This window comes from Pleurodeles waltl, chromosome 11 (genome assembly GCF_031143425.1).
Source record: "Pleurodeles waltl isolate 20211129_DDA chromosome 11, aPleWal1.hap1.20221129, whole genome shotgun sequence".
NCBI lineage: Eukaryota > Metazoa > Chordata > Amphibia > Caudata > Salamandridae > Pleurodeles > Pleurodeles waltl.
In genome coordinates this window covers 697,218,925-697,363,103 of record NC_090450.1, presented here as the reverse complement: position 1 = coordinate 697,363,103, position 144,179 = coordinate 697,218,925, and the positions used below count along the sequence as shown (strand labels likewise).

Sequence of the window (144,179 nt, the reverse complement as noted above, 5' to 3'; positions counted from 1 at the left end):
AATCCACCCCAATCCAATCCACCCCACCCTACTCTGACTGACTCCAATCCACATCATCCTACCCCAATCCTCACTCCAGTCAGTGCTACTCCAAACCATCCCTCTCTAATCCAGTCCACCCCAATCAAATCCACCTCACCCCAGTCCTATCACTCCAATTCAGCCAACTCACCCCAATTCAGTCTAATCCACCCCACTCTAACCCACCCCAGTCAAATCCACCATACCCCATTTCAATCCACCTACTCGAATCCAAGCCACCATATCCATTTCACCTACTCCAATCTTCCCCACTCAGTCTGTCCCACTTTACCCCAATCTAGTCCACTCCACTCTAATCCAAACCAATCCACCCCACTACCTCAATCCACTTCAACACACTCCATCCTATTCCACTGTACTGTACAACACTGCAATGTAAGACACTTTTTTGCCCCTAAAGCACTGAACTCTACTCACCTCTGCTCAACTCTACGACACTCTACTCCCCCTACTCTACTCTCTATGACATTCTACACCAACAGGAATACACTCTACAAACACTCAACTCTACAACACTCCATGCCACCAACTTTAGCTGGCTGAACAGCAACCACACTGGTGTACAACATGCCAAAAACACATTGACAAAGCCAAAAGCTCTAGAATAGGGGAGACCTATTGGTTTTGCCAATGCTTGTCTTTATTATCATATAAGAGAGCACTGTTAAATACTTGAGTTAAGGATGTGCGCTGTACAAGCACCTCTCAGTTTTGCTTTCATAGTCTTTAACTTTGCTCCATCTATAATAAGAATCTAGGCCATGTTTAGGATCATTACTACTGGTGGGCCTCTTAGTTCACTAATGGAATTGTTGTTTGAAGGGCGAGCCGTGAATGTTTCCAAAAAGTATCACATTTAGTAAATATCTGTCTATGCAGTGATTATAATCCAATGTACTAATGTGTATGTTAAAGAAGAAATACACCTTTTTTGATTATGAAGAGATTGTGTAATTATTTTTACATTATGTTTGTTGCACGATATACATACCAAACATTTTCAAGGCTCGGCTTGTGCACGAACTCTTGGAGCCAAGCCAGACCTATGGTTCAGCTCTGGCACCCTCCTCTATTTGCAAACCGAGCTTAGTACATGGGGCATTAGTCACTTGATACTATGGTTTGTTGAAGGGGAGGACTAGTAACATAGAACCCTGGCTACATGCACCAATTCAACAACTCTACCATCAAAGCTTCTTGTAGCAGATATGAAGAAGAGTATGTTCAGTGAAAATAAATTTAAAATAAGTGATCTCAGGGCAGGCACTCTAGGCCATTGTGTTGTACATGATCCTAGTTATGAGTTCCCAGGGAGAACTAGCAGGCCCAGGTGGCATGGGCATGGACATAGCTTCACCAGGGTTGTGTGGGGTATGACACCCCTGAAATACATTACTGGTTTGGTACTTGGGTCTTGGGCCCTTGGGTCGGGTCTACTGTGCGTGTGTCCGTTTTTTAGGTCTAAAATATATATAGTGACTGAGTCACCAAAAATATATTAAAAAATATATTAAACCTGCACCTACAGAAGTACTCCTTGAATGAGTGCAAATGTACTACTTTTTTGAATTCACAAACATTGGCAGTAGTAGAGTTAGAACACTGGTCCAATCTAAACACTCCAACCACTCTACCAGCAACCAAATATCCAAAAGATGATGGGATGAATGCTTGCAAATAGTCTAACCAGTGGCAATTGCTTGAGGTAGCAATCTAACCTATCGTTTTTCACACACTGTACCACTGTAGACAGTGGCCTACCTAATGCAAATCAGACTTGGTCCTGTTTGTCATGGAAATAGTCCATCCCCAACCTTGGTCATCTCACTCTTCCACCCTGCAGCCCACTGATTTATAAATTGGGAAACGTGAGCTTGAGACCCCCAACCCCGAATCTCACTGATTAAGCTAAGCCGCTGATTAAAATCAAAATTGCTTGCAGCAAACTCAAATCCATGCAGTCACCCACACCTTGCAATGACGTTACAAGTTCAGAACTCCACCAATTTGGAAGCATGTTCCTCTTTTGTACCTTTCTATTTCACTTAATGTGTGTCAGTTTTATTTGTGTGCCTGGTCCTATTTTATGTCCCAGTCGGACGGGGTAGTCGTTAAGTGTGGCTGTTGAAGGGGTGTTCGGGCATTGTGGCAGCTATTTGGGGCAAGTAAATCTGAGAAGCTAGTTGGGGCAAGCATATCTGAGAAGAGACTCGGTGTTCTTAGGGAAGATTACTTATAGCCAGTGCTTAATTTCTAGAAAACATATTTGAAGGGGCCCAAATATATTCTAAGGCGCCCATTGAAAGCTGGGACTGCTGAATAGCCGCACTGCTTTATCCCTTTGTCACTGTTTTATTTTATCTCCCTCCTTCTTTCTCCGTTGTCTCCCTTTTTTTTTCTCTCTTGCTCTGGGTCAAACTCTAAAGATGAAATATTAGTCCCGGTAACCAAATATGAGGGCGGTGGCCAATGCCTGCAGACACTGACACAAATTAATCTCTGCTTCCAACAGGTAAGGAGTTCTCTGTAGTGCAGGAGCTGAAGTGTTGTCACGATGTTTGATGAGAGAGGCGTTCAGAGAGCAAAGCGCCGCAAATCGATCTTTTTTGAGGACGTTCTGCGTCACAGCAACGTACGAGCGTGACGTGGAGTTGGATGGCGATGGAAACCTGCTAACGGAAATTTCAAAACTATATTGATACTAGGGCAGAATAAATGGGGTCGCCAGATTCTCTTTCAGATCTAGTACTTTTTCATAAACCAGATTAGCATCCAACTCTGAATCTGCACTCAGCCTGCTCGGATTATCTGCTGGCCTGAGTAAGAGCATCTCTTGGTAGGTGCATGTTCTAGTACAGATCTTTATGCAGAGGCACTTGCACCGTCTAAGCACTGTCACCCGCCCAGCTTGCTCGTCGCAGGCTACTTTGAAATCAGTCGTTCTTCCCCAGTTGTTTCTGGCCTTGTGTTGACTCAGGCGCTTGCACAGGCATGCACTGCTATCTTTCGAAGGCCGCCCGTTTGTTTCCTGTTTTCGTGGTGTACTCCCTGTATCAGATTTCACTCTTCATCTTGCAACACAGCCGAGGAATGTGCTGACACCGCGAGGCAGCTGTTGCTCTTCTAACATAACTACATTATTGTACTCATTTTCCGCACTTCACGGATGTCGCGTCCTTCAACGCATGAAGGGTATTTTTCATTCCTGCTTCTCTCTCCTCTTTATCGGCTGTTGTTAGCTGACAGGAGTTATTTATATTGCTGAATCAATATTTTTGTTACCGTCATTGTTTGTTTTACGCTGAGTTCAGTGATTACTGTCATCTCAGAGTCCTGCGTGAGAACAGGTATGATGGGAAAAAGTGGCCAGGGCTTAGGAAAAGAAGGAGGCACGTTAGGTTGAACGAGGAAGGGGCCTGCGAATTGCGAGCACAAGGGTTGTCTTGGAAAGACTGCGCTGCCCTGCGCCGGCGGTATTTCTCGCCTGCCTTACGTTTTTTACGTAGGGACAATCTGTGAGGCCACCTGAGGTGCTCAGCTGACAGAGGGATTGGTCATTCAGAGTGAGCCTGTGTGAGGGTCTCCTTGGCATACGAAGTACCATTCGGTGTGGTAGCAGGCCCAGTGTTGAAATGGGCAGGTACTGTCCGGTACTGAGTACCTGCACTTCTTTAATTCTCCCCTCAACACTGCTGCAATGCACTACAATGGACGAGTACTGGCACTTCTCAGGAGCAAACAGGTATTCTGAATAGAGAGTGTCTGCACTTCTAAATTTCCATTTAATCACTGGTTAGCAGTACTGGCACAGGAGTATGAGTACTTATTTTTTTTTTAACCTGAATCCATGCGAGGAAGCCGTCTTCCGGGTCTCCCCTCTAGTCCCTCATAACCTGGACCCGTGTCTATCCTAAAAAAGTATGGAATATTCATCATGTGTGTGAGTGAGTGCTTCTGTAAGAATGAACGGAGTGTCTCCATTTGGGCGCCCGTGTCCTCGGGGCACTACTGGTGGGTGGTCCTGCTCCGTAAGGGGATGACAGCCGCCTTGACCAGGTCAAACTAGTCTTTGGCTCGCTGCTGATGAAGTTAGGCAAACAATGACCAAAGGTGAACCGTATAATTCACCCAGACTGGGAGAAGAACTTGAACGAGGCAGCAGTTTGGTTGACTAGAAAAGTAAGCAACATAATTAAACTGGACGTAAGAGTAATTATAAAAAAGAAATCAAACGAAAATAATTAGATAATTAATTTAAAATAATAACACGAAGGCTCAGTTTCCCCCTCGACAAATAAAATTTACATATGTTAATTCTGAATGAGTAGTAAATTAAGTAAATACTTTTATAAATTAAGGTTAGATTATTTAATTCAATGCATTATATATAGTTAAAGGCTAGGGCAGTGGTCCCAAACCTTTTGACTTCTGTGGACCCCTCTTTATCAATACTGGAGCCCAGGGACCCCCCACTGAATCATCAATGGAATTTTGGAGCCCCCCCCCTCCCTAAAGAGTCATTACTGGGAGCCGGGGACCCAGGCCTAAACACTGTTGATGATTTGAACCACAAACCATTGCTTAAACAATACATAAAAAAAGCATTCCATCAAACACATGCACAAACAATAACACATTTTATTTATTTTGCAAACAAATAAAAAAGAAAACCAAAGGGAGGTTGGGCATTTCTAAATTCAATTGAAGCCACACATCATCTATATTATATTCGGTTTAATGCACCTGCTCTGCTCCCACAAGTTAATCTGAGGATACAGATTTAATATTTTTAGCCTGCAATTTCATGACATTTACAGTATGTTTTACAATTTTCAATTGCACTTTTAGCCATTTTCTTTATATACACTTTATTAATCTGTTAATATTAGCTAATTTTTTACGCAACTACGAACCCCCTGAGGAAGCTTCGCGGACTGCCAGGGGTCCCCAGACCACAGGTTGGGAAGCAGTGGGGTTGAGCATTACACTGCATTAATAATAAACTAAATATATTTTAAGATTAGAGTTAGGCTATTTAATTATAAATTAAGAATATCTATTTAAAGGTCAGTGTAGGAGGCTAGCCTGGTTTGTAATGGGTACCTAACGTACTTCCACCTTATAACAGGTGAAATGTAGGCAGTGTTCTAGCAGTTTAGGCTGTCTAGAGGTAGCTGTAGCAGAACAACTTAGGCTGAACTAGGAGACATGCAAAGCTTCTGCAATACCACTATAGTTACACAGTAATTACATACAATAAAATACAATACTCAGTGTTACCAATAAAGGTACTTTATTTTAGTGACATAAGGCCAAAAATATCATAGAGGCAATACTCCTTCTGAAGGTAAGTATTATACACAATATACACACTAGTAACCAAAATCAAGTAAGTAAACAGTCATAGAATAGTGTAAACAGTAGAAAATACAATAGATTGCAATGGGCCTAGGGGGAACACAAACCATATACTAAGAAAGTGGAATGTGAATCACAAATTCCCCCCAAGGCAAGTGTACTGTGTAGAGGGGTGCTGAGAGTGTAATAAAACACCAAAGGTAAGTAATGTACCCCACCCCAGAGCCCAGGAAAGTAGGAGTAAAGTACTGCAAGTTTCCTCAGGACACACTACAAGTTGTGGTCAGAGATTTTCCAAGAAACAAGCAAGACTGCAATCAACAAGCTGTGGATTCCTGGACCCGAAGACCTGTGAAGAGAGGAGACCAAGTCCAGAAGTCACAAATGATTCCAGGAGGGACAGGAGCCCCTGCCAACCTAGAAGATGGTGCAAAACTGGATTCTCTGGTAAGAAGAAGAGTACAGAAGAGCACCAAAGAAAATGGCTGCGGGTTCCTGGGTGGTGCAGGAAATTCCCCACGTCGAGTTGTTGGATGCAGGCTGTTTGTGTCGCTGGATTACGCAACCAACCATTGGTTCACGCAGGTACGCGGTTTGTGTCAAAATGGAGCTGCCTGGACCCAGGAGGGACCTGGGGGTCCCAACACAGACTGAGGAGACAGAGGAGGGCTCTCAGCACTTCAGAGAGCCCACAGAAGACCAGGCAGCACCCACGGGAGTCTCATAACACAGGGACAAAGAAGATGCAAGGTGCGGTTGTCGCACCACAACAGAGGAAGGTCCCACGCCGCTGGAGAACAACTCAGCGAGTTGTGCGTTGCAGGACAGAGTGCTGGGGACCTGGTCTACACTGTGCACAAAGGATTCTTGGAAGAAGTGCACAGAAGCCCACGGAGCTGGAGATAACGCTGTGCACAGAGGTACTGTCGCAGCATTGGGAGGCAAGCTCTTACGTCCACCTCCACCAATTTGGACAGATGGACCTTTGGACAGTCTGGGTCACGTCAGTCCACCACCTGTGTACCAGGGAGCACACTCATCATCAGGAGAGGAGTCCCAGAGTACCGGTCGTCGTTGCAGAAGGGAGACTGCAGAAGCAGGGAAGTGACTCCGTCACTCCACAGGACATTCTTTTGGTTCTTCTGGTGCAGGATGAAGACAGGCAGTCCTCAGAGCGTGCACACCTTGGAAACTGTTGCAAATGCCGCTGCGGGAGCTGAAGTTGCAGGTCTCAGCAGTCTGGATACTTTGATGCAGTTACAGCAGTTCCTGGAGCAGTCTGCGGTTGATCTGATGGTCAGAAGTTGAAGCAGAGGATGCAGAGGATTCCTGGAGGAGTCTTGCAAGCTGAATCTGAGGAAACACCCAGAGGAGGGACCCTAAATATCCCTGAGAGGAGGATTGGCTACCTACCCAGGTATGCACCTATCAGGAGGGGTCTCTGACGTCACCTGCTGGCACTGGCCACTCAGAGGTCTCCAGAGTGTCCCCACACCTTGGAATCCAAGATGGCTAACACCAGGGACACACAGGAGGAGCTCTGGGCACCACCCCTGGAGTGGTGATGTACAGGGGACTGGTCACTCCCCTTTCCTTTGTCCATTTACGTGCCAGGGCAGGGGTTGGGGAGTTCCTGAACCAGTGTAGACAGGCTTATAATTGTGCCCGTCAAAGCATTTCCAGAGGCTCTGGGAGGCTACCCTCCCAAGCCTGTAACATCTATTTCCAAAGGGAGAGGGTGTAACACCCTCCTCCCAAAGGAAATGCATTTTTCTGCCTTCCTGGGATTGCTCAGTCCCCAGGAGGGCAGAAACCTGTCTGTGAGGTGGCAGCAGCTGGGGCTGCAGTGGAAACCTCAGAGAGCTGGTTTGGCAGTACTGGGGGGTCCATGGTGGAGCCCCCAGGATGCATGGGATTGGCCCCCAATACCAGATTTGGAATAGGGGAATAATTCCATGATCTTAGACACCTTACATGGCCATTATCTGAGTTACCATTGTGAAGCTACATATATGTATTGACATATATGTAGGGCACACATGTAATGGTATCCCCGCACTCACTAAGTCCGGGGGATTGGCCCTGGACAGCGTGGGGGCACCTTTGCTAGTGCAAGGGTGCCCCTCACACTTAGCAACTTTGCACCTAGCCTTCAGTAAATGAAGGTTAGACATTTAGATGACTTATAAGTTACTTAAGTGCAGTGAAAATGGCTGTGAAATAGTGTGGGCACTATTTCACTCAGGCTGCAGTGACAGTGCTGAAGAAAGGTTTGTCTGAGCTCCTTATGGGTGGCAAAAGAAATGCTGCAGCCCATAAGGATCTCCTGGAACCCCAATGCCCTGGGTACCTAGGTACCATATACTAGGGACTTATAAGAGGGGAGGGGTCTAGTGTGCCAATTGGAATTGGAATATGGAGACACTAAACTGTAGTGACCAATTTGGTAAGTAGAGAGAGTATAAGCACTGTAGTTCTGGTTAGCAGAACTTCAGTGACACAGTTAAGCATACTGACAACACCCACATTAGGCCACAAACTATGAGCACTGGGGTCCTGGCTAGCAGGATCCCAGTGAGACAGGCAAAACACACTGACAAATAGGGTATTAACTATGAGCCTATGAGCACTGGGGTCCTGGCTAGCAGGATCCCAGTGAGACAGTAAAAACCCACTGACAAACACTCACAAACAGGCCAAAAGTGGAAGGCTACTTTCTCACAGTTAGGCTACTCATATCAATCATATTAATTCAATAATTCATAAATTAGGTTAATATATTAACAATAAATTAATAGAATATATTTAAAGGGTAAAGTTAGGTTATGCATAATAAATAAAAATAAACATTTAAATTACACAAAACGGTTATAATTACAGTTAATACAAAATAATTCAAAATAAAGTTATGTTGAAAAAAAGTAAATGGTAGAGTTATGGTTGAGGTAGTAATAAAAAGCACCAAAAACATTTTTTGACAATGCGGTTGCAGATCTTTTGAAGGGATGTACTTTGAGGTCAGAGTAGTAGTGGATGATGTATGAGCATATACTCTTTTGATTGGACCAGGACTTTATGTGCCCCTAAGTGGGCTTTTACTGTCTTACCCCAGTCAGTAACCTATATTATCACGAAGACCCTGCATGTCGGTTTTGATCAAACACTAAATCTAGAATCATGGAACACGTTACTATTCTGACCAGTAGTAGCTGAAAGGTTGGACTGCCCTGCAATAGAGAAGAGCTGACACTGACTAGTGGAAGGCTCACACCAGGCTGTGTCAACATAAGAGCCAGGAGAGTCCCCAGTGAGCTGGCATGGAAGCAAGAGTAAGCCAAAGCACAAACAATCACCTCCTGTGTCATAGACTTGCAGAGACACTCTCCAGAATCAACTCTGATGGGTCTACACCAACCCTCACCCACACTCAGTGTACCTACATATATATCTTCCAGTCCCAGAGAGACCTGAAGACCCTCTGAAAGCTGGAGCATGGTTTCTGGTTCCATTGGCTGGCGCTCTTATGATTCTGGAGGGTGTGGTAGGTCCCTGATTTGAAAGTTCAGTAACCTGTGAGAACTCGTAACTATTGGCATCCATGGGTAGTTACCAGTCCCTTGGGTGCCTTTCCCTTAAAAAAAATTATGAACACAACTGACCATTTTCAAGATATGGGCCCATACATTTGGAACCCAAAGACATTGTATAGGGTGCTGACAGTCATATCTGCCCCCAATAAGAGACTCAAAGACCAGATGGCTTTGCACTGGGCTTTGACTTGGACCCATGTCCTGAATGGACAGCAGGTCTTAGATCCTGTCCTCTGAACCCCGCTGACCTGAACACCAGGGCTCTTGGCACTCAAAAACGTAACCATTGACACTACCAGGGTGCCGCCTTGCTGAGTGGGTGGTGGTTTTTAGTGTGAAGGCATTTTTCTATTTTCCAGTGGAAAGTGCACAGCTGGTGTTTTTATCTAATGTATCTAACTCAGAGAAACATACTTTTGATTGATTACCAGATGTATCACAGCAAATATTTCACACTATAGTCTTTCAGTCTGGGATGTATGTTGCATTCACTGAGACAGTAGTAAACAGAATTGCAAACCTTAAGAGTCTAAACATTCTCTAAAAACCCATAGGGTAACCTAAGCCACGGAGCCAATATCATACCAAATCGAGCACCTTTATGCTATACACTGTTTGAGGTCTTATCAGTAATAAAAGGACATACTACCTTCGAATTTCTACTAGTATCTTAATTTTAACTGCTCTTTTTACTTATTTGTGAAATACAAGTCTTATTCTCATTGGGAGATCTAGCTCTGGTTGGGAGTAACTTATTCTTCTGATGGATACTTCTAAACCCAGATTCCACAACCTGTGAATCAATAACAAAGTCATGCCCACTCCAAGGAGGTAGATCTGAGAAGAGGACTTTACATCAGGAAGTTTGCTGGACCTAATAGGAAATTACTGTCCCTTTGGACAGTTGTGCCTTGTGAAGGTATGGAGGATGCAGACATGACTACTTGGCAGAGGTCCCAAACAGGAACAATGTGCAGTGGGAGCACAGGCTTTAGCCACAGTTCTTGACCTGGTGGAATGAGTCAGGAATATTCTTTAAGGCCACCGCATAACATAGTTTAATGCAAAAAAAAAAGCCCACTTTTAAACTATTTGTTATTTAGGTAGCCTTTCAATATTTTGTATCAGTAAATTTGAGAAGGAGCTGATCATCTGCCAGGTACTCCTTATTTTTATAGCAGCCTAGAGCCTGCTTAGGATCCAGCTGATGTAGCATCTCCTCCTTAGATGGATATGGTAGAGAGAAGAATGCGAAAAACACGATTTCTCCACATAAAAATGTGACACCATTTTCAGAAGAGAGGATGCATGAGTCTGAAGCACAACTTGTCAGGAGCTGCTGTTCTTAAGGTGCCCAAGGGTAATTTCAGCTTTTTCATCAAACACTGTTCCATCATAAAGCGTGTCTATAAGAGAACCTTTGATGTCCCAGGAAAATCCAATGGAACGCATCCAAGCATGGCAACTGATGAAGACACTGATATTGATGCGGGACGCCGTTTCGGAGGGTAGGTCCCGAGTGATGGACCAGGAACAAAATATGTTTTTCTGAGTCCTTGGAACGTGCCTCCCAAGGAGCCTGTTTTCCAAATTGGGGATGGGCGACCTGACTGTGACTTAGCCAGTTTACTTTAATGTAAGTGACCAGTGTTTTTACCTTTATATTGAGATTTTTTCTTTAACTGGAGAAGAGCTGATTAAAATCTTTAGATATTGGTCCTGATGAAGCGTCATTGGATCCCTTTGGACCGCACGACTCGAAACATGTCGACCCCTCTTGTAGAGGTGCTATAATAGTTATAGTCCCTCTGGTAATTGTTGCTCTTTGAAAGTAATTGAGCATCATAACTCAACTTCTTACTTTCCTTCTGTTTTTAATCTTGGTCTTCATCCAATTACATTGATTAAAAGTATGATATATTTTTGTGATGAATAACCAATTTTAGCAATTTTCTGTTCTCTCCTACGTGCGCTGGTGCCGGAATACAGGCATTTCTGTCTAGATAGTTTGGACCCACCAGTCACTATCAGAACAGTACGGCTTAGAGCCCCCTTACGGGGAGCCCGTCAGGCATTGCAGTGCCAGCCTGGCGAGGAGCATTTCTCGATGATGATACCAGTCATCCATTGTGATGCTTGAGGGCTCTTGCTCCTGAGACTTCAGGTCCCCTAGGCCTTTATAGAACATGTGGAACAGTGTACCTTTATATTTATGACACTGCATCAGAACCAGTGATGTCCAGATCAGATTACAATATGCACTTCACTGCAATCTGAACATCTTGTACTGGTTTGGCAAAAGCATTACAGGAGACCTCAGGCAAAAGAGGAAAACGCTATACTCAGAAGGCATGAGTATAACCCAGGAAGTAAATAGCATTTAAGGACAACCAAGCTAGACAGGATGGTGAGAAAACCTTACTGCCACTGGCCTCAATCCCTTTTGACTCCCTATTTGGAGGTGCTAAAATATAGGAGTTTGGAGTTAATTTTTCTGACAGAGTTCTGAACTAGGCTCTCAGAAGGCAAATCCTGGATCCACTTTAGGTCACCTGATGCATACCAGCTGGAAATAGACAGACACACCGGTGGGGGTGGCAACGGTATGGCTAATCAACCATAATACAATGAGTCAATGCCTCTTTAAGGGAAACAAGGGTTTCAAAATAGAAGGACCAAGTAAAATATCAGTCTGGCGCTTAGCCTTGGTCTCCTTCATGGAATGCTGTGATCTAAGACTTCTGCAGCCCTACGAACCACCACCACAAAAGAAAGCATTCTCTTCTGCTGGGGGCTGGAAGGGTGGATTTAAATAATTTTCTGGTGAGGTATCCGGGTTACTGATATGCTGGAGATAAAGATTCAAAACAGCATCAGCATATTCTGGAGTTAGCGAATGTTTCGCCTTTTTTTCCAACATCCTCATAATGAGGAGCATGCTCGGTGCTCTCCTTGGTATGAGAGTTTGAACCAAAAAAACTGCATTCTCTAAAAATACTTTTGTTTAGGTAGAGGAATAGGAGGGAGCAGAGGAGTCCTCCTTGATAAGAGGCTGGGCTTTGTTTATAGTGTCAAGTGATATGGAGTAAGCCGTTGCTGAAGTTGGCTCCGGATCCAAAATCAGAGACAAGGTGGGATCCAGTACCAGAGCCTCTAGAGCAAGAGGTGGCATAGACAAAGGAACAACCAGCAGGCCCTGCATCAGGAGTCAATGCGTAGCCCAGTGCTGGAGCAGGCTGACTTTGTCCAAGGTCAGTTGGAGGGAAGAAGCAGAAGGTCAACTAGAGGTCTAAATGGATCTGTTGGGCCCAAAGGTACACCAAAATGATCCAGAACCAGCTTAAAAAGGTGCATCATGGCATCTTTGAAGGCCACAATTTACTGCATAGGTGATGTAGATCCACGGAACTTGGGGTATATCGGCTCCAGATTCAACATTGGATCCAATCAAGAGGTTGAAGAGAGAAAGGCCCATATTTATACTTTTTTAGCGTCGCATTTGCGTCGTTTTTTGACGCAAAATCGGCGCAAACTTACAAAATGCAAGTTTGCGCCGATTTTGCATCAAAAAACGACGCAAATGCGGTGCTAAAAAAGTATAACTATGGGCCAAAGTATCTAGAATTCGAAGAACTTTGCTTGATTTTCTTACCCTTTTTGTTTAAACAATCCACTCAACTTCACTTTGGACTTACTTGAAGTAGGAGGATTGGACTGACCATGACCAATTCCTGACAGAAGTGGTACTGAGTTTTGCTGCTTACAAGTTTGGCTTCTCATTCCATGATGGCTCACAAAGGACAGGGACCCTAAATTTGTTACAGGACTGAGACTCATGTGTGTACCAGTGTGGGCCAGTAATTTCTGGAGGGAGGGCGGCCGTGACAAACACGCACACATACACACTAATTCATTCACACACATGCACGCACACACACATCCATTCACAACACAACACATATTACCAAATATTCAAACATACACACACACCAATCATTTATTAAAAAAAAAAAACACTTAACTGCAGCTCAACCTCGGAGGTCTTAGGAGGATTGAGACTGCAGCCTTCCCTCATTGGTTGACCTTAGGTCAGCCAATAAGGGAAGAAAGCAGTCCTGAGCGTCGGAGGTCCAAGGAGGGTTGGGACTGCTGCCTAGGGTCAGCCAATGAGGGAAGGCAAAAGTCCCTCACTGGTCACAGAGAGGGATGGGGTCATTGAGACTGCTGACCCCACCCAACTCTGTTACAATGTGTCACTGATTGACACTCGGACCTGGGCCTTTCAGGGCTTAAAACGGAGGCACCCAGGTCGAAGTCAATGAATGATACTATCCGTCATCACTAAGGGGGAGGGCCTTGAGGACCTTTGCTGGGCTGAGGAGGTCATCCTCACAGGAGCTGTGACATCTTTAGCCCAGCAAATTTGCCCAGGCAGCCAGAAGTCTGCACAAATAGTGCATGTCTAGCTCCTGGCTGCCTGATCTAAAAAATGAGAATTGTTGTCAGGCTGACCTTTTCTCAACCTGACAGACACTTGATGAGGGGCAAAAAGTGAGGGGGTGTGGCCCCACAGCCCCAAAAGGACAGGTAGAGACTGGCGTGTACTGAGGTACTAAAGACAGACGTCTTGCAGGTGCATGATTGACATCTATTTGTTAAACAAAAACAATTACAAGAGCAACCCAGAATGTTTACGTGAATCTGAGTATAATTATAACAAAGCACACATTCATGTGAAGCTCACTTGGAATTATTCTTATTAAGGCAAAAAAAAGTATTTTAGTCACTGACTTAATCATCCAAAATTATTGAATACAGACAGTAAGTAGTCTGTAATAAGCATCCTATTTTGGTCCCGTCCAACTAGCACTCAAATCTGTATGACAAAAAAGCAAAATAGTGAGAAAAGTGCACCCCAAGTGACAAAGACACCACAGATAAACAAACAATCAAGGAGTTGCTGATAATTCTCTGATCTCTGGTGTATCTCACAAAGACAGTCTCTACACAGCTCAAATTTGTTTATCAGTACAATAGTTTTTCTGCATTTAAATCATAACTGAGGAGGTCTGTCTTTTAGAGTGTCGATGACGTTTCGACCCTACAGAAGGATACCCAGGTCTCATCAGGACAAGCAATAACCTGAAGAGCAAACAAGAAAGGAATTATTATCGAATAGGTGCCATGAATATAAAACATCATTTTAGATGAATAAAAAACATGTGTACTAGTTGTGAAAATCTGGTTAAAATAAAGAACTGCATCTTGACTTTATGCAAAGGTATCTGAAATGATAGTAGCTAAATTCAGGAAAAATAAATATAAATATGAATCTACATTCTATAAACACAGTGGAGGAAGCCATTCTCCCACTAGGGTCATTGCTTACCCATAGAGATATGAATGTATCCAGTGTTATGATGATCTAAGACCTGCAATGGCCAAAAGCAAAGGTAAGCCAAGTGCTCAGATTCGATAGAAATGTGAGCTAAAAGGAGAAAGGTTTATCTTTAATATGAAAATGCAGCTTAAGCTGACTGCAAGGAGTTCCCACAATGAGGAACACTGTGCAAATAGTATCTCCAGATCGGAGAGAACAAAGGGGAAAGGCTAGAAGCTCATACCCTTAAGTAAGTACTGGTGAGAACGAGCACAGCAATCACGCTCATCCAGAGGAAATTTTAATTAGGAAACGGCTGAAAGGAAAATGAAAGCCATGCAGGAATGTCGCACTCTACATTTAGAATGAGTCCCTCAATTCATGTCATTGGAGGAATGCTGAAAAAGGGGGGGGAAATGTCGGAATGGGGGGGTGCGGGAAAAGGGAAGGAACAGCAGAATTCCTTTAAATTAATAAACATTATTGAACTATTTTGGAAAAAAGTGTGAGCCCATGTGAAGGATTGAACCCTGCACGATCACAATTTATAAGTAAGGGGAGGTACCACTGAGCTAAATGGGAGATGGTGGAAAGACGCCTGCCATTGAATAACTAAGTATTTTCAGTGTCAAGCTGTGCTAAACTAGCTATGCAGCAGTCGCAAAGGAAGTATTTGGGTGTGCTAGGAGTATGCCCCTCATAACTAATGATTATTGACTTTGGGAGTACTACTGCTGTTAAGGAATTGCAAAGATCCCTTCAAATTATTTAACAATTAGTGAACCACCATGGATTTTTTATTTAATTTTTTTATTTGGGTTCATGGTAGGAATCGAACCCTGTACGGCCGTCCTTCGAGAATATAGACAAAAACCAATGAGCTAAACCAAAGCAGGACAAAGGGGCCCACCACGAAGTGACTAGGAGCCTGTCAGCATTGGAATATACAGGACTTGCAACGCAGCAGGAATAAAAAGTTATTGTTGGACCAAAGGTTTAAGAAGAACTATTTTACCGACTTGCACAATTCTGTATATGAAAAACCAAACGAGGGACAAGGAGCTGAAATAGGGGCGAGGCCTCTTGTTATTGGTGAGACAGACAAGTGAAAAACACAGTGCTATCATGGTTACCATTTAGACTCTAATGGAATTAATATGAAAGGGAGGAGAACTCATAACAAGGTAGATCTATGGCCCAGAATGTAACACACAATACAGTCCAGTGATACACTTGAACAAAACATTTTTAAATACACATAATAGGGATTGAACAATAACTAGACAATACTTAATCTGCAATAACATGCACCAGTTGTTAAAAAAAAAAGTTGTCAGTTCAAAAATGTAACATACTTCCTCCACTCCTCCATTGAGTTTGAACCTTTCCTGATGGAGTCACATTTGTCTATCTATTTACATTCAAATCTCTGCAAGTTGAATGCATTATCACCCCCTCAGGTGAAGGAACCACCTTTTCAATCACATGCCATCTGAAATCTTCTGATGTATGTAGGAGTTCTTGGTAGTGCTTGTCCAGTGGTGCTGATTTCACGCAGCATCTAATGAGGCTCTTATGCGGACTAGTTCTTGTTCGTACTTGTTGAGTTGTCTGTCCAATATAGATGAGATCACAAGGACACCAAATACAGTAAATAACATTGGTAGAAGCACAGTTGGTATGATGCCTCAAAATAAATCAAATGTCACCATGAGAAAACATTTTCGAGGTGCAAGTATATTGGCAGGCAACGCAATTCCCACATTTGTAATGCCCCTTAACAGGATTCAGTGGATGATTAAGTCAGTGGCAAAAATCTTTTTTTGCTTTAATAAGAATAGTTCCAAGTGAGCTTCATAAGAATCTGTGCTTTGTTATAATGACATCTATTTGTGACACGGTTTGAACCCCGCTGTTGTAGGCGGCGACATATCTGTACCAAAAACCATAGTATCTCATGTGATGGAACAGCAGTGCATTGTAGCCGGCTGTAGGTGTCTGGCTGGCAGTTAGGGCGGTAGGGAGCAGACGAGATAATGAAGAGAGGTAGCAACAAGGAACAAGAGAAAACAAGCATTTGCAATGCAATGGATCCCGCATTTGCTGGAGTTAGAGCTATTGGCGTTGAAAATTCATAACTGAACTTTTCTTGCCACCTAAATTGGTCAACCCTGCCTCATATTTTGGTCTTTTCCTGCCACAATTCCAGTGGCCCTTCATATAACTAAAGCACTTTTATTTACCTTCTTCCTCTATCTCAAGCCAAAAATGAAAATGTTGCCGTTTAACATCCTAATTTAAAACTTTCATGCTAATACCATTAGAATAACACTTCAACCACCCTACCATCAGAGTTGCTGGCTAACACAATTCCCAAAACAAGACAGCCACGAAGGAGTAATGAGTAAACATGAAGGGTCACCCAAACATATCAAAAGTGTTCAAACAGTCATAGTGTAGTAAGGCTGTTAAGTTGACCTGAATCATGATCATTACTGCAATAAGGAGAGATTAATAAAACCTATACAATTATTATATAAACCCAATAAAAACCTTTATCAGAAATAACTGTTTGGCATTAAACTGTAATGCTCAGAACAGCCCCTAGAGGACACCACAATGAAAATAGCATTTGTAAGAAACATTGTCATTTTACATACAATTAGCCCCTAGAGGGCATAACCACATGAAAATGGAACGGCACAAGGTAAAGTAGTGCAATCATATATTTAGCCCCTAGCGAGCATAGAGACTTACACATTTTGAGGCCTAGAAAATACTAACGCCCTTAGAACACAAACTAACCCAAGCTGTAAAACAAAAGTTCCAGCCATAAGAGGGCTAAAAAGGGACTGAACAGTGAGAGGGATTATTACTTTGGGGACTCCACTAACCTAGGGTACCCAGATATGACTTAGACAGAAAGACTGTGTCATGCTGAATGTAATGGTGGTGGTTCCATTGTCCTAGGACCATCACAGGCTGAGTTATGGGCAAAAGTGTTTTTGAAAAAGAATATCTGGAAAGGATTATGGGACGACTTTTTCAGAGTGCAGTGAATACTGTAGCATCTGCTCTCCTGCTGTGCTGGGCGAGTTGTTGCGGATTTCTGTGTTTTTTTGTAGTAAAGCGTTTATCAATTATAGGTGTTTTTGGGAAAGCTATTAAGCGTGAAGGTGAGAGCCAAAAGAAATTACTCGGATTAGATAACAGCGTGAACAATGTGACCAGTGCACCAAAACTGCTGATAGAGTTTGCACTGTTGGCGCTGTGAGGGCCATGGCTGCCATGGAGCACAAAGGGGAGAGACAAAAGAAAAAATAGTTCACTCACGCAGAAGTATATCGGCAATCGTGCAATTATCCATGTAACAGGGTCAATCTGCAAGGCGGTAACAAAACTGCACCAAGGCAGGACAAACGTAAAGTGATTACCAATGGCATCAAGGGATTTTTGAAAGGCAAGTCTACGAACTAGTGAAAGTGATGGGTGTGAGGTGAGCGTGGTTAAAAGCCCAGAATACGTACAACAGGTCAAAGCACTTGCAAGCTCGACCTAAAAAGAAGGAGGAAATTGAGAGGAATCAAGTCAAAGTAAGAAGCCATGGTTCACTGAGAGATAATTGTGCATGTAAAAACATGTTTACCTGTGGTGCTAAAGAGAAGGCAGAGGGGCGGATATATGGAAACTATACATAACCCAGCTTCTGGCAGACATAGGGTTTTAGGAAGGAGCCCTCTTCAGGCTCTAGCAATCGCCAACCTTAGCATTGATGCACTGTTATCTAGAAGGCTTACAGGTAAGCCCTTTCACTTTTTGTTCGAATAGTGCTGTCGCTTGCCTTCTAAGAATGTAGTGGCTGCAGGTCACAAAGCAGTCCGGTGCCTGTGATTGGTTTGGCAACGGACAGCATTTGTCCATAATTTCAACAATGTTTCACTTTTAAAGCATGCTTTCATGCACACTCATGTCTCTTTCCTGCTGTGTGTACATACTATGGTAGAGGGAGGCATTCTGCCAGTTCATTGGCTGGTACGCATTAAATAAAAAGCAGGTCTTTACAGCAGTCTTGTCTGGACTGACCAGTCATTGTGAGTGATCAGAGACCAGACAAGAAAGCCAGTGAGACACACTGTATACCCTCCATGTCACTGGAGGCTCTCTCGTGCTGCCACTGTCCTGGTTGTTCCTGATCTCCCTTTGTGCTTGCAGAATCCTGATGTATCTAGAACAGCAGGATGGCACAGGCATTTTAGGTATTACTACAGTGTCTGCATTTTACATTGTTCCTTTTTCCCTGTGGGCATGACTTGCATTTGCCATGATGAAACTGTGGAGTGGTTAAAGCAGTAGGAAAGGTGCACAAGTGGGTGTCACTAAGCTGGTGCGTACTCCCAGCCCATTTTCATGTAAACATGTCATACTCTCCTGATATAAAGAAAAAAACTATTCTATTTTCCATGAAAGGATGCTCAGCATTTCTCTTTGCACGTTTTGAATTTTGTTATTACCGTATCTATTTCATTACTCGTACCACGTCAATAAAATAATAAAATAGTGGGATAATGCACCTGTTGCCAAAAACGTTCAGTAATATATGACTTCTGACCTGTTCAAATCTGAGTGGGGCCTACTAGTTAGCATTTCGTTTCCAAATCGATAAAAGGAGCGCCATTGATGTTCAGTAATACTACAGCATTTGATGCTCTATAGTCGTAATATGTTAAAGTGTGAAAATCGAGGAAATTATAAATAGCATTTTGCTAAGTAATAGACCGCGTACCACGTTTTGAGTTTTTGGATATTGGTTGAGCTTTGTCACATGGGCAAGGTAATTTCTATTGTTAATCCCTCATTTTCAGTGAGGCGGTTTATGTAATAAACAGCAGTCATTTAACTCTGTGATGGTGGCCTGCCATTTGTTCATACCCATGAACTACAAGTTTCCTCGCTGGCTAGTGACCTTAGACTGGACCTCTCGGCAGGATCGCCCAAGTTGTGCCTTCCTTTTCAGAACCCGTTTTTTGCTGGCTTTTAGGACTTTACCACTGATTAGCAGGGAAAAAGTGCACAAAGTTCTTGTGCTCTGCCCTGAAACCATGTTAAAACTGGCTTCCACCTGATTGGTATATTTAATTTACTTATAAGTACTTACTATATGGTACTGCACATACCCAGGACCTGTAAATTAAATGCTACTAGAGGGTTGCAACATGCACTGTGCCATCCACTAGAGTAGCCTTTTAAAACGCGTCTGAGGCCTGCCACTGCAGTCTGTTGTGCAGTTTTAGCCTGGCAAAGTAAATCTTTTACCAGGCATCTGCTGGATGTCATCTGCTGGAGTGAGTCCTGATCCCCAGTTGCCATCCTACCAGGTACTGAACCATTGGCTGGCATCAGAGTGTACTCCTCCTGAAGAAAAGTTGAAGATACAGTGGTTTTGGGCTGCCCGTGACAGCTAAGTGACCTCTTTGTGCCCAGAACTGGTTGCACCCCCAACCGTCACCAATGTGAAGTTCCAGCTGGACCTGCTTTTTGCACTGACAGCGACTGTTTGTGGCGACCGCCAATGCAGGACTTGTAATTTGCGCCAACAGCGTCAGTTCATGATGACAGCTAATGCAAAGGTCCACAGTCAACCATCTCTTTGAACTAAAACAGTGACCATCAGCTATGCCAGACCAGCTCTTTACACAACTACCTCCTCTCTGCCCTCCTCCAACTCGAACAAGAGTTTCTCACGCAGACCGGAGATGGTAACAGGTGGACAAACCCGGTCCTGGGTTTCTGACCTGTGCTTCATCATAGTTGGCCTGAACTTGTGACTTTCCCCAGTCCACAGCGTGACAAAATAACTGTGTGGCGCATCGTGCTTTTTGGTGCTATTTTCATCTAAAAACTTTGAAACTCTTATCTCTGGTTCTACTGATTAGGTTTTTGTTGTTTTTGTGTAATTCTATTACATTTTACTATATTTTTCCAAATTAGTTTGGGATTTTTCTTGTGTTCCATTTTCACTTTATTGGAGTGCTGCATAAATATTTACCCATTTCCTTTAAGTTAAACTGCTTTTCTGGCAAGCTACCAGAGGCTTAAACACAGGTTTATTTAATGAGTAGTGTGGTTCACGCTGACAAGCATTGAGTTTATTATTTGAGTGGGGCATCCACTCCTCTCTACAAATAATAACCCTGTTTCTTCCACTTGCACTAGCAGTGTGGTCTATTCTTTTAGCACCTGTAGTTGCACCTCTCCATCACAGGTTTTTTTGTCCAATTTAGGATGCACAGACCACACTGGAACGTCTGGTGTATGCCTTTGGAAGGGGAGCGATTGTCATTGCTTTGCAGCTCTGTGGCAGGTCAAATAACGTAAGTGTGAGGCCACCCTATCATATATATTCTCTGCTTGTCAATAGCTTGAAGCACTGACTGTTTGAATAGCATGCGTTTAGTGGTTGTCTGCTGGTGTTGTGTACCACGTTTTAGCCTCATCACCCACTATTGCTCGAGATAACCCAACTGCTGCCTTGCCACTGTTAGTTCTGCACACAGCAAGGAGGTTGTAATGTTTACACCCAAATCCAACTAAGAATGCTGTCTGAAAGCAGAATGCATCTCCATTCTCCACTACCATCCATCATGCTGCCATCTAAGCTAGCCAGATATCTTCCCCATGGATCAGGCCAGAATATGCAGTCTCTGTAATCTAGAGCTGGAGGAACTGTCGAAGGAGGTCGTTGAGACGTCATGACCTTTTCATGGGCCACAGTACGTCATTTCATGCTATTGTTACTAGCCACAAGCAGGGGATCATGACTAAAGTGGAGGACCCCCAACCAGATGTACTTTAAACTGTGGGAAAGGAAGCTGCATGCTTCCCTCGACATACTATCAACTCAAAATGAATATTAAGCATGCAGGTAATAGGCAAACGTATCCTGGGATATGACTCGGGAAAGAGGAAATAGATCAACCCAGCCCCCCACACGGAAATCTTCTCCCCACAACACCTGTGAAGAGGTGCAAGGACATCCAGGAGGACGTGCCTGCCTAATGTGTCAGAGATAAAATGTGCTAAAAGCTACCAGAGAACAGCTATTTGGTCGCTAGGTGAACTGGCATCCAAGTTTCAGTATCATAATGGGCATTGACGCAAACGTATGGATTTCATTGAACAATCACAGAAACCAACATTGGTGTACATAACAGATTGCCAGTGGTGTTGTGAAAGAATGACAGTAACTGTACCAGAGTCAGGACAGACAACACCAAAAAATCAGTGTAAGGGGATATTAGACATATTAGAAAGTCCATGCATCGGCACAGCTCCTTGGCATCCACATACACCCATGTCATTACCTTCATGACTGTACACATGCTTGTTCCTGAGGGCCACAAACCATGGACGTCAACAGAATATGATGTGTAGATGTGCATGGTAGTGTACACATGTATGAGACTCATATATTTTCACTTGCCAGCAACTTATACCATGAGAGTTCGGATGATAAGTGCTCAAAAATGCACCGGTGGCAGACAAGGTGCATCCACCACACCAGCCAAGAGTAGCCCATACACTACCACCAAGGCTGCACCTTCAGCATTTGCTAACAGAAGCTCCTCTACTTTCACCAAGAAGCTACCCTGGAACCTTGGAAAATGGCCTCTCCTTTGCCACCAAGAAGATGCCGCCCACAGTGGTAAAAAGGCACTCTGCGCTGTGGCTCAGACAATGGAAAGCCCTACTGGAACACAGCTGTAAACACCAGTGCCGTCAACTTGTCAAGCATCGGTACCAGTACTGTATCAATTACCAGAGCATTAATGTGACGATTACCATTGCCATTTCTTTGGAAACCACCAGTGACCAATATGGGATGCACTTTTGTTGCCTCTGTTCCTTCCATCACTCATGCTTCCGAGTCAACCAGTACACCCTCTATGATGTTCACCATGGCCACCTCAGCTCCAACTATGACTGTTGTACCAACATGAACAACATCTGTCAGATGTATCCCAGCCACTGTTCAGACTACCCTTGCTGGTGCCAGCCTCTCTCCAACAACCAATGCATTAACCATAGAGGCATCTGGAGAGGTTGAGTCTCGGATTCATCATGTTGATATTATCCCATTTCTACCTGAGGGCATGGAGAAGGAGGGATGGTGGGAGTTTTGAGGCTATGGGGCTGCCACATGCCCAGGAAAATTGGAGTCCACCACGACTCACAGTGGGTACAGCTGTGGGTACAGCTACCACCTCTTGCAAGAAGGGACAACAATCTGCTAACTGAATGCAAAATCTTTATCAGCACTTGTACAGCCTGCAGGAAGACAAGCTGAACGCTTATCTACCCTACCTGAGATCAGGGACACCTTCAGAGGGCAGCTAGAACACATTCATCCGGTGGAGAAGGCAGCCTCAATGACAGGTCACAATAGAGGCACTTTACATGCTCTAAAACATGTTTTCTGCATCTAACTGCATCTGCATAGACCCTGAGCTAAGCTGTTGGTGAGGAAGGAGTCGGCCTTATAACACATGATGCAGTTTGCTGAAAGGGACTGTACAGCTCCCACAAATGCACCATCCAACAAACTCACTCATCTTTCTCACAGGCCTCGCCACAGACAGGATAGAGAGAATTTGCCCATATGGCTCAACTTCACAACTTTTAGGACCTCAAATGAACGCTACAAACAGTAAGGCAGTTTAGCCCATGACTTACTTCCTTAACTTTTGGTTTGCTGCAGATGCAGGCCTTTTTGTTCAAAGGTGTTCATATTTTTCCTGTGCACTCTTTTTGACAATACTTACACTGCACAGTAGTTTGGTCATTACACTTTTAAGTGCCTAAGGTATGTGCCTAGGGTTAACACGAGACCACCATTTAAAGGGACCATCTGTTATTTTGGACAAATGTTATGCGAGTCGAATCTAGCCTAATTACCAAATACAAGATTCACATATTTTGCAGGCTTTAACATTTTTGGCTGGTTATGTTTTCTTGCATAATCTTTCTCCCAATCACAGTGTTAAATTGGACTTGGGCCTTGACCCCACCAATGGACTAGTCATTTGATGGGGCCCAGCTTCTGCTCGCCTTCCGTAGGCACCACTCTCCACAACCCAGCAGTAGAGAATGGTGCCAAATCATACCCACAGAGGCCCCTTCACCCATACCAACCAGTAAGGCACTATCAGTGCTAAAGCGTTACTCTTTGTTCGCCTCATAGACGTGCCTGTCACAGGAAGCGCTGGATAAAAATGTGCCACCTGCCACTTCAACTCTGAACGCCATAGACCAAAAAGAAGGACATTGTTCCCATTCAAAGGATCCCCATGCCATTTCATACATTGCAGGTGGTAAGCACATTTTACCCAGATTATTTGCAGTAGGGCTTCCATGTCTGTAGCTCACAGCAGATGCCAAATACCAGTCTGCTCCTCATAGTTCTTAGATAATACACACCTGATGCATGAGGAAAGCAAATGCTCCTCCTTTAAGATTTATGGGAGGGTGTGGATCCCACCTTGCAATATTTCTTAAGGAGTAGCAAAGGAGCCTTCTGGTTCACGGGATATCCGCACCCCTGAGTCATTAGAAGATGTTAAGCACCAACTCATGGTTTGTTGCTGGTGGTGTATCCCCCTGTGCCCGCTTCATAGGTGATCAGCGTCTCTTTTGGTTCATAGTTGGCGCTAACCCCCCTCGCTCCTTTTGTTGTTCAATGATACAATATATGCCCGCAAAATGAGTAATTGTGTATTGGCTAGAATGACTTCCCACAACATGTCAGAAATTACCACCATTGTCTAGGGCCTGGTATGCCTCTCAAGAACAGCAACACACCACCGCTGCCTCATGTGATCATTTAACACACACCATACGGCAGGCAGTACGTTTATGGGAGAGCTGCCCGTCAAAGTGAAGGACGCTCTTAGTAAGAAATTTGTATTTTTTTTTTTTTTTTTTTAATCAAAAAGCATAAGATGCCTAGAGAAAAAAAGCCACAATATACTTTAGGGCTCTGCAAAAGTGAAACATGAGCACAAACCGATCGTCTGGACTCGAGAGTGTACCACAGAGAAAAGAGTGCTTGTGCGTTTCAAGTGTGTTGTCTAAGCTGTTGCTTCAAAGCTAGGGCCAGATAGGCAGCGTGGAAGAAGGTGTTTCACAGTGTTGAATGGTGCACAGTGGCTTGGGTTTGTGGTACGTTAGGCCACAGGTTGTGGTTCACTGTTCTGAGAGTGATGGTGGATTGAGCAGTAGGTTGGAGTTCAATGTGCTGTTTTTACTTGTGTGTATTAGAAATCTAATTACGCCTCATCGCTTGACTTTTCCAGGTGTGCCCATAAAACTGGCCTTCTGTCCTGCATTTTTCTCCTGAATTTTGACCCTTTGCCCTGAGTCACTTCAGAATTTGCCTTCATGCCACCTGGTCACCCTACACAGAGAAGACACAGGTCACAAATCCCTCCCTATTTCGCTCTAGGATTTTATGTGGTTAAAGCCTGTGGGATTGTTTTAACTGACGGTCCAGTTCTTTACACTGGCCTTTGGTTGGTCGCCTGTACCTACAACTGCCAGGGGAGACTGCGGTTGAATAAGTGAGTTCTGACTATCCATGGATAAGCGGTTGGTGGTTGGGGGAGGGCACAGGACAGCAGCAGCGCATGGGGGAATCATAGATTCTCATCATACACCAGTTCTATGCTTCATCCCTTAAAAGGCTGCAGGTGCCGTCTATAGCTGATCAAGTTCCGCAAAGTCCACCAAAGTGCGCGAAGGGCTTTTGTGCCAGTTAACTGGTTCTGGGTTTACAGGAACAAGGAATGGCAGGCAGAGTGAATGAGTGCCATGTGTCTGCAGGACGACAGATGGGAACGGAAGACTACATCAATAGCGCCTCTGGATGCTCAGCGACTGAACCAGTGTCTTGGGATGCCCTAGTTTTTCTGCTGAAGAGGGGACCCTCTGAAACCGATCTTCAGTCTCAAAGTTTCAGATGTGAACCCCCTATCTAGGAAACCTCAGGGACAGACTCAGTTTTCAGAAATTACTGCTCTAATGGCCACATCAGGGCTCTCGGATCGCCCAGCACTGAGGCTCCAAGACAGTCACACCACCTCCAAATGTCCTATTGGTAGCTGTTCTAGAACTAAGGCTTCAACACCCTATAGAACAGGAGATGGGGGAAGGGCAGCGGAGGAAGCGTAGAAGGAATGTAATGTAGGTTGTTCTTAATGGTTGTGTTAGAACACTTACAATACTACCGGGAACAGGAGAGGTCAGAAGCGGAAGAGAGGGAGGGAAGAGATGGGAGAGTGATGGAGGATACCAGGAGAAGGAAGGAGGAACATGAAGCGATCTGATATATGCTACCACTGTAATGCTTAATGCTGTCTTTGGGCTGCTTCCAACTACTAATGGCGATAGGATAGAAAAGTATGGGCAGCGAAGGAAGGGATCTTGGCGAGTGGGTAGAGGAACACTGATCCTATGCCATCAAATCACTAGTGTTTCCACTTAACCCTGTAGATAACAGAGGAGTAAGGGAGGAGGAGGAGGTGGGCACGCTACAGATAACTTGCTGGCTCAGACTAATTCTACTAAATGGAAAAGGGTGAGAGGATAAGTTGGCCTTTCTCAAACTCAGAGCTGTGAGCTCAGGGTCTTATGCAGACCTCTGCAGCTGGAGCTCCGGCAACTGAGCTGTCCTACCAATAGAAAGACCAGAAAGCGAGGCTTAAGAGAAAACTCCCTTGTGTCATAAGTCCATCCCTTTACTTTAGGAAGTAATCCAAACACTTTCATTTGATGCAGATGATGGTCGCTCTCTACTGGTCTCTCGTGGCCACCTCTTTTTCTTTCTGCCTTTTGCCCTTGCAACTACTATGCACATCTTTTTTTACATGTTGCACAATTGTCCCGAGTTTGGGTGCTTGGCTCTGGTAAGCGCAGTGGAGCTTGAAGGCCACGACTGGTGATCAGGTGCAGATTAGACAGGGGCATATGGCCATGGATTATCTGAGGCCTTCAATGGCATCGCCATCATCAGCTCCCTTGGAAAAAGCAGCTGTGCAGTAAACTCCTGGCAGGTTTCCATACGCTCTGCACTCTCTAAATGTGACAGAACTGATTGCAGTAACAAGAATTAACAGCAGCTGCAGCGCCAGCACAGGCTCATGGACAGTGACTCGAGAAAAATCCCGAGAAAGCGGAAGGTCATTAAATGCCCTTTAACCCTTATGCGATTACAGGATTGACCATTTGTCACACACGCTCGTCCCTCAACAGCTTCCTACTTACTTATGAGGGGATACAGGAAGGACCGAGAGTAGGAACTTCAGGAAGTAAACAAAGCGAGGCTTGGAGCCCTCTTTCCTTTCTACTGTGGCCTTTAGGAGTTAAGAGACCATGGCACACAGGGGCAATGGCATTAAAGGGGAAGCAAAGGGTAGCATCTACTGCAGTGGCTATCCATGAATGACATTTACGAGAGTACTCTCCTGCACACAGTTTGAATGCCGACACTGCTTTCTTTCTCGTTGCTTTAAATAATTAAAACAAATGATCGGATCCGCACCCATACTCTAAGAAGGATTCCAGCACTAATTCCGGAAGTACCCGTGCTCAGTATGGGAGCCATTGCAGGCTCTCCCTGCACGCCACACCGCACTCTTCTAACACAGTGCCCACAACTCAAGGCTGGTTTCTTCGCTGGCTGAGCGGCTTTTTTTTGTTGTGGTCCTGAAAGATCAAAGTAAATACAGCAATTAAACTGGATATGCACTTCCTTAGCACAATTAGTAGGCGTCTTGCATCCTTGTCTTGAAGTCATTCTCCCCACAACCCACCCGCCTTTCTTTTCTATTTAGTACCATGCTAATGTCTCCACTATTCAATGAATGACTCCAGTGGCCATGGCGTTTGGGGCCGGGGGGGGGGGGGGGGTGATCTGGGCCTGATCCCAACTTCAGGACATGGGTACTTCGGAAGCCTCACCTCAGGTCTCAAGATGTGCTGCACGGTCTTCACACCTGGGAATTCACTTAGTCTAACCTCTGCCACCAGAATTGCTTGCTGTTCTGTATCCAAACATGGCAACAATCAGGACTTGGCCCTGGTTTCTCAAGGTTTGCTTTTCCATCTGTATATCTTTGAACTTATTAGTTCTGACCTTCACATGAAGATTACCGGTCCCTTCACCACAATTACACCTGCCTCACTTACTCACCAGATTGATCCTCTTTCCATGATGTTAACCACACCTTACACTCATTGTGCTGGAAACACAGCCCATTATGGCACTTTCACCCCTATATCCCTGATGGCTAACCATGGATGCCTCCCAGATTTTCTAGTTGAAAAAAGAATGCACAGGCTGACGAAATCAAGATCTGTGACTCACATAGATCATGATAACATAGCCATGACCTATCCACTGTTCTCAATAAGACTACATTTGAGTAATACTCAAATATCATTCTATTGCTTCTGTCACTCCAAAAAGGTTTACCATGGCTTTCAATTACTTCTTTCAATTTCTTGCAACAATGTCTCTTCTTCTTCTAATCTATTAGTTAAGGATTTTACACATTTCTTTCACTCAAATTCACAATACCAAGTCCACATTGACACTCTTCTCTCAGTTTTGCATCTCTCGTCCTAACCATCTCCTCAGCCAAAAACTCCTTCAGTCTCTGTTGCCACCCTGACCAATATATCTTCCTCTACTAAAGGGTCGCCACCCCTCCTGCTTACCCTCTCACCCGCATCCAGTCACACACCCTCAAACCACACTCACTTCCCACGTGCACTTTCATTTTACTAACATTACTAACAGAGCCATATCTTAAGGAAACTCTCCCAATGCTCTAAGTTATGTGTGGTTCTACCATTGCTACCTTTGTTCTCCAAGAGTCTAAAGTTTCTATTATTCAACAGACTCACCAATTCCTAGCCTGGTTGGCAACTAATAGATCCCTTCCCCAGTCTAACTTTTAGACGTTTTAATCATTTAATTTAATTGACAATGACGATTATCACTTTGCAATTCTACAGACTCCCAGTATACCCTGTACTGGATGGCCCTGCATATGCTTCACTCTTCCAAAACAGATTTTTATCTCTGTGTCTGCTGTGTCCAATCCCTTTATTCTGGCTCTACTCTTTCCCATTTCTGCCATCACCCACACAACATGATCTTCACCACACCAACATCACAAGTGCTGAGGGTCCACAGAGCTCACCACATATGGTCTCCTTTTTTGCAAAGAGATTATGAATAGCTAGGTATGAACTATGAAACACGAGAAGGATTTCTTCTCATCCCAAATTGTAAGGAAATGCCTCCTTGGCATGGTTACCTCCTGAATGTTTGCCTTTTGTTGATGCCAGTTATGATTGAAAGTGTGCTGGGACCCTGCTAACCAGGCCCCAGCACCAGTGTTCTTTCCCTAAACCGTACCTTTGTTCCCACAACTGGCACAGCCCTGGCACACAGATAAGTCCCTTGTAAATGGTACCCCTGGTACCAAGAGCCCTGCTGCCAGGGAAGGTCTCGAAGGGCTGCAGCATGTCTTATGCCACCCTGGGGACCCCTCACTCGGCACATGCACACTGCCTCATAGCTTGTGTGTGCTGCTGGGGAGAAAATGACTAAGTTGACATGGCACTCCCCTCAGAGTGCCATGCCCACCTCACACTCACTGACTGTGGCATAGGTAAGTCACCCCTCTAGCAGGACTTACAGCCCTAAGGCAGGGTGCACTATACCACAGGTGAGGGCATCTGTGCATGAGCACTATGCCCCTACAGTGTCTAAGCAAAACCTTAGACATTGTAAGTGCAGGGTAGCCATAAAGAGTATATGGTCTGGAAGTTTGTCAAACACAAACTCCACAGTTCAAGAATGGCTACACTGAAATCTGGGAAGTTTGGTATCAAACTTCTCAGCACAATAAATGCACACTGATGCCAGTGTGGGATTTATTGTAAAATGCACCCAGAGGAAATCTTAGAGATGGCCCCCTGAGTACCAGTCTGACTCCTAGTGCTAGGCTGACCAGTTTCTGCCAGCCTGCCACAACCAGACGAGTTTCTGGCCACATGGGGAGAGTGCCTTTGTCACTCTGCGGCCAGGAACAAAGCCTGTACTGGGTGGAGGTGCTTCTCACTTCCCCCTGCAGGAACTGTAACACCTGGCGGTGAGCCTCAAAGGCTCATGCCTTTTGTTACAGCACCCCAGGGCATCCCAGCTAGTGGAGATGCCCGCCCCTCCGGCCACTGCCCCCCCTTTTGGCAGGAAAGGACAATGAGAAAAACAAGGAGGAGTCACCTACCAGTCAGGACAGCCCCTAAGGTGTCCTGAGCTGAGGTGACCCCTGTCTGTAGAAATCCTCCATCTTGAGTTTGGAGGATTCCCCCTATATGATTAGGGATGTGTTCCCCTCCCCTCAGGGAGGAGGCACAGAGAGTGTGTAGCCACTCCCCCAGGACAGTAGCCATTGGCTACTGCCCTCCTGACCTAAACACACCCCTAAATGTAGTATTTAGGGGCGACCCAGAACCCAAGAAATCAGATTCCTGCAACCTTCAACAAGAAGGACTGCTGACCTGAAAGCCCTGCAGAGACAACAACTGACTTGGCCCCAGCCCTACCAGCCTGTCTCAAAGAACCTGCACAATGACCCATCTGACAGGGACCAGCGACTTCTGAGGACTCAGAGGACTGCCCTGAACCCGAAGGACCAAGAAACTCCAGAGAACAGCGGCACTGTTCAACAGCAGCAACAACTTTGCAACAAAGAAGCAACTTTTAAAGAACTCACTTTTCCCACCAGAAGCGTGAGACTTCACACACTGCACCCGACACCCCCGGCTCAAGCTCCAGAGGACCAACACTGCAGAGAGGACTCCCAGGTGACTGTGACCTTGTGAGTAACCTGAGACGACCCCCCCCTGCACCCCCCGCAGCGACGCCTGCAGAGAGGATCCAGAGGCTCCCCCTGACCGCGACTGCCTGGTAACAAAGAACCCGACGCCTGGACCAAGCACTGCACTCGCAGCCCCCGGGACCGAAAGGAACCAACCTCCAGTGCAGGAGTGACCAGCAGGTGTCCCTCTTCCTAGCCCAGTCGGTGGCTGGCCCAAGAAACCCCCCTGTGCCCTGCCTGCATCACCTAAGTGACCCCTGAGTCCCTCCATTGCTTTCAATAGTAAACCCGATGCCAGCTTTGCACACTGCACCCGGTCGCCCCTGTGCCCCTGAGGGTGTGTTTTGTGTGTCTGTTTGAGTCCCCCCCCAGTGTTCTACAAAACCCCCCTGGTCTGCACCCCAAGGACGCAGGTACTTACCTGCCAGCAGACTGGAACCGGAGCACCCCTGTTCTCCATAGGCACCTATGTGTTTGGGCCCTCCTTTGACCTCTGCACCTGACCGGCCCGGTGTTGCTGGTGCGATGACTTTGAGGTTGCCTTGAACCCCCAACGGTGGGCTGCCTATGCCCAGGAAACTGAACTTGTAAGTGCTTTACTTACCTCAGAAACTTAACCATACTTACCACCCCCAGGAACTGTTGATTTTTACAGTGTCCACTTTTAAAATAGCTTATTGCCAATTTAACATATACTGTGTATACTACTGCTTTAATTCAAAGTTCATCCCTTACCTGAGTGGAGTACCTTGCATTTTTTGTATTTACTTCAAATCTTGAATCTTGTGGTTCTAAAATAAATTAAGACAATATATTTTTCTATATAAAAACTATTGGACAGGAGTTAAGTCTTTGAGTGTGTGTTCCTCATTTATTGCCTGTGTGTGTACAACACATGCTTAACACTACCCTCTGATAAGCTTACTGCTCGACCACACTACCACTAAATAGAGCAATAGTATTATCTAATTTTGCCACTATCAACCTCTAAGGGGAACCCTTGGACTATGTGCACACTATCTCTCACTTTGAAATAGTATATACAGAGCCAGCTTCCTACACAAATGTAATACTCCTAAATCCATCACTGGCTCACTTGCCATGGGTAAATTGGACTAGGGTAACAGATTACTACTAATTGGGCTCCAAAAAATAAAAAGCTTTCAAATCGATAGACAAAGTCTTTGTCCCATTTTCACTTCCACAGTCCTTCCAACTCATTCAAGAGTCAAAATCTGCTCTTAGCAGACAACAGCTGTCTTTAGGGTTGCAGGCATAAGCCCACTCCATGAACTGGCCTGACCAGTTGAGCATGTTTCCCTGATGCAGGGATTGCCTTGAGGAAAGAGAGGGCGCACTTCAGCTGTGCCAACATCCCTCTCTACTTCTAAAGCTCCAGCTCCCATTCCCAGTGAGAGAGGGAGTGAAGCCCTTTAGAGTAAAGTGTACCCTTCTCCTGTATTTTCACCTCTAACCCGTTACTTTCCTGCCAATGCATACACATTTGTGTCCTTTTCTGTGTCTCTTAAGAACCAAGGTGCCACAAAGTTTGCAAAACAACGCTTTAGCCAAAGTAAGTTGAGACAGAAGACAAACAATTTGTCCATCCTATTGCTTGGGCCTCGAATGTAATCACTTAATCTCGAGCAGGATATGGCAGGGAATGATCATGGAAAGATGAAGTGAGAGAACCTCACTTTGTAGTAAAAATGTTCCTATCAAAATGTAGAATATCCTATTTGTTGCCACCATGTTTTCAGATTGCTTATTTGGTCTTCTCTTTTGTCCTAACAGGCAGTGTCAGCGGAGAGATTGTGTCTTTAAAAAAAACAAAATCGAGGAGACATTACTGGCACCCATCTTGCACAAACTCTTCTATCTTAGTATCCGTCAATTTAATGTCAGAGCAAGAGAACAAATGAATGGATTAGAACCTTGATTTGCACTTCTCCACATCATGGAGAGAGCAGAAAATTGGTTTTAGCTATTTTCAAACCAATTCCACTTCTTAGCTCTATAGTTCAGGAAGAAAGAGCTAATAAATGAGGATGATCTTTTCTCAGTGCTGACAGCAACATTAGCAAGTGTAAAGGACATAAAGGTTTCAAAGGAGGATGGCAAGGGTGTAAAGGCCCTCCGTCTCCAAACTGCAACCTCCCATAGACTAAAGGTTCATTCAAAATCGTACAGGTGAAAATATATCTTTAAAAGCAGCGTGGCTATACTACGCCTCTAAGCGCTACATACTATTTCATGTTGAGAGTGCAATGTTTCTGCATTTCATTTCTAATTATATCCATTTTCCTGTTGCTTACTTATTTTGCACTATGATTTGTTTTGTTTCAGAAGACCAATCTTACGGGTTAATCCCACCTCTTTCATTGACACTTACTTCATTGTCATCAGTCTTTTTTTTTTTTTTTTTTTTTTTTTTAACCCTTTGGTCTACCTTTTACAGTCACAATAAATTCTGTCATGGTCACCCTGATCTTGTTTCTCTGTCTTAGTTACCCTGATCTTTTATACTCACCATCAAATTGCCTCATTCTCCATCGCTACCACACATATTTTTCATTAATATAATAGATCCCTTTATCATCCATTCTTGTCTCGTGTCAAAGTTTAAAGTGCTGGGCACTGGGACGAATCGTCTGTGCAGGGTTAGAAGCAACCAATATACGAAAACGTCTTGCGCACTGTTACAAGCAACCAATATACCAAATATTTATGGTTCAGCTCTACTTTTACAGAAAATTAGGATCCTTCTCGATACATTTCAGTAAGGATTATGTAACTCTGACCTTACTGCACAGTATTACATAAGGATGTGGAATTAAAGAAAAGCATCAAAAAGGTGAAAAAAGGCAGAGAAACGAAATTGAGACCGCTGTGTACTACAGGTTTCAGCTCAACAGAAATGTCTTCAGGCTCTGCTGCACAATCAAGTGAAAAGGTGGTCAGTTCCAATTCTTATTCTAGTGCAAACAAGTTTCCTCAAACATAGTGCTGCAAGAGTATAAGCACCCTAATTATAAGAGGGCAAAGCAAAGTTCTTGCTTTGGGAATGAGTGATACCCCCACACATCTTGTCCTGCTTTCTTTTGAAGAGCGTAGCACCCGTGCAATTAAGAAAAGAATACATTCATGCATAAGTAGAGGAGACAACCTGCCCTTGCAATACTTTGGCTATCTTGTATTACTATTGATCAGATTTAGCAACAGGTTTCTATTTTCCTAAAAAGCTGAGACTTGCAGCTAATGTTTTGTATCGTGAGGACTTGTTTAAAACAATCACCATAACATCTTATTCAAGTTCAACTGTATATGTTGGGCCGGTTTGAGAGCTAAAATAATCCCTGAAAAATGTTTCATACCAGCCACACATTGCACCAAGTGAATACGGGAGGATTTTTTCCTTTACATATAACCACAGTTAAAAAACTGAGTTATGACGGACAGGTTGGCCTACTCGTTATCATGAAACCCAATAAAATCGGTCATAAAAAAAACTTAGTTATGGTTCTGGCTCAAAAGCACAAAACCAGTGAAGTTCACCAGTTACGTTCTCTGGCACAAACAAAGCATGCCACAAGTAACTCCACCCACCATAGTTCACTCTTGCAAGAATGTCCTTTTATCTGTGCATTGAGAAATGGTCGTTTCGAGCATGGCAGGTGTTCGGTATGGCATGCATTATATACACCAAGAACCATAACTGGCACATTTCAGTTTTAATTGTATTTTTCAGGTGAATTTCAAGACTTTTTAAATAATACTCTTTATTCCTAAAGGTCACAGGGCATAGCATTCAGCTGTGCGCAGGGGAGACTTTGCTCAGAGCCTGGCCATGCACGCAACCCGCTGCAAGCAGCACACCCCTGCTCTGCACAGCGTTGGGGTATGTGTAGAGGGAGCGGTCTGCTGGGGCTTTCTCTCTGCCTCACACCATTTCACTTTTTTTTTTTTTTTTAAACTCTTTGTGAAAGTTGCAGATAGAGTGAGATGTGTGATTTTTGTTTCACTAAATGTCAAACGAATCAACTTATTAAAACTGCTGGTTTCTCGATCATATTTTGTTTTGCAAACCACGCGCTGTTTCCTGTGTTTTTTCTAGTGCAGTACTTAAGTCGTTCACACATTCGGTACCCACACTTCCCAGCTCTCTCCTGGGATCCAACACCTCTGATCGTGCCCCCTTTGCTGTGGAATTGGTTTCCACAGTGCAAAAGTTGTGACTAGAACCTGATTCACGAATTTCATGATGGAGCAAAAAAAAAAAAAATCTACAGAGCCCTTCACCATACAATCATTTGTCAAAATGTTCAAATGTGATTGACAGGAGTCGTGAGTAACAATCTAGACCTTATATGGCACAGATATACAAAACTGTACTTCCAATTCAGCACCTTACTAAATAATTACACCTCAGAACTACTGAATGAATTTGCGGTAAATCAACCAAGGCACACTAAGTTTTACTCTCGTGCCAAGTTTGGTGTTAGTCCGTTCACCTGCAACCACTGTCTCAAACTAAGCACTGCAGCTAGTCCTGTTGTCAATCCAAATTCTAGTTTGTTTTGTTAGGAATACAAATGAAGCATTTGAGTTTCGAAGCATTTTCTCATTTTTGCATGAAACCTTTCTTATTTCAAATGCATAGAGCTCGAAAAGGAATGCGACGGTTCATCCAATCAGACTAGCAGGCTAATAAAGGAACATTGCAAATGAGCCAAAGTGAGGCCAATGGATAACCAGGTTCATGGCACTCCAGAGGGTGAGCAGAATAATAGGAAATCAGACGCTGATCGGCTTGTCATTTTAAATTTCATAGCTGCATCAGCTCAGATTATAAAAACTTTTTTCCACACATCACTCAGAAACACGAGTTATAGAGCGAGATAAAGTTTTAACCTTTATTAAAATATAATCTCTGCCAGATACGTTATTAGACAAAAATCACTAAAAGTTAAGAAACTCTGAGCAACAAAGTTAGTGTTACAAAGACGCTTAAATAAAATATTCTTGATGGAATTTTGAACTTTCAGCATTCTAGTGCAGTGGTTCCCAACCTTTCAATGACTTATTTGGAACCCCTTTTTATCCTTGTTGGAACCCGGGGCCCCCCACTGAATCATTACTGGAATCTGAACCCTCTGCAGAGTCATTACTGGAAGCCGGGCCCTGGCTTAAATACTGTTGATGTTCTGAACCTCAAAACAATACACGAACATTACAGAAACAAGCATTCCTCACCAAATACACAAATAACACAGTTTAATTTACAAACAAATATAAATAATTGAAAAATAAATTTTCAGAGGAAGTTTGGAGCTTTTCTAAAGTCAATTGAAATCACACATCGTCCATACTATTTTCTGTTCGATGCACCTTCACTGTTCTCACAAATCAATCTGAGGCTAATTTAATTTTCAGCTGCCAATTTCAAATTTCTTGACATTTACAGAACGTTTTAAAATTTTCAATTGTACATTTAACCACTTTATTTATATCCACTTTTTGAATCTGTTAATATTATTTAATTTTCTAAGCTGTAACGGACCCCCTGAGGAGGTGTTGTGGACTCACAGGGGTCCCCCGAGCACAGGTTGGGAACCACTGTTCTAGTGCATAATTTTAACATGTGTTTCACCTTTTTGTAAGCAATGCTGTGTTGACAAGTTCGGTATTTTCCGTTTTTGCAGGAGCCTGTGGGAGCGGGGATGAGTGAAGGGTGACTAGGAGAGAATCATTTTAGTATGACATTTTTTTAGGCTGAAACAAAAAATACAAAAATACTGCACACTGTTTTGAGTAGGAAACAATGTTATCCCAACTGAGGACATCATTGAATTTTTTGGATGATACAAATTCCAACTGGACACAAGCATGGACCAAAGGGAGTACAAATATACATGAAGTATAAAAACTGAATAATCCAAATCTAGGAGTCAGAGAGGTGGGCAGACATCCCTTCATGGACTGGAGCAGTACGGAAGGGTGGCTGGTCGGAATAATTCTGCGTTTGATGCTTAAATAGTTCTTCTATGTGAATTCTACAATTAAAGTATATTCATGCATGTGTTGTATCTGCAGTCATCAGCTTTGTTTGCCACAAATACTTTTTGATGTATTGAACGACATCATCAACTTCAGAATGCTTTCCTTAGACTAACAATTGCAGCAGGGTGGCATACAGGTGAATGAGACTTCAAGAGTAGCCAATGGGGCTAAGACAGGGTGAACTGAATACTAAGAAATTTTAATGATCCTATCCCAGACTTTCCTGCCAGTAAGATGATGTTTTAGATGCTGACTTAGTCACAGCCACTGGTGCAAAACATCTTTGCTTATCCATATGTTAGACCCCCTTCTGCTTCAATATAGGGATCCCCACACAGACATGCATCTCGTACCTTGGAAATCACAAATCCCTTCCACCTCCCAACCAAAAATAGAAATCTCTTGATATTGACAGCACTAAAATGATGAGTTGATGCAAAACGTAAAGTACAAGTTATTTACCTTTGGAAATGCCCTTTCTGGTGGCTACTCAATCTAACCACGGATTCCTCATCATGTGAATTTCCCCCAGGTGCCAGACTGAATCTGTAAATCTCAAAATCGGTACTCCTGGGTGCTGACTCCTTCCACTCCAGAAGTGGAAAACTGAGCCACATGCAAGTGGCACATATGCACACACACACCAGTTTCTTTCAGGACCTCTGCAGTGCTTTTAAACGTAGAGCCCACTGAAAAATTTAACAAACTAGTGTGCAGATTTGAGATTTTTTTTTTTAACTGAAAAAGACTATACCACGGAGCAGGGAGGCTGAAAAGTGGCGAGGCATCTGCGTGTATCCAACAGAAAGAAGGAAGCTGACTTGTTCTTCTGATGGATACTTTTAACCATAGATTCTTCATCTTGTGATAACAAAGCAATACCTCCCAAGGTGGTGGGTCTGGAGACTGGCTCAAACTAAAAAGTCCTGCAGTGCTGTCGAGGCAGTAGCGTTTTGCGATTGTGAGCATTTAAGCCCAAGTAGCTGCCTAACAAATATCCAGGACAGGCACTACGCAAGGAAGGAGAGGGAATAACATTCAGTCCTAAGTCTGAAGTTACTGCCTTCTCTATGGTGCCTTTGACCAACACAGCCTGCACCTCCTGGCATAAAATGGGCATGTGGTCCTCTTAGAAGTGGTCTGAAGAAGATGGCTGCTGTGGTGGCTTGGAAAAGAAAGGCTGGGTATAGCCCCTTTGAAAAATCTGCAGTGCTCGTTTGTCAGCTGCAATTTGCGGCTGATCTTGCCTCTTACTGGGTAGCTGTGCGTCGGTAAGGGTGCACAATAAGGGATTTTAAGTTGTGGCCAGAGGCGAAACATTGGGATGAATGCCTGCCCCGGTGGCCTGGTCGCTGTCTGCTGGGCCAACTGCACAGACCACAAAATGGCTGGGAAACCTTTCGTGTGGATAGGGAAGCTTGACAATGTAGACATGCTAAACCTCAGGTATATCCCCAAAAAGGATGACATTGTTGAGGGAGTTGTCTGACCAGAGTTAAAAGGCCAAAGCTGGCCTAGCTCACCTTAAAACTCTTCCGGACCGAATCTGCTTTCTCACCAAACAGGCAGGAACTTTCAAAAGCCATATCCATAAAATACACCTGGACATCTCCTCATCCAGGCGTGGCATTGAAGCACCATCCTGGTTCCTATAGCCCTATTCGGACAGTCTGTGGCATCCAGGCGAGAGCGGATGAAAAATGTGGTCACACCCGACCATCCTCAATAGTTTGGGCTAGAGAAACCCACAAGTCTCTAGGGACAGAGGACAAGATCACATCTACCATTTCTCACAGTGCATGAGTTTAGCAATCTAATAAACAGCTTGCGTTGGCTAACCTTAAGGCAAGGATGGCTGAGAAGAACATATGCTTCCGAATGAGTCCACTCTTTTTTCTGTCCAGGGGTGTGGAAGGAAAGGCATTAAGGTTGACTCTACTGGTAGTGTACGACTGGGCCACTAGACCTTCGGGTGCTGAGAGCTGTGTGAAGAAATCTGGGTCTTCTGGTGCCGGTATATAGCAGTGGGTGACCAGTCAGTTGACTGAGGGCCAATATATGGTTTTGCCTAAGTACCCAGCAGCGTGTTAGTAAGAGTTTAACTGAAGGGTAACATGGGCTCAGTCGGTTCCTGGCAAGGCTATAGGACCTCTGTCAATATTAGTTTTTACCTCCCATAGTAGGGAAGTAAAGTTCAAGAGATTCAGCAGCCCTCCTTATTACTGTGGCAAATGAAGTGCTTTTCTCAGTTGGTGGCTCATGGAACCCAGCTCATTATTGTCTGAGATGTCCAGCCCACTGGTATCCTGTAGTTTCATATACCAATTGTCAGCATTATCACCGGCTGGGGAAAATACTTCCCCATCCTCACCACTGTTGTCTCAATAAGGTTGCCTCTGGTCAAAGTCAGAGCCAAAAAGCTGGGGTAATGTCTGTGCATGACAGTGCAGCAGAGGACTTGTATCTGGGTAAGATAGGTTCATCACTGGCAGCGGCACTCAAGATCTGGACGTGTCTGATTTCAAGATGACACCAGGCCAAAGTTGGACACAACAATGGGTTGCGGATTTTCAACCAGTGATGGTGGTGTTGACGAGCAAGAAGCTGGTGCAGATTTCGGCACCAGTCCTAACACCGTGACAGAACCCAAAACTGGCTCAAGGCGCCCAGCTGGAGGCAACCACGAATCAGCTGGCAGTAACCCGACTGGGGAGGCCATGTGGATTCTTGCAGCCCAAAGGCATGCCAGAGGGAGTCAGAAGTGTGCCAAAGATGTGCAGCATGGCTTCACAAAATGCATCTCACTGCTGTGACTTCACTGATGGACCTGTACACTCTGGGTTCAATCGAGACCAGAGATGGAATCTGCTCCTTGGTGAAACAGGTGCATGATCAAGGGGCATGATGACATCCTCAAACAATATCTGTAGATCTAGAGTGCCAGGAAGGGGCAGAGTCCCCCTTGGGCTTCTTGTGTTTCTTCTTTGACTTACCCAAAGACTTTAACCATGAGAAGAACGTGCTCCGTGAACGACTTTGAGAGCGGGTCCTCGCTTTAGAAAAGGAGCACCATTGGCGCAGAGCTTTCCAGTGTTTCATCATGTAGAGCTTTGTCTCACGCTTGCAGATGGCCTTCATCTGGGTGCAGTCATCGCATGTCTTGAAGTCAAGTCAAAAACCTAAACACCAGAGGCACAACCCTGTGGGGTTGTGTCACAGACATGTTTGCAACAGTCCCTTCAAAGTTTGAATACTTTTGTTTTAGGGAGTGGTATCCCTTGCACACATTTTTATGAAGAAAAATCTAATCACAGGGTGAGAAAGAAGGAGCTGAGGACTCACCTCTAAAGGCACAGAAAGAAAGGAATTGACATTAGTGGGCAGGAGTTGGTGCTTATCTGTGTCTCAGTTCACCATTTCCAGAGCGGAATGCTGTAGCCTGGTGCCACCTAGTGGCACGCAAGAGCACTGCTTTTTTTAGTTATCTGGATCGTCTGGCACCTGGAGAAAAATCCCAAGGAGAGGAATTTGCAGTTAGAAGTATCCATAAGAAACACATTCTCCGTGCTGATGGATATGTTTGACAAATGGTTTCTCAGAGGTGCTTAATGTGTGAGCCTGAAGGGCTTAATCATGGCAGATTTTCAGGATATTCACATAAAACAGATTTGCGTAAAATAAACTCAACAGAACTAGTTTGCAGTCTGTGGTTATGCTAGAATTTGTGCACTAATCCGGCTCCTCCTGGACCTCCTTTGAACACACTGAGTTTGCATATTCCTACTCAGAACTGGAACCAATGATATTTGCGGCCATTAAGAGATGAGTAAATGCAGGCCACATAACTGGGAACACTTATTACAAGGTCCAACCTCGTAAAAATTCCATGCATGCAAAAGCGGCAAGGGGACGCAAAAAGGGGCCCAAAGCAAACATTCCTTATTATTTAGTCACAATTAATAATGGAGTGCTAAAACACACCCGATATGAGGTGCAAATGTTAGTTATGCTACAGTACTATTGCAACTCTTATTACTGCATAGAGCTCAATTACTCCATTAGAAGAAATGTGTTTCTTGTGATTGAACCGCACACCAACATGCTAGTGGCAGATATTACCAACAATGTAATGCTGAGAGACCCTAGGCTTGTCACGCACTGGTTAGGGCTCTGTCTGACTGGAGCTGGGAGCTGGAAAGGATGGGCAAAACGACGCAGATTACTGGGGGAGCAGTTCTTCGGATTAATATGTGGAGCTTTGAGGCCGACTGAATCAACAGAGCCATTAAGAGCTGAGGTCAGTTCGAAGTCGGGGGGAGTTTCAGGGTGACCTTAAGATCAGGTACAGTTCACTTTGGCATCGAAATTGAAAATGGAAGCTACAGCCAACCTTGCGGTCTACGTTCACCATCAACCCACAATATTCCAACAGATGTCTTCCCGAAATTTTCCAGGGAAGTATAGGTTAGAAATATCATGGACATAGGCTATTGCATGTAAGGGGAATATTCGCTTCGACAGCTAACACTAACAAATTGTTAAAACATTTTAAGAGAGAGCTGGGATTGCAATCCTCAAAATGTTTTCCCACTGCCGGTAAACAGGGAGGCAAGCGGATTCAGACAAGATAATTACAGGTAATGTACTTCCCTGGTCATCACATCATACCCGCCCATGCCCTGGAAAGTCCTAATTGGTGTCTCAGAGATGGGACATAATTTCCACTATACTTCTCTTTAAAAAGATCGTACGGAAATACTTTGCTAAATTTTTAGACAGTGAGACATCGCCATCTGACAGCTGTACGATTTAACAAAGGTCACAGCTCTTATGAATGATGAAATGTTCATAATAACGGAGTGCAAGTCATCAGTCATGGACAAATTTGCTGGTGCAGTACGTGGGTAAGCCTGTTACTTGAAAACATGTTTTTTCAACAAACCCAAGGGTAAAAAAGTCGGATTTCTCTGTAATATTTTACCAATATTTTTATTTTCTTTAACATGGTTTTGCTTCCAACAGGCCATTCGTTATTTCCATAGACTTGTATGTGGGAGGCGTGGGGGCCGGGTTAACTGGTACCAGGGTCCACTAGTGAGATCACAGACTGAGGTCAGAAGCCTGGAATGATGTCATTCCTACACTGATATCAACATGACAACAGTTTCTTTCAGCTGTACCACAGTTTGGATAAAGTTAGAGCCGAACATCACATCCCTGCAGTGAAGCCAATCTGGTAAAAATACGGGGAAGTGATTTGTGGGAGTGCCAGAGACTTTGTCAATGAATGCCTTAAAACGTATCCGCAAGCACCTGCTAGTCAGTTTGTGAGTGACTGTGAGGGGAAGTTGGGCTCTCGAGTGACTGTGAATGACTGATCTCTCCCACGTACAGGTTCACTGGTCGAACATGGAACGCTGGAGCGCTTTTTTTCCTATTAAAAGCACTTCAGGAAAAATATATTTAAACCCAGTATTCATTTACTTAAGAAAAAGAATAAATTAGTTGTTCCCCTATCTCCGGCCACAACACCGGAGCCCGGAGCAACAGCAATGTCAAAGCTCCAGACCTAACAAAGGAGATCGTAAGAAACAGGCCGGAAACTAGAGGATGAAAGCAGTCTGCTCCTGCTGGAATAGTGCACATTCAAGAGCTCAAGGCCTCAGACCGGACACAAAACCCCACTAACCAGCACGGCGGCATCTGTGCCAAGATCTCAGCAGCCTTGGCTGGAAGGACGGCACACGGGGACCAGCAAGATCATAATGCCTAACAATGAATAGACAGAAAGGTCGCCAAAGGGCGGTAAGTTTGTAGGTCATGCACATACAGTAGGGCGAAATGACTGTTTGTTACACAGTGCACAGCTGCCAGCCAGAAGAGTAACAGGCCACTGAAACTGCAAAAACACAGGGACAAGCTACAAAGACAAGCATTGGAAAAGTCAATAGGTCTCGCTTTTGCAAGAGCTATTGGCTTTGCCAGTGTGTTTAAGCCATGTTGTACATCAGCATGGCTGCTGTTCAGCATTACTAAAAGATAGTGACACTGAGGAGAGTGTCCTGGAGTGTCGTAGAATGGATGGCGAACAGCTGAGTAGGGTGTCGTAAAGTGGAGTGCTATAGAGTGTTGTGTCTTGGAGGGGCACAGAGTGAAGTCACACAGAGTGGTGTTCATTGGAGTGTCATAGAGTAGACTGGTGTAGAATGTTGCAGAGTATGGTGGCACTGAGTGCAGCAGCACAGTATTCAGCAGCGTACAATGCAGCATCGTAGAATGCATAAGGCATAAATTAAAGTGTTGCAAAGTAGAATGCAGTGGCGTATAGTGCAGTGGTGCAGAGTGGAATGTTGCAGAGTAGAGTGGCATAGAGTACAGTGATGTAAAGTGCAATGGTGTGCAGCAAGATTGTCACATAAATCCTCTCACTTTGAAGTCAGAGAAAGAAAAGTAAACACCAAGCTCCCTTGGAAGACAGAGCCTGACATTTGATGTCGGTCTTGAATGTACAACAAATGTGACACAATAAGAACAAGATTTGCAGGCCTGTTTACAGAAAGAAGGTGGAAGAATACAAGGAGAGGTAGTATGGAAAGCCTTTACTCTTTGGGAGGGACAAACTCACGTTGGACAGCCCAAAACAAATAAAGCCACCAAATAAAACAAGCATTTGCAATGCAACGGGTCTCGCGTTCGCTGATAGCATTGTAAACTCCTAACCGGACTTTTCACTCGTCATGAAGCCTATTGGCAAAAGTGCAATAACCGGAAAAAGTGCAATTAAGTGTGTAACAGGGTTGATATTATGTAAAGCGCTCGACTTCTGCCAAGCGAGATCGCGCTGGGAAAATAGAGAAAAAGTAGTCCATGAACCGGACGGAAAACAGAGAGCCTCGTATGTTTTCTGTACTTGGTCGATGCGCTCGAGGAGGGCTATCCACCGGAAAAGGCATGACGTATGTGTGCCTTCCACTAATGAAATCAAGCAGATTCTAACAGGCAACCCCACGAGCCAATGAAAGACACTGACGTGACGTGGATGGGGCTCCGAGCCCATTTTAATTCCTAAAGCATCTCGCTCAGCGAAACGCAAGCGCATGCAACGCAGGCTCGACCCTAAAAATGACAGAAAATGTGATTATAAATTACAAAGTCAATGGTAAGCACCAGGCAGAATGCATTCCCAGGGAATGTCCCCAAGATGTCCTCAGCTAACCAGAAAACTGTGCTGTCTGGTAGGCATCGACCTAGAAAGACAGCAGCAACACCGAAGGATTGAGACAAGCCATTTGGCAGTAGGCAAGTCTCTGATCAAGGGTCACTGTAGCATGACAGGTTGGTCTTGGTCCCTCACAGACAAATGCGAATCATCAGCGTTACCAGCCTTCTGCTAGTTAAAAACTTCGAATTATTTTCTGGGTGCCTGTGAAACGCTATCTAATCACAAAACCAATATAAGAATATGGCAGCCTTCTCAACAAGATAGGTCACAATTTTTCTTGACTTGTAAGGGGCATATATGGCTTTAAAAAAGAATTTCAGAACCCTCCTACCCCCACAAAATTACATTTGGTACCCTTACACTAAAAAGAGACGATAAAACAGACCACTTCCACAGTTTGTCAGAAGTATTACATCTTCTTCTATTATTTTAATATTTTAAACCTTTGGTCACTCAGGTGAAATATAAAGCCATTTTTGGAAACAAACTATTTATTTGCTATTGTTATCCTTTTCACTTCCCAACAGAGCACCACCGTGGTCTAGCCGCACAGAAATCTACTGTGAAGCCATGTAAAAAAAAGTGAAAATCATTGACTGGACAGGTGCTACCAATGATGCGATGCAAGTGTAAAAGAGAAGTTGACAGATCAAGACATTGCTCATCACGCTTATGCCTCCAAAGGTCTAGCTGAGCGGGGCAGACTCGGCCACATCAGACTGAACAAGACATTTGATTATTTCTATCTTCTGCAAGAAAAGGATTGGAGAGGTTTGCATTCTTTTTCAATTCCCTACACCAGCCATACTGGTCATAAGAGGTACAGAACTTGCTGAGTAGTTTCCAGACTTCCCCCAATGAGAAGACCACCTTTGGAGGCAGAACAAGCCAAACAGGCATTAGGAAAGCCAGTCGATCTTGCCTATTAGACCTACTGGCATTGTCAATATTTTTTAGTCATGCACTACAGTGTCGCAATAGCTTTGCACCTAGCTAAAAACAAACAACAAAATAACACAGCCCAGTGTCATTTAGCAATCATTCAATAGGCAGGCACACACATACATATGGACAGGGCCTTTTTTTTGTTCGTCGATTCCATACGGATTGGTAAATTAAAAGCACTCTTAAAACAGTGAAAAAGTGTTTTGTTTTTTTTCCAGAAAAAAAATTATAGAAATGAGGGGCTTGCAGAGAGGGCGGGGAGTAGAGCAATATGGCAAGCGCATTGTGAAGCAACACGGCTAGGGCACAATGAAGCATCATGCCTGGCGGGTTACCATGAGGGAGAGCACAAAGGGAGAAGAAGAGCAAGGTGTAGAGCGGGAGAGAAAAACACATGGCAGCAAGAGGGAGCAACATAAGTGCTGGTCGGGGGTGAGAGCAATGGGAGGGAGAAATGGCACATGAAGGAGACAGCTGGAAAATACACTGATGCTCATGAGTGCTTAAACAACGAGAAACAAGTAGTTCCGTAAACTAGAGTAGAGGAAGCTCAGAAGTCCACCAATTAAAGAGATGATAAAGAGGCTATGCTCCAGGCGAGAGTCAAACACAAGATGGACAGACTGAAACAAGAGAAGCCATTCAATGGAAAGAGTTACAGTAAAGCCAACAATGATCAGCAATAGGCGGACTACACACTCCTGTATGTTTTTGTTAATCCCACAAAATGTCTTTCGCTACCAGACAGCTGTCAGGCGGTCTCAAACTAGTAAGGAAGGTAAAAGTCACTCATGCAACAAGAAACTTCCTGGAGAAGAATCACCGAGATGAAAAACATAAATAGGTTTTAATACATGTTTTAAACGAAATACTGGCTATTTGAAGAAAAGTAAAATAGGTTTCTACAATGTTAATCAATGATCTGTGCATAAGTTGACAATTATATTTTAAGTATATATGTTTAAATATATTTTATAGGTTAACAACAAGCTTCCGCAGGAAATGAAAAGAAAAGGGGACTGTTACGTTAAAACTACTGGTGAAATTATACAAACATTAGAGGATAACCATTAAATTATTTGGGCTTCTTAAATGTCCAGGGTTTACAGCCCTGCAACAGAGTTCTGACATATCGGAACACAGCCAGGAAGCAAATGCTCCAACCCTGTAATTATGCAGAGGTGTTTTTTTAATCAGACAAAGGGTTTTAAAATACAAAACACAAGTTTGTCTGAAAGAAAACGCTAAAAACACAAACCGCAAAGCCACACATCCCACAGGTATAAGAAAGTAGCAAAAAGATTTTAGACAAATATATCCTACAAAATGATTATACACTAAGTGTGCACTATGACAGTCAGGAAGAAGTAGGGGTTGGAAGGCAGCAAAAATCACTAACGGACATACAGAGATTACAATATTTATTGGACCAATTAAAGCTCTGTAACGAGTATACTACTATGGTCAGATAATATTTAAATGTATAAATTCAATGAATACAAAATAGTTAAAATGCTGAAATTCACTCCCCTTCCCAGTGATTAGCCAACTTTCTACAGTCTCTTATTTTCCTCTAAAAAAACAGTAACCGCAACTCTTGAAAAGGTTCTAATTTCTGGCCCTTTTGTTCATATTCTAAGACCAAGCCTTGAAGAAGGGAAGGTGCAAGCTGCACTTTCAAAAACTTGGGGTCTGATTTGAGCTGCACACATCAGGGATGGAAGAGGATCTCAGTTTAATGCTGAAATAAGAAATGATCAAGCAGAGTATTCTTTCCAAACAACTACCTCTCCAATTCAATCATTTGAAAACAACTCATGATACAATGCCGATCCCTCCTGCTTTCAAATAGATGCCTTGAGTGAACTGAGAAACACACGGAGGACCAAACAAGCACATATGGACAACAAACATGTGAACCAACTCAGTAGCACGCAGAATAGATACTGCACTCAGGACAGATCCAGGCATAGGAATCGGATAGGAAAAGGCACACAAGTGTAGCTCCATCAAAATGCATATAGCACTAACCCAGCAAAGTTATTTCTACCACTACTTTTAGACCACAGCTACCCACCTATTCATTCAGATTTGTATTTGGAAATCTCCCCAATTGAGGGGGGGTATAGAGTTCTGCTAAACTCATCGCAAATGAGCACCAGTACTAGTAAGAATCAGTGTAATTCGAATGAGTACGAAAAAACAAAAATTAATGTTTGATCACTTGGTGCATCCAGAAGAGGGGAATTACAGGAGTATGTAGTGTTGCTAGATAAAATTAGACTGGCATCCTACATGAATACAAACAGGAGTGTTGGACTTTTCAGGATGAAGTTCTTTAATCTTAGGTCTACCTTTATTTCGCCTTGCTTTGGAAAAGCAACAGGTAGAGGAGCTTACAAAGAACACATTTTGTATGCCACAATTTAACCTATGGTTCTTTCAGGGTTGGAGCATGCACCTGAGATTTCGCTAATTTAAAAAAAGCTGTAAACCAAAAGGGATCAGTGGTACAGACAGGCTGCTACAGCTAGCACTGAATCACTCTCCTGATCGTCAAATGAGTGTATGTGACTGACCCAGACCCAACTCTTCACGATTTGCAGCTGCAGTGGCTTGCTAGGAAACCTGCCACGTTGCTGCCAAGCAAATCCAGCATGAGAAAAGAAGAAACTTGATGTTAACCAAAATCTGACTCCCCATTCAGCATTCCAGGATAATGGATGCTTTACTGAAACTATCACTGGTAAAATAAGAACAAAGATCACATTTGAGCTTCTGCTGGTAAGCGGTCAATTTAAAGAAAATAGATGTGCGGAATAGTGGTTATCATAAACAAGGTTTGGGAACTCTTGGTGCTGCAACCATATAAAGAAGTACCGCCAACACATGCATCCAATTTAAAGCACTTTGTAAATGTACCTCTTGCTTGAGGAGAGATGACCAGCCAAAAACCTTCTGTCTCAGTTAGCAGAGCTAGGAAGAATGGGCTGAAATTTCCAGTGAAAATCAATCCTGCCTACTGATTCTAAGCAAAGCAACATGCGCTCAACTCAAATGCAACTTGATGGATTTCCTTGCTTGAAATCGTCCATGTTACAAGAACACTATTAATTTTCCTGTGATTCCTCGTGAGCACACAGTTCAGATATCGCGTTCTGGTATGGGAAAGGATGCATTAAATAATTTTATGTACCAAATGGTTCCGAGTTACACAGCAACGTGCATGCTAGGAGAAGATGCCTGCATGTATCCAAAAGTTCGAAATTATTTGAGAAAGGCAGTCCAAGCTCTAAAACAAAGCACACTGACCCATAAGGAAAACTCAGCAGTGGTCATACAGAGCAGAAGGTGCATTTTTGGAAGATCAAAGCCTAAATAAATTTTCTTTCAAAAAACGTGCCAATAACCTTGAAGCAGTCTTAGATCTGTTTCTAGTCTAGGACCAATGCCTCACAGCCTTCTACTAACACAGAATGCTCCTACAACCCCAGCAGAATCTTGTGAGGTATTAGCCAGATATCCTGGCACATCAAGTCATTAAATGTTTGGGCGAAGAATCTTGTCACCAGCCTGGAGAAACTGCAAAATGTTAAACAGAAAGATTTCTGTGTCAGAGACGTCTCCGAGAGTTAGACCTAATTTGTATACAGAAGGAGTCTCTGCCTACGAGTCTTACTAAGGAGGTAAGTAAAGTCCCTTCTGGCAACAACTAGCATTCTCATGTAGGCCAATTTACATCTCCCTGGAAACGCTCAAAGTAAGTGCCAGCTAAAACCCAGTACACACTCTGGCAAGGAGTGTTATTGAAGCAAAGTGCAACTGAATATTCTGCATTATATGTCCGTACTTCCGTCAAAATAATATATTCAGATCTTGACATACTATGGTAATTCGCAAGCATACTATTCAGACTTAAGCACCAGTCGAGACACAGTTGGAATGCTGCCACCACAAGCCTTTATATTAAATTGATTATTTCAGGCCACTGTAGCCTGCTATGTGCTTTCCTCATTAATTTAACCCGTTCCAAACACACAATTCCAAGTGATGAGGGAACATTTAATACTCTCAAGTTGCCACCAATGCAAAACGCAGCAGTCACTAAAACGTGAAAAGAATAAAAAAGCAATAAGACATTAAAACAAGCTACACATTCCTCTCACATCCCATAACAGAGCTAGGTTTCACAACATTTGTGCCGTGGTTCCAACAAAGGATGATATTTTTGAGAGCTTTCTAGAAAAGAATTGATGGTAAGAGGGAGTCCGGCAGCTACAATGTTCCTGCTTTCATTTCTGAAGAGTAAGGGAACTGGCAACGCGGTGTCCAATAGCAAGGGCCCAGCCAGCTAAAGTCACATAAGAATGGGGAGGCCTGCGTGCAATATTTCAAACTCAATTGACTCACCCAATATACACACTGGCCTGTATGTAACATTCACCCAAAGGACTCAATTTATGTAGTTATTACCTACACTAGGATATGTCACATTTAGGACAAGACTTTATACCCTGCTTATAGGATAAAATAGAGTTCAGAGGCGGCAACAACTCCTGGGCTTCTCCAGAAATATACCACTCAAGTATGATAACCATGGCTGCTGTCACCGAGGAAACAACCAATGTGGATTTCACCAAATGGATGTAAATCTTTGGGGGTAAGCACTGCATTATGTCTGACAAGAAAAAAAACACAAATGAGACAACTAGTACAAGCTTTCACGTATTTGACATCACAAAGCAGAAAATTGTACTTTAGTCATGGCTTAAAAAATATCAGATCACTGAGCAGACACCAATCAAGCCTTCACAAACAAATACAAAATTATGTCTGGCCGTCATCTAAAAGGTCTAATCATTGCAAGGCCAACCATTTCGTTTTGTGTCCATCACAATACAGAGGGGAGACTAATACAGCAACATTCACCTAATAAACACCACACTGTGGGAAAAACAAGAACCACAGCTTTCAGCGAATAAACGTCATCGTATGGATTCAATCACTTAAGCCTTCACGTAAAGGTGACCACGTCAAGGAAGAGACAATCACTGCTCCCATGCATAAAGATGTAATAACTGAGTGTCCTATATTTGTTGAGTGAGAGTACAGGCTTGGTGCTCCAAATCAACCTATGATCAGTGATTGCATTTGAAACGCTTCAGATTGGGTTTGCAGTGTGGAGTGACCTTAGCAGTCTGCATAAGGTTACCTGAATAGCATTTCAGTGCATGTATTTTGGGACAGTAAGGACAATCGGGTATAGATACCTATTACGCAGAGTGCACTTGTCCTGTTTGCAACACAGCACACCATAAAACAGGTGCACAAACTGGTAAAGTGCACCCTATTAGGGTGAATGCGCAGCCCCCATGGCAGCCTCGAACTTGTTCTGCCCTGGGGGCAGCTCATTCAAATGAAATACGAAGCAGCTTCTTCAAAGCCGCTCAGTATATCATTGTCCAGGCGGCACCCGCTGGAAGAGAGAACCTCCTACAGGCAGGTGCAGTAGGTGACTGTATCCACCTGCAAAGGATGTCTGGGAGGTCAATGGGACCCCTTTCGCCCCTACAGAGGAGTGCTATCAGGTGATGTACTGACACTCATCACCTTTTTGTGGTGCACTGTCAGTGCGCCTCGTGACAACTACTTTACCTCTGTGTCCACACGTCCATAATACGGCGCAGGACCAGAGGTAAAGAGATTCGCTCATTTGCATAGGGCCACACTCCCGTGCAAATGAGGGAAAGCCCTCCTGAGATAGCACTGGTGCACATGTTCCGCCAGCGCTATCTGTATTACAGGAGGGGCTGCCCAACGTCTGCGGTCCCTTATGTAATACCAAAATGCCCTCGGGGCGTGCAAAGCAGGAGTAAACACCTGTTGCTCGCCAGGGCACTTTGTATAATACGGTCCCTGGTGTCAGAAGAAACAATACAATTTAAGAAGCAAACTACCTCAACATCTATTATATTTTAGGGATAGAGTGTCGTAAACCATACAGAACACATCCGTGAACTGTGAAGGCACCCAAGAACAACCTGATCCCCTTTCGTATCAGCTCCTACACCCATCAGATCTGAGGAGGGCATAGTACTGCTCATAAAGCTGTGTGTGTCTTAACGGCTTTAAACCGTTAACTGCATGAGCCTACCATCTTAGTACAAGACAACCCTTATTTTGCTACCACACAAATCACCCCAACACCCTAAAAATGTGACTGTAGTTTGGTTTCTCAAAAAATGAATTGGATTACAACAAATTGGTTACATGAATGACCTGCAAGATTTAAGACTGTCTTCTTTAGCAGAGAATCAACACTGACATAAATATTCATAAAAGTTCTGCTCCATGACACCCCGGGATTTCGCTCGGAGGCCACAGAGGAAGGAGGGGAAGGGACCAGCCTGAAACAGAGGACACACACACTGGCTCTCTCCCATCTACAGTTAAAAGTTTGTTTTCATTTTCTTCACTTGTTCTCCTTGTCGTTAGGCATACATGGAGGTCCAGGACATGAGCCGAGAGCTGATCATTCTAGAAGGGAGACTTGCACGGGTTGGTTCAGGTCACATGATCTCACAACAGGAGTTCTGCTTCCGGGCCTAAGCACAAAAAGAAAGAGAATAGTCGGTTCGTGACTCTGAACAATAACTAGCTCTTTGGCAGCTCCTTTTGCACCAGTAGCACTTCAGCCACACACAAGCATTACATCATCCAATAATGTGCACAAAATTTAAATTTAGGTTTTTGCAACGTGGATTTATGTCCAGTGTAACTAATGTACTGCTGAGTGACGTCTCTGCATAAACGACTTTATGCCCATACCACATTTATGCTGACATTATGTGAAAATGCAAGAAATTCTCTTGACCAATAGCAAGCAGAAACTAGCCAGGAAAGAGTGGGCAGAGTCCGTCATATGACAGTTACTGTGTCAGACATCTTTGAATGTGATGCAACAAAGTAGACTACAAAGCCCTGCCATCCTCTACCTTACTAAAGTCACCAGTGATTGTGTCTCTCGCCCGTTCCAAGTCTGTCTCCTTTCTATCTACACAGTTCAACTCTGAGAAAGTTCAAGTCTGTCATCTGTTGGGTCACATGCAGAACTCCTCAAGGGTGCCTCTCGTTGTTATCAGCATCTAACTTTACTCCTATTCAAGATTATCAGCAATGACATCCCAATTCAACACTCATATTTAAATAAAAAAAATATATCCACAGAAGACTGTCGGTCTTCAGGTAGGGGGATGGATGACAATAAGCTTTAAACTTAACTTAAATAATACAGAAAAACTCCCTAAACATCAAAACTTAACAGTCATTCAACACCCACACTGCATTTTATATCCTTGAAAAGACATCCTTTCCAAGCACTAAAGCAAAAAGCTTAGAAGTTATCAATGGCTACTGCGAAACTTAATCAATGGTTAACGTCTCTCCCACGTCCTCTGATAACTCACGTGCTTGATTACCTTCCGCTCTGTAAGGAAAATGGTAAAAGGCAACAACTCCATATACCATTATTTGGAAAGTGCATTCTACCATCTTGGTCAGCTTGAATACCAAATAATCAAGCTCGAATTGCCTAGAAGGAAGCAGCCAGACTCTGGATCTAGTTAGGCTTCACTGTAATGGCTTTAGATACCTTCCAAGACCAGGAACAAGGCTCCTAAGTGCAGGCCGTGGAGAATCTCAACTGCTGTGAAGCAGGACTGGCAGGAGATAAAATGAGTCTGTATGTGTGTGTTCCTTCCCCTAGATACTGGCCGCATACTGATACTGCCTTCTTTTCTTCCTAGACATTGTGTAATGAAATGGACAGCGTTCTGCATTTTGGAGTCTCACCAGCATCCCGAATGTGCTACTGATGTGTTTTTAGCAGTTGAAAGGCCTAAAAACAGGGACATCACAGCAGCAGCCACCCCAGCACCTTGAGGTTAGGCCTAGAGTGCAGACAAAGAAAAACTGTCCTGAGATTGCCAACGGGCCTGTCTCAGAGCCTATGCTTCAAACATGGATGTCATCATTCAACGACACACCCTACATTTGTAGGTAAATGAAGGTATTTGCAACCAACAGTCCCTAAGCTCTTCCTCCAACTTTGACCCGCTCTGCAAGTGAATATATATAGAGACAGCAGGAAGGCCTGCCTGTCCGTGATGCCTTTGCTGAGGAAGCTCTGGGAACACAGTAACAGAGGAACGGACTCACCAAGGGATATTGGAACACACATAAGTGGGTGTTTAGACAAGCACTTAGTGTTGTTTGGAAAAGTTGCGCCATCCTGCTTTATGTTTTCCAAGTCCACTAGTGATGCTCTTAATTTTAACGTGAGACATTTTACCACAAAGCCTTTACTGCTGAGGGCCAGGTCGTGAGGGGCAGAAAAGGGAGAGGTGACAGAGGCAGATATACCTCTGAAATGGTAATTTCAGAAACCATGAGCATATTGTCCCAAAATGTTCACTGTTTTCTTGCAGGTCGGTCTCATCTGTGATGGAAGCAACATATTTCAAGGCCATTTGGTCAGGTGCTTGCCACCTTCTTCTCAGCACAGGCTGCTGTCCTGAGAAACAAAGGTTAACCTGTGAGAAGTAAAACCTTGCCTGCCCTTTTCTCTTCATTGTTGGCTTTTCCCAGGCAACTGATGTGCTGTGGCTCAATACTGTCTGGCCTGAAAAAAAAATCACCCTTTTAATTTTTAATCTATCATGGCCTGTTAGGACTAAAGCTATCTGGAGGCCTTGGAAAACACTCTCCAGGCAATTTCCTATTCTGCTCTCTTTTCTGGACTGGATATGAGAATCTGCATGTCCACTGGAAGTGCTCCACCTTTCAACAAGAGACACTATGTGGCAGAGCCTACCTCTGCTGAAAGGGAGTAAACTTAATGTATACCTCTAACCATACTGAGGGTGGGTACTAAAATATCCTACTAGGTTAAGAGAAGACTAGCAGTAGTTTGTGGTGTGTGTTGTGTTTCAATTGCATATGGTCAAGAACCTGTATACTGGCACTGTGATCCATGTGGAACAGTGTGCACAAGATGGTGATTATCCAACTGTCTTACCTCCTCCACGAGACATCCCATCTGTTTCTTTATTCGGGAACCCCTTCCTAAAACCCAATTGCCCATCATATGAGCTGGGAATATGAATACTCCTTTCCTGTGAAGATCAGGTTTGCCATTTTTCCACTCTATCTTTCCCTACTCACTTTCCTGTGCTGCACTATCTTTGTCTTGGCAATCAAATTTCTGAGGCTTGCCTAGTGTGACCCGAATCCACACCCCGCGACCAGGTTTGACCAGCCTGACCTACAGTACCTGCCTGAAAATTCCCACCAAGATCAGGATAAAGGCAAAGGATGCCTCTCCTGAATGGAGGAAGATGTTAAACTTCAAGCTAAGCTTGCACTGTATTTTGCTATGGCCTCCAAACTGTGCCCTGTAAGACAGAAAATAGGGGACAGCTCAAGCCAGTGATTCATATTGAATCTAACATTTAGGAGACTGCAGAGAAATGCTGACCAAAGGCAGGAACATGCCAGCTACTACCTTACTTCTGGGCTGGGGAAAAGTAATGGAATCTTGAGCAGTATGTTGCTGTGTGACTCTATGCACACTATGAATCTTGGATGTCGCCAACAGAAAAAGCGAATTCTGCTTATATTCTCACCCTCAGACCATCACACCCACGGCCAAAAGTCCCAAGAAGCAATTCTGTATGTAGTACAGAGTTACACTTATATCCTCCTATCTTTGTGGGAAGAAGTCTTTGAGAAAGAAAGCAGTGACAACGGGAGGTATTCGAAGTTGTGTAAAAAAACCTTAGCTTTAATCTGTTTGCACAGTTGGTGGGAGGAATATATAGAAGGATTTTGCAGTCGTTAAGAAGGAAGGAGTGAAGAGAGTGAGAGAAAGAAAGTGTGTAGGAGCAAGAGGAAAAAAAAGAGAGAGAAATACTCACTGTTTTATAAAAGGCCTTTGACTGAGTTCCTAGAACTTCTGACTTAGACACTAGATCATCCAGCTTCTCCCCTCGTAGTAAGAGAGATTCCATGGTGTTGTGCTGGAAGAAAACAGTTTGGCTGTTAGTAGCTCCTGAGGCAGTCACATGAGCACAAGTATAGGTTGAAAGTTTGAAGCGCATCCCTCTTCACACCCCTTCTCCATGCGGAAGGCCTGCCCCATATGGACTTATACAAGAGAGCAGAGACCTGTCCTTCCACACAAGAACAATCCAACCACACCTTACCATTCTTTACAACACCCTTTGCCTGAGAGAGGCATCCTGTGCTACTTGATAAACACAATTACGAAAAGGATGTAAACAAAGAAAAAACCAAGGAAACGCAGATTGGTGTACTTAACCCCTTGATTGCCATGGATGTAATGGTTACGTCCATTGCACAGCCCTTGGGAGAAGCGCTAGCACTCCTCCAGAGGGCCGGCCCCCACCACTTCAGGCCAGGGCTGGAAGGGGAATCCCCCATGACGTCAGCGCACTATTGATATCATGAAAGGGAGGAAAGACCCGTGGAAGCCATTTGCTTCCAGCACATCTTCCAGCAAGGAGGTAGGTTTTTACCTCAGGGGGTGGGGGGCGGTAATGCCTGTAAAAGAGGCATTGAGGGAAAGGAAAGGGTTTTCTGTTCCCTCGTTGAGCATTCCTGCTGCCCACTAGACTTCAGGGAATTAGTGTGTGTGTGTTTCTTTGTTTTTGGAGAGTGACCCCTTGGGCAAGGGTCGCTCTCCTTTTGGGGGCAACACCTTTTTTTGCCATTTCTGAGCCCCTTGGGGGCAGATTGACCTTATTTTTAGGTCGATCTGCCCCCAAGGGGGGTAGAAAGCCACTGGACACTAGGGATTGTTTTTTGTTATTTGTTTTTTTGTGTTGGGGGGCGTCCCCTTGGGCAAGGGTCGCCCCCATGGGCCCAAATGCACTGTTGGGCAGTTCTGCCCCCTTTGGGGGCAGATAGGCCTATTTTTTAGGCAATCCCATAGCACCAGGGATCATGTTTGTGTGTATACTTTGTGTGGGGGGGTGGCCCCTTGGGCAAGGGTCGCCACACCAAAGGGGGCAATGTGATGTAGGCCATTTCTGCCCCCCTTGGGGGCAGACTGGCCTAGTTTTTATAGGCCCTTCTGCTCCCGGGGGGCAGAAACCAGGGATTTTTTTTTCTTTTTTTTGTGTGTTGGTGGTGCGCCCCCATGGGCAAGGGTCGCCCCCAAGGGGTAAAAAGCACTATTGGGCAGTTCTGCCCCCCCCCGCCCCCCCCCCCCCCCCCTTGGGCCAGATCGGCCTTTTTTTTTTTTTTTCAGGCCCATCTAATCTCAAGAGGGGGCAGAATCCACTTTGCGCCAGGGATCATGTGTTTGTTTTTGTGTGGGGGGGTGGCCCCTTGGGCAAGGGTCGCCGTCCAAAGGGGTCAATATATTCTATGGCTTTTCTGCCCCCCTTTGGGGAAGATTGGCCTCTTTTTTTTAGGCCCATCTGCCCCCAATCGGAGAACACTAGACACAAGGGAACATTTAAAAATGGTTTGTGGCGGCGTGTTTGGTCAACTGGCGAAGTATTTGCATTTATGATAACAGTTTATTTCTTCTTTTTGTTCTAGTTCAAAGCTTTTGCTTCCTTTGCTGTGACTTGTTGCAGTTGTGGCAGTGGTTGTCCTGCGGTATGCGTAGTTGCATGTTTTAGGTGAGTAAATAAATTTACTCCAAAGGAGTATTGTTGCCATGCATGAATGACATGTTTGTAGGTGGTGTACTGAATGCAGGATTGTGTGTGAAATTGTATTTAGATTTATGCACAATGATTATTGTGTTGTCTTATGTCTAATTTGCTTTTTTTCTCTTTTCAGTGGGATATCATTGGTGATTTCTGTGGCTGTGCAGAGTAGTTGCTGGTGAGTCCAGCTTTTTCAGGCAAGTGAGTGGTATAGTTTTTGAGTTTATAACTCAGTGATAAAGCTACACTTTGTTTGTTACTTATCTTACACAGTGCTGGTTGTTGGTGGTGCATTTGTCCAGGTAATTGTTGTAGGAAGGATCATGGCTAGCCGTAGGATGACCGCTCAGCAGGTTGTTGGTGTGCTTTTTGAGTCATCTTCGAACCATGATAATGAGACTGACTCTGCATCTGAGGCAGAGGAGGAAGTGCAAGATTCTGGAAGTGAGTTTTCTGTCAGAGAGGAATCAGCTGATGATGAAGCACTCTCAGTGCTGATGAAGGACCTGTTTTAGAGGAGGACACTGATGTACTGATGGTGCAGGAGCCAGCGGCTGAAAGGCTTACCATTGGAAGACCTGACACGTGGTTTGCACCAAACATGGAGCAGCCACAGTTGCCTGTGTTTACTGGTTTCCCAGGGTGTCGAGTTAATACGGAAAACTTTTTGCCCGTCAACTTTTTTGAGTTGTTTATGGACAATATATTTTTGGAAGAGATTGTTGAGAAGACTAATTTATATCCAGAGCGGTTTTTGAGGGACAACGCTGCCAGACTTAGGCCACACTCTAGAGCTAGCCGGTGGATTCCCACAAATCTGGAAGAGTTGAAAAAGTTCTTGGGTTTAACTTTTTTGATGGGGCTGATTCAGCCATCACTGTCTTCAAATTGGTCTACTAGTCCCTTGATGGCAACTGCTATATTTCCTGCCATCATGAGTCGTAACCGGTATGAGCTTCTTCTTCGGATGTTACATTTTGTAGATAATGCTTTAGCCTTGTCACGAGATAACCCTGTCTTTTTAAGATTAGACCTGTCCTTGATCATTTGGTAGATCGGTTTTCAGAGATCTATGTTCCAGGCAAAGAAATATCTGTAGATGAGTCTTTGGTCCTTTTCAAGAGTGGTTTGGTTTTTAGGCAGTACATTACTAGCAAGAGTGCACGGTATGGAATTGAGATGTATATGCTGTCTGAAAGCAGTATAGGATATGTTTATAATTTCCGGGTCTACACGTGTAGGAATTCCAATATTGACACCCCTGGTTGTCCACCCACTTTTGGAGCTAGTGAGAAAATTGTGTGGGAACTTGGTAGACAACTGTTTAACAAAAGGTCACCATTTATATGTAGATAACTTCTACACTGGAGTTCAGTTGTTCAAGGAGTTGTTCAGAGTGGACACTGTTGCTTGTGGCACAATCCGCTCTAATCGGAAAGGCTATCCAAGAGAGCGTGTCTGTAAAAAACTTGAGAAGGGACAGTCCAGTGCCTTGCGGAATGATGAGCTGCTAGCTCTAAAATTTGTAGACAAGAGGGATGTGTACATGCTACGTACCATCCATGATGAGAGTACTCCATATGTGGCTGTTTGGGGTCTGGTTGGCGAAGTGCGCAAACCTGTGTGCATTTTAGACTAATAAGCACATGGGTGGTGTTGATAGAGTAGATCAGAGGTTGGAAACTTACACTGCTGCTCGTAAGTCTTATGTTTGGTATAAGAAATTAGCGGTCCACTTGTTCCACTTGGCAACTTTTAATGCTTTTGCAGTGTTCAAGGATAGTTCTCCAGAGTGAAGGTGACATTTGTGAAATTTCAGGAGTCTATCATAGCTAGCCTTGTTGTGCTGGAACAGGCAAGAGTTCCTAGAGAAGCAGTGGGGGAGGATGAGGATGAGGCTAGATTGAAAGATCGTCACTTTGCTGAGCACATTCCTCCCACGGCAAAAAAAAAGAAAAAAAAGAAAAAAAGAAAAAAACTTTCCTGCTAAGAGATGTAGAGTCTGTGCTCGAAGAGGTATCAGGAAGGAGACTAGGTTGTACTGCCCTGATTGTCCTTCAAAGCCTGGGCTGTGTTGGGTGGCTGTATCAGGAGCTACCACACACAGAAGAATTATTGGGAAATTCCGTGAGCGTAAACTGCTGTTTTATATTTTTATATGTTCAGTTTCACAGTTGGCATTAGTCATGTATTCCGTTAGAGCTTTTGTGTTTGTAGTTTTGTACTTATTTATGATTAGTGGTTTCTTTGTTGTTGAAAAACAAAAAAATAAAGTGATGGTGGTGTGCGTGGGGTGGCGCTTGGCTGGCGGTATGCGTGGGGTGGGGCTTGGCTGGCGGTGTGTGTGGGGTGGCGGTGTGCCGGGGTGGTGCTTGGCTGGCGGTGTGAGTGGGGTGGCGCTTGGATGGCGGTGGAAGTGGGGTGGCGCTTGGATGGCGGTGTGCGTGGGGTGGGGCTTGGCTGGCGGTGTATGTGGGGTGGCGGTGAGCCTGGGTGGTGCATGGCTGGCGGTGTGAGCCCCACAAGTCACCCCACCTTGGATTCCCGTAGGGGTCTAGTTTTCAAAAATGCGCTGGTTTGCTAGGTTTCCCCTGGTGCAGGCTGAGCTAGAGGCCAAAATCCACAGCTAGGCACTCTGTAAAAAAACAGCTCTGTTTTCGTTGTGAAAATTTGATGTGTCCACCTTGTGTTTTGGACCATTTCCTCTTTCGGGCGCTAGGCCTATCCACACAAGTGAGGTACCATTTTTATCGTGAGACTTGGGGGAGCGCTGGGTCGAAGGAAATGTGTGGCTCCTCTCAGATTCCAGAACTTTCTGTCACCGAAATGAGAGGAAAAAGTGTTTTTTTTGCCAAATGTTTAGGTTTGCAAAGGATTCTGGGTAATAGAACCTGGTCAGAGCCCCACAAGTCACCCCATCTGGGATTCCCCTAGGTGTCTAGTTTTAAAAAATGAGCAGGTTTGCTAGGTTTCCCCAGGTGCCGGCTGCGCTAGAGGCCAAAAATCAAAGCTAGACACTTTGTAAAAAACAGCTCTGTTTTCTTTGTGAAAATGTGATGTGTCCATGTTGTGTTTTGGGGCATTTCCTTTCGTGGGCGCTAGGCCTACCCACACAAGTGAGATACCATTTTTTTGGGAGACTTGGGGGAACGCTAGGTGGAAGGAAATTTAACTCCTCTCAGATTCCAGAACTTTCTGTCACCGAAATGAAAGGAAAAAGTTTATTTTTTTTTTGTTGCCAAATTCTGAGGTTTGCAAAGGATTCTGGGTAACAGAACCTGGTCAGAGCCCCACATGTCACCCCATCTTGGATTCCCCTATGCGTCTAGTTTACAAAAATGCGCAGGTTTGGTAGGTTTCCCTAGGTGCCGGCTGAGCTAGTGGCCAAAATCTACAGCTAGGCGCTTTCAAAAAAACATATCAGATTTCAATGTAAAAATGTGATATGTCCATTTTGTGTTTCCTGTCGCGAGCATTAGGCCTACCCACGCAAGTGAGGTACCATTTTTATCGGGAGACTTGGGGGAACACAGAATAGCAAAACAAGTGTTCTTGCCTCTTGTCTTTCTCTACATTTTTTCCTTCCAAATGTAAGACAGTGTGTAAAAAATACGTCTATTTAAGAAATGCCCTGTAATTCACATGGTAGTATGGGCACCCCGGAATTCTGAGATGTGCAAATAACCACTGCTTCTCCACACCTTATCTTGTGCCCATTTTGGAAATACAATGGTTTACTTGATACCTATTTTTCACTTTTCATATTTCAGCAAATTAATTGCTCTATACCTGGTATAGAATGAAAACCCATTGCAAGGTGCAGCTAATTTATTGGCTCTGGGTACCTAGGGTTCTTGATGAACCTACAAGCCCTATATATCCCCGCAACCAGAAGAGTCCAGCAGACGTAACGGTATATTGCTTTAAAAAAATCTGACATCGCTGGAAAAAGTTACAGAGTAAAACGTGGAGAAAAATGGCTGTTTTTTTTTTCACCTCAATTTCAATATTCTTTTATTTCAGCTGTTATTTTCTGTAGGAAACACTTGTAGGATCTACACAAATGACACCTTGCTGAATTCAGAATTTTGTCTACTTTTCAGAAATGTTTAGCTTTCTGGTACCCAGCATTGGTTTCTCAACCATTTCTGTCACTAACTGAGAAGAGGCTGAAAGTACAAAAAAAATAGTAAAAATGGGGTATGCCCCAGTAAAATGTCGAAATTGTGTTGAAAAATTGGGTTTTCTGATTCAAGTCTGCCTGTTCCTGAAAGCTGGGAAGCTGGTGATTTTAGCACCACAAACCCTTTGTTGATGCCATTTTCAGAGAAAAAAACGCAAGCCTTCGTCTGCAGCCCTGTTTTCTCATTTTTTTGAAGAAAAAAAACCCTAAATTTTCACTGTATTTTGGCTAATTTCTTGGTCTCCTTCAGGGGAACCCACAAAGTCTGGGCACCTCTGCAATCCCTAGGATGTTGGAAAAAAAGGGCGCAAATTTGGTGTGGGTAGCTTATGTGGACAAAATGTTATGAGGGCCTAAGCGCGAACTGCCCCAAATAGGCAAAAAAAAAGGCTTGGCACCTGAGGGGGAAAAGATCTGGCATCAAAGGGGTTAATAAAAGGTGAGCAAAACTAGCGACTCCTTTCCTTGTTATTCAAGATAATTTCTTGCCAAACTCCAAACATGCCTCTCCATCAAGTCAGCAATTCTAACATTAAGAGTATCTCTCAAGTCCACACGTATGCTCCTCTCAAAGGAAGTAAGGAGTTCTTGCCTACCTGTTACACTTGTTAAAGTCAAATGTTTGACATACTTCAGCCATCTAGTGTCTGCATGTGATATAGTTTTAATATTTGAAAAAAAATACCCGTATCTTCAACCGAGGGCACTGTGCAACCAGATCGTAATAGCTTCCATCGAAACTCTAAAATATATCAAGAGGTGACTAAAAGCAGCATTGTCGAGGATAGTCCATTTACTTCCTGTCACTTTTCTTTGGCTGCATGGATATAGTGGCTGATACACATATGAACTTAAAAAGACAATCTATAAAATTAGGGTTACAGGTAAGCAACCTATTATTTTTTAGCACACACTTTTTCTCAATTCACTTGTTATACATAAAAGTGCAAGCTGTGGAACTGACAAACGCTATTAGAAGGGATCGCAAGATCTCTGCTAGGTTAGAAGGGGGGGTCTAATTAAAGTTTTGGGCCACGAAATCTACGCATATAATGTGTATCTTTATAAGTAGACTGTTGTAAGTAAGAAAAGACATACTATAAAGTTAGTAGTTTAACAGACGTTGAATCCCCAATCAGATACATAAAATTCTCAACATGGCCACAAGATGGATGGACGTTGATTACCCAAAATGCCAAGGGGAGCTCGAGAACTGAAAACATCAAGTAGTTGCCCTTCCTTTCCCACTTGAGCCCCTCAAGGACATCATACTTGTTGATGAGGGGCAGAGTCAGAGACAAGGAGTTGAACCTATAGAAAAGAAACAGGAATTTTCAAGCGTACCAGGTGGAAAACCAACTGTCTGCCTCTTAAGAAAGATTTCTAAAGCTCCCTGGCTAAAAAATGAAGTTTTAAATACTCTACTCCATCAGAGATTTTAAAGTTCCTTCTCCCTCATGGAGGAAAAACAGGTAGCAAATGATTGCCCATCACTACCTCTTTCTTTGTAATTTCAAAAACGATGTTTTATTTAAAGCAGGCCAATACACATGCTTTCTGTTTGGGAAGGCATTGGGAGGGGCAGGCTGACTTATTGGATTGCTTCCACTGAGGCCGCCCATCACCAATCTCAAATAGGAAGCTGTCCAATGGGGAGGGCTTCCCCTTTGTAAAGGCTTACTACTTTCTTTGAGGAGTCAGTAACTTCTTAATGGTTTCTTAATTGACCACAACTGCAGCCACAAACTATCGATGAATGACTCAAGTCCGTTATTTAATACAAGGCACCCAGGAAAGACAAGAGAGGGATAACCATAGAGAATGCACTACTTGAAGGTACAGGGGTTATAAGTAAACTATGCTCAAAGGACAAGCGAAAGACAATACAAGCCAACCCCTTATTATGGGTAACATCTTTTGCATGCTTCTTGCAGGTAGACAGTTCATTGCATGTATTGTGCTTCAATGGGGGGGGGGGCAATGGTAAGATTCAAATATTGAATAAATAATCCATATGGTCTGAATTAATTAACAAATAGGGTGAGCAACTGACCACACATGGCAAGCTGATCACGTTCACAGAGCTCACTCTGCCTTTACACCGAGTACAGCACAGTCTTGGATGTACCAGGAGCTGTCACACTGCCTTGGTAAAAGTCACTCAGCCGACAATTTGACTGAACTCTAACTTTCTGACATCTAAATGTACGGGGAAATTACAAAGGGGTGGTGTGGGAATGTATAAATCTTACTTGATACGTCCTTTTCATACCTAGAACTATACCAACTTAACGAATGGTGGTTCCACAGACTGCAGACCGAATACACAGAAGAAGATTGAACTGAACTCTTTTGGAATCGTGATAAATGCCCTCATAAAGCTAGCCTAAAATTGGGAGGCTAAAAAAGTCTGCATATATATCACTGGTCTCCACTGTGACTGGTGAAGGCAAGGATACGTACTCGCTCTGAAAGTTGGGGATGCAATAGTGACACACAGCCTGAGAATGCCAGAAACTGATATACTATTGGGATGATTTAAGGAGGGTAATGAAAAGCACTGCAGGCGTTACCTGTGATCTGATATGTCCAGCAGTGCCATGACATGATACGGCGATGTAGCAAAAGATCACATCACGACTACAGAGCTGGTTTACCATGTCGAGGGTGATTGCTAAAATATGTATTCTATGTTTGTGTAAAGCAACAATCATGGCATCAGTTGAGCAGTGGTTTTAAGAAATGTTCCAAGTGGCTTTATATGAAAAAATAGCCTACCAACTAAAGGAACAAATGCCCACATTATAAAAAAAGATTTGGAGTAGTTCTTTATGAAATAAAATAAGAAGGAGTTGAGTAATTTGGCACAGGTCTGTGGGATATAGGAAAGGGTCATGATTCCATAACAGAAGGTGGGTTAAACATGTTTCTAGGTTTCATTTAGGATTGGTGATTCATTTACTAAACCAGCTATTGAAGAGACCTCTATTTTTTTCTATTTAGTTTGTATAGTTTAGAAACGGTTCTGTTATTACCTAATGATGTTTGCATGAAAGAAAAGTGGTGATATGATGACCACATCAATGACATATGTGATGGTAATATGCTAAATGGATGGGTAGGAGATGAGGGAGGCATTGGGAATTTTGTTTAGATAAAGGGTAGAGATTGACATAAAAGTACTTGAATGAATTGTTGATATGACGTCTGAGCACTTAGTAATCACTCATGTAACCTGTGGTTGTTAATTTGCTTTACTGCTTTTACAATACAACATTAATGTACAAACCACTGATACATCTCATTAAGAATTATAATTGGGAGGAGTTGCTCTTCACATTCCATTTTTGAACTGCAATTTGGAAAGAGTTGGAAAACCTCTTATGGTTTAGAAACGCCTTTCCAATTTGTAAAAGTGGTTTTAAACGTCCTGATAAACAATGTTACATATGCAAACTGCAAACCCTGTGACTCTGAGACTTGCAGGTTTTGCGACCACAAAATAGCTTTGTTCATGAGGCCCCTAATTTCTTTTTATTGGCTTTTTTTACTTTTTGCTCAACCTAAAAATGTCCAAAAGATTCTTACATGAAGTATTCCCTCGCGGATGTAGGAACCCACTGCTCCAATCCGTCCAGCCTGACTTCCCTCCATGCTTGCTGGTCCTGTACATTAACGTGCTGCTTGTGCCTCCTCTCCTGTTGTTGGAACTCCCACTTAAAAATAGAGGTTTTAGCCTTAGGAGCCACAATATCTATATTAACCTTGTCTGAGCCCCTTACCAAGACATAATTGAAGATGGTGATGTTGTCAACCGGAGATATGCCCGACAAACACGGTTACTGAAGTAGGCAAAAATGTTTCCCAGTTTATATCAATATATGTAGCAGTGTCTTAAGGTGTGAATTTTTGACAAGTATTCCATGATATCTAAGAAGTAAAGGGCATGGAGGGATGCCTACTTTGTCTCAAAAGATGGTCAGGTTTCTAGGGAACCGTTTGTGGAGAAGCCTTGTCATTGAAAACTATGGGGTTTATGCATATTTATCAGAGGAAGACTGAACCTTTTTGGAGGGGAATAGTCTGAGTAGTCAGAATTAGAAGTGGGTAGAAATGCAGTAGAGATGAGGAAGCTATCGTCACATTATGTCTTGATGGAGAGTAATGTCATGCCTCTTGGATGCAGTGAATCCCTGGACATCACTATGGTCCCCTAAAGGCAATAAGGATATTGACTTTCCTCTTCTTGGCAGTGAGCTAGTTGCAGACATAACTCTTCTTGGCAACTATCAGCGTGCAAGCTTCCCTATCCTTGAAAGCTCAATTTTGATGGGTACCAGCAGGAAGTGTGTCTCATTGAGAGTGCGTCTTTGAGAATTTGTCTCAGCTTACTCCGACAAACTTCATGCGCTGCCACTGGGTGAAAGTCAGGATGGCAGACCACATCACGGAGTGATTTCGCTGCTTTCTTCCACCAAAAGGCTAGACACTTTCCAAAAAACGAGGACATTTCTCTAATAAAGAATATGCTACAAAAACCCTAAAATGCAGATTTACTGTAATAAATGACAGAAAACAAGCCTGCCTCTGAAAGGCTTTTAATGTTGCTTAACAGATTTAAAAAGAAACTGCCTTTTCCAATCAGCGGAAGGTAAAAAGTGTGAAGCACAGTTCTCGGGAATCCTTTCATAAGAAAACAGAAAAACTAACTGAAGAAACTGACATGGGGGCATGATGGGATACTGACTGGTGAATTCCTAAAGGTGCATTATCAAATTTACGCTCAGTAAATCTGCGGCATATATCTACATCTAATTTCTTTGACTTTTTAAAAGATTTCAGTAAAGGTAACCTCAGCCACCGGGTTTTTTATTTGATTATTTTTTTTATTCAAAAAGCTACATTTTGTTACCAGAACCTGGAGTGTAACTGTCCACTAACAAACCAGAAAGCAAATGCTGACAATGGCACTCACAAACACAAACTACACACACACAAACTGCACACACTCACACACACACACACACACACAGAGCTTAGTGATCCAACTTATGGGTGGTGGTATTTACTTGGGTCGCCCTACAATGCCTCTTTTTAGCCCACCATGCCACTTCAGACATGAACCAGCCACATCCAAATTAGCCTTTGTTCTGCTCCAATAGAAACAGTCCAGTCTGAACTGCCAGTGAACACAAGCAACATCAAACTAGTTTCAGCCTCATCAGTAAGCTGCAACAGAAGTCTACTGCAAAGATAGCATGGGACCCACCTCTGCTCACTTAAGGCTGAGGAAAACAAAAATGTGATGGGTGGAATCATTATTATCCTAGTAATATCTGTAGAAATACCTAAAGCAACTCAAGGAGGCCTTGCACACTTACTCTTAGGAATCAACCTGTGTCTTGCCCCACTCCCTTTAGCAACCTACGGGAATGACCAAAAGCAGCCCAATCAGCTATGATCCCTTTTTTAAGCAGCCTGACTGTGCGGACAAGCGTCACACATAGCTCATTGGCGCCTCTTTTCCAGAGTGTCATTGCTTAGCCATTTAACCACTTGATAAATTTACTTTCTCACCTTAAATGATAACAATATGCCCTGAAACTGAGACGGAGAAAAAAACGCACCTGACAACCAAAGACGAATTTCAGATTAAAACAAGGGAGAAAAACTGAGTTAACATTTTATTTCCAGAAGAATTATAAATTAGGTTTATTTTGACTTACAACATAAAGGGATAAACTGTACTGACCAACGTGAACCTCACCTGATACAAGTTTGTGTTGAAAGAAAAAGGCCACTAGGCTGGCAACAACCATTTTCACTTAATTGTGGGAAGAACATTATTATTCATATAGGTTAGTACATGATACACATATATACATATACACACAATTCGTTTAAACTCACCAACATTCCTGTTAACATGCTGGCCTACCAGCCGACGAATCATAATCAAAACCTATTTTAAAGTCAGGTACGGAGAAATCAGACAGTACCATGCTGACTTAAAAGGGCCATGGAATGCACGGAAAAAATTCCAAAAGTACTATTTACCTAATTTGTCGGTCTTAAATGCATGAAGTTACAAAGATGTCTTTCAATAGTCCCTAATGGTCTGCAAACTGGTGCAGATGTCAGAGTTAGAAAATTAGCAAGAAACTAGTTCCTTATGTGGAATGTAGAACCTAGATTCACATGTTGAAAGTGAAACGTTTTACTTTTGGGTCGGTGACCACAGGAAGAGTCATTACACCTATGATGATGATGATGTCCACTATAAGTCACAAAGTTTGAAGTACTTAACCACCCTCTTTAGATTTCTTTATCCATCTGTGTGTGGTGTTTACCCAGATATCATTTTGTTTTTTACTGTATTCCTTAAGGTCTGTTTGTACTACTTCTCTTCACAAGCAAGGTGGCTGGGTCATATGTGAAAGTAGGAGGGATCAAGCTGCAAAACTATTGCTGCAGGTAAGATAATTATGTAGCGTCACCCTAGTCTAGAATCCATTCTTTCTTGTTGCATATTTTCTGGGCTTTACCATTGTGGGCCTGAAATATCCAAGGGGTTTACCCATTCTGTGTCTATGGGGAAATGTGTTGACGCATAAGGAACGAAATTTCTAACTGCCAATAAATACACATACTTAGACTGTTCCAACAAGTCCTCTGGCAATAGGACATTTTGTGACTCATTTACCCTGGCTCTGGATGAATAAACTGCAAATAATTGCTATTTTTTCGAAGAATGTTTGTTTCTTCGAGGTAGTAGTCTATTGCTGTCCTTACATTAATAGTGCGTAACTATTAGTTTCCTTACATCAAGAGTGTGTAATGCCCTTTCCACTGATAGAGGGATTTTGAAAAAGGGACAGTAAATTAATAGCCTGGTTAATGTGGAAACTAAGCACTACATGTAGCATAAATTTGAGATTTTTATCTCGAAATTATCTTGCCCTTGTGTATCTTCAAAGATGGAGGCTTCATTTTTAAGTGAAGTGATAGCTACTGGATATATCGTTTTAAATGAAAGGTACCTTCAATTTCCCTTATATACTGGTTAAAATAGAGGCATCACTAGCCTACGTAGAACAATATTTAGATTTCAAATAGTTGTTGGTGACATATGTTGAGTGAACCTGTTAATTACCTTCGGTAACACTCTTTCTGGTGGATACTCTATTCAACCGCAAATCTCTCACTTTAGACTATCTCCGGGTGGCAGGCTGAATCCAGAGAATATTTTTAGCAGTCTCTGGTCTTCTCTCTTTTCACACCCTCTGATCTGGTGAAGAATAATTGTTGGTAACAGGGCGCCATTCACTAACCTAGAACCATTTCAGATGTTAAAAGGGGCCACTCCACAGAACTGTGAGTAGAGTATCCACAAGAAAGGGTTACCATAGATAAGCAACTTGCTCTTCCTGGGCACAGCCCCAAGACCCCACTCCACCCTGCTTGTGGCAGTACCAAATGGTGTTGTCCACGAGAGCCTGTACCAGCCTCCCCTTGATGGACAGCAAGAAAGCCTTCAGGTCCAGGCCAACGGTCCATAACTAGAATAGGTTGCTGTGGCGCCACTGGAGATTAGAGACCTCCGATCGACACCTCTCTGATTTGACTTCACCCAAGCCTTTAGCAATACATCTGTCACCACTATCAGTTCTATGCAGGGAAGGGAAAATAATCTGCTGAAGGACAGATTGTGATATTGAGCCATGTCTTCCAAGACATGGATGATGTCGGAAAGGCAGCCTTGATGCTGGTAACACTGGGATTTCGGGTTCCACTGCATGGCTTGCCTGTGGTACTTAGTGTGGTTAACAAGCAGGACGCACAAGACTAAGAGAACAAGAAGCCTAGAAGCCACCCTCACTTTGAACCAGCACTGAGTCTGAGACATTGGGATCATAGCCTAAATGTCCTGGACTAATCCTGGACAGAAAAATCACTGAAGTGCATTTGGTCCAAGATCACCCTAACAAATGGAAGTCTCTGTGAGGGAATCGGGTGGAACGTCCGCTTGTTTTTGGTGAAACTTAAGGTTTCATCATATGGTTATGGGTGAAACCCAATGATGTTAAAAATTCCACCATCATTTGGAGATGATCCACGACAGCCCGCCTTCAGCAACCAATGAATATAGAAACTCGCAAAATCCGAAGATGGGCAGTGACCACTACCATCACTTTCATGAACACCACAGGGGTGCTGATGAGGCGGAAGGGGAGCACAAGAAATTGAAAATATTCCTGGTTCACCTAAAACCTTAGGTAACGCCTGTGAGATGGTAAGATCATACGGAAATACATGCCCTGCAAGTTCCAAGACAACATCCAGTCTACAGATGCTAGACTAGGAAGGATTGGATTGGAAACTCTGCAAGAAGAAGTTCAAGAATTGGAGGTCCAAGATAGGTTTGAAATCCTTGTTCCTTTTTGGGACAAGGACATAGCAAGAATAATAATCCTTGTCTTTCTTCGAGTGAGGTGCCCTCATTATGGCACCTTTGGAGAGCAATGTGCAAATGGAGAGATGCTCCACTGAAATTCGTTCTGATGTGGGAAGAACATTGGGTGGGCAGGAGAGCAAACATATGACACAGCTGTTTAAGCAATGTGCAATACCCTATATCTGTAGGATGGAATGGATTCCAACCCGGAAAGAAAAGCAGAATTTTGCACTGCACTGGTTAGGCATGTGCTGCTGAGGGAAAACTCTAGTGGTTGGTTGGTCAATGAGCAACGGAAAAGGATTTGAAAGACTGGTGCCCCTGCTGGTCCATGCTTTGTCAGACGGATCTGCGTGAGCTGTCCCTAGAGTACTGGGCAATGTTTTACATAATTGACTGAGAAGACTGTTTCTGCCTATATGCTAGTCCTCTGGGATAGCAACTAAGTTTTGGGAGCTGGTGTGGAAATTGTTTAGCACAGGTCCACAGCCAAAAAGCATGCTCTGTAACTCTGCTTACCATAAAGCATTTTAAAGCAGCATCCGACTCTCTGAACAGCTGAGACCCATTAAAGGGCATGTCTATTAGACAAGCTTGTGCATCACTGGAGAACCCAGTGGACCTCATCCAGGCATGTCTACGAAGAACAACACTTGCCCTGCTCATGCCATCTGTGGTGTATAGACGTGCACAGATAACATACTTGGCTGCATTCTACTAGTCATTTATTGTCTGAGCCAGATCCTCTGGGACTGCTGGAAGATTTCACTGGCCATGTGTCAAAGGGCAAGTGTGCTTTGCCCCATCAGACAGACTGCATTTAGGAGTTGAAGTGCAAAACTGGCAGAAGAAAACATATCTGTGTCAATCCTTTTGGACTCTCTGTCCAGAGGATTGGTCGGAAACGAGTTAGGGTTCACCTTACTGATTGAGGCCTGTAGAATAAGGCTCTCTGGGTAGTGGGTGAGAAAATCCAGATGACCAAGAAATAGTTTAGAACGTATGACCACCTGTCTGGCAACAAACTGTGAAGAACATAGTTTTGACATCAAACCATCAGAGTATCTGTGAGAGCATCACTAAATAGTTGCAAGGCCACAAATGGCATTGACACAGGCTGTAGAATCTCTATCAAAACATTTGTTTTAGTCTCAACAGAAGGCAGAAGTAATTCTGGTACCTCTGCTGCCCTCCTAACAACCACTGCAAACAAGGCACTTTCTTCCATTTGTGGCCCATGTGGTATCCCAAGCTCGGACTCAGGGAGTGTATCAAGCAGACTTGCGTTTAGCAAAAATCAAGGTATAAGGCAGTGATTCCTAACCTTTTGACTTCTGTGGACCCCCACTTTACCATTTCTGAAACCCTGTGAATCCCACTGAATCATTAGTGGAATCTTTGGGACCCCTCCTCCCAACTGAGTCATTAGTGGGGGGCCAAGGACCCAGGCCTAAACACTGATGATCTGAACCACAAACCAATACACAAAAAATACAGAAACAAACATTCCATCAAATACATACACAAACAATAATACATTTTATTTATTTTGTAAACAAATAAAAAAAATCCATAGGGAGGTTGGGCTTTTCTAAATCCAAATGAAGCCACACATTGTCTATATTATATTCGCTTTAATGCACCTGCTCTGCTTCCCACAAATTAATCTGAGGATACCAATTTACCATTTTTAGCCTGCAATTTCAAATTCCATGACATTTACAGCATGTTTTACAATTTTCAATTGTACATTTAGCCACTTTGTTTATATACACTTTACTTATCTGGGACAAGGAGGCCACAGCACACAGAGTATAATGTCCAACAGTATAGCACGAAAACGTAATCCTGGTGACGTGTTGCAGGTAACAGGAAATATCAAGTTGAAGAAAGTCTCAAGTCCTTTTTTTTGTGTGGCAGATGATGTCTTTATTAGTAGGTGTTTAGAGATGGTTGTGTCATCATGGAGAAACAGCCTGTTTGTAGCATGTAGTACTGTAGATTCATATGCTGTGCATATTCCTGCCATCTAGTGTTGCGCTCAGACGTGTGCAACTTGTTTTTCTTCAAAGTAGTCTTTCAAATCACGTGGTATAGGGACTTTTACAAGGAATGGTAATGCTCATGAGTACTGTCTCAATTTTTAGATTGTTTTCTCACGTGGCACATGAGGATATAGATGCTACACAAAAGTGAAAGAACTCTGCCAAACAAGTAAAAAAGAAAATAAGGCACCTTTAACAACCAATGGTTCCTTTGAGGAGGGTGGGTGCATATGAATCTAAAGCAATACACGTCGCAAAACAGATGGTTACAGGGTAAGTAACTTTATTGTATGTGGAATGTGCAGCTCTCTGCTAAGAGATGTTTAGCCAGAGGATGTTTGGATGTTGCAGAAGATTGAAAAAAATGTACGTAGTACAGCCAGGCCTAGCTGAGCTTGCTGGCGTGCTTATACATCCACACAGTAGTGTTTGGTGAACGTGTGTGGGGTGGGCCAGATAGCTATCTTAAAGATGTCAGCTACTGGGTTATTACCCAGAAAGGTAATGGAGGGTGGCTTCTTGTGAGTAGCATGGGGCCTTTCCTAGAGCAAGGAGAGGTCTTTTGGCCTTGAAATAGCAAGTCTGAATGCACTTGACTAACCATCTAGCTACCCTTGCTTTTGAAATGGCACTGCGCCCTTGTAAGGTTTGGTGTATGCAACAAATAGTAGGGTTGTGTCTTACAAAATAATTTTGTGCTGTTGATATTGTAAAAGAGGGCCCTTTAGAGTCTAGTGAATGAAGGGCTCTCTCTGGTACTGAGTCTGCGTGTGGGAATAACACCAGGAGCTCAATTGTCTGATCTAGGTGAAAAGGAGAGACCACCTTGGCCAGAAACTTTGGGTTAGATCTGACGGCTACTCTGTCACTGTGAACCTGCAGTAAAGGTTCTTCTAATGTGAAAGTTTAGAGCTCACCTGTACATCTGTAGAAAGTGATTGCAACTAGAAAAGCAACTTTCCATGCTAGAAATCAAAGACGGTAAGAGTGAAGGGGCTCAAAAAGGGGGTCCCATGAGTCTTGTTAGGACTACATTTACATTCTAGACTGGAGGCATCCTGAAGGACTAAATCTTTTACGTCCTTCCATAACGGCTGTAACGACATGGACTCTGAATAGAGAAGAGTGTTCTCTGTTCTGTGGGAAAGTTAAAACTCTAGCCAAGTGTAAACAATTAGATGTGTAAGCCAGGCCTGATCGTTGTAAATGAAGGTAGCAAACAATGTTTTGCACGGTTGGATTTAGTGGTTCAATTTTTTTGGGTAGGCAGTAATTGTAGAAAGCTGGCCTGGTGTGTTGGTGGACACCCACGGTGCTTGCACTTTATACCAGATCCAGGCAACCCCTATTAGCTAGGGGGACGTATCGAGGTGGAGTGTAAAGCACTTGCAATACCACAGCAGTCACACAGTAACTTAGCACACCTGAAAGAAACCACAATGTTTAAAAAATAAAGGTACTTTATTACAGTAGATTACATAAAGATCCCCCCTCCCCCCCAAACTGGCAGTAAGTACACACTATATATACACACAGTAATGATTAGGAATTAGCATATAGAAACAACAAGCATTGGCAAGAATTAGTGAAAAATAGCTAGGGCCCTATTGGGTGGGGAGGTGGGGGATAAACCATATACTAAAATAGTGGAATGCAAAGTAACATCTCCCATCCAAGGATGTGGAGTAGTTGGAGGGGAGCTTGGGGAACTCGGAACCCCAAAAGGTGGATACCTAGGTGACCCCCAGTGACCAGGGGGAGCAGAGGTAAGTTACCTGGTCTTCCCAAAGACTAACACAGGGAATTGGAAAAGGAAGACTGCAAGACCAGGACCAGTCCAGTGGAACCCAATGGTGGATTCCCGAAGAAGAGGACTTGCGTCAAGGTGGGGCAGAAGCCATTACCCACCCTTCTGTGAATGAAAAACCAGGTCGAAAAGGGAGGATGAAGATCAGCTGTGGAGCCCAGGGGGTACAGAGAAGCCCTTGGAGTCGTGCAGATGAGGTCCCATGCCAGTCACTGGGTCGCAGATGGTCAGTGGTCAGGAGGCCCACCAACAAGCCTTCGCAAATGAGGTCTTGCAGAGAGGAAGAGGACCAGCAAGGTTCAGGGGAATCGACTCTTGGAGGGGAGTCTGGGCTGATCCTAAACAGTCGGGAGAGCCAGCAGAAGCAGTTGCAGCCCACACAGGCAACCAACTGGCAGCAAGCACAGTGAATTGCAGTGAGGCCCAGTCAGCACACCTGGAGAGAAGTCCCACATCGCTGGAGCAGCAGAGGAGAGATTGTCCTTGCAAGGATGAAGTGCTGGGAGGCCGGGGCTACTTGGAGCCTGAAGATCCCTTGGAGCAGGAGTCAACAATCCTTGGTTGCTGCAAGAGTCACGGTGCACAGGGGCACTGTCCTGCAAGGAGAGGCAAAGGCTCACGGTCTCCCAAGTTGGAAAGCAGGTAGAGAGGAACAATCTGAACCACAACATGTGTTGAAGATGCTTCCTAGAACTGGATGGCAGATACCAGCAGCCGGTCGTCGTTGCCTTAGGTGCCTGCGGATGCAGGGGAGTCACTCCTTCACTCCAAGGAAGATTCCTTCTTGTTTCTTTGATGCAGCTGAAGTCTTGCCAACCCCAGAGGAGGCACAGCTGTGGAAATGTTCCTATTGCTGGAAGGAGCTGGTGAAACAATGTTGCAAGGCTAGGTCATCTTGTCTCGGGAGTTGCAGGCTTGTTTGGTTCCTGTGAAGTCCAGCAGCAGTTCTGGTGGCCAGGAGCAGAAGAGGTCATTGCAGAGGAGTCCTGGAGGAGTCTTGCACACCAAGCAAGGGAGTCCCTAAATAGTCCTACCAGGGGAATTGGTCACTCTGCAGGGTGACCACCTATCAGATGGGGTCACTGACGTCATTCATCTGTCCTGACCAACCAGATGCTCCCAGGGGCCCCTGCACATCTTGCTTCCAAGATGGCAGATGCAAGTGGCCACCTGGTGATGGACAGGGAAGGGGTCACTCTCCTTTACTTTGTGTGTTTTCGTGCCAGAGCAGAGACCCGGGGTCCTTGGACTGGTGCAAACCGGATTATGCAAGGAGGGCACAAAAGCTCCCCCCCCCCCCCCCCCAGAAAATTATTTGTTCTGCCGTCCTCTGCTTGAGCTGGTCAAGCAGCAGTAGGACATACACATGTCTGAGGGGCTGTGAAAGGGAGTCCCTGTCCCTAGAAATCAGTTCACACTGCAGGGAGGATGAGTGGGTTGGTAAGAACTTCACAACTAGAATATTTCTCTACCAGATAATTTGTTACCATAGGTAAGTAACTTGTTCATCTGATAGAGATTTCTAGTTGCAGATTCCTTACCTTAGAATTGATACCTAAGCATTACTGTCCCCGGAGGAGAGTCTTTGAACCAAGATCATACTAAGAAGTCCTGCAGGACTAAACGGCCAAAGTAGCCATCCCTGCAGACTTGACTGACCAGGAAGTTGTGTTTATTGAATGTGTGCAGGGATGCCCACGTTGCTGCCTAGCACATGGCCAGGACTGTAACTCTGCGTGCTAATGCAGTGGTTGCAGCAGTTGCTCTGCTAGAGAGAGCACGCAAAGCCCCAATGGGGTTGCTTTTTAGCCAAAGATGTAGAGAACAACCCATCTAGAGATGGTCCTTTTCTGCATCGCCCGACCTTTCTTCGCACCTATATAACCAACAGAGTATATTGTCCACCCGGAAGTCTTTGGAATCAAAAAGAGCATTAGCGCTCTAACTCAATCCTACCAGACAGTGGAGTCTCTCCTCTTCACAAGAAGGATGTGGGGGTATGTAAAAAATAGGCAAGGTGATGGATTGCCCTACATGAAAGAGCGTGACCACTTTGAGGTGGGGGGAGAGGAAAGATGCCCTGGTACGAAGCCCCACTTTGCCAGGATGGACAGAGATAAAGGGTGGCTTTGAAGAAAAAGCTTGCAGCTCACTCTACAAGCACAGGGCTGTCTTTAAAGTGAGAAGCCGAAGAGGACATTTATGACAGGGCTCAAAGGGAGCTCACAAGGTAAGTGAGTACCAAGGTCAAATCCCACTGGGGCATTGTAAATGGGGTAGGCGGAAACATGGGAGATTTAAACATGGGGGGTTGCTCTTGTAGTCTGAGGAAAGCAGAGATGGCAGACAGATTACCTTTAAGGGTGCCCAAAGCAGAGCCATGTTGGGCAAGAGACAGTACAAACAAAAGAACCTCAGAGAGAGGTGCAGAAAGGAGATCAACAGACTTGTTGGTACACCATGCCACAAATTTGTTTCAACGTAAGGCGTATACCTTTTTGGTGGAGAGACGCCTGGCTGCCAAGATAACATTACAGACTTTGGGTGGAAGGTTGAAAGCTGTTAACTGCTGCCACTCAATCTCCACACAAGAAGGCGGAGACTGGACAGGTTCGAGTGAAGAACCGTCCCCTGCTGCTACGACAGAAGACCCTCCTGAAGAGGCAGACTGAGTGGAGGATCAATGGCCAACCTTAGAAGCTCGGGATACCATACTCTTCGTGCCTAGTCTGGAGCCACAAGGAATACTTGGGCCCGGTCGTTCTTGATCTTCTGTGCAGAAGTGGTATGTGCGTAAAAGCGTATAGGAGGCCTGAGTTCCACTCGAGACAAAAGGTGCCACAGAGCAAGTGCCGCCTTGGAAACTAAAGCATGCAAAACTGCGGACATTGCGTGTTCTCTGCGGAGGTGAACCGTTCTAACCAAGGCTGCTGAAAGAGACCTGGCGCCACCTCCGGATGGAGATGCCATTCTTGATCAACTAAGCATTGGCGGCTGAGTGTCTGTTTGTCTGAGTGTCTGTTTTGACATTCAGAGCGCCCACTACATGTTGAACCACTAGGGATATGCCCAGATGTTCCAGCCATGTCGAAATGCGCTGAGCCTCCTGACAAAGGGTCCACAACCCCACTCTGCCCTACTTGTTGTAGTACCATACAGCGGTGGTGTTGTCTGTGAACACCAGCACTATTTTTCCTTTGAGAGAGGAAAGGAATGCTTTCAATGTAAGCCTGATCGCCCTGAGCTCCAGAAGATTAATGTGGAGCCCGGACTCTGCCGGAGACCAGACATCTTTGATCTCCGCCTCCCCCATGTGGCCGCCCCATCCTAGGAGTGACGCATCTGTCACTACTGTGAGATCTGGTTGGGGAAGGGAAAGAGATCTGCCATCTACCTAATCACGGTTCGAAAGCCACCACTGCAGATCTTGCGCAGTTCTCTCCGAGATCTGGACCATATCGGAGAAATTCCCCTGATGCTGCACTTACTGGAACTTCAGGTCCCACTGCAGAGCCCGCATATGCCATCTGGCATGTATGACCAGCAGGATGCAGGATACAATGAGGCCCAGCAGCCTCAGAGTCATTCTCACAGAAACCCAGGAGAGAGACTGAAACATTGGGAACATAGCCTGAATATACTGGACTTGCTGCTCAGGAGGATAGGCCCGAAACTGCACTGTGTCCAGAACAATTCAGATGAAAGGGAGAGTCTGAGAAGGAGTCAGTTGTGATTTTGGCACGTTTATAGCAAACCCCAGCAAACGCAGGAGGTTCATTGTATTCTGGAGGTGGGAGACAACAGCCCACGTTCAACAGCCAGTCGTCAAGGCAGAGGAAGACTGAAAGCCCTACTCTGTGCAGATGAGCTACAACCACCACCATCACTTTTGTGAACACCGAGGGGTGCTGGTATGGCCAATGGGGAGCACGGTAAACTGAAAGTGCTTGTGACCTACTACAAACCGCAAGTAACTTATGTGGGCAGGCAGGACGGGAATATAAAAGTAGGTGTCCTGCATGTCCAATGCGATCATCCAGTCTCCAGGATCCAGGGCAGATAGGACCTGAGCCAGAGTGAGCATTCTGAACTTCTCCTTTCTGAGGAAGAGATTGAGGGACTGGAGGTCTAGGATAGGGCAGAGGTCCTTCTTCATGGGCACCAGAAAGTAGTGGGAAAAACAAGCACGACCTACTTCTGGCACAGAGACCCTCTCTATGGCACCCTTGACCAAGAGAGCCATAAATTCCTCGTGGAGAAGTGCCAAGTGATCCTCCATCATCCGATTGTAGGATGGTGGCATGGCCAGAGGGATAGTCTTGAAGGGGAGAGAGTAACCCCTTTGGATGATTTGCTAAATCCACCTGTCCATCGTGATGGATTCCCAGGGGGGCAGGTGATGGCGAATTCTTCCCTACAACTGGTCCATGATGGAGCAACAGACTAGGAAGGTATGGTGGCTTCAGTAGGGGGTGAGTGGGAGTTGGTGGACTGGGCCAACTGCTGGCCCCCTGATCCACAGGCATGTTGGATCCTGAGCCCATGCAGACACTGGTCAGCATGAGCAGCACAGTGGCTGGAGGGAAATGGACGTAGTTGGACACCCCTTCTGTAGCCACAAAAGGGGTGAAAAGCAGACCGAGGAGGGCGAAGAGAAGCTGCGAGGAAAAGGGATCGAGCCATAGCTAGGGACTCCTTAAAGCGCTTGCGCGCTGCGTTTTGTCTCCAAAGAGACTGGTACCATCGAAGGGCATGTCCATAAGCGATTGCTGGACTTCCTCTGAAAAGCCAGATGTCCTCAACCAAGCATGGCACCTCAAGGCAACTGATGACACAACCAATCTGCCTAGTGAGTCAATCGTGTCCAGCCCACAACGAATCTTGAACTTGGCTGCATCTCTCTCATCAGCAACAGCTTGGTAGAGAACAGCCCGGGCCTCCTCCGGGACCTGTAACAGCATCTGCGCGACCATATCCCATAAAGTATGGTAATAGCAGCCCAAAAGGCATGCAGTGTTCACGGACCACAATGTCTGACTGGAAGAAGAGAATAACTTCTTCCCAAGTTGGTCCAGTCATTTTGATCACCTATCCGGGGGTGCGGGTGGGAATGCACCAGAAAATGAAGTTTGGAAGACAAACTATCAGGTGTGGGATGTTGGGTAAGGAATTTAAGGTCGTTAGGCACAGGCCTATGGCGGCAGGTGATTGTCCTGTTGACATGAGCCCCTGTGCTGGGTTTAGACCACGTCCCCAGCAGGACATCAGTGAGGGCTTCATTAAAGGACAAAAGGGGATCAAATGTGGAAGCCCCTGGCTGAAGCACCTCAGTCAGGAGGTTAGTCCTGACAGCCACCAAAAGTAGCTCAAGGTCCAGGACCTCGAACACTCTTCTCACCACCACTGAATATGAGGCTCCCTCCTCTGTAGCTGTATTAGGGGTAGAAAGCATGCCAGCATCGGGAGAGGTGTCAAGACCACTGGCCCAATTCTTGCGCCCAGTCTATTTCAGGATCTTCTAGCTGGAATTCTAAAGGGTCCAGTGACCCCTCCATACTCTCATCGTACCCATAGGCATAAGGATTAGGATCTAATCTGGGGAACACAGTCCCTCTCGAAGACGGAACCGGCGTCAAGTGACATCGATCCAGCTCGGAGTCGTAAATGGGTATGGGATCTACAGCGATCGTGGGCCCGACATGAGTCGGAAGCGTCAACGTCTTTACTGTCACCAGGGAAGGTCCCGATGACATGACCGGTGCCGGTACGGATCTGGTAACGGATTCTGGGGTGCCATCCAGAGCAGAGGCCAAAGTCACCTGCGCGGAAACAGAAGGGAGACCCCCTCCAACCCTACTGGGCCCGAAGGCATCACTGGAGCGTCGGTCTGCCCAAAAATGAGGCACATGGCCTTGCAAAACTTTCTCAGTTGGGTGGGGGTGGCTCCCGGAAACTCCGGGAGGCACGGAGCTGACCCAGAAGAAGGCTCCGAGGACGGAGGCCTACAGCGCCGACGCTCCTCCTGCGTCACATTGTCCGAGTGACAGGCTGAAGTTGAAGAACGTTTGATGTTCTTTGACTTCTTCTTAGGACTGAAAATGTCCCGACGATTTGGAGTGGGATGAGGACGAGGATGAGTGGTGATGGCTCCATGAGTGGTCTCGAGACCTTCCTCTCGAACAAGACTAGGAGCGACACCGAGCTGAGCGCCGGGCCTTGGGTCGTGGTCATGTTCCAGGCACCATAAGTACACAAGGTGCGGATCTGTCACCGACATCATGGGGCGACAGTAGTCACACAGCTTGAATCCGGTGTTGCAGTAAGACATCATGACGCACCAAGTAGTCAAAGACTTCGACAAAAAGGTTGAAAAGTCAGTCAAAAAAGGAATGAGGGTATTTGTTCTCTGGATCTGTATGTAGGCTGGTGCGGAAAGAAAAGAGCCGATGTCAGCGGCTGAGGTGGCGCATATATACGACCGCGGCTTCTTCACGGCGACAATGACACCAACGACGAATACGGAGTCGACTGACATCTCCTGAAAGGGCACAACAGTACTGCTCAAAGAAAAATCTCGGATCCAGTCAGACGCTTTGGGGAAATTCTAAGGTAAGGAATCTGCTACTAGAAGTATCTATCAGATAAATATTACATGTGGCCGCTTCAAAGGCTTTTTAATTTTTTTTTTTTTTTTTTTAGGTATGATGCACAGCATGACTAAAAACTATTGGCAAAGCAAATTGGTCTGAAAGGCGAGATCTACTGACTTTACTGATACTTGTTTTTTTTTTGTTTGTTTTTGCCCAAAACTATTCTGGCTTAAACCACTAAATGGCTAGCTAATTTAATGAATTATTTAAAAATTAGATAATATTGATGCTGCGAAATTCCTACTATGAGAACTCTTCCATGATAAGATTTTTGTAGACCGTGCTCTTCCTGAGTAATTCCACTTATAGGAACAATCATTACGGGGGGGGGGAGGGAAAAGAATCAGTGCAGCAAAATAATTCTAAGGTTTAAACCTCAAAGCCATGTTTATCCTGGATCCCTTGCCTGGTTATAAGGGTTTTGTGGACTTACCAGAATAATTTTGGTCTCATCCAGCTCAGCTTGCACTTTACTCATAGCATCTGCTTCTCGTGGATTCTGGAAGGAACAAGAAAGCTCAGATTTAAAGTCGGCCGTTTGCAGCAAGACATAAAACAATTATGGTGCATCTCTCAGCGCTTCAGAATGTGGAGATTATGAGTGGATGGGGTGGGTGATTAGCAGGGCAGTCAACAAACCCACTTGTGAAGGACAGTAGTACTAGCAAGGCTTGGAAAACTGTGATGCCCAACTGTAATGTTGTGTTCTTGCCGGCTTCATGTTTTACTCAATACCACAGACCAAATGAAGCCCATGGACAACAGATGTGTGGTATTCAGGAGGATATAGTACTGAGAGATGTTCAGCTTTTGAAGGTAATTTTAGAAAATAAGTGCTCTGCTCTTATTGAAATTCTGTGGCACAATGACTGTGGGGTAACATCGCCCAGAGGCCAAGCAGAGGTGAACTAGTAACAATAGGTTTGTAGAGTATGTTTGCAGTCTTTGGGATCTGAGACTGGCCCAGCCCTGAGGCACCCTCCTTGTTAACTATCTTTATACTCACTAGTGTTATAATCAGTCCGAAAATCACAAGACTGTTGTAGGCACCAACTAAATTAATCACAACCATTTAATTTGACTTCTTCATAAATCTTCAAACTTTGAATCTAAGATGTATAGACATATTTATAAAAAACATGTATTTAAAGGAGTAGTAATAGGTATCTAACACAGCAAAATATACTGAAACATTAACTGGTGTACTAAATTCTTTAAATATCTTTACTAAATTCTTTGAAATCAACTCATGGTCTTCAGAGAATTGATGAAAATGGAACAAGGACTTTGAGTAAGGCATTACGTTTTGAAAGTGATATGCAATATTGCTCAGTAGTAAACAGTTCAATATGACTGGTAAAATGTGACAAAATGTAATAAAGCATACTGTGCAATTTTTTTTTTTTTTTAACTTCAAAATGTGTGCATTCAGCTAGAAGTGACATGGTGTCCAATACAGGCTTGATTGTAGTGTTACAGTACTGCTTATAGTGTAAAAAAGGTCAACAAAATACAGCACACACATTTATTGATTCTCCATCTGTAAAGCCTGTTCAGCGGAAATATAGAAGACCAATTTTAAAACACAAATATAAAATTGAAGCAACAATGAAAAGTTTGCATAATCATGCCTCTTAATACATCTAATGGTCTTAACTTTCTAAAAGTATGTTTTAGAAGACCATGCTTTGAATAATGGAGTCACATTTCCATGGAATTGTATGCGAATAAAATAAATAAATGAAAGAACTTTTAGTACAATCCCAACAACTGATTTAAGATAATGAATACACTCTTCAGTGCAATGATTAGAATTTCATCAATAAACCAGTTGTATATTTTTTGCAGCATTTAGTTAAAATTTTTAGCCCATAAGAAATCATCACTCTATGCTGTCTTCCTAGACTTCCCTGGACCTTTAACTCAGTGAACAGAACCGTGCACGTTTGAGGAGCTGAGAAGGAATGCATGAATGCACACCTGGTATATTTGAGGCATCAACAGCCCAAGTAAAGTTCATAAGAGTAGGCCTTCTGACCAAATACAGAGAACCCTGGAATAATGAAGGGAATGCCTCCTAACTTCATTACAACTTCATTAACGTATCAATGACTAATGCATAGCACACAAATAGTCACCAAAAAGTCCTGGCCTCTCTTAACCTCCAACAACTCATCCCTTTTGGTTTGCTAGAAGCACAACATGGATTTTGAGTTTCAAAACATTTTCTTAAACACAGATGAATATTGTAGGAAAGGACCTCTTTTCCATGATCAACCCCTAATGTTTTTGGCCTGATGCTGTTGTTTTTTCAGCTCTGTAGTGTACTGGGCCCTACTCTTCAGGCCCACATGTATGTGCTCAGAACCCCCAAAGTACATGAACAATCGGCTAATACCCGATTGGTTCACTCAACTTACCTATAAGTCTATAGTACATGCTACCAGATGTACCCAGAGCCAGTATGGTAAATTTCACTATTGCAGCACTTGATTGTGTCACCACTGCAGTGTCAAGGTGAAAATATGACTAGACCTTGCACTGCATCCTGGTTGGGCGGCTTAAAAATGACCAACTCGATATGGTAAAATAAACCGTTCTGCCAAATCAAATCCTTCCGTTCTAATATTAATAGCCCACCCACAAGGAAGGCCTAGGTACCCCTTCAGGCAGAGTGGTTAATATTAAAAAGAAGGGCATGTTCTTTTTGTGTTTAACATACCCTGATAGTGAAAGCACAAAATTGCCATTTTTATTGTTGCAAGGTCAGTGGTCCCATTGGGTAACATGGGGTTTCACTAGCCACCGCACTCAGTACGGTCTTTCATTTGGGAACACAAAATATGGTACTCAAAAGGTACTGTAGGAAGCTGGCCTGGTGTGTGGTGAGTACCTAAGGTACTTACACCTTATAACAGGTCCAGGTATCCTCTCTTAGTGAAGTGTAGGCAGTGTTTAGAAGCCAGGCTCTCTAGAGGCAGCTGTGGATGAGCAGCCAAGACTTATCTAGGAGACATGCAAAGCTTATGCAATACCACTGTAGACACACAGCACTTACACACATGAAAGAAAACACTCAGTTGTACAAAAATAAGTGTACTTTATTTTTGGTACACAATACCACAGAATACTAGAAGGGCAACCCATCAATATGAGGTAAGTAATATACTAAATATATACACTAGCAATCAGAAATGTTCATAGAAAAGGATAGAAAACAGTGCAAATAGCAATAACCAATAGTGACCCTAGGGGGAGCACAAACCATAAACTACAAAATGGAATACGAACACAGGAGCCCAAACCTAGGTATGTAAAATGGATAGAGGGGAGCTGGAGGTACCAGAAAATCACAAAGATAAGTAACACAGTACCCCCCTCTCCCCAAGCGACCAGGAATGCAGGAGTAAATCACTGGATTTTCCCCAAACCACCCACAAAGAAGAAAAGAGAAGAAATGCAAGACCCAGAAGAGACTGTGAGTCCCCAGCAGTGGATTCTAGTGATGGAAGACCTGTGAAGAGAGGGGACCAAGACCAGTCGGCACAACAGAGTCCAGTGGGGGCAGGAGCCCCTACCCCCCCACACTGAAGATGCAGGAGTTGGTTACGGGTGAACACAGACAGGTCAGCACTGCACCCCTGAAGACAGAGTCGAGTTCCTGGAGGATGCAGGTGATGTCCCACGCCGGGCAGAAGATTGCAGGCTGGGTTGTGTGTCCGGATTCCACCAACAAGCCTTGGCAAAGGCAATCTTCATGGTTGGAGGAAAGTAGAGCTGCCAGGGACCAGCAAGGAGTCCACGCAGCACTACAAAAGAGAATCCCACGCCGCAGGAGAACCACACAGAGTTCTGTGCTTCGCAGAAAGGAGTGCTGGGGGCTGGAGCTGCACGTCGCCTGAAGATCCCTTGAAGGAGAAGCCAACAAGCCTTGGCAGCTGCAAGAGATGCTGTGCACGGGGGTACTGTCCTACGTGGGAAGGTAAAGGCTTACCTCCACCCAAGTTGGACAGCTGGTAGAGAGGACCGAGGGGACCACTCCAGACCACCACCTGTGATGCAAGATCCAAGCAGCTTAGCAGGAGAGGGGGGCAGCCGGTTGTTGTTGCTGTTGGCGCCTGCTGATGCAGGGGAGTGACTCCTTCACTCCAAGGAAGGTTCATTCTTCCTTTGTGTGCAGGCTGAAAAGTTGCTGTCTTCTGAGGATGCACGGCCGGGGAAATGTTGCAGAGCTGGCAGGAGTTGTGGATACAATGTTGCAGAAGAGTCTTTCTCGTGGATCTGCAGCTTTGTTGGTTCCTGGAAGGTCCATTCACGGTTCCAGTGGTCAGAAGTCGAAGTGAAGGTTGCAGAGGAGTCCTGCTGGAATCTTGCAAGCTGAATCAGAGGACCCACCCAGGAGGGAGAGAGACCCAAAATAGCCCTGAAAGGGGGGGAATAGTCACCTAACCAGGTAAGTGCCTAAATGGAGCGTGCTCAGACGTCACACACCTGGATTGGCCACTCAGATGCTCACAGAGTTCCCTGCCACCCTTGGAAACAATATGGCAGAACCCAGGGACCCTCTGCAGGAGCTCAGAGCACCACCCCTGGGTGGTGATGGACAGGGGAGTGGCCACTCCCCTTTCCATTGTCCAGTTTCGTGCCAGAGGAGGGACTGGGGGTCCCTGAACCGGTGTGGACTGGTTTATGCACAGAGGGCACCAAATGTGCCTTTCAAAGCAAACCAGTGGCTTGGGGGGTACCCCTCCCAAGCCAGTAACACCTATTTCCAAAGGGAGGGGGTGTTACCTTCCTCTCCCAAAGGAAATCCTTTGTTCTGCCTTCCTGGGCTTGATCAGATCAAGCAGCAGGAGGGCAGAAACCTGTCTTGGGGGTGGCAGCAGCTTGGGCTGCCTAGAAAACCCTAAAAGACTGGTGGTAGCAATGCTGGGGGCCCTCTAAAGAAGCCCCAGAGTGCATGGAATCATACTTCCTTTACTTGCAACAGTATTGGGGTATGATTCAGACATGCTTGATACCAAACATGCCTAGGTTCAGAGTTACCATAATATAGCTGGACATAGGTTGTGACCTATGTCCAGTACATGCGTAAAATGGCGTACCTGTACTCACGAAGTCCAAGAAAATGGAGCTTGAGTTTATGGGGGCACCTCTGCTAGTGCAGGGGTGCCCTCACACACAGGTACTTGCACCCTGCCCTCTGGTCTAGGAGGGCCTGCCATAGGGGTGACTTACAGTAACCTGGTGCAGTGACATGGTAGTGAAAGGGTGCATGCACCCTTTTACACAGGCTGCAATGGCAGGCCTGCAAAATACTTTGCATGGGCTTCTTATGGGTAGCATAATACAAGCTGCCGCCCAAAGGGAATCCCTTATACTCAAATGCCCTGGGTACCTGTGTACCATATACTAGGGACTTACATGGAGGTTCCAGTATGCCAAAAGTGGAGTGAGAAAGGTTCTAGCAACCAAGTTAGTAGGGAGAGAGCATAATCACTGGGGTCCTGGTTAGCAGGATCCCAGTGAACACAGTCAAACACACCGACAACAGGCAGAAAATGGGGGTAACCGTGCCAAGAAAGAGGGTACTTTTCTACAGGCATCAAATTAATTGTTACATTAAACCCGAATCATTGCCGAGATTGGATTTAAGGTAACTTTTAACAGATAGGTAACTTGAGAAATTGAGCACTTTGTTCCTTAAACATCCGGTAGCCTTTTCTGTCTATTTGCAGCAGTTGTCAGCTGGGACAAAATGCTACACCTGCTAGAAAGTGTGGCAAGTGGAACAAAGATAACTGCTTGTGTAAGAAGGTGTGACCTCCTCCAGCAGATTGACTACTGGGCAGTGACCACGCGCGGCTCAGTTTTAAAGAGGCTCACGCCTCAGTGAAGCAATGTTTTGCTTGCCTGCCTGCACCTTTGAGTAGGCAGACAGGCTGGCTTCTCCTCCAGTGAGGGAAAACCTACTGCAGAACTGGTTTTCAAGGGAGAGGTGCTGGGAATGTCCAAGAGGTGTGTCCAGTTCTCCTCACCAGGGAAGCAGACTTGAACTATCTTGGATTCGAATAGAGAGGGCTATTCATTGATTATTTGGTGGCCATACACCCAGGAAGTGATTTAAAGTGGAAAGGGTTGCCTCATGGGAACTATTGCCACATTGGCTTGTGGTTGTTCCCCTCTCACAAATGACAATATGGCCTAAAATCGACACACTAGACCCACAGCCCACAGATCACTACTGGCCTGGAAAGAAGGCAGAAGGATTGCCCTGATGACTTCCTGGGCCTGTCAAAGAGAGAAAAGGCTGCACAAATGACTGGACTGCACCTGCTGCACCCAAGGGACCCACAAAAATGACTGTGCCTGCTGTGGTCACTCAGGGAAAAGAGCTACACTTGTGCCAGTACGGAAAAAGTGACCACAAGGGCTAGTTGGCTAGCCTCCTGATACGCTTCAGGACCACCAAAAGCTAAGGAACTCTGCATTTCTAGAGAGACCAGATTCCTAGGAAAGTCTGCCTGCCACTGAATGCGGAGGTCCCTGCTGGGCAACTGGATCCTGAGCTTCCCGAGGGGTCCCCAAGCCATCGGGACCAGTAGCCAAAGTTGAAGCAGACACATAGTCACCTTAAAGAAAAAAAACTGCTTACCTGTAAGCAACGACTGAACCTGCTGTAATCAAGTGACCAATTGTGACTGTACTTGAAGGCATTGCAGGAGATTGAGTTCTGAGGCCAGAGATGACAACAGGGTGCGCGCCCAAGAGGACTCACAGAATCTCTTCTGGGTCTTCAGCAGCATCCAGCATCAGGACCACTCCTTGTCTGGACTGCATACATGGAGAAAATGACCTTGAAGACCAAGTAACTGTCCCTATGAACCAGAGTTGTCCCTGTAACTGGCCCTCCACTCTGTTGAGGCCCACCCAAGTGGAGAGAAATAGCTGTACTAGCTAGGTGGCTAGGAAATTATTAACTGATTACAACCATTTTTTGCCTTTTTAATTTTGAAAAATCATTTCTCTGGTTGTATTTTTAGTGTCTATGTTATAGTAAAAATACCCTATATTCTTATTAATTGGTGTTTTTTGTGTTGTTTTTCTTATTTATTAACTGTTTTGGTACTCCTAAATGCATTACACTTGTTCCTTTGAATAAGCCGTTTCACTGCAGCTAAGGACTGAGCTAAGGGTTTTATTAAAGAAGCCTAACTGGACTTGGTAAAGATTGTGACATTATTACATGGTGAGGACTTACAGCCACACCACATAACAATACACTTTCCTACAAATATTATCTATAAATCAGGAAATAAATATAAGAAGACATAAATAGCAAACATCCACTTCCTTTCCTCTCTTGTCCTTCTTGACCTGGATCATGTTCTCACCATCAATTCTCCGCTAGTAGGTAGGAATTCTTTCCTCCAAAGCAAATACTTAATCTTATCTAAAACGTCTAACTAGGCATTATTATCTACTGACTTGTCCTTGTTGTATAGTTCGAAGCATTCTAGGATGTTTAGTACACTTAGGAAGTTTCAGGTACCAGTTTTTTCCATTTTCTCCGGACAGATATCCATTTTTTTCTAAAGTCTTGATCCATCTCCTATGCAGTGTTAATTAGTTCTCTATTATCAATATCTGCAAGTTGTTTTTACCATGTCAACAGAAATCATGCCCTAGAAAACAATGATGAGAGATGCTCTAAAAATAAGTACATAAATAAGAGGAGAAGTTAATCAAGGTATCTTGGTGAGAACTCTCCAATTCAGAGGTGAAATACTAAATAGACAATCCATACTAGTAAAACGAATAAGAGGATGAGAGGTTAAAATGCAAGGAATATCCTTAATGAGCAAAGAAGAGAGGTGATGGCATTGACAAGAGTGCATACACAGGAGTTAAACCAAAGGAAAGTGTGCAAGAATAATAAACAAGACCCAAAATTGTGCTGCAGTGAACATGCTCAGGAATCAGAGCTCTATATAGGACTTGAGTGGCACAGATGCAAGATGAGAGTTAAAGTTTTAGGGGAATTTATCAGCCACCTTCAAACCACTGGCCCTATAAACATTTTGATCTTCGTACCATAAACAGAAGTAAAAAGGAAAAAAAAAGTGATGGGAATATTTATTACAAAAGGTATGGAGCTGAAAGAAAAGATATTGAGCATCAAGAAAGCATGATGGCAGTACATGTGCCAATTAGAATCCTCGCCTTGTGCCACAATGTGAAAACTGAGATCTTTCTCAAGGTTGTTGTATGGTATCCAGAAGAAATACCCAAAGACAGAAATACAGACACCTGAATATTCAACCTTAATCACAAAGCAAAAAAGTGACAACTTAACATTAGAATACAGACTGATGTTGGATGACTTACCTGATATTTACTGAGGTAGCTGTCCAGGCCTGAGTAGGAGATGGTAGCTGGAGACCCAGAAGGCCAGTCTATTCTCTCCACCTGAGTGGAGAATTCATCAAGAACCTGGTAGATCATTTGGAAACAAAGCACTTATTACTGAAGGATTTCACAGATTTGGACTATGCACCTGTATCTCCTCCGAACAAACATGAGAGTTTGGAGCTCTAACTAGCAAACAGCAAAAAGCGATGAAAAAAAAAATGAATGAACAATACTTCATACCCACTTAAAACTGTCTAAATCAATTGTATTTTAGTTCATCTGAGCAGTTTCTGATGAGGAAGCAAATGTATGCAAACGAGCCACAGCCACCGCACAAAGTAATATTCTAGTCTGCGTTCGTTGGCCCTAGGCAAGTGAGCACAAGCCACTTTAGATGAGGTTTTGGCTTTTTTGTGCACCATTAGTGAGGTACACTTTGTCTCTAGACGTAGCAAGCTTGAACCCAAATCTGGATATTCACTACCACTTATGAAGAAACACTACGACAGCAAAAGACTGATAATGAGAAAGTATATTTTAGATTTTAGCTGCTCGGATCTTGGACATTGCAGCTATTTTGCCTCATATTTTACAATATCATTTAAGAGTTCAAGTTCCAGTTTACAAATCCATTGGCATTCTAAACATGCAGGGTTCGAATAGGTTTCAGCTTTTCATGTTTCCACTATCTTGGTCCTTTTTTTTTCAGTTGATCTCCAAGTACCAGAAAAGTGTATTTAAGTTTGGTAGACACATAAATTAGGAAAGGCCGAAACTTCAATTTCCTGGGACACTTTGGAGACTTGATTTGTGCAAGCTGTAGCTGTTAACATGCCTAGTGAAAACCTTAGGCGTCTTTGAGCCAGCCTAGTCTTATTTGCTTGCTTGGCAATGCCATAACTGGGACACATAAATATAGAATAACCTTCTTAAAGTGCAGAATAACAGACCTGTTATTTTCCTTCAAGCGGGCTGGAGGGCACTTCATGAAACTCAGACAGGCACCTTTGGTGGTTGGTAACACAAAGATTTATTCTATCATTTAATAAACGTACTACAACGATACACATTATCGGCACTAGATTAAGACATTGATTTTCATAAAAGTTTAAAATACACCCATATTGTGAATTCTTGTGTCTGTCCAATCAAGGTGAAAGGAGTTCGAAGCTCACTATCAAATACATATCTGATCATTTCCCAGAACACACCATCCTGATGTAATGTGCAGGTGGTTTGTGGGTTACAGCACACTAGGTTTTCTGTCTTGAGTTGGTAGGTTGCCACTGAGCCGGCACTTTGCTATAGGAAACAGGAAGCCTAATCCCGGGGCGTATTTTGCAGAGAACTGCAAAAAGGGCATCATCTCATCCAACTTACCTTGTCCAGCAGGGTAAAGCAGACTCGGGGTGGGTATTCATTATCAGCAATCACCACACCAGCCAGGGAGTCGCTCCGAACACACACATGGCACAGATACTCTGAAAGAGAGAGCAAACAGTGGATTCAAAGGTTTAGGTTAAACAACACAACAGAAGCAAGAGCAGGAGGTGTTATCATGATAGATGGAACTTAAATACACCACCAACATATGTTACACCTATCTTCTCACAGATGAGTGCTGCATGGCAGAGAAAGCATCAACAGGTAGTAATAGACCTCAAGAAATGTCCTCATCCGCTCCCCTTGATATCTAGAATTAGATCAGGGCTGAGGTGCTTGACCTCTTCACTTGATAAACGTAGTGACTAAATTAGTTTGCTAGAGATGGTGTCCCTTTGAACTTCTATGAACTCAGCATGCCTTGAATCTTTGAGCGCAATGCTGTAAGTGACCTGCCTCATACCTCTGCCATGTTTAGTTTCCATGGAAAGTTAAGGAAATTAATTAGTTGATTGATGTAAAACATGGAAAAGGAAATGCTTAATTTTGTCTAGGGTGTATATGTTTAATATGTGCATTTTGTTTAGATAGTACTAGCCTGATTTGTATGGTTCATAAAATATTTTACATTTTATTGCATATCTGACTGCCTTTTATTAACCTTCTCTTAAAATGTTGGCATGACTAGAAGGGCAGCCAGTCACATGCCTTATATGTAGCTATGTAGCATCAATAGCAACAGCCATAACCAGTTCAGATATATTATTCAACAGTATGTCGCATGCAGAGACTCTAAAGTACGCATTTCTAATTTAAAGAAGTCAGAGTACTGAACGATAAACGCCCTGGTGTGGTAGACCGAGCCCCAGGACATAGTACCACTTGCACTGTAGTCATATGTTAGGACTTGTAAGGCAGACAGACCTAGAACAAAGCATATCTAATATTACTTCAATTACATTTGGAAGGCTGGCAAGACTGAAGAACAGTGAGTCACATGCCTGGATTGTCTCGGAGAGGCCGACAGGGCAGATGAAGGTTCATTCACATGACTGAAAAGCACATTTAGTAACGTGTCAGGATCAACCCTCAGATAAAAAAAAATGTGGGAAGAATCAGCCATATGTCAGTCTTGCAACTGAAAGGGCAATAGAGGTAGTCATGCCCCAAACACCCTCACAGATTTGACGGACTTCAGTCCAACATTACAGCACCATATACAAAACTATGTAAGCAATAATTCTAACAAAACTAGAAGTATACGTAAATTGTATATTTTACTCTAACTGTAAAGAAAATAAAAAGGTGAGGTGGGACCTGGAGGATCAAGTAACTTTATGATCTTACTCGACCTTTGGTTCTAACGATAGTTCATTGATTTTTCAAGCCCAGAACATATTAGTTTACTATACCAAACTGCTACTGCCAATTGCAAGTGTTTTATTTTTGTTTAGTAACCAGAACTTCATTTTACTTTTAAACAAATGTTTGTGTAGTTCTATCCTCAATAAACCTTTAAATTTACATCCTAAATGTTTCTCCCACTGATTTTTTAAATGCTATACTTCATACCACTCTGTAGAGTTCATATGCTGCTGTGGTCTATGGCTATGCACAGCTGGGTTTAATCGCAGGGGCTGGCCTGCAACAAGGCCTTACACCAAGCTTTTTGTGCACCCATCTTAGCCTTTAATGGCCTTTAGCCAGACCCAGTGGCCAACCTCCTGCATTCCAGGATTGGAAGCGTGCGTCATGCCTAACATCCTGTGCACCCAATCTCTGTTGAGCTGCATAATGGATATGCATGTGTTTGGCCACTTGCAGCAGCACGCTCTGTGTGCATGCACTGTGCCAGCCCCTGTAGCACCAAACCATTTGATTAAGGTTTTCAGCAGGGCCCAGCAGGCACAGGGTCCGGCTTGAGGCTTGGACCTGTACCAACATCTACACCACTGAACAAGCTAAATGTGGCCTTCAACTTAAGAAGTGAACATGGGACAAATCCTGACCTGAAGCCAAACCCATATCGGCCCTCATGCCACAAACAGCTGTGCACAAAGTAGGAAAGTAAAATATTATGTGGAATGGTTATGGTTGGGTAGCTTTACCATGTTATATTATCAAAATACCCCAAAGATGATCCTTAAAGTCACACTAATAAATCCTTAGGTCAGTCCTGGTAGAGTGGCAAAGAGCAGTCCCTAGCGGAACACATATTATGCATTTCAGAGCACCAACATGGATGATAAGTAACTGACACGACTTGATAGAAATCCAACACCAATTTATAACAAAGTGGATTTTTATCTTATTTTAGACACCAAAACTAATGGAACAGCATATGTATGCACAGAGTTATAGATTTTAGAAACAATGATAAATCAGTACAACATAATACATGAAAAATATAACATTGCAGTCAATGGGAAAAACCACTAGTGACAATCTAGGTTGAGTTACGTGGAACCCTTGCAGAGGTAATGTTGTGAGGGCCCTAGGTCCAGGAAATGACAGCCAGTTAAATTTTACCTAGCCCGTGGAGTCCGGGTGAAAACTTGCCCTGGCTGTCCGTGATGCTGAATGGGAGATGTGGTTGGTGCTGATTTTAACGCTTACACAGTGCTGTAAGAAACAAGATGCAAAAACAAAGCAGAAGCCTGGTTGCTGAGGTCGGCTGCAGGTCGCATGGTGTTCCCTGTAGTTGCAGTTCCCACAATGTACTGGACAATCTCGATTTGGGCGATCCCATGGAGGGCCCGATGGCCAGCGATTCTTTGGATCCGGCAACTGTTTTCACTTGCAGTTTGCAACGGACTAGTGCCACTAGTCCAGGGGAAAAAGAGGGTGTTTCTGGCTTCCACTGGGGCCCCAATGTTCAGGAGTTCCAAGTATGAGCCAAGAACTAGGGTCGTTCACGCAGTTCAGAGTCTGTTGCCACTGAGCTAGAGTATTCCACTTTTGCTTTAGTGCTGTGGGCAAAGTCCTGGTTGTCTGCGATATGGGCCTTCTCTTGGTCCTTCTTTGAGGTAAGTTGTTGAGAACAGAGGTTATGGTGTCAGGGGTGTTCCTTAAATCCTAGATTACAGGGAATTAGGGGTGTGGAGACTAGTAGCCAATGGGCAGCTAGCAACTACAGCTAATCCGCCCCTAAGGTGGCCACATCCAGTGGGGTGGGTTACTTTTTCTACTGCAAACCCTCTAATCTGCCACTCCTGAAGACGGCAGAAAACTAACTTCAGTGTACAGACCGGGCTGCTCACCCCAGAGGTGTGGTCAGCTTCTGGGGGTGTACACCACCTTGCATAGCTAATTTCCCGCCTGTCTGAGAGGAGATGTGTGTGAGGCAGGGGGAGGGCAGTTTTCTCCACGGAGTCTCAGTTCTGATTCATATCAGAGGCAGTGCAGACTGAAACTCCTCGTTTTGATATGACCATTCACTAGCTTGCTTAGGAGGAGTTACCTCCTTCCTGGCCAAGCCTTTGTTTCCGACTCTGGTAGGAAGTCAGAATAGAATCTTGGCAGCACCAAGCATGAGAAAGCATGGGGTGGTCAGCCAGAGCACAGTGAAGCTGGGGCAACCAGGTAACAACCTCTAAGGTCGCCACATGGGTCCTTGCCAGATCGTCCAGGGCATGAGATTCATGTAAGGGGTGGGTGAGAAGGCATGTTGTTTGATACCAAACATGACATATTTCAGTGTTACCATAAGCGAGCTGCTAATCTCGAGGGTGCCCAGTTGGCAGTCCATGATCCTATGGATCGCTAACACTTATAGTAGTTTCCAATGAGGAACACCACTATAGGGGCATATAGGCTTGCACTTATATGACCACACCTGAAATATAATACACCCTGCCTCCTGGGCTGAGGTCTACCTTAGGGATGCCTGACATATATTACAGGCAGTGCATTTGATTGTGCCACAGATGGTGAGGGCACAGTGAAGTTCGAGCAGTTTACACTGTGACAGCAGTCTGCAATGGCAGGCCCGCTGTCAATAGTTTGCTTGGGTGCCCAGGGTGGCACAAAACAGCGCTGCAGCCCTGTGGACCCCTTTGCCACCTATGCCGTGGGTACCCCAGTAACATATACTAAAGGACTTATAAGTGGGTAAAGTCTTTGCCAATTTGGGATTACCAAGTCGAAGATAACAGGTTTTTTTTGGGGGGAGGTGGGGGTGATTAACGCTGGACATCAGGCTCCAGTGCACTATCAGAGTCATAACCATCGGCATTTGGGCCAAAAAGGGGGGGGGTGACCACTTTCCTACACACAGCATCTGGCCATACACAAAAGGGTGAGTGTACAAGGACCTGCGTATGGTCAGGCCCCACTTCAGCTCTGTGGTGTACAGTGCTCAGTGTGCATGGTGTCTGCCTTGTATAACTGCATGTGATTTGTTTTTGCTATTCTAACTTTTTATTCATTAATTGGAAGAAAAACATCTACATGCAAACCAGAAGAACTGAAATTGGACCAGTGAACTACAGAAGATAAAAATGTTCTTCAATATTGGGAGACTATCAGATCTTCTGGCACGCCACCAAATCTGCAAACGTGTCAGGAATGCTCTCCCAGTTCACTAATAACTCTCTTCCCTCCCTCCTTCCATGTGGTGTTAATTTTTATTGGCCATCAAACAACAAACAATGTCAAAACGCAAAAATATTTTTTGGTCTTAAAAAGCACACATTGCCACAGTAGTCCCAGGCCCTGAACAAAACTACTTTGTGTGCTGATATGCCCCTTATAAAAAACAAAAGAATGCTGTCACTCAAAGTAAAACCAGCCAACAGATAGAGAGACAGAATTTATTAAAAATAAAAGGTCTTGGTTAAAACCAGACCTAATTAGAGACTCAATTGTTAAAGAAAGTCACAAAAGTGCACCTACAGTATATGTCCCTGCGTTAATGCATATTTATGGTTTTCGTGGAACCACAAGAATTTCCAGAAGTAAGGCAGGAAATCATACTTCTAGACAATATTTGTGAACTGCATTTAGTAGGAGCAAATATGCATGTGTAGATTTGTTCATGTGAAAATCTGTTGAGCATTTAGTTCAACTTCCCTACAACCACTTTTTCCCACAATCCTGGAAGAAGTTTTATTTCTGCCCTCCCCCTTTCAGGAGTACATTTCCGACCTTTCTCAGTATTGGAAAAAATTAGAGAAGAGCTGGTGAAACGTCCTCATGCAAATTTGTAGGTTTGCACAGACTCAAAAGGGCATTCTAACCTTGGAACTATTGTTTACTGCTACTTCCAGTCCCAGTGTGTAGATCTGAAAGGTGGCAAAGTAAGGGAATTGCTAGTATTCAAACCAGACTAAATTATGACCCTTGGCATAATCAGAGAGGCTATTATCAGGGCTCTTATATAACAAGATTGCTGCCATAATTTGTCACCGCACTACGTGGCACCAAAGGGACAAGTGGATTTTTTTTTTACAGGTTAAGCAGATTTGTAAAGCAACCTGTCCCACAGACAAGTAGGCATTTAATTAAATTCTACACCTCTGAGGTGAAATAATGATCCCTTACTCCACGTTCCCAGGAGTGTGTAGGCACTGCTTATTGAGAAGAAGTGGAGTTAAAAGTAAAGAAAAAAAAAAGTGATACGGTGTGGCCGGCGCTGGCCATGTTATAGTGCTTTTTTAGGGTTGAGCCTGCGAGTGCATGTGCTAGCGCATGGGTCTCCCTTACGAGAATCCATTGCGTACATTAAAGGGCTTGAAGCCTGTCTGTCACTTATCATGTGTTGGCTTGAGTGGCACTCTGCTTTACAGCCTCATTATGTATCATTGCAGGCCTGGCATCATTTCCGTTCCTCTCTTGGAGCAAGGACCAAGCACTGATTGATTCAACTTAATCAGTGCCCGTCATGATTGATGTACTATTTTGTCCTTTTTAACTTTTATTGCCCTACAAACAGAAGGTGTGTGACTGTCAAAAACATATCCAGCAGGACAAACAAAATTGCAAAGCCTTATTTTTTTAATAGCTAACTTTTTTTAATTATGCTAAGTTGTCTTTTCTCACTTTGCAATCATGTTTGCTTTTGTTTTTGCTTGGGGGTGCGGTTCTCAAAAGATAACTATTATATTGTTCTAAATATTGAAAAGCAACACTGTTTCTTTATTATGTGTAAATGCTGAAATGATGCTTTAACACATAATCGTGTAACACACCTCAATCCACCCCACTCCAACACAATCTGCCCCACTACAATGCACCTCAACCCACACCAATTCACCCCACTCTAATACAATCCAACCGACCTCGCTTCACTCCTCTTAACCCGCCCCAGTCTAATCTGCTCCACTCCAGTTTGCCCCACTCCATACTAAAATAATCTGCCCCACGCCATACTAAAATAATCTGTCCCACGCCATACTAAAATAATCTGCCCACCTCCAATCCAAAACATTCTGACCCACCTCCAATCCAAAACATTCTGACCCACCTCCAATCCAAAACATTCTGACCCACCTCCAATCCAATACATTCTGACCCACCTCCAATCCAATACATTCTGACCCACCTCCAATCCAATACATTCTGACCCACCTCCAATCCAATACATTCTGACCCACCTCCAACCCAATACATTCTGACCCACCTCCAACCCAAAACATTCTGACCCACCTCCAACCCAAAACATTCTGACCCACCTCCAACCCAAAACAATCTGACCCACTCCAAGCCAAAACAATCTGACCCAATCCAATACAATCTGACCCCATCCAATCCAAAACAACCTGCCAAATGCAATCTCTGAACTGCAATTCAAAACAATCTGCCCCACTGCAATCCACAACAATCTGCCCCACTGCAATCCACAACAATCTGCCCCACTGCAATCCACAACAATCTGCCCCACTGCAATCCAAAACAATCTGCCCCACTGCAATCCAAAACAATCTGCCCCACTGCAATCCAAAACAATCTGCCCCACTGCAATCCAAAACAATCTGCCCCACTGCAATCCAAAACAATCTGTCCCACTCGAATCTCCTCCACTTAAATTTAAAACAATCTGCCCCACTCCAAACCACATCACTTCAGTTGCCCCACTCAAATCCACCTCACTTTAGTGGCCCCACTCAAATCCGTTGCACTCAAATCCAAAACAATAGGCCTCACTCAAACCCAATCCAATCCACCCCACTCCCATCCAATCCACCCCACCCACCCACACAACCCAATCCAATCCAATCCATCCCAGTCCCATCCAATCCAATCCACTTTAATCCACCACACTCCAGACTAATCCTGTCCACATTAATCCACCCGACTATACTCCCCTCTACTCAACTCTGACACTCTACTCCCCCTACTCCACTCTACGACACTCCAACAAATCCACGCTGATACCTTACTCCCTCACTGCACGCAACTAACTTTTAGCCATACTGATGTACAACATGAAAACACAAATTGCCTAAGCCAATAGCTCTTGTATGGGCGAGACCTACTGGCTTTGCCAGTGGCTAGATGAGAGGGAAACAGTCAACAGGGGGATGGAGGCAGGGGGTGGGAAACAGTACCTAGATCACCACGGGAGCAGCAGACGTACACTAATTAAAATGAATCAATCTGTGCACCATACGGTCTAAAGGAAATGACGCCTGGAACACACTGGCCAATCAGGAAGCAGCAAAGAAGAGTGGCACTCAAGCCAACTGACTAGTAAGCAATGGACAAGCTCCAAGCCCTTTACTGTAAACAATACCCCTAGCAGCAACAGTGCATGCACACTGTCATGCAAGACCTAAAAATTCATAAAGACTAAGAAGATGAAGACCAACAGAGGCATCTCAGATTCTGGCGGCAAAACAAAGCATTCTGCCATTAGCCTTAGAGTTTATTACCTCTAATCCTCCAAGATGTCTGCAGATAATGATAATGATATTTACATGTAAACAGAGAAAGAAAAACAGGAAAACAGGTCTTTTGATATACACCCAACTGTGTCTACAAGTCTTCCAGTCAATGCACAGACTGACAAGGAGTGTTTTTTTTTTTTTTTTTTAACGTCCTTTTGAACACTCTTGAAGATGTCACAGTCAGTCACCAAGTGGGATGGAGGCAAGCATACCGCACAGTCTTTATGGGCATCTTTTACAGCATTCTTTCTCCCACATAAAGGGCACTTGGAGAAAAGGTATGGCATTCTGACTAAAAATCCAGTCGGAAAGTGAAGAAATAAAAAATTGTCCACTGCTGACTGGAAGTGCAATCATTATTTTTCAATTAAAGAAAACTGGTGATTCGGATGTACAAACCTATATAGGGAGTGCAGAATTATTAGGCAAATGAGTATTTTGACCACATCATCCTCTTTATGCATGTTGTCTTACTCCAAGCTGTATAGGCTCGAAAGCCTACTACCAATTAAGCATATTAGGTGATGTGCATCTCTGTAATGAGAAGGGGTGTGGTCTAATGACATCAACACCCTATATCAGGTGTGCATAATTATTAGGCAACTTCCTTTCCTTTGGCAAAATGGGTCAAAAGAAGGACTTGACAGGCTCAGAAAAGTCAAAAATAGTGGGATATCTTGCAGAGGGATGCAGCACTCTTAAAATTGCAAAGCTTCTGAAGCGTGATCATCGAACAATCAAGCGTTTCATTCAAAATAGTCAACAGGGTCGCAAGAAGCGTGTGGAAAAACCAAGGCGCAAAATAACTGCCCATGAACTGAGAAAAGTCAAGCGTGCAGCTGCCACGATGCCACTTGCCACCAGTTTGGCCATATTTCAGAGCTGCAACATCACTGGAGTGCCCAAAAGCACAAGGTGTGCAATACTCAGAGACATGGCCAAGGTAAGAAAGGCTGAAAGACGACCACCACTGAACAAGACACACAAGCTGAAACGTCAAGACTGGGCCAAGAAATATCTCAAGACTGATTTTTCTAAGGATTTATGGACTGATGAAATGAGAGTGAGTCTTGTTGGGCCAGATGGATGGGCCCGTGGCTGGATTGGTAAAGGGCAGAGAGCTCCAGTCCGACTCAGACGCCAGCAAGGTGGAGGTGGAGTACTGGTTTGGGCTGGTATCATCAAAGATGAGCTTGTGGGGCCTTTTCGGGTTGAGGATGGAGTCAAGCTCAACTCCCAGTCCTACTGCCAGTTCCTGGAAGACACCTTCTTCAAGCAGTGGTACAGGAAGAAGTCTGCATCCTTCAAGAAAAACATGATTTTCATGCAGGACAATGCTCCATCACACGCGTCCAAGTACTCCACAGCGTGGCTGGCAAGAAAGGGTATAAAAGAAGGAAATCTAATGACATGGCCTCCTTGTTCACCTGATCTGAACCCCATTGAGAACCTGTGGTCCATCATCAAATGTGAGATTTACAAGGAGGGAAAACAGTACACCTCTCTGAACAGTGTCTGGGAGGCTGTGGTTGCTGCTGCACGCAATGTTGATGGTGAACAGATCAAAACACTGACAGAATCCATGGATGGCAGGCTTTTGAGTGTCCTTGCAAAGAAAGGTGGCTATATTGGTCACTGATTTGTTTTTGTTTTGTTTTTGAATGTCAGAAATGTATATTTGTGAATGTTGAGATGTTATATTGGTTTCACTGGTAATAATAAATAATTGAAATGGGTATATATTTGTTTTTTGTTAAGTTGCCTAATAATTATGCACAGTAATAGTCACCTGCACACACAGATATCCCCCTAACATAGCTAAAACTAAAAACAAACTAAAAACTACTTCCAAAAATATTCAGCTTTGATATTAATGAGTTTTTTGGGTTCATTGAGAACATGGTTGTTGTTCAATAATAAAATTAATCCTCAAAAATACAACTTGCCTAATAATTCTGCACTCCCTGTATAGTGTTCCTGGGATCCTTCTCATGAGCCAGAAAAAAAACACTGGGTGAGGAAGAGGCAACTGCCTGGAAAAGGTACTCTAGGGGGAGGTGGCTCCCAGGTTCTTAGCGGGATAGGCTCCTTTTTTCTGTCTCTGTTAAACGTAAGGCAACAGGCTGCATTTTTGTCTCTAATTAATACTCTAACTGCGCTATTTTTTCAATTGAAAGACGCTCAATATAAATGTTATGAATAATTCTATATGTTTTTTCTACCAGACACTTGTGTACAATGTATCCTCTTTAGGCTTCCATTCAACAGTTATATTCAGACGTTTCATGGACAAAGACATTCTTTGATGTTGTTTCCATGAGAATCAATTATTTAATAGTGTTGTGGAGTCCGCGCAAGCAGGGGGAAATATTTCCAGTGTTTATGACTGTCAATGGAGATCCTATAATGCAGATTTTTTTTTCTTAAACCTACAAATTGCTAGTAACTGGAAATGCACTGATTCTTTCATCCTAGCTGCTTGTTGCAGCATCTGTCTTTTTTTCTTGACCCATCTGCTTGACTTGGGTATTAAACCTCACTCATCATTAAAAAGTCATTCCAGAGGGCTGCACTCCTACCAAGCCCTTAAATTGTTTTTATGGGTTGGGAGTGGCCAAGATGGCGGTGAGACAGGAAGCAAATCCGCCCCCCGTCCCCCACCGGCACCCGCATGTGAACCATCTTTCCAGGCCATCCGATTTCCCATCTGATTTCTCACCATGGCTCAGAGGGCCTCCACAGACTTGGCACCCCCCTAGAAGCCCATTGCAAAAGGTTTGTAGGGCTCCAACGTCATCGACATGCTGACCAGCAGAAGGCAGAAGACAGCAATGGGAGAGTGAGGGCCGCAGTGCCTAACTGGACTCTTCCCTATTAAATCCAGCCACTGAACAGCAGAACACTTTGGGCGGGGGCCCATCGGTTACGCACGGGCTGACCGCAATCTACTGAGAAAAATCACAGTGGCCTCCTAAGCTGAGGATGGGAGCAGTGTGTGGTCTCCCTGGGAAGAGATGTCTGCCATCGGGCCCTCCCCAGTCCACACCCGAAGAGGACAGCTCTGCGACTGAAGAGGTGGTCAGCCCAGTCACTTCCATTGGCGCAGCCTAGTCAACACTTGCTAGAGGCCAATCATACCAAACTAACTGCAGCCCACTCCCACAATCTAGACACACCCATCCGTATAGAAGAGGTCATATCATGCACTTCTAGACAGAAAATCCACAAGTCACCAGGCTCAGAAGGCTATCCGGCTGCATACAAGACTTTTTGCATGATTCTAGCGCCCACACTCTCCAGGCTGTTTAACTCATTCACAGGTGCGGCACCATACCAACTACCACAATGAAGGCTTCAATTAGTGTCATCTCTTTTTAAACAATGACTACAAGCTTTTTACAAGTATTTTAGCAGCACGCCTCAACCCACTTATGCCTGGCCTCATTGGCCCTGCCCAGGAGGGTTTCATACCACCCAGACAATGTGGAGATAATACCAAATGGCTGCTCCATATCATCGACAAAGCCACCTGCTCGGCGAGGCAGGTCATGCTCTTATCAGTTGATGCTGAAAACGTTTTTGACGGAATACAATGGCCTTAACCTTGAAAAGGCACTGATTAGCTTTGGCTATGGAGAGTGTTTTTGCTTTTGGATTCTAAGCAATTACAGACAACCCAAGGCGACGGCTTAAGTTAACGGCATAAAATCCTCTCAGTTTCCCATCAGCAGGGCCAGTAGACGGGGCTGCCTTCTCTCCCCATACTGTTTACGTTCTATAAGGAGCCGTTTGCACAAGGATTTGCGACAACCTTGATATCACTGGAGGTCGGCTTCGGTGGGGAGGAACATTTAATTAGCTTAAATGCAGATGACTTAATAGTGGACTTAGTTAATCCACTGTCCACCCTGCCGGCGTTCCTCCCGGAGATGGAGAACTTTGGGGTGGCATTCGGCTTTTCAGTAAATGCTGGCAAGCTACAGGCTCTTAACCTTATGCTCCCGTTAACCACAGAGATGCGCTTAGCTGAGAGATATCCCATACAATGGGCAAAAGATTATATTGCATATCTTGGCATCCATTAACTGCTACTGCGCAGAGCATGGCGATCCTTGATTACAATACAGTGTTGAAACAGATATCCCAGGACATCGCCACTCAGCAGCAGTATTGGCTGGGTAGAATCGCCGCCGTCAAGATGACGATACTCCTGAAGATTCTTTTTCTGCTTCAGACGCTACTACTAGATCCCCACCAGGGTCCCTTGAGCCACTGCAGTACGCTATCCTCAACTTTGTATGGGCCGGTAAAAAGCCCTCGAATGAGCAAAGATAGAAGTTTTCACTCCCCTGCAGAGGGGCAACTGAGAATACCCCATCTGCTGAACTACGTCCAGGCGGTGCAACTCCGCTATTTGATAGAGTAGTTCCAACCTGAATCAGAGGAACCATGGCTCTTCATGGATCAGGCGATAGCAGGTGCTCACCTATGGAAAGTCCTGTTTCTCAAGTGGCCCAAGCGTGCATTGGGATGATACTCTTCCCCAATTATGGAACGATGTTGAAGGCATGGGACTTGGTCGCTGTGCAGAAACAATTGACGTCCTTCCCCTCACCCATGACACCGCTCCTAGGAAACCCCGATTTTACCCCTGGACTTGACCACTGGCCTGTTCTGCCAATGGGAGGTGGCTGAGTGCTGCTCTATTGGGCTCCTCTTAGATGAAGATGGTCGCATCCCATGTGATCAAATTAAGTATATATATATATATAAAGGCTTCTGGAGACAGAGCGCCTGCGTTACATCCAAATTAGACACTGGCTTTTTGACCATCCTACTCCAGATGGTGGCAGCCGTCCACTGATGGTGTTTGAGAAACGGCTTGTGATGAAAACCAGTGTCAGTTGCGTAATATTCAAACTCCATTGTCTGCATTTACCGGTCCTCCCTACAGATAAGGCCCTCATCCAGTTGCGATGGGAGTGTGAAATGGGCAGACAAATTTCTTCAAAAGAATGGGGGACATTTACTATAGAGCTAAACATGTAGCTAATTACGTAGTGCGTATCAAAGTGTCCACAAAGCTAGTTACATTTTGGTATCTGACTTTACTTAGTCACTCCAAGCTTGCAAAGGCTGGCAGATATGCTTAGCTGTGAGTGCAGCTCATCAGACCATCCTTGCACACTGAGGTACAGATAAGCTCCCAACACATCAAGCACAGCTACACAAGCTATGGCACTTAGTATGGAAAACTCATCTTGTTATTGATGGCTTAGGGAGAGGCGTTCAGAGAACTATGGGAACCAGTCATAGCCTTACTTTCTGAAGAATATTGGGAACTAACTTGCCCTAAATGTCTACGCTCACTCTGCCTCACAGACGCGCCATCTCCCATCTAAACATATTCATTACGCTGTACGGTACCCTTACTCAGCACAAACTGAATGCTATAAAGGACAATGGTTAAAGTACTCTTAAGGGGAAGAAGAAGCAGTGGGAGGGGGTAAGTTAGGGACTTCGGTTTTTTGGGTGATTATAGTTGATACCCCAGAACGACAGCTTCTACCTCTAAATATAACCACCAGCCACAGGTTGTAGATGGGTGTATGTGTTAACTGAAATCTTTAATAAAAAGAGTTCAACTATAAAGTGTTTCTATGAGAATTAGGATGAAAGTTATTGTCAAAACAGATGTCAGGATTTTAAGGGATAGGAGAGACAGGTGGTAGCCAAAGGCTGAAAGAACCACGCAAATAGGCCGATGGTGGAGGTAAAAATGGAGGATTTCTGTAGCATTTTCTATGCAGCAAGATGCTATAGGCACAAGAAGGTTTTAAAAAAAAAGCAAAACAAGCTGGGTGTCCTCTTCATACATCCTGCAAATTATTTTTACTTTAAGAATGTTTATAGATTTTAAGCAATAAAGTGTTTACAATATGAACACCATTAGGCAGGTTGAATAGCATTGACAAGAGCAGAGGTGTAAAGGGAATGGGTTTGGTAGAGATAATTATATAGGAGTGGGAGAATATTGGGAGTTAAGTCCATGAAGGAGGGGCAGGAGTGTAATGCTGGGTAGCTGAATGGAAGTTATGATGTTCTCCAAGTGTATATGTGTCTAAGAGGTGCTTATGGTTGATTTTTATTACGATGGCTGTCACTGTTTTTCCTCGAAAAACAGGATGGATTAAAAAAAAAAAAAGAAAAGGGGTTCATAAGGATCTGCTCATGCTTGACGTCTCAAGAGCCTGTATTAGTGCTACTCACATTGGAAATATACAATTAATAGCAAATAGTATATATTTTTGTAAGTAATTATCAATGCAAATTTGTATATCTTAGGTGGTCTGAAAAGAGAAAAGTGAGTCAGCACAGTGCACAAGTTATGTGACCAAGTGAAATAATAAAATACAGTAGTTTCTTAAATGGACAAAGAACATCTTGAATGCCAATCACAAAAGATCTAGAAAGATAATGGGAATAAGGATTCAAGTGAAACATGTATTCCTATTGTGCAGTATTCCCTTTAGGCAGTTCATGGCAAGCAATATTGTTGATGTTTTGGCCCAAAAAACGAATCAAAACAATCAAACCCAATTGAAAGAACTACATCAGTGAAAAGCAGGCTCATTCAACTGGAGCTAAACAATTATCCACAAATGCGCATGCTAGGCATGCGAGTAAACAAATCTAAATACAAAAGAAAATAGAAATGCATCCATTTCAGACTTCTTTTAGCAGGGATGCACCTGGCAATATACTGGTTATGCCAGCAAACTCAAACGTGGACATCTGGAAAAAAGACACAGGAGAATTGTATGTGAAGCAGAGGAAAGTCGTATGAAACTGATTAGACAAGATGATAAATTAGTGGAAACCTGGATTTATGGCAATAACGTACAAAAAAAGTTACGATTCTCACCAGCAATAACGTACAAAAAAGTTACAATTCATATTGGATAAGTGACAGCTATGAGCAGAACACTAACATGATATAAAAGGGGTGAATGCAATATAGTAAAAACCATGTGGCAGGACCAGCTATATGTAGACAGCCAGAATGAGTGTTGCAAGTAATGTCAATGGAACCCAATACTACGGTTTGAACAAAATACTGTTGGGGGGGGGGGCTATGATAGGGCTGTCATGTGCGTCAGTGAGTGCATGGTCTGTGGGGATGTATGAACATGTGTGTGTTGTGTCCATCCTGAGATAGTGTTGTATGTACCTGTGGCACAGGACTTATTTTTGGCATGTGTGTCACAGTTACATGTAGAACAGAAGCACACAACCATTTTTTGTTTAAAGGGAGAACTTTAAACTGCAGAAAAAAAATCTGCAAAAACTTTCATAAGGATGATTTTTCTGCTCTTGATTGAACATTTTTTTTTACTTTAAATTTCTCCCATTAAAAAAATTAAATGGATGTATTTTTCTGTTACAAATATGGCAGCCAGTCTATCAGCCACTGGGAGAAAGGTGTCTGCTGTGAGACACTTTGAAATGGGAGAAAATTCAACTGAAGAGTCAACTTTATGTTTATATGCATTACATAAAAATCAACATTGTATTTTTCTCCCATGTCAATGTATATTTACAAACAGGAGGCATATTACTCCCATGGTGAAATATTTATAACAGGAAAATACAGTCATTTGTTTAAATGTGAGGAATTTACAGTGAAAAAACATACTTCATTAAACATTAGTACTTAATTGGCCTAACTTAAAGTACAAAATAACATTGATAATGTTTCAGGGAAACATTTTTCTTCACTTTAAATTTATCCTATTAAAAGAAAATGGCTGTATTTTCAGATACAAATGTCGCACTGTGTCTACAAGCTACTGGAAGCAAGATGCCTGCTGTTAGTAAATGTGACAGTTTGAAAAGAGAGAAAAATAAAATAAAGAGTTGAATTAATCATTAAGTAAACTCTTCATTTTACATTACTCTTATTTAAAACCAATCAAAAATATCATTTTGTTCTCATGCTCCAATACTGAGTTGAGAAGGACTTAAGAGTTAAATACCTCAGGGCTTCAGTTCTGAACCTCTGTGACCCACATAGGTCATAAATCTCAGTAGAGCACTGCTCATTATCAGGTTCTGCTACCTGCAGTCTGATAGTAATGTACAATAAACACAGCCTTTCCTTAACATTAAAAGGAAAACTCAACACTTGTTTATCGCAGTTCTTAGCTGAGACCAAACTGGGAGCTACTCTGAAGGTTACTGCAAGCTACTGGTAGCTCACGATCGACTGTTTGGAGACACCTGGCCTAGTTACTCACTTCTCCCCATTTCCAACAGGTATCAACCTTCCTCCCTAATTTTCATAACTAAGCTAGTAGTAACATCTGTAATTTGCAGCACTTAAAAAAATGTTAGAAGTATGGTATGAACCACTCTAAGAAAAAATAAGTTACCTATTTAATGTTATTAGACTGCAGAGTCCTAAAAAAAAAAAAATCAAAGTTTCAGTGGGATAACTGTGACAGTGTGCTTGCTAATTGTAAGCTCAGCCAATGACGGAACCAGAGGATAACACTTTAACACTCTTCACGTAATCGAATGCAATTTCAAAATTAAATTCTGCCTGTCCTGGCTACGACGTCTATGTTGCTGTGTGGTAGGTAATAACAGCCTTTACTTTGTGAATAGGTGCTATACTGGTAATCGAGAGAGACTGAGGCTCTCATTACGAGTTTGGCGGTCCGAGTACAGCCATGGCGGTGGTTGCACCGCCGCTAGGCTGGAGGTGCAGACCGCCATATTATGACTATGGCGGTATTCCCAACAGAACACAGCCAGTGTGGAGAGGCCACTGCTACGGCATCCCCAGGCCGGCGGGGACCATGTTTCCACCAAGTGTATTGCGAGGTTGCACACAACCAGGATTAACGGCTCGGCAGCACCGCCACCAAAACCGTGGCGGAGCCGAACGCAATAAAAGGAGATGCTCACCTTTGGGAACACAGACACGTTCGGAGTATCCATGGAATCAGAACTTGAAATCTTTCCACTGCTCCTGATCGCCCTGCATCTCCAGAACCAGCGATGGCAAAGACGACAACAACTGTAAGTACACCCACCTAGCACACACCGGAGGTAAAAGTATTAGAACACACACAACCCACACATTAGGGACGGGTAGCGACTGCCACACACACACACAACCACACACCCATACCAAGACACACACACCTACACACACGACCAATACACACCATGGCCAACACACATCTGCCATACATATCCCACCCCACACACATCACCGCCACAGGCTAACACACATGTATACAACACCACCGACTCACGCAATACCACAATCAAAACTAAACCAACGCATTGCCAACCCATAGAACTGCACACCGACAGATGACAACATGTACTGGCAACAACATGCAAAGACTACTCACAACCAAATCAACAACACACACCTATACAACGCACCAAACGTCACACCACATACAGCGCATACAACACAGCCATCATCACACAAAGGGAAGCATACACAACCACCACACAATGGCCCACACCACCACCACAACGCTTAACACTACGTACAATGCATAACTGCAACACACATGCATGGAACTACCAATCATATCACAGACACAAAACACACCAATAGCAGTAGGACCAATGGCAGGCCCACTGCTATTGGTCCCACTGCTAGGGGTGTTTGGAGGGTGATGGGGGTCTGGGCTTGGGAGAGGGCTCCTTGGATTTGGGTTTGAATTTGGGCAGGAGCTCCTTGTATTTGGGCAGGGGGCCTTGGGTGTGGTGGGGGGGTCGACTTTTTAGCAGGGGGAGGGGCATGGGCAACACCAGGGGTGACAGGGGAGGACTGGGAGGTGGAAGGGCTGGACTTGGGAAAGGGCACAGGGTGCTTTGGGGAACCATGGGGTGCTGGTGGTGGGGGGGGGGTTGCAGGTAGGGAGCAGGGAAAACTCAAAGAAAACGTTTCCTAGGGACACAAGGGTGATCATGGGAAAAGCGTTTGGGAGTGGGAGTGGTTGTAAGATGTGTTTTTGTCAGTGTCTTGGATGCAAGTGCGTGCGTCGATTGAAAGTGTGTGTGCTGGGTGCCTGTTGAATGGGTGAGTGCAGGCGTTTAGGTGTCCTGGGAGGAGTGAGGAGGTGGTGCTAGTAGATGACATGCTGGGTGGGAGTCTGTTGGGGTGGTGTTTGCAGGTATGGTACATGTGCTGCATGTGGGGGTGTCGGTGGTTGTGGTGAGTGCACATGTTGTGAATGGGGTGGATGTATGCGGGTCTGTTATTGTGCCGACTGTGGATATCATGGGACATGTTGCTGGATCAGAGAGTGTTGGTGTCATGCCAGCAGGTGTGAGTGGTGTGGTGTCTGTGATGGAGTGGGTGGTGGGGGCAGTCAGTGCACGGAGTGAATGTTGTTGTGTGTGCAGGTGGGTGTTGTCTGTGTGCATGCCGGTGGTGGGTCTTGTGGGGGCTGGGTTTGTCAATGTGAACCGTGTCTGTTGAGGTGGATGAATGCCTGTGTGAATGTGTGCTCTGGATGGGTGTGGAGAGAGGGGTTTGGGAAGAGGTAGATGGAGGGGGGGGCGGAGGGGGGAGACAAAGGGACACTGGCTGCCATCAGTGAGGAGGCCAGAGGCTGAAAGGAACTCTGCAGGGCAGCCAGGCACTGTCAATGTCTTCCAGGAACGCATTGCTCTGTTGGACTGAAGCTGCCTGTCCCTGGATGGCATTCACAATAGTGGACTAACACACAGAGATGGACTTCAGGAGGTCAATAGCCTCCCCACTGAGAGCAGCAGGGGTGACTGGGGCGGGGGCAGAGGTGACTGCAGCGAAGAAGACACCCACCCTCCTGGGTGAGTGGGCACAGGCAACTGTGTGGGGAGCTATAGGGAGGGCAGTGCTAGTAAGCGGGGGTGGCAGACAATGATGTGGTCTGCCACCACCAGGGAGTTTCCATAGAAGGAGGAATCTGAAGATGATGTAGTCGATCCAATGTCCCTTGTGGCACTCCCCTCGCCCTTCGTCCCACTGGGCCTCGCTGGTATTAGCCTCCTGCATCCCATGGGCTGCTGCTTCCTCACTCGCCTGTGCCCATTCTCCTCCACCTGATGATGCTGATGCACACAGACAGAACAAGAGGGAAGAAGAGAGAGAGAGAGAAACATAGGATGGATAAGGGACAATACATACCTCACATAGACACATATCAACATGTACATTTTTGACATAACATATCATGGCAGGGCATGCCATTACAACTGCACCCCAAGTCTGCTACTACCTATTGGCCTAGGCAAGCTGTAATGGTAATTGAACATCAGATGTGCACACAAGTTGCCATAGTGACATGATGAAGGCTGTGACTCTGAGTTTCAGCATTGTAATTGCCAGGGCTATGTCATACAAGACGTGTAAGCACAAGGGTGAAAATAAGGGACCTCCCAGGGGAATTTCCATATCTAACACCATCCCGTTGTTGAAATGGCAAGTCCAGACAATGATGGGTTCTAAAACAGATTTTTTGTGCAATCTGGTGTCACTGAATCACATGTGGCAGTATTCCATTGTTGTTTCCCCTGCACATTTCCTACACTCTTAAGTTAACATATGACTGCGTAGTCAGCTAGCATGTCAATACTCCTGTCCCACTGAGGCCCTTCATGTGGTGGAACTGTGATACCAGCCCCACAATCTGTCAATGGCAGCTACAGTACAATATCCAGATTGTTTCAGTTATTGAGGAAGACAACTACCGATGGGATTGCACTTACACCTCTGATACACTGATGCAGATGGATGGAGCTGGTCAGACACAATGCTTAGGGTGTCCAAACCCACCTACCATAGGAAATGGAATAGTACATCCAATGACAGCATTGTATTGTTACACAACAACAATAGTGAGCCTACCAGGGTGACTGATATCCATTGTTGATTTGGATGTACCATTGATCACAAGCACATCTTGCCACTAGTAAGCAACCCAATCCCAACCAAGGCCTGTCATGTGAGAGGCAACAGTCAGTACTTACCCCTTTGTGGCTGCTGTGCTGCCCTCAAGCACCCATCCAGCTCATGGTAGGCCACCGCCATAATGCGTGCCATTAGTGGGTCAGGGTCTGATGGGCAACTCTCCCTTGTAGGGAGGACGTCCCCAGCTGGGCCTCTGCGGTCTTCCGGGCCCAGCGTCTCAGGTCCCCCCACCGCTTGCGGCAACAGGTACTCCGCCAGATATGGACCTCCAGGTCCACACTTGCTTGGCGATGGCAGACCAAATCCCCGCACTTGCTTGGCGATGGTAGAACAAATCTCCTTCTTCTGATGGGCGCGGACCTGCATGGGTTACACAGACAGAAGGAGAAGGTCATGTAGAGTGGCACCACAGCAACAGCAGTGGACTACACACATCAAACACACTGCATTCCCACACAAACCAATTGTCACAATATTCCATGTACCCTGCATGCATCTACTCCCTGTCCTGTGTGGCAACACCCTTCATCCTCACACACACACCCCTATCACACAGGATAATGCCATTGGGCTCCCCTGCTCCTCTGGTGCCCCATACAGCTGTCCATATAGGGGTAGGACCCCGTCCACAAGCTTCTCTAGCTCCTCCTGGGTGAAGGCTGGGGCCCTACCAGCTGCAGGATGTGGCATGGTGGCTCCCAGAGATAGCACACAGCAGCTCACGTCATGGAGGTCTTGCTTGCAGGAGTGTCAGGAGTCAGGTGAGCTATGCAGCAGAAAATGGCAGTCACGGCTGCCACGTACAGGACCGTCACTGCCGGCGGTGATCATCATTGGCCCCAGTCTCCCATAGACAGTAATGTAATCCAATGAGGAGTTGCACGGCTGTCGCGACCGCCTACCGCCATGACGACATACACCAGAGGAATTAGGTCACTTCCATCTGTCCAGTGCACCCAGACTGGCAGATGCCATTTTAGGCACATTCAATGGTTTGTAAAGGATAAATAGGTGTGTCATGCTGGATATATGTACAGAATGCTGTGTATGCCCATGTTCTGCCATCATGGCTGGGCCCATACATGTGCCATTCATACCACATTAGTGTTCAATGGGCGGATGTCAATTCCACTGCATGTCCAGCGACTCGCTGCCTCATAGGCGGTGTAATCATATTGGGCACTGGCATTGGTATATACATGGTCTGGGGCAATATGCAGCATTTAAATAGAAAATTACACGTTATGTGTGTGACATGCTGTTGGTCAGGGCCTGCAATGGGCTTACAAGGTCCATCTACATGGCCAATATGGATTGTGGCAACGGTTGGGGCATTTCTACAGCGTTTGTTGTGTGCAACAAGGATATGGTCAGCTAGCATGTGTAGAGTGCTCATCAAATTGTACACTCTCCTCTTTATCCTAGATACCCTGTAATGGGGAGAATGAGACATGCACCAGTGTACCGCCTCCTAGCAGAGCTTGCTACCCTGGAGGAGAGACACATCATCCAGAATCATTAGACCATAATGGATCTATGTATTGGGTTGGAGCCAGATCTATTGCCTGCTATACGTAATCCCTATGCCATACCTCCAACAGTGCAGGTTTCGCCTGTGCTACATTTTCTTGTCTCAGGTTCATTTCAGATTACAGTGGGCTTGGCAGCAGGGATGTCACAGCCCATGTTAAATGTTGTGTTGAAAGCTGTACTATCTGCTTTACTGAAACACCTGGACAGCTACATCAGGTTCTGCCCAACGTGTGCATTTGCCTGCTGTTAAGGCTGACTTCTATCATATTGGACACATCCCTCATGTGATGGGGGCCACAGATGGCACCCACATTGCTTTGGTCCCTCCCAGGGCCAATGAACAAGTCTATAAGAACAGGAAAAACTACTACTCCGTCAATGTACAGGTAGTGTGTCTCGCGGACCAGTACATCTCCCAAGTGACAGCCAAGTTTCCAGGATCTGTGCAGGATGACCCCATTCTCAGGAACAGCAATGTCCCACACATGATGGCACAACGAGAGAGAGAGAGAGAGAGAGAGAGAGAGAGAGAGAGAGAGAGAGAGAGACAGAGACCGAGAGAGATTGATTCACTGGTATGTATGCATTAGGATGTGTGTCACTGTAATGTCAACGGTCATCCCATTCTGCCCTGGACCTTTACCGGCATTGTGACATGTCCCACTTTGGTGCACACAGGCGACTCTAGCTATCCTAACCTTCCCTGACTGCTGGCACCAGTGAGGTACCCTACCACGGATGGAGAACACCGTTTCAATGAGACCCACAGCACGACGAGGCGTGTTATTGAAATAACTTTTGGCCTACTGAAGGCCAGATTCAGGTGCCTCCAGGTCTCTGGAGGTGCCCTCATCTACACTCCACTGAAGGTATGCCAGATCATAGTTGCCTGCTGCACGCTACACAACCTAGCCTTGAGACATCAGATTTCATTACTGGCTAATGAGGAGGAGGCAACTGGACCAGTGGCTGATGATGGTGACATGCAAAGTGATGAGGAGGCGGATGAGAAAGGTGCAGCTGATTCTAAGACTGAGCTGATCAGTCATTACTTCCAGTAACATACATGTATATTGTGTGTGTATTATCAGGTCTCCTATTTCCAAATTGCCTTCTGACAGTGCTCCTCCTTGTTAGGTACATCAGTGGAGATGCTCAGTGTACCTATCCCTCTGTGTGAATCGTGGTAGGAGACAGATTGCCTATCAGGAGCTGTGTTACTGATGTCATGTCTCGGACATGTGCTGGCAATGCAGGTTGCTAGGTTGACATATCCTATGTTCAGGCATATGGGGGTGTCATTTGTCCTGCAATTTCCTGTGCAGATGTTTGTCCAACTATAGAATGTTTAGTGTGTATCACTCCCCATCCTAACTGTTGGCTTTGGCATTCAGGACTCTGGCCTTACCCAACAGTAGTAAGTGTAGTTTTTACCATATGTCAGCTGTGAGCTACTGCGTAATAGTTATGATAGTCCCGAGATTGTGGATGTGACACTGTCTTCTGTTTTTTCCTATGTTGTTGCCAATCCACACTGGGCACCACAACAATGTACTGCATATGTGCTGTGACTGGCACCATGCCTACTATCCTGATGTGAATCCCTGTCTTGGTGTATTTGCAGGTTGGATTTGTACATCTACTCTGATGTGTGGCTGGACTAGTGACTGCCTTGCAACTGGATTTTGGAGCATGTCAGATGTACTGTGTCACCTGTAGGGAAAGGCTCCATCTGCTGTCCATCTAACAGTCTTTTGGTGGAAGGGAATGAACACACATTACATTTTGGTTAAAAAAACATTTGTAAATGTAACAATAAAGTCACAAAGGCACTTCCTGTGTTCTACAGTGTTTACTGTGCACAATGTGTCGAACAGTTGATGAGTGGGGTCATGATTGGAGTAATCATCAGAGTAGGTGGCCTAGCTGTAGATAGTACAGGTCCAGTATCCAAGGGCCATGTGAAAATAGAGACATGACATTGAACAGCCAACAGGTGTCTCAGTGGCACACAAGTGGGAATGTTCAGGAGAGCGTCACTTCCAGGCAGTGGGTTTAGTCTTGGCATCTGCTCCTGCAGGATATCTGGATAGATGACCATGTTTGCGGGGGGTGTTCCTCAGCTACAGAGGGAGGGGTGCCAGTGGCCTGTGGTTCCTCTGGCAGGGCCTCCATTCCACTAGCTGATGTTGATGGCTGTCTGTTGGTATCTGGCTAGTTGAAGGGGCCTCCCCTGGAGGGTGCAGGATGGCGGTGAGCTCCTTGAGGATCCCTGCAATGGAGGCCATGGTGGCATTGTGTGCCCCCCATCGCTGCATGGCCTCCTGGTGGTACTCCCTCTGCAGCCTTTGGTTTTCCTCTAAAATGGTGAGTGTTTGGCCCATCTTGCCCTGGAATTGCTGGTATGCCCAAAGGACTTGGTAGATGGTTTCCTGGCTGGTCGAATCCCTTGTGGGCCCCATTCCCCGGACCCATAGGGGCCCTCCCACGGACCGCTCCCCTGTGCCTGTGCCCCTGGCATGGTGGGCCCACTCCCAGTTACACCAGAACCTTCATTGTTTTGGGTGTGAGGAGTAGACTCAGGTTCCTGTACTGTGGGGCGCACTACTGATTGACCAGTCCTTGGGACACAGGTTTGGGGGCGAGGGTGTGGCTGTGATGTTGATGCCACAGGTTGGGGGGAGGGGGTGGGTTGGATGTGGGCAGGGTGATGCTGGAAGTGGTGGACTGACCAGGTGCCCCAGATGGGCCACTTAAGTCGTCAATGCCCAGACACCCAGAGGCGTTGTACTCACTGGGGCCCACAAAGCAACATCACAAAACAAAATAAAATGAAATGATTGACGAGTGTTGAAACTTTTCAAACACTCACCACCAGTCACAGATTTGGGCTTAAATCCATTGTTATTTTGCTCGCCACGTCACCCCAGTTTGGACCCAGCCATATGCAAATCAGTCTTGACCCTGTTCCCCATGGGAACAGTCCAGCCCGAACTGCTAGGCCAGGTCCTCCCTGGATGGGAAACAAGCATCCTGGGACAGGTTTCAGGGTATCACCCTTCATCAGCCAGGCTAGCTTGAACCCCTCACTGGGGCCTTCATCCTGGGGAGGGTTGGCCTTCTCTGGCATTCTCTTCAAGGTGGCAGTGTGTCACATGTGGAGGTGTGAATGTTGGTCTTTTTATCTGGTGCATACAGTGGCTTGACTTGATTCCCAGTTATGGCAATGGCAGATGCAGCACTGCAGACATTGTTTGTGGTTAATGGATAGATAGTGAATTGGGTACCATGTTCCGTTGAGGGTTGATGAATGACAGTTGCATTGCTGTCACTGTCATGTACAGGTCTTCAGTACTAACATCCTGTAGCGATAGTCGTACATGCAGGTGTTGCACTGTGACATGGACATACCAGCATTTCCTGTGGATGCGCAGGTGCACTGTGGGAGTTGTGGTGATGGTTACTGGCAGTGCTATCCGTGCCTTGGGCAGGGACTCTCTCGACATTGTGGCTCGGTGGTGGTGTGGCATGCAGGGGAGGGGCTTTAGGTAATTGTGTCAGAGGTGCAGTGGGAGATAGGGTGACTTGGGGAGTAATAGGGTGGTGGGGTAGCAGGCTGGACCGGACAAATTAGTGCTAGGGGAGTGCTAGTTACGTACCAGAGTCCAGTCATCCGAGTGTTCCAGTCAGGCCCTCAGGATGCCAAAGACCTTATCCTCCCACGATGCAAACTCTGGGGGAGGAGGTGGTGGCCCATCGCCAGTCTTCAATTTGGTGCCTGGATGCCATGGAGCGCACCTTCCCCCATAGGTCGTTCCACCTCTTCCGGATGTCCTCCCTTGTGCGTGGATAGTTGCCCACTGAGTTGACCCTGTTGACGATTCTCTGCCATACCTCACTTTTCCTGGCTATGGATGTTGCTGGGCCTGTGCTCCAAGCAGTTGTGACTCTACCCTGACGAATTCATCTACCATGACCCTCAACTCATCGTCTGTGAAGTGTGGGTGTTTTTGACAGGACATGGTGGTTATATTGTGAGTGGGGGGGGGGGTGTAGTGTGCAAGGGTGTGTTTAGTTGTGTGTGCTGGTTGTTTGTGGTGTCTCTGTGCTGTAACCATGTGTGTATTGTGTCATGGTGCAGTTGTGTGGTGTGTGCTGTGTGTGATAGAGCATGTACAAGAGCAGTGTCTTTAGTTTGTGTGATCTTCCCTGTCAGTGAATGTATTTTGGGTGGCAAAGGATTGTGGGTTGTGTGGGAGCGTGTCTTATAGTGATGTGTGTAGGTGTGTCTGATGTGTGTCAGATACCGGGTATTTGATTTGTCTAATGTGGTGCTGTGTTCTGATGGAGGTGTGTTTTTGACTGTGGCAGTTCGCACCGCCAATGGTTTTCCATCGTGCAATTGCTGATTTGTGGAATGTAATCTGGAGGGCGGAATATGGTTGGCGTGGAGGTGCTGGTGGTGGAACCGCCTCTCTCGCGCCCTCGGTCGTCCTGAAGGTCTCGGATTTGTGGCTGTATTTTGGTGGTGTTCAGTGTGCGACTCGTAATATAACGGTCAGTTTACCGCCTCCATTACAGTCCATTGGCGGCTGCCACGTGGCGGTCTTCGGTAAAGACTGCAAAACTCGTAATGAGGGCCAGTACTTTGGAATCTGGTTCATCTCTCTACCGTCTGGGACTGGGATGTCCTATTTGGGTAGCCGTGCGTTTTAGAAATGCCAATAATAGAAACAGTGCAACTTCTGCTTGGGAGACGAGTTAATAAAGAGTTAAGCAGTAGTGACACCGCAGTCATTTACAGCATACTGCAAAAGTGATTTGTGCATCGCTTCTACTGCTCAGACCGACAGAGTGAAGCTCTTAGAGAATGTATAACATGCAATGTCTTTTTGTTTTAGTTGAGCAACCTCCCCTCCTAAGATAACATGTTTTGGCAGCCTCTATTTTAGGGTCCAAAGGAAGCAGTTTTCCAGAATCAAAGAAGTTGGAATAAGAGCGGCATAAGAGGAACTTGCCAAACAGGCCAATTAAACTGTGTAAAAAAAACATCATTGGACCATGGAAAATTCTGCTTCATTGTGCCAGCAAATGGATTTTTAGAGCCCAGAAAAGGACTATGGCTTACCCTCTGCACTGCCTATACCCTTGTCACCCCTTAAGCATCTGCTTAAAACTACACAAGCACATCACAACTAACAAATAATAATAGCATAACCCTAACGAAAAAAACACTCCAGCCCTGAAGTCCCACAGTCATACCAGAGAAGATCACTTAAATCATATGAAGTAGGATGACACTGCATTCATTTGTGGAAAAACCTTCTCCAGCATGCACACAAATACATCACATTGCTTATAAAAAGAAGTCCTTAAGCTTTCAACTTGAAGAGAACATTACTTTGGTAGAGAGGCCAATGCAGGCTAGACAGGCATATATTATGTTCCTGAAAGGACAGACATTCCGTATACGAAGACACTACTTGACCCTAGACTGCACCTGTGCAGATTATCTGGTATGGGCGCACAGTTTTAGAGACACTCATGTTAGTCTGCATCTGTTCAGAACACTGAGAATAGCACAAATCACAGTAGGTGAAAAGCAGGCTACTTTAAGATTTTACTTCCAGGACTACCAATTACTAAAGGCATTACCACCTATATTATCCGCCTGTATAGTTCCAGATGACACAATATTTCAGATCGGTAATTTAAGTGGCATGGTACCTTTCATGATGTGCCAATTACATAGCCCAGTAATTTTGACAACCACGTTCTACAGATCAGTAACTCTGATTGCCATATTCCGTGAAGCATCAAGATGTCTGGTTGGAACAGTAACTTAATGAGCTTTATAGGTGAATGGAGAGGCTGCACAGGCTCCTAGTCATACTGAATAAGTACAGAAAGGTAAGTAATATTAAGAGAAGGAGCTGAAAACTATTTGCATGAACAGTGTTACATGTTGGACTTCTAATCAGTGACAGTCTTGGAGATGGAGAAAGGAGTTAATGACACCCCAGAAAACAAGATCAAACTGGTTTAAAATGCAAATAAGGTGGCAGAAAGATAAATATATAGTTTTACCCCAAGAGAAAAGAAGATAAAATATAGTTTGATGGACCAGACCTGTACTACTTTGTTCTGGTAATATTGGCAGTTGGCAGGACATGAAGGACACTTTCAGATGGAGGGCAAATCGGACACAATGAACAAAAGAAACACGTAGCTTAAGCAATAAACAAATATCTAAAAGAACAAGGGCAAGGAGGTCAAAAGGGAAACACACAAATCTCCTGCAGCAGCCAGCAGTGGAAAATAAAACAAATGCCTTGATAAGGGAAAATAGCATTGGTCAGCAGAGCTAAATATTTAGATATTATGAGGCCTAAACATATTGGAGTCCTTGGTCTTTCCGTAAAACAGAAGGTGGAATTCCAACCCTATTGTTGCAAACTGGATCCTGCAGCTAAATGAACTGGGTAAAAGGAGGTAACCTGCACTATGTGGACAGACAGTGGAATGCTTATACTTCAGAGGCAGGATGCAAAGGTGGACCTGCTGCACCTTTATGGCAATTGACACAATGGAAAGGAAAACAATTTTAGTAACAACAAAACAAAAGGGGATCACAATGTACATTAATAACACATGTTGTCTCTTTTACCTGGTTTCTAAGATTGGTAAGAAATGCTGGCTAAATTATCAAAACAAAAACTTTAACATCAAAGGGGAGTAAGCAGGATTGCCTTGGCCTGCCAACTTAAGAATTATAGGAAACCAGAAGGATTATATTTTCAGATAACCAAAAAGACCTAAAGCAAGCCCCAGCACTTCATGTGCTTTTCCTGGGGTTCAGGGGGGGGGGGGAGTTAAAACCAGGGCTCTTCTGTTTAACACATCAGAAGAAAAAAAGAGAAGGCAAAAAGACTTTAAATAGACTTTAAAAGGACTTTAATAGCTCTCTGGAACAAGAAATGCATTCTTGCAGCCTGCAGTCATTTCCTATCATTTCTCAACTGTAAACACTAATGTTTATAGCCCTGTAATAATCAGGGTACTGTTCTGATGAGCACTGTAAGATCAGGATTTTTCAGGATGCACAAGAAAGACTGAAGAAATGTGAAGAAACACCTTGGGCAACATAAACTTCATATTAGGGAACATAGGGCAATCAACATTAAATGCTGGTAGTGATAGTTCTTACCTAGATCTTTGACAGAAGAGCTGGTACCCGCAGCAGTGCAGACCATCAGTGGCTTGCTCTCACCAATGCCCTTCTGTTTCATCGTTAGTGGCAGAGACCGTCAATTTCAAGATTTGTCACGGATAACTGTTTTGCCTTGCCCTGGCAGCAAGGACTGATTACACCTTGCCTTTTTGTCAAAGTATTGTGCCCATCTCTGCCTGAGAGCGCAACTCTTATCTTCCTATGACAGGCTCTGTTGCTAACAACCTAAGTTATAAGGGACACCCAAACCTTACACTGACTGAGATCCGGTTATGCCTAGCTTTTTGAATGAGGAACCTCACTCTCATGGTGTCTAACTGATACACACAGGAGAGGAAGGCCGGTGATGCTATGCTTATTGCCACGGTCTATGGTTGCAAGGACTATGTTTAAATTACTCTCTAAAAGATGCCCTTCTGTCCCCTTATTTCAATATCACTCTTACCTTCCGTTTGATGGGCAGAAAAGTCTCTTAGCGGCAAGGAGCATGTATCCATTGTTCTTTAACAAACCTCAAACTGCCAGCATTCCTGTGGACTAGGGTGTTGAAGCAAGAGTGGTGGAGGGGTTAGGGGCTTTGAGACATGCACTCTTACCTTGTTCTTTGACAGACGCCCTGCTGCCTGGTCCTGAACGTTCCACTATCAGCTGACTAGTGAAGGTCATGAATTCCTGGACACTACAGACACAGAAGGGCAGATTCAGTTCTCTTTTAGGAGAAATCACATGCCATTGTTAGCAAGCGACTCTATGCATGTAACTAGTGTAAAGAAATGGAACACAAAGCACACAAAACAATGACACCTATAGTCATGCTATGGATTTTTCAAGAGATCATGACAATTCAGATAGACGTACAGAGGTAAACAGTAAGCAAAACCTGCAGGGCACACAGTGGGTCGGTCAGACAGGTGGTGCACAGTGAAAGTAAGGCCAGTGTCATCCAGTGGAACGCAAAATAAATTCATGGTTCACAATGGAAGAGCAAAGCCTCAGGGGGAGTGAAATTTGTGGAGCATAATGAGGCGGAGGTAACAGGCAGAAGAGTCACTGGAAGGCTTGATAGGGAAGGACATAAAACGTGATTGAACAAGGAGTTTGGAATAGAAAATATAAACAAGGAGCAACAGTGTAGAAAATGAGTGAATGGCAAATAAGGTATAACAGAAGAGCAAACGAAGGCTGGCTTTGAAAGGAATTGATGTGGGGGACACAACAGAGCAAATACAGAATGAAGGAAAATAAATAGTTAACTGGGAGTGAGGGAGAGAGGAGTGATTTGAGAGCTTTGTGAGAGTTTGTGAATTAGACAGAGAAAATAGTGATTGAAAACTGATACAAAGAGCTCAATAATGTCTTGGGTAGGGAAAAAACTCATGAAAAGAAATTAACGATTAACAAGTTAGGTAGAGAAAAGAGTGATTGAAGAATAAGCAAGAATAATAAGCAAAAAATGGGTACACCGTGTAAAGAAATGTGTGAGTTAACTTAAGAGTAATAATCTCCAGAAGGAACTGATAAAGGGCTATAGGCCTTGACACCGGGTGCTACATGGACAAGACTGGGCAACAAATCAGGACAAAAAAAGCAGGTGCAAATTGTCAAAATGTGCACATGGGTCACTTTTAAACAATGTGTTCTTGGGAAGCAGACTCAAATTTGTAAAATACCCAATAACAACACAACTGTCAAATTGCTTCTCAGAATTCCACTTGGTTTTATACTATTTGCACGAGACTCAAAGTGCAGGTAAGGAAACTGACAAAGGTGTACTCACAGCACAGCAGAGCAGTCACTATCTACTGTTATCTAAGAAGCATGCAAAGCACAGTGATGAGTTCAGCAAATGCAAAGATAAGCCTACCTGGACCTCTGGAAGAAGCTGAAAGACGAGACATCATATGCCGCCTTCAGAAGGTGGACGGTGGGATCTCCCTTGTAGAGGATGCTGAGGCTGTACAGCCTCATTTTAGCGCCTCCTTCACACGCACTTCACCACTCCTTGTACTCCTGCAACCCTAGTAAAATGAAAACAAAGCAAAAGATTGAAGCAGCAATGGTAGAAAACAAACTTCTAATATTTTTTTAATTGTATATGTGAACCATAAAAAAACAATAAAAAATATATATATATTCAACACACTTAAAATACAATTCCTATTATAATCTTGAAAATGAAAAACGTTTCCACATTAAAATGAACAGCTAGTGCTTTGGGTACACAGAGCAGTTTATCACTTTAGATACCGTTTGAAAAAAATGTTCCTTGAACACATTTTTCGGTCCAATAAATTTGCAATTAAGGAAAGCTCACTTATCCCTGTATACGCCTTCAGACTATTTGTTGGTGCATGGGAGTGGACCAACGATCATTTGGAGGCACCTGAATCAGCTGAAATTAACGGCAGCTCTTTATGAATAGTTTACCAAGTATTGACTGACTGAATAATAAAGCCTGTCTCTGTAATCGGCCATCTATTCTATTCAAATACACTAAATTGGTTAACCACAATATCGATGCAACACATAAGCAGTGGTATAAATTTCACCAGGTCCAACCTCTTAATGTTTAAGAGGGATTAAATTGTGCCACATCAGTCATTGTCAATTTTACAGCACATCTCAGGGAATCTATGAATACACTCCATGATAATATAATGTCAAATAGCATACCCAGATGACAGAATTCCTTTGCTGCAACTAAATAATTTCTATACAGCCATCATTTTCAAATTTTTTTCTCTTCAGAACTGCATATCTTTAGTTTTAGACCAATTTATTTTTAAATACTTTTTCTGGCAATACTGTCCTAATTTATTTATCGGTAGTTGTAACCCAAATAGCAGCATGGCTCAAGCCCACAACATTGCCTGCATAAAAAAGAGCTGTGATATGATGATAATGTCTGTCTAAACATCTTATGGAAATTTTGAGATTTTGAGTGCTTCATCCTACTGGAATCTACAATCTAATATTTATGGCTGGGGCTATGGGTGGCTTAGCTTCGGGATGGTTAAGAACCAATAATGTAATGAATACCAGCCACTGGATGGTAGTGTTGGCGATGACCTGGATGTTGCTCCCTTGCACTAGCCAATGTTGCCCTACTCCGTGGTTGTAGCGGGTATCAGCTTTGCCAATGCCAGTAACTTTTAATTTCTGCTGTTTTGGGCTAAACCCATAGCAGCCAACCACAACATCAAAAGTACAGCAAACAATGAAAGCATTGTTTTCTGTACTTTCGAGATGACCACTGTGTTACTGTTTGCAACGGTAAAGCAGATTGAGTTGTGTACTGAACATTGGCAAAGCAAAACCGATTGACTTTACCAATACTTGTTTTCTAACCACTGAGTATCTGAAAACCCAACTGCCCCAACTCTAGCAGCACTGGCTTTTCTGTTCACCTAGAATTAACATATGTACCATTCGCTATCAGTTAAACTTCATTCACAGTCAATTTAAATGTGTCATCTGCTACTGAACTCCTTATTTTGCTTTCAAACCTCCACTTACGCAAATAAAACCATTAGAATACTGAGGCAATGTTTTCAAGGGACAACATTGCCTGCTTAATAATAAATATCTTGTTGACATTTGCAGGAAAATACGTGTTCATTAGAACCAAATCTTTAGAATGTGTGAGCAAACTTGTCAATGCAGGATACGTTTTCAGGAATTCCTAAATACTTAGAAGTGTCATTGGCATTGTGAGGCCTAAAGTGATAGAAATAGCATTGGCAGGCCCACAGAAGGGTGGCTGTGCTGTCCCCGAGTCATTGGAGATTAAATCGTAATACACTCTATTAGGCCATGGGGGTGTATTCACTAAAACAGTAAAACTGCACTGGATGTGTAAATCTACATAAGAGGTGATTTGTTTTTTTAATTCTCGCATTCCAAAATGAAAGCTGCATATAAACCTGTGTCTTGCACTAGGTTTCCATGTGGAGTCCTTGTGAAAACACATGATTTCCAAGTCTGGAATCCATTCCCACTGTTTAGAGTTACCCAAGGCACATAATTCTGCAGAAAGGAAACATATTCACCTGTGCAAACTTTCCTCTGCGGGGAAAATACTTCTCCCTCGTGGAGAAACCCCTTCCTCTATACCTCTACCAAATTTGGGAGTGATCAATTCCCCTTCACATCCGGTAAAGGGATTTATTCTATCAATAGGCCCGAGTAAATATCCAACCCATCCCCGGGGCAGAAAGGAGAACAAGAGCAGTTTGTGAATGCCCAAAAACATACTTGTTTCTGGGCATTCACAAACTTCCAAGGCTTCCCAGGCCTTCCAACGCCTTCAATCTCGCTTCTTGAGTGGGATTTAGAGGTGCTGGGATTTGTGGCGGAGTTCCACACAAGAGTAAAAGGGCTTACGTCTGTCGGGAATTCGTTTACGAACTCCCGGAAAATGTAACCAAGATACATTTGGTTGTGAATAGGCTTAATGATTTTTAAGCAGCCAGGACCCTTGCAATAAAATGTAACCTACTCAAAAATCACTGTAAATCATTTTGCATAAGGAATCAGTTTGTATGGTGAACAGCAGGCACTAGCGACAATTGTCCCAGAGTTTCTACAAAAAAAAAAAAATCGAATTATCACACGATTCTGTCACATTCTCCATTAAGAAGGTTTCTTTGAATGAAGATGCATATATCATTATACATTCTGTTTTAGCAATATTAAACAACAGGGGTTAAATTTTGTATTTACACATTGAGGAAACAGACTCGATTCTCGATTGTTTTTATTCAATGTGTTAAGTGCAGGAGCTGGAGACTTTTTCCATCAGGCACTTGCTCAAGCTACCCACTTCAAAATTCAGTGGAATAGGGTCAATATCAACCTCCAATTTCTAGAGTTCCTCAGTTTACTTCTTTACAACAGAGGATTGTACGACTCTCAATCCCGGTATGATAGAGAACAGCTTCAGTGTATGGGATCTATTGAGTGGACCATTTTCTTTAAGCGGAAGAAATATAGGACAACTAATATTTCATCGGGCTTCACCATCAAATTATATTCTAGTACTAGAACAGTACCAGATTGAATTAATTTATTTTACAGCTTTGTATAAGTACTTTTGCTACTACACTGTCTAGCTACGAAATAAATCAACTGGCTAGCATTCCTAATTAATTTCTACCCAAAAAAACAAAGCAGACCGTTTTTGTGTGAACAGAGATAAACAGGCACCACACCAGTCACCCGATTCATTTGCTTTTTTCTGCTTATATTCATAGTTTAAATCTGCTGCAAACCAATGTGTTCGACAGTGCTAGTTTATTTTCTCGTCTTACCACCATTTGTCTAATTTTACTTATTGCTTTTTGTAATAGTTGAAACAGAACTGGACCTTATGGGAACTTTATCTATAATTTGCTCATGTGTGCCTTTAGCAAGAATACTGCTGAAAACATAGCTCAGGGCAGAAGTAGGGATAGCAGATGCATCAGGACAATCACAAACTGATCCCGATTTAAAAGAAGACTTTATGTCAGTGCCTATCAATACTGTTTTTTCTAGCAACTGGGTGTGCATTTTGATTGGTGTAGACCACGTGTCATACAGAGCTACTGATGAAGTACTAAGCTTACAGCTTCTGTCTTTGACAGTGATGATTATAGGTTAAGCCAAGTTTATTCTTAGACATCAAGATCACTGTGCTGGGATGAGAGGCAGTGTGCTTCCTCCCCCCTTGGATTTAAAAGGAGCCCTTGACCAATGAGCTGACGAGTTCACCTGGGATGCACCTATGGAGTGATACTGCGACCTGTGAAGATTTGGGCAGCATACCAGCAACCACAGATTACTTTTCTCTGCTCTCTACTACTTCTGCTCCTTACTGATAAAGGGTTAAACCCCAAAACATGTATGTAGATATAACAGCACTACCTGCACCAACTATGGTGAAAAACAATAGCACCTTTGAAATATGCATACTGCATTGACCAGGATGCAATGGGGTGAACTGTGCTGGAATGAAAGGCAGTGTGCTTCCTCCCCCACTTGTGCTTAAAAGTCTCCCTTGGGCCAATGAGCTGACAAGCTCACCTGGGATGGACCTGTGTGCCTGTGGAGTGGTATTGTGACCTGTGAAGACTTGGGCAGCCTAACAGCAACCTCAAATTACTTTTCTCTGCTTTCTACTACTTCTGCTCTCTACTGGGGAAGGGCTAAACCCAGAAACACGTGTCCAGAGATAACAGGCCCCCTTGTGTTATATTGGTCACTGTGTTCGATTTAGCTTCTAGATTTTCATTTAGAGGAGTTTGTGATGTCAGAAGGGCCTGTGAATACTTGACGCCTGGCTGCTAGGCTGGCCAACATACTGGGTAGCCGGAATATCTTTCTGGTTGGTGTACCTGCATATATATTCACTTATTAAGAGTAAAAACCTAGAAAATGGGAAATATCAGCAGACCCAGATTTCCCAGGCAGAATGCTGAATAGAATTCACAATTCTGTGTGGTTCATTAGACATTTACCAATTGCTCAAAGCAAGTGGTATTGGTGTGTGGGAGAGATGCAAGAGCACAACTTAAGGCCAAGGGCACATGGAGGGTGGCCAAGGAAAGGGGCGAGTGTAGCTTGGTTGACGGGAAATTTCCATGCTATCCCCTTGTCTTACTTAAGTATAGGGGTGGTGGAATGGATGGGCTGCACTGCAACCTAATCCAATAGTGATTTTACTAGTAAGATTTTCCAGCTGGTAAATTCGAGTCCAATGCCTATTCACTGAGGCAATTGGTGTAAGGGAGCATCAGACCATTTATAAAATATGGAGTGTATCCCACCCCGGGATGCTAGAACATCTAACTTTTAACCGGGGCCTTAGTAAGCAGATCAACCAACTTAAACTCTTTACTTACCCCTACTCTTACCCAACCCTGAATCCTAAAAATCCTAAATTACCCCTTTATTCATTTATTAAAATATATTTAAAAACACCTACTTTCTTGGTAAAATTCTATGTCGTACGGTTCAAGAAAACGGCATGCGTGACAGCTGCTGTGTAGAAAGTGTAACTTGAGGTAATGTACACTTTGTAAACACTGCATATCGAATTAAACAGCTAACATAGCTTCCAACAAGAAGATTTGATACTGTGCCAGGAGTGCTATTATGGCTGATTAAGGACCAATAACATTGCTCAGTTAGCTCACACTTGCTTGAATGGCATTCACACATTGCGCTTAGTCTCAGCTTCTTTCCTAATAAGGGTTCTCACTACAGCACTAGCCTCTCCCATGACCCAAAATCTCGTGAATCTGAGCCTCTTGCTACCCATGGCCATTCTACTGTTCACCACAGAGAGAGAGAAAGAACAGGGGTGCTCACTAGAAGCACAGCTGAAGAATATTCCCAACCTTTTTAGTCCAGCAAGAAATTGTAGCAAGCAGGTCTCAACTCATCATTGGAAAGGTGGGTGGGGGAAGTGACAGGACCACACGCTGCACTGGAGTAAAGTCTTCACTTTCCCACCATGTGGTTACACACTTACTGAAGAGTTCGACTTGTGGTCACACTCTCCATCTTGGCTCTGCCAGAAACACAGAGCAAACGTCTAGGAACCTAGTATATTTGGCAACTTTGAAGGATGAATGCAATAGGGCAGATAAAAACGAAAAAAAGCCCAGCCATGGCAGTCAAGACAAGGGCTTACAAGAAGTTAAGACCAAAGCCTAGCTAGGATGGCCGACACACAAGCATCTTGGAAAAAAGTAACTAGTATGAACCTTTCCTTATCCAGCAAGACCTACGGAATTGCTCAAATTAATCACTGCAGTGTTTCACTGGTTACGCAGCACAGCATCAGTGATGACTGCCCTTGCTTAAGGCAACGCTAGGGAGTTAAGCAGCTACTGAGTTGTGACAGGTGTATATCAGTCTGCAACTTTTTAGCACGTTCTTGCATTACAAAGTCTTGCTGGCACATTGCTTACTGTCATAACACAGCAATAGATATATTTTTCTGTCCGACAAAAAGCACGCAGAGGTGAATTGGTCCATGGCCCGAGATGCAATGCATAGGACACATCTATTTAATGTATATATTTTTTTCAAAGCCCTGCACGAAAGTCACACACCGCATCTTAATGTACAACCATCAGTAATTTACAAGTCCTGTTAAGCCTAACCCCACAAAGAAACCCCAACAATAACCCCGGTGTTAATAGATCTGCAATAAATTGAATAGGAGATGCACAGAATTTTTTGGAGCTCTAGTCTCAAAAATAGGGGTCTTTAAAGCCACACCAAGACATCTGCATTGAAAAAGGGAGAACAGACAATATGGGGGACTTCATAACATTGGCAGCAAAAAAATAGGGATCCTATACTTTTGTCCACAAATGTGTGTTTGAATCACTTTTTGGAGAGGCTACAACTCTAAACTCCTACTCGTACCTTATGACCAAAATAAAGGTGCAATACTTTCTGGCTGAACCTCATAAGTAAACTATATTTGGGGTTACCTAAAGATGCCATTAATAAGCTTGAGATGCTAGCAATGGTTTCAGGTGAAAGAATCAACTGATTTAACCTGAAATATAGTGAATTTAGCAATCTGCAAACAGGGCACTATATTCCTTTCAGAAAATTATACTGTCTAATTTCCACAAGAACGACCATAAACCTTACTGCCAGAACACACATTTACTGAAAAAAACAAAAGGTTACAGGGACGCTGTAGTTAGGCATACCTTTTAAACATACAAAACCAAAGAAATTCACCTGTTATAGAAAGAGTTATCTAAAGTAACTATAACTTGTGCCCTAGGGCAACTATAACTTACACCCCGCCATGCCCAGTTTTTTCATAAAAAATTGTATTGCAAATATTATTACATTGATTATAGCAATGATGTTATCAAAGATGTCATGTGTGCCGCAATCTGTTGGGTAATTAGCAGTGCATGGCGAGGACGCAAGTGATAGTTACATTAGGGCGCGAGTTATATTTACTTTAGATAATACAACTATAACAGTTGAATTTCTATGGTTTTGTACGTTTAAAATGTGAGCCCAACTATAACGTTCCTGTAACCTTTGTTTTTTTTCAGTGAATTTCTATGTTTTTTTGTGGGTCTCTCAATGAGTGCATGTGTATGATGTATTTTCACCAGGGTTCGTGACTCTGTTGTAACGTTACACAGTGGGTGGTAGGGGTGCAGGAGGGCGCTACAGAGTCACGACTCCACGATCGTGGGGGGGGGAAAAAAACAATGTTTTGAACCATTTCAAACTCATAAGGGGTCCCTCAGACACTCATTGGTGAACCTCACGAGGTGAGAGCACCTCCACCCCAACACCTTTTATTATTTGCAGCCCCTAGTTCCATCTCCCGGGGCAGTGCATTGTTTGATAAGATGGTGGCTGCAACTTTCTCCACATGCTGTCACGGAGCCGCAACACTTCGTGTTGGATTTGTAAAGGATCCGAGTCCCTAGATATACAAATTTAGATTTCCTTTAATTTCTCAAAAACTATTAAACGGATTTACACCAAATAACAAAAAGCGTTCTTTCTGGACCAAAAGCTACCTTTCTGCCACATTTGGTCCAATTCCGTCCAGTATTTTTGGTGTTATCGCTGTTCAAAATCTCTATGGAAAAATTAATGGGGAAACGCATTTTGGGACCCCCCACTCCTGTTTTCTCGCACCCCCTTCTCACCCCGCACCCTCGCCATGCACAGATCTCTCATCAATAATTTTATTGCAAATTTTGTAGTGAAAATATGAAAGATGGCATAGAATATGTCATCAATGACCTAACATGTGGAGTAATTAGCTGTGCATGGCGAAGGCGCAAGTTAGAGTTACCTTAGGGTGCGAGTGTATGTTATTTGAAAGAACTCAACTATAACTGCTGAATTTCTATGGTTTTGTACGAGTAAATTCAGAACCTAACTAAGGTTGCCGAGCGTGGCAGCGGATGGCCATAGGGCCAACCCCCTATAAGCACCCAACATTGCACGTGCACAGCCTTTTCCCGTGTACAGTAGAGGTTGCCCACATGGGTGAGCCTGCAGCCAGTCCCTGCTGCCAATCCCCCTAACCACCCAACATGATGTTGTGCACAGCCCTTTGTGCATGCACTGCAGAAGTTGTTTGTGGCCTCTCTGGGTTTCAGAATAGGTGAGGGGGCGGTATCTGGGGGTAAGAGTGGCTGTCAGACTGTGTCTGGGTGTGAGTCTGCATACATCAGCGTTTTAGTGGGTGCGTCATTATGTGCGTGGGTCTGTGAGTGGATTCATCAGGTTGTCTGTGGGGCTGTGAGTGGGTGGTCACCCCCGGGACATAGCCGGAGCCAGCCCTGGGGGTGGCAGTCCCCAGGGCCATCTGTGGCTCCACGAGGGGTGCCACGCAGCCCCCCTCCAATGTGGGGATGGCCCCAGGGGTGGTGGTCCCTGGGGCCCAAAGGGACCACCTTTTTTTTTTTTTACACGTTGCCCCGGGTAGTGGTGGTCACCGGGGCGCTACAGCCCCCTGCATGTATTTAATTAGCAGCCCAAGGGGGTGGTGGACCCCAGGGCATGGGGGGCCTGGGCCACCAGCATATTTTTAAGCCAGAGCCCCGGGGTTGGTGGTCCCTGGGGCGCCACGGCCTCCCCGCATATTTTTAAATGGATGCCCTGGGGAGGTGGTGGTCCCCAGGGAATTATGAGGGGGGGGGGGAGAGGTGTCTCCGCTTCCCCCCCAAACATATTAAAAAAATAAAAGCTCCAGGGAGGTGGTGGTCCCTGGGGTTGTGGAAGGGGGGGCACACTACATTTTCTATGCCCCCGGGATCTCGCCCACCCAGGGGCCTATAACAAAGAATAAGCGTGGGAGCCCACGCTCGTTTTTTTTTTCAAAATCATGCAAACTTGCAGCAAAAAAAAAATATATATGTATATTTTTTTTTTTGCCCTTGGTTGGGTCCCTCTGGAATCCCTACACCAGTGATAAGGTTTCCCTAACCTGGCACCTTTTATTTTATTTTTTACTTTTTTCTGGGACTCGGCTCAAGCCAAGTCCCAAAATGGCTGCAAACAATTACTGGTTTGAAGTGCTGGCAGCCAATCAGAGCTGTGAATTCCCTTGCATGAGCTCATCTTTGTTTGCGAATACTTCACGGCCAGAGATACACAAATTTGAATTTCCCTAAATTTCTCAAAAACTATTGAACGGACTTACTCCAAATAAGCGAAAGCATAATCTGCGTGCCGACAGCTAGCTTTCCTCAAATTTGGTGTAATTCCATTGAGTGGTTCGGCCTGTAGTCGTGTCTTAAGAATCCTAGGGAAATCAACATAGGAAACTCAACATTTTTTGAGCCCCCTTTTTTCTCGGCCCGCTTGACAGATCACCCTGAAACTTTTCATTTACAACAAGAATCACTGCAACACTTTTTGGGGGAAAATTTTGTGAAGATTCTTCAAACAGTGCCAAAGATATAAGCAAGTCAAAAAACACTTTTCTTATGGAAACATGGTCCTAACTATAACTACCTTCTTGCGACCGCCAGTATGTAAAATTAAATATAATTATATATATTTCTTTTTTTTTTTAAGATCTATGGGCACTATTCCTATTTCTCTAGTACTAGACACAGTCAATTCTTCTCTCACGGTCTGGTCACCTACACCTGAATTTGTCTTCTTCTTGTACAGACAGTTTAAAATACAGAAGAATCTGCATATTTAGGCATATGAAGAGCACTGAAAAAACTATTTTAGGCAATGGTGTGATTTGAAGAACACATGATGCACTGCAGAACCCTCCCTGTGACCCTGCGGAGACTGCCGTGTTATACAAGATGATCACTCTCCCAGGCTCCAATGTATCTAATAGAACACATAATTCTGGGTCAGCAAGACTTTTTGGGAAAGTGGATATTGAACTCCAAACATTACTATTGTATCTTATGATTTCCCTAGCAAAGCTGTATAAAGAGATCTAGGATGGCAGCATTGCACTCCTAGCTTTGTGAAAATAAGTCTGAAAGTTCCAACTGGTTGTACTGAATTAATGAGGGTTACCCTCTGAACAAGAACTCTCCCTGACATTGAACTGAAACATCCCGGATAATAGTGGTTGTCTCAGGGGAATGTGCAGAGGCTGAGTCTTAGCCAGATGACTGGAATACAAGAAGACAGAGAAAAGTAAGACGGCCATGTCAAAATAATGGTAGACTCGGGTAGTCACCCTTGAAACACCTTTATGGGACAAGGCATTTACAGATGATGTAACCAAGCAGAAGGTGTTTGTGGGTGGCACGCGATCGGTATCTGTAAGGGACTAGATGTATGGAGATACATAGATATAAATATATATGCTTGTCTACATAAGGTCTTTTACCATGAGGAGTCCCAGACACTTAGCTAAATAATCTCTTGAAGCATGTCCTGGAGCAAATGCAAATAAGCTGTTGGGCATCCAGGACTATTTCTTCATTGGAGAACCGTGTAATGTTGAAACCCCTGGCTAGGAAATCAATTTCCATGATTTACAAAACCTTGTTCAACAATACCTCCAATTCCCTTGAATAACTGAATGAGGAGTGGAAGAGTGACCTTAGAGGGCCAGGTTACGAGTGGAAGTAGGCACTCTGGCATCCAAATGAAGTTGCCATCCACCCAGATGAAAGTTTGTGCAATTAAGAAAATCCTACTTCACATGTATCGCATACATATATAACTTATGAAGTTTCTGCAAAGTCCTGTGTGCCTGAGATGTTGTGGACAGGGAGGCACTTTTTTTCCACATATGGCAATGTCCTTTGGGAATGGGTTTGAAGGCCCTTTCTAACTCATTGTGAAAAAAGCACTAGTGAGCATATGGGGCAAATGCAACAGCACTTTGTCAAAATATATTAAACACTCCAGAGATACTAGTTTGGCAGTGGCAAGGTAAGAGATCCCCAAGATGCAGGACAGTTCCCAGAATTGACAAATGGCGCACTAACAAGTTAATTTTCACACACTGAAATAACTGCAGCAAAAGAAACAATGGTAAGCATGCTGATAGATGGCGTTCCAATACTCCGATCAAATGAAGTCAACTGTAATGAGAAATGCTTAAGGAAGTAAATCTTATAACTGTCACAGTGAGAATAAAGTACAAACATACACCATCAGCGGGTCCTCTGAACCCCACATTACCTTCCTGGCAATTTGCTCACATTCCAGTCTAGACAACTATCGCAGGGGAGCAGTCTGGGCTAAGCTACTCAGACAAGTGAGTAGTTAATGGACTTCATTTATCCCTAGGTCTTGAAGTGTGCAGGTGTACTAAAGCTTACATCTCCATGCTGTTATGTCTTAGACAATCCTTCAACAAAGGTGCAAGGCCCCTAAGCAACGGCATTGCAACTCTAAGTTTGCCTAGTAGTTGGGCACTACCAGCCAGCATCCTGGTCAATTTCAGCCCGTTTGACATATCCAAGAACAGCAATGAGCAGATCGATTGTAAAATAATAACCTCTAATTTTGGCTATATTTGTCAGTAATTGTACACAGTATTTTTGCACTGCTTGATACTATCAGGCTAAACGTGCAAGCAGGTGCAGCTCGGCATCCTTTATGACAAGAGCTTGTCGAAGTACCTCTTTTATGCAGCAATATCAGCATATGATAAATACAATGCAAGAATTTAAAATTAAGTTGTGCTTATAATTCAAAGAGTGGTCTTCAAACAACAACAAAACCCAGCTAATCTCATTAATTTTACTACCAGTATCAGGTCCCGTAAGCCTCTCTACACCTTGCATTCTAGCCACCATCATTCCGGCACAAACATGTATAACTTGGACACCAAGTGTCTGGTGTCAGTCGTCTGTATGACCTCTGTCAAAAGTAAAAGAAAATCTGTAGGTTTCATCCAATAGCTATGAAATGCAACCTGCTAGGATATGCCTTACCTCAAAAAAATTGAACGATATATTTCAGAGTAGGGGCACTCAAAACTTACACTGTTCCAGAGTGAGCGGACTGTCCCCAGGATTCCTAACTTAAACCAAGTTGTGGTACACACGAGTGTGTATTGTCGCCAAATCCCCCACCTCTATGCAGCATCTTTCACTTAACCTGCAAATCCATTTAATCACTACATTGTGATCATCTAACTCGGGTGACGTAAAAGTGTAAGCCATTCACGCTATCAATGTCTACGGGAATTATCATATGAGCACAAGCAGCTCTGTCCTGTCACTACTTTTTTTGCATCAGGGGCCGTGCAGGCCATCCATATGTCTATATCCTTCCACATCACGGGTATTTGCTGCCAACTCCATTGGTCTCAGTGCACTTTGCGTGGTCAAGGGCACTGCACTAAGCAGCCTGGCATGTTTCTCAATTAACTTGCCACGTTTCTTCCACCCTGAGAAAGGGCAGGACGTTCCTTATAGTTAGATTATCATTCTAGCTGGGTAAAGCATGGAGTATTTCACTCCCATAGCCCTCAGATTTCTCTTCACCTCCGGAAACTTCTCTGGACCGTCTTGTACAGCCAAGGTGAAGTTTAGGTGGATATTTACAGTGGAGGGGCTACTTCTCTCACTACTGTGTCCTCATCACAATAATTTTGAAATCCAGCTATTTTTGCCTCTGCTGAGCCTGTGGTTGCAGCCTCAGTGTCAGGGAACAATGCACCCTCACCAGCACCACTTTATCTGAAAAGCTAGGCTGCCCAAAAAATGCTACAAGTAAGACATCAACAAAGCACATTAGGTATTCCAATGTCAGTGGTCAGTTGCTTCTAATTATGGCAACTTGAGCTGGAGTCTAGGTCCTCATTGCTGGCCAATATTACAGCCAGGACATTTCCATCTTTCATAATTTCTCAAAAAATGTTGTGGTGCCACCTTCTAAATCACAGATCTGCCGCTCAGTCCTAACAAGCTTCACATTCTGTCTGTCAATTCTAATAAGTCATCTACTCTAGTTCTGATCATATTGACCCGGTCATCTGTTGACTTTAGACCTTTTCAGGTCAATGGTACATCTCTAACTTTGCTCACCCACCTCTACACATCTACCATTACCAGAGCTGCACATCCATTATGCTTTGATCTGTCACTCATTCATTCTTTAGTAACCCAAACTCTTTACCATTTCATCTTGCCTTAGCACTTCTCAAATTCTACATTTCTTCTACTTTACTGCACTGTATTACACTTTTCACTCTCAGTCCGATCCCACAAACTCTACTCCTTAATCCCCTCCCAAAAAACACCATCACTCGCCCCAACACACTGGTATTCCATTACTTTACCAGCTTCACATCGATATCCCCACTGTGACCCCCTCCATACCCACCTCCTACTCATATACATAGCCCTCCTAACATGCCAACCTCTTTATCAGAATCTCCTCGTACCAAGATCCAATCCTCCAGCAGTGTCCCTCTACCTAAATCCATCTGCTCCAATCACTTTACCTTCCAATGACCACTCTTTTCATACATTTCTAACCTCTACCTCCTTGTCCAACACTGCCCCTGCCCATCTATCTCTGCTCTGCTATTCCCTACCGCTTCTTAGCTACTCCCCTAACCTGGTTTCTGGCTACAACTATGCCTTGACCACTGCCATCTCCTGGCTTTCACATCTTCACCACGACATTGCTAACATCTATGACTGTTATCTCTACCCTTCTACAAAACACCCTTTACCTGTCAAATCCCTTATTACCTCATGTACCCATCCCCTACCTCTAGCTCCGTACGTAGTCCAACTCTACCTAAACCTGTAACCCACATACAACTTTTTCCACCCATGTCAAACATCTATCTCCTTTTCTACAACTATCTTTGTCCATCTACTAGTGCTTCACTGCCTGCTACCCCTACTTAGCTAGGTCTCCACCTTTCCCAGTATAATCTGCAGCCACTCAGCCTTGACCCCTGTGACTGTCTACTCAGGGCCCACTCTCAGGCCATGAGTGTAAGACCCATTTTATCTTTACTCCCCCTCCTGTGCAGACCAGTACAAAAAGAGTGGGTCAGAGAGAGAACCTGAATTTGCTCGTTTTGGATCCACAAAACTTCAATGGAGCTTGGAAAAGTGTTCTGTGTTCAAAACACAGATTTCTGCTATCCCTAGCAGGTCAGTCTGGGACCTGCAAAAATATGTCACCACAGAATGACCAAGGGCATGTTCTTGTACTCACATCTATGAACAAGCATTGGTAAAGTCAATAGGTTTGATGCTTGAAATGCGCTCTACTGGCTTTGCCAATGCTTCTTTGAGTACTGTGAAGCAAGCACAAACCTAAGCATCTGAAAAACAAATGCTAGGGGAAAATAGAGCTACCTTTTTGTGGTCTTGCTACAGACAGCTCGAGCTGTCTGCCGGGGTCAGCACTGTGTACAATACACCACAGAGTCAATCCGTGCTAAATATTGGATGGCTTTTGTGTCAATCTTAGTCGGCTTTCCTCTGAATGCTGCTTTCCTCCTCTTCTGTGTCTGACCTGCCCACAGTAGCTTTTTTGTTTCACCATCAGCAGATTTGTAATTCGTTCTGCTCCGCACATAGCAATGCATCTAAGAAAACAGCATAATGTCTAAACAACGCCAATTTACTGCATTTCAGTGCCACATAGGAGTCGCTAAAGAAACTGCGGAGGAAATGTGAACGATACAACAACAATCTTAACAAGACACTGAATACTGTAAATAAGCAGTGGAAATGCTTTTGTCAGCACTCCCCTTTTCTGTGAAACCAGACTGCAAGCAGACTGTAAAATAACCCTTCTTATATTCAAAAGGAGGAGGAAGGATGCACCTGAACAGCCAATATAAAAACAATCACACCAAAATAACGTTGTGGGTGATCCAAGGTGTGACTGAAAATGTTACAAGCCAGTGACTGAGGTTTTCAAGGCAAAAGACGCCCATGGCATAAAGGAGACTGGCCCAAGGCCCCTTAAAGTAAGTATATCGAATACAATATGCTCACCATAAATACAATACCAATCAAAGCAAAAAGAAAACGGTGCAGTATACCCATCTTCTGCATTATTTGCCCAGCTCAGGCGAAGAGCTGTATCCCAAATAACCTCTTACTGAGTGGAGCCAATCTGGAGTAAATCCAGTATAATTGTGCCTAGACATTTTATATCAGAGACTGCGTTCTGCACCTCTCACTACAGGTTCCACTTGTAAGAGAGATTAATTTGTTAATACCTCCCCCCACACATATCCCGGTGATACCAATGCAAGAAGAGCTCAAAAACCTCTGGGATGAAACTCTGCTTTTATTGGGGATTGCTCGAGGTGCTCTTCCTCCAGGGACACCGTGATCCAAGTCTGCATGGTTGTTGACAACTAATGCAGTCCCTCCTCCTTTATCCCTTCTAAAGATGTCCTGAACTGCCTAACTGCAAATATGTTTTAGACATCTAGGAAGTACACGAAGCACATCTGTAAGTCTTGCTTGAATGAGTTTCCTTTTTTGCTGTGTGCCAGTGAAGGTCCTCTGAAATCATTACTGCCAGCATTTGCAGTAAGAAAGGACACAACTGTGACGGGCAGCAACACTTCTCATTCAAGAAAGAGACCAAAGGTGATTGATATCTCCTAGAAAAACTGTTCAGGCAGAGCATGAGCTGTATCTGGCACTACAGCCACAAAAGAAATATATTGTACTGAACGCTCAAATATGATTTTTTGTCTGGCCCACGCACACTAGAGATAAGGTAGAGATATGCATACTATTGACAAACAGCAGTGTGTTCCATGCTCTAGTGTCCCCTCCAGGGATAAACAAGCCTGTCAAGACTCCAGTTCTTTGAATTAGCGAGGAACTGCTTTGCTTCTGAACACATTTTATTTTACTGTGTGTATGTATTGTTTTTCTTCCGAATAAATAATAAACAATAAAAAAAAAAACGAGTGCAGTTCCCAATTAAAACAAGTATTTGCAATGCAATGGGTCTCGCGTTTACTCCAGTTAAAGCTATTATCTTTGTAAACTCCTAACCGGGCTTTTCTTGCCACGTAACTAAAAAGTAAAACAGTTTCACTTAAGCAAGCTGACGGCCACAATGAGTGCAAAGCAAGCACACAAAAGGGAAACAGAACTTCGCTCGCAGTGAAACGTATTGCCAAAAGTGCAATTATCTGTGTTACTAGCAAAAGTGCAATTAACCATGTGACAGTGTCGATGTCATGCAAAGCACTCGACTACTGCCCAGCGAGATCGCGCTACCTACGAAATAAAGAGGAAAAAAGTGCAGAAAACATACTGAAAACACAGAGCCTCATATGTTTTCAGTAGTTAGCCGGTGTGCTCGAGGGGGGCTAAACAAGGAAAAGGCATGACGTAGGCATGCCTTTCACTAATTAAATCAAGCTAATTTTAAAAGGCAAGCCTACGAATCAACCAAACTGATGGGCTCGACATGGGCTTGGTTACAAGCCCACAGAGAGATTACACCAGGAAGGGAGCGCTTTGCCCTAGACCCAAAAAAGACAAAGTGAAAATAAAATCACTGTCTTATCCCTGCCGTTTCACGAATTCATAACAAAATATTAAAAACTACACTTTTTTTTATCTACAAAAACAGACACTGCTTAACTATTAACGATTAGCATTACTTAAAGATGCATTTTGATGCCTGACCTTGTTCCTTCTTCAGAATACTTTTTATGCACAATGTCAGCAAGTCCTTAACTATGGAGTGTGTCTGATTAAGGAAGACTAACGTATTCACTACATGGATATAGGTTCAAAGTACAATTGGTCCACACTGTTTTTTTTCATACTTCAGAGGTCGATGAAGCGCGTTCCGCTGAGTAACATAATATCAACATCCACTGTCAATAGCGCAAAGAAACGACTCAAAATACATGGTATATTGAAACTGAATTAATTCAGCCCTGACTAAAGGATTCCCTATGCTCATTTTTCTAAAGGGCAAAACAAATTCAGTGAAGATGCGATATATTCTCCATTTCGTTACTCTAAAGCTTACAATCTTTTGAAATAAAGGGTCCACGAGTAGATCTGAAGTCACTAATGTCCAACAGTATTGGAGCTATCTAGAAGCATAGAAATCGCGTTCTGATCTTTAAGGCAAATGCAATTGTTAAGTGGTGTCAAGTAGTCAGAAGTAAAAGCTGCATAGCTGGCCATGTTACCAATGTCAAAGGCTGGACGACCTTCAACAAAGGACAAAGAGAAGTCTGTGTTAGTCATAGTGCCTTTAATAGACACCCGATGTATATTAATGTTTTTTCATGTACTCAATGCTACCGCCCAAGCGGAACGTGCACTATAAAACTTTCTGGGAATTAAATCACCTAATACTTCAGGTAAATTCTGTCTACCAAAAGAGGAAACCTAACTCCAGACTCGAGCTTCAATTGCACTTGCGGACAGATCTAGGCAACTTAATAAAAAATAAAAAATGAATGATGCAAAGTACACTATGGCAGATTCTGCACAACAAACAATGTATGTTGTTGCAAAAACGTGAGTCTCCTATATAAGGAAAAAGCTTGATTTAGCCTCTATCCTCTGAACTAGAGTGATAAGGTAGGATACAAGTCCATTTTACACTACCATAGACAGTACAATTTAGCTATTAAGACCTGTCTGATATTCACCGTTAAGTCAGCACCCTTATGTTCATACCCCTAAACATTTGTAAGCATCTGCTCTATCAATACAATTTGATATTAAGGGTAATCTATATGTGCATTTTGGTCTTGAACACAGTGGCTCTAGCTTTTTCAAGTTGTATTGCTAAGCTGTTTTCTTTATTGCACACCACAAGTACAAAAAACAAAATGCTAAAAGCCTAAACGTGTCTTGTCGAGAAGGACCATGTCACCCACCTCAATAAGATATTGGATACCCATCAAGTTTAGGAGGGGAATCCCTTTTGAAGGAAACTAAGATGCTTCAAAGTAATTTGCAGGGAGACAGAATAACAAGGGGCCAAAACACAAACCAGTATAAATTCCGGTGAACCTGGAACCGCTGCAGAACAGGTCCTTTTAATCCTACCTTTATGCTAACCCATTCCAAGTATGCAACTGTGGATTTCAGTCAATGAAACTGGTCACATGCCCATTTCACCAACTTCTGCCACAACAAAAAGTGAAATGCTGTAGAGAAGCAGATAACGCAAGCAGACAAGGATGCACCTTTTACCTTACCAACTTTGCCACCATTTACTTCAAGAGCGATGATGTTGTAAATATATGTGTGCCCCTTGATAAATCCAGTCTGCTAAAACAACAGGAATATATTTTCTATTTATTTTTCTAGATCGCCAAGAAGCATTGTCGCATAAGATTTGGAACCACTGCGTAACAGTGTGATCAACACTTAGGGGCATATTTATACTCTGTTTTGCACTATTTTAGCATCATTTTTTTTTACGCTAAAACGGTGCAAACTTAACTCCTTAATTATATTTTAAATATTGGAGTTATCGTCATTTTTTCGATGAGTGAACCCACCTTGCGTCAATGAGATGCAAGGTAGGTGTTCCCATCCAAAAAACGACTAAGTTTGCAGCGCCATATTTATCCCCTCGTGCAAAAATGGCGCACAGGTGGGAGACAGACCTCAATAATGGTGCTAAGCCTGCTAAGCGCCATTATTTAACGCCTGGGTCAGACCAGGCGTTAAGGTACCTGTGGACCCATTTCCATGGCCAAACACCATGGAACGGGCCCACCCTTCGCCCCAGGGACAACCCCACCCACAGCAGAGGAGGGGGACCCCATCCTGGGTAAGTAAAGGTAAGTATTAATTTAATATATTTTTTAATGCCACTAGGGGCCCCTTACATGGGCCCCCTGCATGGCACTGGGTTTAATGGCCATGCCCAGGGGACACTGGTCCCCTGGGCATGGACTCTGGGGCGGTGGGCACGACTCCTGTCTTTACTAAGACAGGAGTCATTTTTAGGTGCTATTGCGTCAAGATAGGACGCTAGGCTGGTTAACGCCAAATATATTGGCGTTAACCAGCCTAGCATCATTTTTTGCCACAAAACCCCCTTCACCTCTACGGCTACACCCACCCACCACAATTTTTTTTTTTTTTTACACTAGCCTAAGCTTAGCGCCGGCTTGTGGTATTCCATGAATTTGGTGCCCTGCTGGCGCTTAGGAATGACGCAAGCTGGCGGGAAACTTCTTGACGCAAAATTGCGTTAGCGCAGTTTTGCCCAAAAAAGTATAAACATGGGCCATAGTTCATAGGATTATTTCAATTGTACTTTTATTGGTTAAAAAGGTGCCTCTGTGAACCTTTTCACAAATCATATGTGTGTGTGTGTGTGTGTGTGTGTGTATATATATATATATATATATATATATATATAAAAATAAAAAAACACATCACATTTCTTAATGAGAGGTTGACCACAAAATAACAAGAGAGCCATAAATTGCTGCTTTATTTAACTACAGCAATAGGATGGGCACTGAGAAGGGGACTCCAGCTGCAATAACAGCACTTTCATGTATCGGAGTTGAAGTGGCATTAACATTTGCAGCAAATGTACACAGTATAGGAACGTAAGTTAGCTACTAACCGCTGCTTTAGAGTTTCCATATGCGTTTTCCAGACATTTAAATAAACTGTTAAAATAACTGGAGGATGCTGGTGGATCAAACAACAACACTGAAGGTGAAAATGTCTTGCTGTCCTTACTAGCGGCTACGGTGCAAATTTCTGCCTATAATTCCTCAACACAAGCCGTTTTATTTGCCAAACCACCACCTATAATGTTTCTTTAGCTCCGTTTTAGCCTATTTTGTAGCTTCTAAATTATGTATTTTGTTTATTACCCCGTTTCTATGTTTTATTAATTGCTTCGAAACCGTTGTAATATAACTAATCTGGCCTCCTTCAGTGGAGAATGTCAAGGCTGTCCATATTATTAAATGTATTATTTGAGCCAATCTCACTCTGCTGTCTAGATATTGTTCTGAAGCCATCTCCAGGGGATTAGAACGAGTGTAATCTACTACCTCTTAATCCAGTATCTCGGAAAAAAATGAGGATGGCGAGGCCTCTTTCTACTCGCACCATTTAAGAGAGGATAAGGACCATCGGACACCTACTGTCAGTCTACGTACTCAACCTCCTTTCAAGCGTTTAGGGTCTCGCCTTCCAATACATTTAACTTGTGTGATAATATTCCGTGTAATGATCTCTTTTTACATTATGTGTAAATGAAACCCTCATTCCTTTCGCAACTAAATTAATATTATTTATAAAGCGCGGCCCGAGCTACGAGTGGAACATAGCACTGCACACCTAACAATGAAACACAGCAAAGAAAGCACTAGAAAATGTTAAGCAGAAAGACACCACTGATGAATCAATCTATTCACCACACACGGTTTAAAAAAAACATCTTTATTTAGGTTACTAATATCAACAAAATTATTTAGTCCTATATTTCACAGTGAAAAATTAAACATAGTCCTGTGTCAACTATGTGTGCCCAACCATCAAGTGGCAAACCCACCTTTAACTTAGAGAGCAGATGTAACATAAAAGGGCATTTCATATTGGTTTTTTTTTATTATTAGTTGTGACTCGAGTCTTGATGTAGTCATCTGGGAGTGTGGGACATGTCAAAGGGCCTGCACTTTTGCACCGCGAGGAGCATTTCTTGAGCACTCTAAGGTCACTGCTCCCGCAACTTTCAGCCATTTAGGAAATCAGGGGAGCATTGCCTGGCCTTCCCAGTCCGCTGTCTTTCCCATATAAGGGGCACTAGGTGTCTTTTTGTACCCTGTCTTTTGTTTGTGGGAAAGGGGCGATGGATTGAGAGCCATGGGTGCCCGTTAACCAAGTCATTTTTGACAAATCGCAGTTTCCCAGTTTAATGGATTTGGATTGAATTTTACATAACCAAACCATGGACGCGTCACAAGTACAAACAGAAATCACATACACAGGTCTTAAACTCGGATTATTTTTGTGGGTCTCAACATGGCATTAAAGGTAAGTGACTCATTGAAGCAAACGTCCAATAACACCATGCTGATGTTGCTTAGGCTACTAATATGATTGGCAGAGAGAAAACGAGGCTTTCAATTTGCAATTACATTTCTGTATGGGGAGAAAAAAACCTTCGTATGCTCCTATGTTTGAGAAAGGAGTAAAAAACAAACTTTTATCCTCAGAAGGGAAGGCTGACGGAGAGATTAAATAAGAGAAGAGAGAGCAAGTGAATATATCTTCTTTACAAGCACTCTTGCTGCTTTATTGTTTCACTTTATCCTTCCTATAGTATATTTCACCGCACCCTTTCTTCTTCATGCTTCCTGCATAATACAACGTCTTTATTTTTATATCCGTTCACTCTTGGACACCCCGTACCTCTCTTGCTCGGTGATATATCTATCTGTCTTCTGTTCCATTTATGTATTGAAGCGGTCTATTGCTGTCAAATGCATATGATAAAAAACAACGCCGTGAATATAATGTTCTAGGACGACATAGCTGTGGTGCCCGAAAGTGGAACGCTTATCGAATCCTTCACATTGGAAGCGTAGGCACCACGCCCTAAGGCACGAGACGAGAAGAAGAAAAACAGGAAAGTGAGGGAAAAGTGGAAAAGAAACCGCTTCTCCGTCAGCCATCTATAGGGACGCATGGCAAGAAACATGCTCTTGTCATCTGAAACCATACACTAGTGTGCCATAGCAAGTTAAGCATCACTTCACACAGTACATTCTGCGGAGACACAATAACTCTTCTTTTATGTCCTGTTGTCCGATGCTGTACACATGACACACTTTAAGGAGAGAGATATATAACAAGAGAACTGTCTGCAAAAACAGGGAGGAAGACCATTAGGACTGCGAAGCCACGCGAACGACAAAATCAGAGTTCTACAAATGATTTTAACATAATTAGCGGGGTTGGGAGTCAGGAGATATAGGGAAAGAAGTGACCAGACATGTCTCCGGTGGGCCCAGTTCTAATGATGTATTGAGTGGGTCTAGTTTAATTATTTCCCCCTATGAGATCACGGACAATTGATAGTTTTGCGTATCACACCTTCCATCCTAAATGCGACTGGCGTGGAATCATCACATTCGCATTCCTTTAACGGTCAAATCTCACATTCCACAGGTGCAGTATTTCCACCTACGCATTCCTCTTAGTTGGGCGGACACAGTATCATGTGGTATTTAATACCCAGATCAGAAAAAACAACCCCGGGTGCCTTTCTCGCGCGGGTATACCCCATGACCCCTTCATCTGAAGCTCCCCCTCATTGGCCATCTAGCCCTCCTCACCACATTTCCATCTCCCCCAACTTCCCAAATGCCCAATCCCGTCTAACCTCACGCTCCTCTTACATTTAAATTGCTTTTTAGCTACCTAATACCTTCTCTATTCTCCGACCCCTTCTATTACACGCCCCTGGAACACTCCATTCTCATCCCCCTTTTCCTCAACAAACCCTCTTCTTACCTCTGTCCTGCTCCTCCGTTCTCAGCACTTCCGGTTCCGGGCTAAGTGCACTTCTGATAGGATAGGGACTGGTTTCCATTAGAGGAATGACCATTCGCAACAGCGTAAGAGACACGTCACGACCTAGATCTGCGTGTCTTCTGTATGTTGTTAGAGTGATGCGCAGACTTGGCAGTTGGACTTACGGTTTTTCTGTCACCAAGGCTGTAAGTGGGCCGGGTCCAGCACCGGTAGCTCTAAAAAGCTGGCACCTAGACGGGTCCCTATCGGGCTTTCTATTTTTGCCCTCACCCTTAGGGTTCTTAAAACACAAAGCTGACAGGCCCGCCTGAAGGTCTGTCCGCTGCATCCCGGTAACAACATGAAAATAGAGAACAAGCAGCGCTCCAAAACACGTGTTGACATAGTGACGGGAGGTTGTTTCAAGTGCAACACCCGGGATCTAATTTGTATACATCTTGAAATTACTGGAGAATAAATATAAATAAATGTAGAGCACGGTTGCAATAATGTAACATTTAAATTACACTGAAAATATTTTTTTTGCAAATACGCAACATGGTTACTTCAACAAGAAGGACAATGCCCCAGGAAGTCTTTTTTTGCTCGTGGAATTATTTGCACTAACATAGGGAAGGGAGCAAGATTGCGCGTGCGTAGCACAATGAAAAAAAAATATAACAACTAATAACAGACTCGGAAACTTATGTGAATATTTGTGACCAACAACACGGAAGAATAGATTTTCAATGTTACTTTTGTTATTATATATCTGGATGCAGTGACCGAAGCAGCAAAATACCAATCAGGGGGCACACTATGCTAAACACAGATTTTTAGTTTACATGATTTAAGCCACGCCGCTAATGACACCAGTCACGCCCTTTTTGAGAGACCACCCCCCACCTCAGTTTTTTCATCCCACTTAAAGCCCTGCCTGTACCATTTAGAAAAGCGTTCAGCTAGCAATGAATATGAAGCATGGAGAGCTGAAGACATCATGACAGTTAATCACACGTGGTCTGCCGTTGCCACCTGGTCATTTTTTTTCTGGAATGACCAGTAATGATCCTACCAAATCAGTAAAAAATTTAGGAAATGAGCTAAAGCATTTTTTTTACGTTGAGTGTGCGAGCGCTTTGACTTGTTAGTATTGTGGGCTTTTAACCAGGCCCACCGCACACCCATCACTTTCACTCATTCCTGGACTTGCCTTTCAAAAATCCTTTGTTACCATTGGTAAATGCTCCACATTTGTCCCTCATTGGGGCAGTTTTGTTACGCCTTGCAGACTGTCCCTGTTACATGGATTATTGCACGATTGTTGATATGTTTGACTGAGAGCGAACTTCTTTTTCTTTTTGTGGCTCTCCTTTGCGCTCATGGCGGCCATGGCGCTTTGAATCATCTCACTTATGTGAACTGTTTTACTTTTCATTTTCAATTCAAGTGGCAAAAAAAGTCCAGCTAGGAATTTATAACTGATAGCTCTAACTCAAGCAAATGCAAGACTCATTGCATTGCAAATGCTTGTTTTCCTCTTATTGGCACGTGCTTTAAACACTAATTAAAATGTTTTCAGCGTGCCTTAATAATCCATGATTGATAATTACAGTGAGCAAAGACGTCTCGCTTATGTGAACTGTTTTACTTTTCATTTTCAATTCAAGTGGCAAAAAAAGTCCAGCTAGCAATTTATAACTCTGATAGGTCTAACTCAAGCAAATGCAAGACTCATTGCATTGCAAATGCTTGTTTTCATCTTATTGGCATGTGCTTTAAACACTAATTAAAATGTTTTCAGCGTGCCTTAATAATCCATGATTGATAATTACAGTGAGCAAAGACGTAAAGACCACGTAAAACGGTTACAA

At 44.0% G+C, this 144,179-nt stretch overlaps 1 protein-coding gene across 2 annotated transcripts; it reads right to left on the bottom strand.

Annotated features, from left to right (window-relative positions):
* Window positions 1-35,213: 35,213 nt before the first annotated feature.
* On the bottom strand, window positions 35,214-142,419 carry YKT6 (YKT6 v-SNARE homolog). 2 transcript variants are annotated; one of them, XM_069214260.1, is made up of 8 exons: window positions 142,306-142,419; window positions 119,712-119,865; window positions 118,444-118,526; window positions 89,212-89,312; window positions 87,808-87,912; window positions 79,853-79,918; window positions 54,516-54,617; window positions 35,214-51,146 (listed from the first exon to the last, which is right to left on the bottom strand). In XM_069214260.1, the coding sequence occupies exons 2-8, from the start codon at window positions 119,813-119,815 to the stop codon at window positions 51,111-51,113; spliced, it is 597 nt and encodes a 198-aa protein (XP_069070361.1). In that variant the 5' UTR covers window positions 119,816-119,865; window positions 142,306-142,419; the 3' UTR covers window positions 35,214-51,110. The 2 variants fall into 2 exon arrangements, with proteins under 2 accessions (XP_069070361.1, XP_069070362.1); XM_069214261.1 differs by lacking the exon at window positions 142,306-142,419 and adding an exon at window positions 142,220-142,303.
* Between the last annotated feature and the right edge of the window lie 1,760 nt (window positions 142,420-144,179).

Bases quoted from the DNA above. Each gene is read 5' to 3' on its own strand.
- YKT6 (XM_069214260.1), bottom strand. From the start codon at position 119,815: ATGAGGCTGTACAGCCTCAGCATCCTCTACAAGGGAGATCCCACCGTC. The intron at 118,527-119,711 runs GTAGGCTTATCT...CTGTGTCTGTAG, and splicing joins AGCTTCTTCCAGAGGTCCAG to TGTCCAGGAATTCATGACCT. The intron at 51,147-54,515 runs GTGAGTATTTCT...TTTTGTGCTTAG, and splicing joins CAAAGGCCTTTTATAAAACA to GCCCGGAAGCAGAACTCCTG.